Raw genomic sequence first — 144,179 nt, 5'->3', positions numbered from 1 at the left:
CCCCACACCAACTTCCTTCACTCCAACCTTCTCCTTCTGATTTTCTGCTTTCAGTGACACAGGAACTGCGACCTGCCCAGTCACAGGACCCCCAGGAGGAAGGGAGAGAGAAACAACACAGCATTGGTGAAGAAGCTCTCTCACTTGATGTGACATTTTATGCCACCAGCTGAGATGCTGCACACACTTTAAAGGCTGGTATAGAATTGGGATTGCCATGAGGTGAACCAGTGGGCATGAGTGGGCTGCAGCCAGAGCAGGGGTAAAGGATGGTTTGTGTGCCAGCTCATGGAGAACCAGGCCGCAGAAAACGTGAATGGTGTGGTATACAGGAGACCACTGATGGACATGCACATTAAGATGCTGGGTGCATTGACTGACCTGCCAGATGACCCCCTATCACTGTCAAGGAACATGCAGGAGTCCGGCTCCAAGTTAGCAGACGGCATTGTGCAGATCCAGAGGCACTGATACTGCTGCCTCCATACCTGTTACTGCCTTTTTGTGGACAGGTCACCTAATTCCCTATCCTCCCTGTGAGGATGCAACAACAATTCCTTGCAAATCTATCTACCGTAAGACAAGATGTAAAAAACAAAAAACTGCAGATGCTGGAAATCCAAAACAAAAACAGAATTACCTGGAAAAACTCAGCAGGTCTGGCAGCATCGGCGGAGAAGAAAAGAGTTGACATTTCGAGTCCTCATGACCCTTCAACAGAATAAGACAAGATGGCCAACTGGCCTCCTTCCATGCTGTAACTTTTCTATGGTTCTATGGTTCTAAGACCTCCAAATCGCTCCAAAATATTTTCAGGCTCTTTTCAATAACAAAGGGCTGAATTTCCACTTTGGGGTGGAAACAGGAGTCGGAGGTTTTACTAAGTCCTAGAGGTACCCCCTGAAGAAACAGTCACTGACTTCGAATTTTTACTAGGGCATCCCTTAATTGGGTGGAGACAGGTTCCCTGTCTACATAAGGGAACCAGTTGACTCAGGCCTGATAGCTTCAGAGGAGTGCCTGGCTGCAGTAAAAGGTAAACACTGGGGCAGGGGCGAGGGGGCGAGGGGGCGTGGTGGGGGGGCGGTGGTGGCGGTGCTTCAACAAGAAGGTGTCCTCTCAGCCACTTCGTTTAAACTTTAATTAAAAATTACAAAAAGAGCCAGACCACCACTCTGGCGGGGGTGGGGAAGCCCCACTACAGAGCTGCCTTTGTGTACACCCCACCCAGACCGGCAAGCAAAAGTCAGTGGACCTGCCTGGAGTGCAGCTACTTCCCCACCCCCAGCATTCCCCTGGGTGTCTGACTCCACATAGTTAACCTGCCACCTTTTGCAATGGAAGCTGCATGCTGACTGAAAAGTCCCAGTCGGCCTCCTTAATCCCTGGTTAATCAGGCTCCTAATGAGTTTAAATGCCTGCCTACCTTGTGGGGTGTGGGCAGCCATCCCAGGCCCCCAGCCCACATTGACCAAAATAGCTGACATTGGGAATGGGGTCATGAAACTGACACGCTGGCCGGGCTGTTAATTTTCATGTACTAGCTGTCTGCCTCTGTTTCCAACCTCCATGGGACCTGAGAATTCAGCCCAGAAGTTCTCCAAAATTAAATCACCTGCAACCTGGGTGCCTGACCATTAAAGTAATTCTAATACAGCCTCATCTCGCTGGTGAATGCTTGATCTTTTGATGTGCAAATTTATTGAATAGACATTCATGGTTCAAATTTGGTGGATGGGCATCACATCAAGTGGTAGGGTTGTGTAATATTAGGGTAGTGCCAAATCTGTTGCTTCTGACACACATAGGGGATGCCATGTGAGTGCCCTTCTCAAGTTGGTGTACAGCTAAGGGCGCACCAGGCCATACCAGGCTGGACTGATCCACACCAGACCACACTGGGCCGCATCGGTCCACACCAGGCCACACCAGGCCCACCAGTCCACACCAGGCCATGCCAGGCTACACCAATCCACACAGGATGCACCAGGCCACACCTGAAGTTGCTGGCGACACAAAATTGCAAAATGGCACTCAGCTTCTGTAGTTCCATTACAGAAATCAAATTGGACCAAGGCTGACACCAGTCTTAAACATCCAAAAATACTGGAAGATTAACTGAACAGCGCATAATATCTGCACATTTTCTTTTGGTAAGTGCTTGATGCAATAATGCCCTACAACGTTTTCATGCATACAGACATCTGCAGCTACACTTTAAAACCACTTTACTTCCTTGCTCATTTCCTGTTCAAGTGGTTATTTTGCCCTAAAATGACCTAGATATAAAGGGGAGGGTATTTATTTCAAGCTGATGTTGCATATGGTAAACTCAGCAAGATACCATTGCTAAATGAACACGGATGGGCAGTTTACTGACTTCGGAGAGCAGCTGAGTGGGATATACATTGACTCCTCTGATAAACCAAACCATCAGGACACCTAAAAGGGGGCCAGGCAATGACAGACGATGAGATGTAGAGGACAGTGGCCATGGTCATTTTTCATAGGATCAGGAGAAGATGAACAGTCGTCCTGGCTCAGTAACAAATGAATTTAAAAAGTTGACATCCCATTTTTCAAGTGGTCTTTCCATTTTTCTTTATATGAAGCTCTGGTTTGATCATTTTAAATGCAGTTCTGTTGGATGGATTTGCGCAGCCAGTGAAAGCTCAAATTTACATCAGAGCCCAAAATATGTCCTAGGACCCTTTTTCCAGCTGGTTGCTAGCCACTTAAATAGAAGCCTGCTCAAAAATTGCAAAGGCAAGTTCTCAACAGAGACTTGGCCGTAAATTATTTTCCCCAAATATTGTTTTGCTGCCATCCCAATCATGCTGTAAAAACAGGATGGCAGTGAAAAAATTAACTGGGCCACAAAGATTCTTAGCTTTTATATATTACGTTGCCTTAAAGTTATGTGCATATCTCATTTTTCCTTGTGACTCCAAGTGAGACTATTAAATTTAATACCAATTAGTGCTGGACTTTGGGTCAGTTATGTTGTATATTGTGTTTAAACTGGCCAAAACATTTTCACAAACAACCCTTACACCTGAGGGAAAGGGACAGAAAGAGAGAGAAAAAACATCTCCACCTGTCTGGGTTAGGTTTGAATCCATATCTTACCGGAAAGGTGAGGAACCACTTGGTTTTTATACTTACTTTTAAAGAAAAAAACTTAAAGTAGTATACAAAATACATTCAGGCTATACAATATAAACACAACGCTCAAGGAATGTGCCTCCTTCATGGGATAGTAAATGAACATTGTGGTTTTAGAAAGTTGGTATAGCCCAGCCTTGACTCTAAGAACATAATGTAAGTTATTTGAGGCTGCCAATAGTGCTTCTGTCATGCAGTCCTGCTTTATGGGAGCACAAATCAGCGAATGGGGTCCAGAAATCAGGATGGTGAGAAAATCCCCAGCCTCACGTATTTGGGATTTCCAAGCCTGATTTTCTGACTTGAGATTTTATTAAGTGGGACTTCATGCTGGAAATCTGAAATACAAAAGAAAATGCTGGAAATACTGAGTAGGTCAGGCAGCACCTGTGGCGAGAGAAACAGAGTTAATGGGCGGAATGGTTCATTAATGTCCTTTAGGGAAGGAAATCTGTTGTCCTTCCATGGTCTGGCCTACATGTGATTCCATGTGGTTGACTCTTAAATAGCTCCTGAAGTGGCCTAGCAAGCCATTCAGTTGTGTCAAACTGCTAAAGAAAATTGGATAAGGAATGAAACTGAATAGACTACACAGCATCAACCTAGGCTCCGGAAATCAAAATAGCAAATCCAACCCTGTCTTCACTGCAAAGTCTTCCTTACCAATGTCTGGGGACTTGTGCCAAAATTGGGAGAGCTGTTTCACAAACAAGTCAAGCAACAGCTTGACATAGTCATACTCACAGAAGCATACCTTTCAGATAATGTCCCAGACACCACCATCACCATCCCTGGATATAACCTGTCCCACCAGCAGAACAGACCCAGCAGAGGTGGCGGCACAGTGGTATACAGTTGGCAGTGAGTTGCCCTGGGAGTCCTCAAGATCATATAAAGTCTCAAGGCATCAGGTCAAACATAGGCAAGGAAACATTCTGCTGATTACCATGTACCACACCTCCCTCAGCTGATAAGTCAGTGCTCCTCCATGTTGAACACCACTTGGAGGAAGCACTGAGGGTGGCAAGGGTGCAGAATATACTCTGGGTGGGGGGTGTCAATGTCCATCACCAAGGGTGCCTTGGTAGCACCACTAAAGTCTGAGCTGGCTGAGTCCTAAAGGGCATCGATGTTAGGCTGGGTCAGCGGCAGATGTCCAGGGAATCAACACGAGGGAAAAACATACTTGGCCTCATCTCACCAACCTTCCTGCTGCAGTTGCATCTATCCATGACATTATCAGTAGGAGTAACCACCACACAGTCTTTGTGTAGACGAAGTCCTGTCTTCACATTGAGAATACTCTCCATCGTGTTGTGTGGCATGACCACAGTGCTAAATAGGATTGATGCTGAACAGATCTAACAACTCAAAATGGGGAAATCATGAGGCACTGTGGGCCATCAGCAACAGTAGAATTGTACTCGACCACAATCTGTAACCTCATGACCTGGCATATCCCCCAGTCTACCATTACCACCAAGCCAGGTGATCAACCCTGGTTCAATGAAGGGTGCAGGAGGGTATGCCAGGAGGAGCACCAGGCATACCTAAAAATGAGGTGCCAACTTGGTGAAGCTACAACACAGGGCTACTTGCATGCTAAACAACATAAACAGCAAATAATAGACAAGGCTAAGAGATTCCACAACCAATAGATCAGATCTAAACTCTGCAGTACTGCTACATCCAATCATGAGCAATGGTCGACAATAAACCACTAACTGGAGGAGGAATCTCCACAAATGGACAAATAGACAAAAGAGTTGAACTCCTGAGGTGAGGTAAGAGTGACTGCCCTTGACATCAAGGCTGCATTTGATAGAATGTGGCATCAGGGAGCCCTAGCAAAACTGGAGTCAATGGGAATCAGGGGGAAAACTCTCCACTGATTCGAGTCATACCTAGCACAAAGGAAGATGGTTGTGGTCATCTCAGCTCCAGGACATCGCTGCAGGAGTTCTTCAGGGTAGTGTCCTTGGCCCAACCATCTTCAGCTGCTTCATCAATGACCTTCCTTCCATCATAAGGTCAGAAGTAGGGATGTTCACTGATGATTGCACAATGTTCAGCACCATTCATGACTCCTCAGATACTGAAGCAGTCCATGTCCAAAAGCAGCAAGACCTGGACAATATCCAGGCTTGGGCTGACAAGTGGCAAGTAACATTTGCACCACACAAGTGCCAGGCAATGAATATCTCCTACAAGAGGTAATCTAACCACTGTCCCTTGAAATTCAATGGCATTACCATCGCTGAATCCCCCACTATCAACATCCTGGGGGTTGCCATTGACCAGAAACTGAACTGGTCTAGCCATAAAAATACTGTGGCTACAAGAGCAGATTAGAGGATAGAAATCCTGTGATGAGTAACTCACCTCCTGACTCCCCAAAGCCTGTCCACCATCTACAAGGTACAAGTCAGGAGTGTGATGGAATACTCCTCACTTGCCTGGATGAGTGCAGCTCCCACAACACTCATGGAGCATGAAGGACAAAGCAGCCCACTTGATTGGCACCACATCCACAAACATTCACTTTCTCCACCACCGACGCACAATAGCAGCAGTCTGTACCATCTACAATATGTGCTGCAGGTATTCACAAAGGCTCCTTAGGCAGCACCTTCCAAACCCATGACCACTACCTTCTAGAAGGACAAGGGCAGCAGATAGATGGGAACACCACCACCTGGAAGTTCCCCTCCAAGTCACTCACCATCCTAACTTAGAAATATATTGCAGTTCCTTTACTGTCATCGGGTCAAAATCCTGGAACTCCCTATCAACACCACATGAAGTGCCGCAGTTCAAGAAGGCAGCTCACCACCACCTTCTCAAGGGCAATTAGGGATGGGCAATAAATGCTGGTCTGGGCAGTGAAGCCCACATCCCCTGAATGAATAAAATATAAGTCCCCATCCATGGTGAAGGGAGTGTTCAGCATACCAATGCAAAAGATAAGGCTGAAACATTTGCAATAACCTTCAGCCAGAAGTGCCAAGTGGATGATCCATTTCAGCCTCTTCCAGAAGCCCCAGTATCTCAGATGTCAATCTTCATCCAATTCTATTCACTTCTCATGATATCAAGAAATGGCTCAAGGCACTGGCTATTGCATAGGCTATGGGCAATGACAATATCCTGGCAATAGTACTGAAGACTTGTGTTCCAGAACTTGCTGCACCTCTGAGCCAAGCTGTTCCATTACAGCTACAACATTGGCATCTACCCGGCTATGTGGAACATTGCCCAGATATGTCCTGTACACAAAAAACAGGACAAATCCAACCCAGCCAATTACCACCCAAACAGTCTACAAGTGATCATCAGTAAAGTGGTAGAAGAGGTCATCAACAGTGCTATCAGGTGGCACTTACATAGCAATAACCAGCTCGCTGACAATCAGTTTGGGTTCTGCCAGGGTCACTCAGCTCCTGACCTCATTACAGCCTTGATTCGAACATGGACAAAAGAGTTGAACTCCAGAGATGAGGTGAGAGTGACTGACCTTGACATCAAGGCAGTATTTGACCAAGTGTGGTATCAAGGAGCCGTAGCAAAACTGAAGTCAATGGGATTATGGAGTCATACCTAGCACAAAGGAAGATGTTGTCCCAGTTGTGATTGTTGTAGGTCAACATCTCAGTTCCAGGACAACAGTACAGAAGTTCCTCAGGGTAGTGTCCTAGGCCCGACCATCTTCAGCTGCTTCATCAATGACCTTCCTTCCATCATAAGGTCAGAAGTGGGGATGTTTGCGGATGATTTCACAATGTTCACACCATTCATGACTCCTCAGATACTGAAGCAGTCCATGTCCAAATGTGACAGGACCTGAACAATATCATAGAGATTTTTCGAGAAATTTTCTTAGAATAGCTCATTCTCGAGCCGATCAGAGAGCAGGCTAAATTAGACTTGGTATTAAGCAACGAGATATGATTAATTGATAACCTCATAGTGAAAGCACCCCTAAGTAGCAGCGATCACAATATGATTGAATTTTGCATTCATTTTGAGGGAGAAATGAGTGCATCCAAGACTAGTATTTTAAACTTAAACAAAGGCAAACATGAGGGCATGAAAGCAGAGCTAGCTAAAGTTTTTTTTAATTCATTCACAGGATGTGGGCTTCGTTGGCTGGGCCAGCATTTATTTCCCATCCCTAGTTGCCCTTGAGAAGGTGGTGGTGAGCTGCCTTCTTGAACTGCTGCAGCCCATGTGGTGTAGGTGCACCCACAGTGCTGTTAGGAAGGGAGCTCCGGATTTTGACCCAGCGGCAGTGAGGGAACGGTGATACATTTCCAAGTCAGGATGGTGAGTGACTTGGAGGGGAACTTCCAGGTGGTGGCGCTCCCATCTATCTGCTGCCCTTGTCCTTCTAGATGGTAGTGGTTGTGGATTTGTAAGGTGCTGTCGAAGGAGCCTTAGTGAATTCCAGCAGTGCATCTTGTAGATGTTACACACTGCTGCTACTGTGCGTCGGTGGTGGAGGGAGTGAATGTTTGTGAATGTGGTGCCAATCTAGCAGGCTGCTTTGTCCTGGAGAGTTTCAAGCTTCTTGAGTGTTGTGGGAGCTGCACTGATCCAGGCAAGTGGGGAGTATTCCATCACACTCCTGACTTGTGCTTTGTAGATGGTGGACAGGCTTTGCGGAGTCAGGAGGTGAGTTACTCATCGCAGGATTCCTAGCCTCTGACCTGCTCTTGTAGCCACATTATTTAATTGAATTGTCCAATTCAATGCTAGACCGGCCTATTGATAGTGGGGGATTCAGTGGTGGTAATGCCATTGGACATCAAGGGCCGATGGTTGGATTCTCTCTTGTTGGAGGTGGTAATTGCCTGACACTTCTGTGGCGCAAATGTTACTTGCCACTTGTCAGCCCAAGTCTGAGTATTGTCCAGGTCTTGCTGCATTTGGACATGGACTGCTTCAGTATCTGAGGAGTCATGAATGGTGCTGAACATTGTGCAATCATCAGTGAACATCCCTACTTCTGACCTTATGATGGAAGGAAGGTCATTGATGAAGCAGCTGAAGATGGTTGGGCCAAGGACACTACCCTGAAGAACTCCTGCAGCGATGTCCTGGAGCTGAGATGACCACAACCATCTTCCTTTGTGCTAGGTATGACTCGAATCAGTGGAGAGTTTTCCCCCTGATTCCCATTGACTCCAGTTTTGCTAGTTGCAAATGGTGCTGAATGTTGTGCAATCATCATTGAACATCTCCAATTCTGACCTTATGTTGGAAGGAAGTGAACCGGCAAATGAGGTTAAGAGATAGGTCAGTAGAGGTTTAGTGGCAGACATTTAAAGGGATATTTCAGAATACACAGTATAAATACATTCCAATGAGAAATAAAGATTACAAGGGGAGGGCCCATCATCCGTGGTTAACCACAAAAGTTAAAGACAGTATCAAACTTAAAGAAAAAGCATATAGTTGTGAAAAGATGGGTGGCAGGTCAGAAGATTAAAAAGAATATAAAGAACAGCTAAAAAATAATAATAAGATCAACAGGGAGAGAAAAAAATAGAGTACAAGGGAAAGCTAGTTCATAATATAGACACATAGTTAGAATTTCTATAGATATTTAAACAAGAAAAAAGATAACAAAGTGTGCATTGGTCCTATAGAAAGTTTGTCTGGGGAATTGATAATAGAAAGTAGTGAGATGGCAGGCAAATTAAACAGGTATTTAAAATTCTTCAGCTCCCTGAGGCAGCTCTGTGCCTTCAGGGAGCTTTCAGTGCGCACTCCCACATGCACGCACTGATTTCAGCGCATGCGCTCCTCCTGCCCCACCCCCGCAGCACTGAGGCTCTCTGCGCCCGTTTCATGCTGGCTGGCCATTAATTGGCCAGCCAGAGTGAAATTGTAGTTGGAGCCCGATCACGAGCAGTGGTCCGTTTCAGGGCCGTTCCCAGGCCAGCCCGCTGCACCCTCCCGACAAAGGGAAAATCTTGCCCATGGTGTACTGGGTGACATATTGGCATGGATATAAGATTGGCTAGCTAACAGGAAGCAGAGAGTTGGCATAAATGGATCTTTATCTGGTTGGCAGGACATTACAAGTGGTGATCAGTGGCCCCAACATTTTACAATTTATATAAATGACTTGGATAAAGGGACCGAAGGAATTTGCTGACGACACAAAGCTAAATTTGCTGACAACCCAAAGATAGGTAAGAAAGTAAATTGTGAAGAGGACATAGGGAGGCTACAAAGGGACATGGATAGGTTAAGTGAGTGGGCAAAGATCTGGCAAATGGAGGATAATGTGGGCAAATGTGAAATGGTGAGAATTGCAGAGCTCTGAGATTCAGAGGGATTTGGATGTCCCAGTATATGAATCACAAAAGGCTAGTATGCAGGTACAGCAAGTAATTGGGAAAGCTAATAGAATGTTATTGTTTATTTTGAAGGAAGTTGATCACAAGGAGGTTATGCTTCAGTTGTATAGGACACTGGTGAGACCACATCTGGAGTATTGTGTACAGTACTGATCTTCTTATTAACGAAAGATGTAAATGCATTAGAAGCAGTTCAGAGAAGATTTACTAGACTAATCCCAGGAATGGGTGGGTTGTCTTATGAGGGAAGATTGGACAACCTAGGCTTGTATCCACTAGAGTTTAGAAGAGTAAGAGGCAACTTAGTTGAAACCTTTATCACCCTGAGGGGTCTTGACAGGGTGGATGTGGAGATGATGCTTCTTCTTGTGGGAAAATCTAGAACTAGGGGTCACTCTTTTCAGACAGAGTTGAGAAGAATTTTTTTCTCTCAAAGGTCTGTGAGTCTTTGGAACTCTCTTCATCAAAAGGCGATAGAAGCAGAGTATTTTAATATTTTTAAGGCAGAGCTAGATAGATTCTGGATTAACAAAGGGGTAAAAGGTTATTGGGGATAGGCAGGTTGAGGTTACATTCAGATCGGCCATGATCTTATTGAATGGCAGACCAGGCTCAAGCATCCGAGTGGCCTACTCCTCCTAAGTAGTATGTTTGTATGTAACTCAATCCAGTCTGGAAGGCAGTAAAGTGCCTTATCAAAAGATGAGGTGCGGTCCCTCAAGTTTACATTGAGCTTCACTAGAACAGTGAAATTGGTCAAGGATAAAGATGTCAACATGAGATCAAGGTGGAGAAGTAAAATGACAGCTGGCCACCAGAAGTTCGACTCATGCTTGCAGACTGAACACATGTTCCGCGAAGCAGTCACCCAATCTGCGTTTGGTCTCCCTAATGTAGAGTAGATAACAATGTGATCAACAAATCCAGAATACTAAATTAAAAGAAGTACATGTAAATTGCTGCTTCACCTGGAAGGAATGATTGGGGACCTTGGATGGTGAAGAGAGAGGAGATAAAAAGGCAGATGTTATATCTCCTTGATTTGCATGGGAAGATGCCATGAGAAGGTGATGGGGTGTTGGGGCTGATTGAGGAGTGGACCAGGGAATCACGGAGAGAACTGTCCCTTTGGAATGCTGAAGGGGGAAGGGAAGATGTGTCTGGTGGTGGCAGTGTGCTAGGGTTGGTGGAATTGGCAGAATATGATCTGTTAAATATGGAGGTTGGTGGGGTGGAAGGTGAGGACAAGTGGAGCCCTATAGTGGTTCTGAGAAAGAGGGGAAGGGTGAGAGCAGAAGTGCAGGAAATATGGTGAACACAGCTGAGGGCCCTGTCAACCATGGGGTGGGGGGTGTGAGGGTGGAATCCTTGGCGGAGGCATAAAAAAGACATCTCAGAAACACTGGTATGGAAGGTTGCATCACCTGAACAGATGCAACAGAGATGGAGGAACTGGGAGAATGGAATGGAGTCCTTGCAGGGTGTAGTGTGTGAGAATGTGTAGTTTAGGTAGCTGTGGTAGTCAGTGAGCTTATAATGAATATTAGTTAATAGCCTATCAACAGAAATGGAAACAGAGAAGTCAAGAGAATAAGGAGACAGAAATGGACTGTGCAAAACTCAGAAAAGGGTGGAAATTGCAAGCAAAGTTGATGAAGTTTTCCAACTGAGGGCAAGAGCAGGAAATGGCACTGATACAATTATCAATGTACCAGAAAATGAGATGAGGGAGGGAGCCCGGGTAGGACTCGAACATTGAATGTTCTGCACATCCCATAAAGGGCAGGTACAGCTAGGACCCATGCTGGTACTCATTGCAACACCTTTCATTTGGAGGAAATAAGAAGAATTAAAGGAGAAATTGTCCAATGAGAGAACGAGTTGAGCCAGGCGGAGGAGGGTAGTGGGTGCTGGAATCTGGTGGGCTGTGCTAGTAAGATGCACTCATTAGAAAGTCTGGATTTGGCATGTAATTTTGGTTCTAATTGCTGATAAACATGATCTGATCTTGCCTGAGTTGCCAAACTAGACACAAGCATGTTTAGCACTCAAGTGCTGATAAGAATCAATTTTTGTGGAGCAGTATGTGTGAGCTCCGCTCTCCCCCCTCCACTGAAGTGTGGACGCAGTGGCACATTTCAGCAGCAAGTGAAAGGATGCCCATGTTCTTGGACACAACACAGAGCTACTGGCCGAGGAGGTCTGGAGGAGAAGGGATGCGCTGCACCCAGCGATGGGAAGGAGTCCATCTCATCATTTTGTTCCTCCTCCTCCCTCCAGCAGCAGCTGGTGCAGCTCTGCCTGACCTCATGCCCTCCTTCCATTCCCCTTGAAGAGCAAGGGCGACCCCTAGCAGGCCACTGATGGATAAGCATTCCCTTTGTCCTGCTAACTCCTATAAAGTGTCCAATAAAGTAGAGCAGCATAGCACCTACTTTTTTTTAGATGAAATCCTCAGAGAATTTCCAGAATAATTGTTGATTGACTGTTGGTGGTGTCTTGATAAAATGTCCCAAAAAGTCTTCTGATGGAATTCAAAAGACCTCTTCAAACTTCCAGCAGCAAATGAAGAGGAAAAGGTGAGATACCTTTAAGTTGTATTCAAAATCCTCTGCAGTGACTGTTTTACACAGTTGGTCTTGTTAAGGGATGGCATCAGGTCATGTGCTAGCCCCCAAAATGTTGTGCAGCTGCCTTATCAAGAGCAGGCAGTTTAAGTGGCAATATTAAGAATATTAGAGCAGGCCTGTTCTGCCATAAAATGAGATCATGGCTGATCCGTTAACCACTCTATATACTTACCCTTTTCCCATAATCCCTTAATATCGTAAGATCAGCCAACTGCTTAATGATTTTCTGAGTGACCAGTCCTGGTAAAAGCTTCAATCCCATTACTAAGATAGCAGATTAAACTGACCTTTCAATTTAATAACCCATTTGGCCATGTTGTGGTAAAAACAACCACTTCGAATTTGCGAGCTTTCAAGCGTATGCTGGAGAGAGAGAACTTCAGCCTGCCAAGGAGCCTCTCTCAATGATACAGGGTTGTGGCACATATTTATACCTTTTAGTTACAACCTTCAGGTACGTACATCACAAAACATAATGACTATTCAGGCCACAGATGTTCTCTGCTCTCTCACCGGGAGGCTGTTAATGTCTAAGATCTAACCCATCTCCATCTGTGCTCTTATCACCCTAAATTCATTTACTCATCAGGTGAAGGTCATTAAGTATTATGACTTGTGATTTTTAGCTGGGTTCCCACAGTACTGGCTACATACCCATTATGCCTACAGTGTTGGCTATTTCCCATCTATCCTGGAAAGAGCTCCATAACTATATTTGTCTATTCTAAAACTATTAATGCACATTTCAAAAACAATCTTAATAAAATAATTTCAGTCAACCCACTTCTAGCACCTCAGAGGTTCTTTAGTGTCTGAAGTATCTGGGGAAAATTGTCTCTGGTAAATATTTAAATGCCACCTCAATGCATTAAAAATTGTCAGTTCAGTGACACAAAATTGCATTCCTGCCTGTTCTATTTCACTATGCTCTTTAAATCACCACATCTTAATGATTTATTAGCAAGACACAAATCTGTCTCTGTATCTCACATTCAGGCATTACGAAAATTCCCTTTCATGTTCAGCAACACGAGGCCAAGAAGAATAATTACAATTGAGACTGTGCAGCTATTTAAACTGTTCCAATTCCAGATTGCAGCCATATCCAAATGCAAGGTTTGAATCCAGATTCCATATTCACCGAGTAATTCTGCTAGAGAAGCTGATGGTGTGTAAATGAGGTCCAGCTGTTAATATTGGCGAGACTTCCCATGGAAACTTTCAGGTTGATGACCCATACGTCTCATTCACTTTGCATACAGAGTTAAAATTCTCCCTTTAGTGTTTTATCAAGTTTGGGGATCATGGCTATTCCTCCCCTTGTCATGTTGTCTCCTGTTCAACCTAAAACCACCTGGTATCAGGTGTAAAAATGCTGGAAAGTCCCCATGGCCCCACAGTCAATGTAACAACAGCAACTCTGCTGCAAGACAAGCTCTAAAAGTTAAGCCTGTCTCCTTCTGAATTTCTTGTTAGATGTGTTAGGTGGGCATTGGCGCTGAAACTCACTATTGCCATGAAAACCTGCATGAAGTCTGATTTGCTTCAAATTTCAATTTAATTGAAGATTGCACTTGCTGGCTGTGTGACCACTTTGCTTACCCCAAAATGACCACCCAGCTCCATTACCAGTAAAATGCCATACCACTATAGAATCTTAGAACTGTAGTGCACAGAAAAAATCTGCCCCGGGGTTTCTGATCCTGTTCACACCTTACGACTGCCACCTGGTACTTGCAGGCTGACAAGGCCAGATAATGTACACTAATATTAGTTTGATATCCTGGTGTTTTTGCTCAATTACTTTTATTCCACAAGTTTTCCCTGAAATTTTACATGTATTAGTCAGCTTTTTGATGAATTAAATAGATGAACAGCAGTTCCTGACAGCAAAAAATGTACAAAGTTATTGGAGGAAGTGTTAGTTCCATATTTATTTAGTTCAAACTGGGCAACAAACTCCTTTCTGCAGAGTGAAGCATAAGCTCGTTTCTCATACTTGCCAATAATCTTGTTGGTCCCACATTCTTTCATAATGATGTTCACATTATAAGTTGCCTTGTACTAATTGTAGAAGAAATAAATTATTCAAAGAACAATATTATAGAATAATATTAAACATTAGCAGAGCAGAAAAATCCATCTTCATGTTTCTTAAATAAAACAGTTTACCTTATAGACCAACATAGCCATCATTTTTTAAGTTGGCAGCAAAAATAACTATTCAACATCAATGCATCAGTCTTTCTGGAGATCTTCATTATCAAACCACGTTTGCCAATACTTCCATTTAGTCACTATCTGTAAATAATGTTGTTCAAGTCATATTTTGAATGTTCTTTTAAAAAGTAAATTCTCTCCTATGAGGTTGTTCACAGATAGAAGTGAAAAAAAAATCTGTACTAGATTTTTAGGCCCTGCTGGGATTGGAGTTGGGCAGGAGATAAAAATTGCCCCAACAATTGGTGAGTCATTTCCTTGGTTCCATCTATTCAGGGAGGCAGAATTGAGGGGCAGCTGCAACATGGCTTCCTGCATGCATACAAAGTAGCCAACATGGCTCATTAAGGCTTGTTAAACTGGAAGTTTCCAGTTGGCCTGCATGTTCCTGCAGGCAGTAAAGTCCAGTGTAAATGCCTGGAGGTGGTATCCCAGCAAACCAGTGCTCTATGCAGACCCAGAGGCCCTCCGTGCTTGCCTAGTGCAGCAGCAGGTACAGTGCCCCAGTAGAGGGGCTCCAACCCCACAGCGGTGCAAGGCCAGACCATTTTTTAATTAGAACTTTAAAATGTTAAGGGGCCCTCTCCCTTACTTATCTTCCTTTACAGCTGCTGCTCCTTTCAAGGTGAAAGCCTTTGTTTAGCCTCCAGCTTCGAAAACCCTCAATTGGATGGCATGCCCACCTTCTGGCCATTAATTGTCCATCCCAGGGAAAATCACTATTAGTGTCTTTTTCCCACACAGTGGGCAGGATTTTTTGAATGGTGGGATTTCCTTCCCCCACCATCTGAAAGGTTGATAGGAAATCCATTTGTGCCGATTCCGGCTGCACCACAGTCATTTAATAACCCACAGGGCATTAATTGGCTCAGGGTGAGACTCTTGCCCTCATCTGGGAGGAAGCCCCCCATCTCCCACCTTAGGGAGCTGCTGGCCAATCTGATTGACTGGCAGCTCTGTAGTCCCAGCAGTGCCAGGTCCGAGTGGTGACCACAGCTGGGACTACAGGCATACCCTGAAGAAGAGGAGCTAATGAAGATAAGACTTCAGGTAAATCTGGAGTATTGGCAGGGCCAGGCTGGCGCGTCTCATTGATGGGGTAGTGTGGCTGGGTTTGAGAGGCCAGCAGGGGAGGAATAAAGTGGGGTAGGTTTGACCTTGTGGAGGTGCCTCCGATGGGCACAGAGGACCCCAAAGGAAGGCCCTCCTCTCTTGCTTGATACCAGGCTGCAAATTAAAACCTGCTGGCTACCCAGCTGGCTTGGGCCTCCACAATGCTGTGGGTTAAATAGCAGCAGGGGCTGGAAGAGGTACATAAGTGGCCCCTAAATGGTCAGTTAAAGGCTTCAATAGGCCCAAGAGTGGGTGGGCCACCGACACCTCTAATGCCCACAGTAAAATGATGACAGATCAGGGCAGGTGGTAAGCTGCGGGTTGGCCATGCGCTCCATATCACGAGCCCAGTCACCTTCAAAGACATGATGAGCAACCCTAAAATTTTGCCCAAAGCAGAGGTTCGTAAGCCTGTAGGGAAAACTTGCTTTGTGTGTATGCCTATCTTGCCTTGACTTCCTTTTAACATCTTTTCCAATTTCTGGTCCTTACTGCTTCCCTCCCTGTGCCTTTCTATTTATCTTACAAGATAATATTCGTTCTGTTACCTTCTCCTCTCTCTTTGGCTCTGCATGGCTCTCACATACTTTCTCCACTGTCTCAAAGTCTTTCATACATCTCAGCTCCCTCTGCGTGCCTGCTGAACCTGCTTTCTACTGCTCCTTATGTCTGTGTTTTCTTTTAACTCTCTCATTAGAAAGGCATAAATGGGCTTGTGAAACTCAGAAACAGGAATATAAAATCATTTTGGGTAGGTGGCAGATGTCAGTTTGGTTCAGCTGATAACTAAACATAGGGGAGAATTTTACGTGGACGGGCCAATTAAGGAAGGGAGGCCCGGCCCAGTGTGAAGCACGCCCAGAAGCACTCAGCTGTACCTGTGCGGGGGGAGGGAGGAGGGAGAGTCGGGGCCTCCGCTGTTTCGAGCATGAGCAGAAGAGCACAAAAATCTCCCTGAGGCATGGTGCTGCCTCAGGGAAATTAACTTAAGTTTTAAACTTGGAAAAAATAAAAGAAATTATTCAGACATGTCCCCTCATGTGACAATGTCACATGAGCTGGGACATGTTTATGAATTTTCATGAAAATCCATATTTAATTAATGAAACCTTCATGAAATCTCATCCTGCCCGTGACTGATGGTTCATGAAAAACGCGAAGGCCACTTGGGATCTTTGCCTGCCCGTCAACCTTAAGGTTGGAAGGGCAGTTTTCTCAATAGGCTTAATTATTTCATAATGGCCTTAACAGGCCTGTGACAGTACGGTGGGCATGCAGCCGACTCTGCTGCGCGCCCACTGAACGGAAGTTCAGAATGATGCTCGGTGACATCATGCCTAACATCACCGCACATCATTTTACACATCAGCATGCAGGGCCTGCCCCCGCATGCCAACCAGAAGATTCTGGCCATAAATTCGTTGCCTATCAGTCACTGAACCTCAGAAACCCAAGTATCCCAAATGACTTGACCAACGGCATTGATTTATATATGCACATAATAACATTTCAAAGTAGACTTGTAAGAAGTTCCGAAATCATCAATTGTGAGTACTGCTTCTGACCTGCTGAGACGTCTAAGGAAATGCTGTCAGTGAGCATGAATAGCTGATGGTTGGCACTATGACATTGTTATTTACCTTTTCTGACAATATATGACATCAGTGACTGACAGATGGCATCTACACTGAAATCATGTAACTTAAATAATGATCCATTTTGCTGCACATGACAAGGGAATATCACCGCTTACCAGAGTCTAAAATACAATACAAGTCTCAACGTATCTGGAGATTGAGGTAATGCAACCAAATAGCTAAGTGTGCAGACAAATGTGAAAACAGAAAATGCTGGAAAAACTCAGCAGATCTGGCAGCATCTGTGGAGAGAGAAACAGAGGCCCAGGTTTTCGCCATGAGCCTCATCGTTGTGGCGAAAATGGTGTAAGAGGCTGAAAATCATAAGTCCCACCCCTGAGCATGGTAATTCCCACTTTCATGGGGGCTGGTGGGGCACATTTTGTTCATGCACATTTTATGGAGCCTGTCTCCTCTAAAGTGGGATTTTAGTAGCCTTAGAGTTTGAAATCTGAAGTGCAAAAACAGGTCTGAAATTTGTGGACCCACTTGGAGGTAAGGTACCCCTTTGGATATGTTCCTGGGACACTTTTTAGGGAGGTATGGTGCCATTTTGGGGGAGGTAAGGTGCCCTTTGGAATCATTACAGGTAGGATTAAATGTGTGTAAAAAGTGCATGAACTCATTTGTGTCAAGCTTATTGGAACTGCCAAAAACCCTGTCAAAATCAACTGTCAAAACTGTCAGGTGCACCTATCAAAGGGAGCTGTCAAAATTGTCAAGACAACCTGTCAAAAACGCATGTTAAAGGGAGTTGTCAAGCTGTCCTGGCATTCAAAACTCCCTCCCTTTGAATCTTTGAAAAAAATGTGTGAAGTGTTCAAAAAAAGACCATTGCTTGCTATTTGACTCTGTCTGTTGACATAAGCCTGAGGGTTTCCATTACTGGATTAGTGCTGCATGAATGATTTCACAACCATCCATTACCATAGTTGGGTGCCTGCCATTTCAGTTTGATTGACAGCTACAAGTGGCTATAGACTCCTTGATGTTTTTTATTCATTCACAGGGTGTGGGAAGCACTGGCTGGGCCAGCTTTTATTGCCCATCCCTAGTTGCCCTTCAGAAGGTGGTGGTGAGCTGCCTTCTTGAAATGCTGCAGTCATGTGGTGTGAGTACACTCACGGTGCTGTTAGGAAGGGAGTTCCAGGATTTTGACCCAGTGACAGTGAAGAAACAGCGATATATTTTCAATTCTGGATGGTGAGTGACTTGGAGGGGAACTTCCAGGTGTGGTGTTCCCAGCCATCTGCTGCCCTTGTCCTTCTAGATGGTGGTGGCCATGGGTATGGAAAGTGCTGTCTAAGGAGCCTTGGTGAATTCATGAAATGCATCTTGTGGATTGTACACGCTGCTGATACTATGCGTCGGTGGTGGAGGGAGTGAATGCTTTTGGAAGTGGTGCCAATCAAGCGGGCTGATTTGTTCTGGATGGTGTCAAGCTTCTTGAGTGTTGTGGGAACTGCACTAATCCAGGTGAGTGGGGAGTATTCCATCATACTCCTGACTTTGCCTTGTAGATGGTGGACAGGCTTTGGGGAGTCAGGACGTGAGTTACTCTTTACACTATTCCTATCCTCTGACCTGCTCTTGTAGTCACAGTATTTATATGGCTAGTACAGTTCAGTTTCTGGTCAATGGTAACCCCCAGGATGTTGATAGTGCAGGATTCAGTGATGGTAATGCCATTGAACATCAAGGGGCGATGGTTGGATTCTCTCTAGGTGGAGATGGTCTTTGCCTGACGCTTATCAGGCGTGAATGTTACATGCTGCTTGTCAGCCCAAGTCTGGATATTGTTCAGGTCTTGCTGCATTTGGACATGGACTGCTTTCGTATATAAGGAGTTGCGAATGGCGCTGAAAATTGTGCAATCATCAGCGAACATCCCCACTTCTGACCTTATGATGGAAGGAAGGTCATTGATGAAGCAGCTGAAGATGGTTGGGCTAAGGACACTACCTTGAGGAACTCCTTAAGTGATGCCCTGGAGCTGAGATGATTAACCTCCAACAACCACAAACATCTTCCTTTGTGCTAGGTATGACTTCAACCAGCAGAAAGTTTCCATCCTGATTCCCATTGACTCCAGTTTTGCTAGGGCTCTTTGATGCCAAACTTGATCAAATCCTGCCTTGATATCAAGGGCAATCACTATCACCTCACCTCAGGAGTTCAGCTCTTTTGCCCATGTTTGAATCAAGGCTGTAATGAGGTCAGGAGCTAAGTGGCCTTGGCGGTACTCATACTGGGTGTCAGTGAGTAGGTTATTGCTAAGCAAGTGCCACTTAATAACACTGTTGATGACCCCTTCCATTACTTACTGATGATCAAATGTAGGCTGCTGGGGCGGTAATTGGCCGGGTTGGATTTATCCTGCTTTTTGTGTGCAGGACATACTTGGGCAATTTTCCACATAGCTGGATAGATGCTTGTTTTGTAACTGTACTAGAACAGCTTGGCTAGGGGCGCAGTGAGTTCTAGAGCACAAGTCTTCAGTACAATTGCCGGGATATTGTTAGGGCCCATAGCCTTTGCAGTATCCAATGCCTTCAGCCATTTCTTGATATCACATCGAGTGAATCGAATTGGCTGTAGACTGGCATCTATGATGCTGGGGGATCTCCAGATGAGGCCGAGATAGATCATCCACTCGGCACTTCTGGCTGAAGATTGAAGCAAATGCTTCAGCCTTATCTTTTGCACTGATGTACTGGGTTCCTTCATCATTGAGGCTGGGGATATTTGTGGAACCTCCTCATCCAGTGAGTTGTTTAATTGTCCACCTCCATTCACTACTGGATGTGGCAGGACTGCAGAGCTAGATCTGATCCGTTAGTTGTGGGATCGCGTTAGTCCTGTCTATCAGTTGCTGCTTTTGCTGTTTGGCACGCAAGTAGTCCTGTGTTATAGCTTCTCCAGGTTGACACCTCATTTTCATTTTTAGATATGCCTGGTGCTGCTCCTGGCATGCCCCTCTGCACTCTTCATTGAACTAGGGTTGATCCCCTGGCTTGATGGTAATGGTTGAGTGCTGGATATGCCGGACCATGAGGTGACAGATTGTGGTTGAGTACAATTCTGCTGTTGCTGATGGCCCACAGTGCCTCATGGATGCCAGTCTTGAGTTGCTAGATCTGTTTGAAATCTATTTCATTCAGCACAGTGGTAGTGCCATACAACATGATGGAGGGTTTCCGCAATGTGCAACTGGGACTTTGTCTCCACAACGTCTGCGCAGTGGTCACTCCTACTGATACTGTCATGGACAGATGCATCTTTGGCAGGCAGGTTGGGGTCAAGTGCTTTCTAACTTCTTGCTGGTTTCCTCACCAGCTGCCGCAGACCCAACCTAGCAGCTATGTCCTTCAGGACTTGGCCAGTAGTGGTGCTTCCAAGCCACTCTTGGTAATGGACATTGAAGTCTCCCACCCAAAGTATATTCTTGCCCTTGCTACCCTCTATGCTTCCTTCAAGTGGTGTTCAACACGGCAGAGCACTGATTTATCAGCTGAGGGAGGGCAGTACGTGGTCATCAGCAGGAGATTTCCTTGCCCATATTTGACCTGATGCCATGAGACTTCATGGGGTTCCGAGTCAATGTTGAGGACTCCGAGGGCAACTCACTGTGCCGCCGCACTTACCAATGGGACAGGACATACCCAGAGATGGTGATGGTGGTGCCTGGGACATTATCTGTCAGGCATAATTTTTGTGAGGATGACTGTGTCATGCTGTTGCATGAATAGCCTGTGAGACAGCTCTCCTAATTTTGGCACTAGCCCCAGATGTTAGTAAGGAGGACTTTGCAGGATCGACAGGTGCCTAGGTTGATGCTGGGTGGTCCATCTGGTTTTCATTCCCTTTTTGTGACTTTGTAATGGTTTGCAGCAACAAGGCTAGGCTATTTCAGAGTCAACCATATTGTTGTGGGTCTGGAGTCACATGTAGGCTAGACCAGGTAAGGACAATAGAACAGATTTCCTTCCCTAAAGGGCATTAGTGGACAAATATCAACAATGGTTTTAGACTTTTAATTCCAGATTTTTATTGAATTTATATTCCACCATCTGCCCTGATGGGATTCAAACCCGAGTGCCCAGAGTATTACCCTGGGCCTCTGGATCAGCGACAATATCACCACGCCATCGTCTCTCCTGGGACTATAAATTTTAATACTTGCTGTTATAAGGAATTGTGCATTTGAATTAAATGTTTGCAGTAGGACTTTCTTTAGTTGAAGGAATGTAAATTCAGTAAATGGGTTTTTATGAATGAGAGTGTTATTTTCAATAAAGTGAAGTCTGCAATAGACGGTTCAAACTTTATTTTATAGAACTTTATTTTATCTCGTCTCAGCATTGGCTCTGAGATCTGCCCATGGTTAATACTGGGTGAGTTTGCGTAGTAGGTGTAAAGGAAAAGGGTGGTGGGAATGGGTTGGCATAAGTTGGCGCTAAGTTGTCACTGGGGCTATAAATGGCCATTGGGTGGGCAGGTGGGCATAAGTTGGTTTGGTGCCAGCAAGGGCCATGGGGGTTGTTGGAGAGGCATAAGTTGGCATGGAGAGCATGAGGGGACATGAGGATGGGCAGAGACGCATAGGTTGGTATAATGTCTATAAGGGGCCCTGATGGGTGGGTCGGGGGAATGGAATGGCATGAGTTGGGATGGATGGGGCAGAGGGAGTATGTGATGGAGTCAGGGGGTGGGGAGAGATGGTGTTGTAGAGGGCTGCTGGGATGTTTCATGTTTTACTCTTTATTTTTAAATTTTGGACACAATGCCAATCCCCTAGGCAGGCCCTCTGCCCAGCCTGCCTCCATACCCTGCAACCTCAGCTCTTCTGGGGTCACCTGTACTGAATTTAATCCAACTTGCTCCCTCAGACAAGTCAGGCTCATGGAGCCAGGAATGCTCCCATCTCTTCACTCTGACCTGGGAGCAAAAGTCTGGGCCTGGGCTAACATTTCTTTTTAAGTCCAATAGGACTCAGAATGTTAACTCTATTCCTCTCTCCACAAATGCTGCTGGACCTGCCGAGTTTTTACCCAGCTCTTTCTGTTTTTATTTCAGACTTCTAGCATCTGCAGTATTTTGCTTTTATTTTAACCCTTGTCCCCAAGCAGCCAACTGAACAGGAGCAAAGAATGGGGAGATGGAAGATTGCTCCATCTTGTAGATGGTATACTCTGCTGCCACTGTTCCTTGATGGTGGAGGAAGTGAATGTTTGTAGAAGGGGTGCCAGTCAAGCAGGCTGCCTTGTGCTGGATGGTGTCAAGCTTCATGAGTGTTGGAGCTGCACTCATCCAGGCAAGTGGAGAGTATTCCATCACACTCCTGACTTGTGCCTTGTAGATGGTGGATAGGCTTCACGGAGTCAGGAGGTGAGTTACTTGCCACTGGATTCCTAGGCTCTGACCTGCTCTTGTAGCCACAGTATATATATGGCTAGTACAGTTCAGTTTCTTGTCAAAAGCAACCCCCAAAATGTTGATTGGTGGGGATTTAGTGATGGTAATGCCATTGAATGTCAAGGGGCGATAGTTAGATTGCCTCTTATTGGAGATAGTCATTGCCTGGCACTTGCGTGGTGCAAATGTTACTTGCTAGTTGTCAGCCAAGCCTGGATTTTGTCCAGGTCTTGTTGCATTTGGACCCAGACTGCTTCAGCTTCTGAGGAGTTGTGAATGGTGTTGAACATTGTGCAATCATCGGTGAACATCCCACTTTTGACCTTATGATGGAAGGACGGTCATTGATGAAGCAGCTGAAGGTGGTTGGGCCTAGGACACTACCCTGAGGAATTCCAGCAGTGATGTCCTGGAACTGAGATAATTGACCTGCAACAACCACATCCATCTTCCTTTGTGCTAGGGTAAGTAATTTGGTGCTGAGTCGAGCTCATTTACAGGTATTATTTGAAGAAATTCCAAGTTAATAAAACAGTCTAGTGAGACACATTCTACATGTCTTCATTTATTTCTCACCTAGTCTTGTGGTTACTTAGCAACCAGTTTCTAGCTAAGTGAATACCTTGATCAGTGGTAGGAAGTGAATGACTTTGTGGTTAGAATTTATGTCATGCTGCATATGGGGCAGAAAAACCATTATAATATAAAGTAAGGTAATACCAACAGAATTTGCAACCCATTTTGTTTTTTCCTTAATACATTTATGTAATAATAAAAATATCAAGGTTAAATCATTAAGTCAACATAACTTGGTAATTTGAAAGGAAATGCTAAAGATGGCCACTAAAACAATAAGCAGCTGAAACATCTCTTTTTATTTACCTCATTACCTTTACCTCTCTTTCAGCAGAGAAGGAGGCCATTTGGCCTATCAGCCTGTGCTGAAATTTCTTCTTTTCAAGTTCTAAGTGTTTGTTCCTACTGCTGTAATATCTTGGAATTTTTTACTCACCCAACCACGAATATGCCCAAGTCCAATATGCCAAAAAATCAGTCATTAACTCAAACTTCCAAATACATTTCGATATATATATATATTTGTATCTTTTGTTTACATGCAAACTATATTATGATAAAATATAAATCCCAATTACTATTTTGGCCTTATTCATGATACCACCCCCCACCCCCCAACCCCATCAGTGCATAATAGAGTTTGGTGAATAATTGAAAGTCCTTGAATTTAAAGTTTTACATGTAGTGACCAGCAATATAATGGGCAGAACAGATAAAGTGAAAGTAGCATCAATTCAGTTTAATCCTTCTTACACAGTGAGGATGATTTGGTAACAGAGAAGACGATACTCAGATTATGCCATGCACCAAACTCTTTGCAAGGTTTTGTCCCTTGAAAGTTTGGTGGATATTCTAAAAAGTGAGTGAGCAACTGAAGCTTTGATAATGGATGTGGATAGGATTAAGATGTAAAATGGTTAACTTTTGTGAAAGTTGTACTTGCATTTGAAGTAAATATCATCTAAAAGGTGTAAATTAGGATAAGTGAGTGGGCGATTTGGTGGTTAGCAACAGATGTAATGCTGACACCGGAAGTAACACCCATTTTACCATTTTATCCTCCCTGTCTGTAAGGTAACACTTTTATCTATAACATTTACATACAGTACGGAAGAACAAGAAATGCTATGAAATACAACCAGTAGGAATCGTCAAGATGGGTTTTATTCATCATGCAACTGCTCTTTTGGCATTAAACATGAATGGTAAGTACTTTATACAATTGATTATATAATAGAGGAACAAATTAAAATCAGTATGTAAAAGTAGGAAAAGATGCAAAAGTGAAGTGATAACATAGAGGTAGCGCTGAAACTCTTGTCATGGCCATGTAGAGTAGAAATTGGAAAGGCATAATCACACTACTATTTTTGCACTGATGTAAAGTGGTTTTTGGTCTGCTTAGAGGTGTAAATGACTCCCAAGTGCACTACAGGAGAGCTGTGGGATCTCTTCCAAAAGATATTGTCACACCACTTTAGCTTTAAATGAGATGTAAAGTAAGTTCAGAACAGTGCAAACCCACATTCTATATGTGTTCAGACGGCTCACCTGGGACATTTTTAAACTGAGGGGTCATTTGTAAAGAAAGCTGAGGAAGAACGAATGTCTTCTGCCCAAGGCAACAACAACTGGCATTTATATAGCTCCTTTAAAAATATCCCATCGTGGCCTACAGGTCAAATGGCTAAAAGCTTGGCCAAGAGATGGATTAATGAGAGTTTTAAAGGAAGAGAATTAGAACAGAAAGGAGCTGATGGTAGGAACTCCAAAGATTGGGACCAAACTGAGGAAAGGCATAGCCACCAAACATTGGGATGGAGTGAGGGGAATGCACAACTTATTATATAATGCTGCTGTGTAAGTATGCTACTGTTAACTGGTTGATGGTGCTGTCTAGTCTCCTAATATTAAATAAAAACAACTACACAGAGAGTGGTGCTCTGCACATGCCTTCAAGCATACATGCAGAGTGTTCAACCCATAACATAGCTTGGGTCTTTCAACTTATTATCACACTCTACAGATCCTAGTCTGACACCAGTATCTGGAATATAAGTAGTAAAAGAATGGATGCATGAGGAATATACAGAGGGAATTGTTAAATTATGGAAAATACCGATAATCCGGGAAGTATTTTCATTAATCAGCGCAACTTTTAGATTTCCATAAACTTCCATGGAACATGCTTTGGATTATTTTTGGGTTACAACATGATGCGTTCTGAACAGGAAAATATACCTTAATCAATGTACTGCATAAATTCTTTATTGTTAAATACACTAGAGTGATTTAGTCATGGTTCTCTTTTCTGGGGTTCAGATGAAAGCTACAACCTGCTCAAACTTTCTGACATTGAGCCGCTCAAGTTGATTATCCTTCTTACAGTTTTTTTATTTGTTCATGGGATGTGGGTGTCGCTGGCTAGGCCAGCATTTATTGCACTTGTTCAGAGGGCATTGCTGTGGGTCTGGAGTCACATGTAGGCCAGACCAGGTAAGGATGGCAGATTTCTGACCCTAAGGGACTTTGTGAACCAAATGGGTTTTTACAATAATCGGTAATGGTTTCATGGTTATCGTTAGACTTCTAATTCCAGATTTTTATTGAATTCAAATTTCACCATCTGCTGTGGTGGGATTAAAACGCAGGTCCCCAGAGTATGACTCCGGTTCTCTGGAAAACTAGTCAGTTGTAATTATAAAGGAATATAAAGAAATTTTATATCATAATATGTGGTAGATTGAAATGACCACCTATAAACTCATTCTTCTGAAAACAAATTCATTACTGTCGAATAAAGAATGATAAATTCCATTGTGAGACAATCTAAATAATTTGAAGAATGTGAAATTCAAGTTGTTGCAAAAGTCTGCAGCACAAAGCAGCGAAGAGAAATGAAGAATTCAGAAACATATTAATTTTGTGAGAACAGATGGAACAGGAATGATATTCAGGACAGTGATTGCACTTTGAAAAGTACTTGACTGGCCGTAAAGTGCTTTGAGTCATCCCATGATCATGAAAAGTGCTTTTCTTTTCCACAAGAATAACGTCGGTTGCTGTGCTGGCCGGGCTACCCACCTCCACCCTCTACTTCATAATTGTCCTCCCCACCCCTACCTCCACCTGCCCCCCTCGGATTGCCCAATGCTGGCGAGCTGCAGTAAGGACGTCTATTCAGTGCACACTGCTCACCTGTTGCATGGCCATGAGACCTGAGTCTAAATTTGGTTCAGTTCTCACAGAAGCATAAAAGGGTGGATGGAGAAACCTCACCAGCAACTTCCCTCATGTTTTGAGTGGAAGTTGAATTTTTCTTCCTGTGTTTCATACCATCAAATTGGGCAGTCTGCTTCTTCAGTATTACCTTTTCTCCACATGGCCCCCTGCAACACCAACAACCCCGCCACTCCCCCCACCCACACCCAGCACCACCTCCCTACAACACATCACGTACAGCCTCTGCAAAGGTTGGAAACTTTTAAAAATAATTTCTGAGCCTTTAAAAGGGCTAACACACCTTTGGCCTCTCCTGCAGCCATTCCCTTTACGTGGCCAAACTCTATTAAACTTTAAACCACTACACTATACACACATGATTCCCATTCCTCCCACATATAATCAGTGGCACTAGGAGCTTATTTAAATGCTATTCATGGGTGATGTACATTCAGTCTAGCTCCTCATTCTTCTGGCATGTGTAATGGCATGAACAATAGGATCTTGGCAGCTTTTGAGCTGGGATCCTAAAACAGCTGAGGATAGCTGGAGAGTGGCAGTGCCCATGATGTTCCGTGATTGCACCTATGCAAATGGAAACTGATGTGATGAAGACCTGTATTTGATTTCCCACTATATTTTCTCTCACTAGTTCCAGCAGTAACTGTTTTGCATTTGAACAGACTGTGAAACCTCATGTGTTTAAGAATATGAGCACATTTACTTTTTATCATCTCGTTTTTACTAAGAGCTGTGCAATAAATGACCTTAATTCATTTTTGCTGGGATTCAGTTTTGTTGAATTTAAAAATGTCTATAAAATCTGCTAAATTAAAATCCCCATAAACTAGCAGGATTTATAATGTTGGACAGATGTTTGTTTTCAGTCATGTTGAATTTGAAAAGGTTTTGAATGCAGTGTTAGTTTTAGCCTAGATTTTAATTAACCAGATGTTCACATGTACTGGTACTGGTGCATGTACATGTACTATACATGACTGTTATCTCAACTGAAGCATTTTTGCACTTTGTGGTCAGATACAGGTCATAGGAACAATGGTGGTGTCGTGGGCAAAGACAAAACTGCACAAATAATTATAGTTAAGGAAATCACCCATTCTGTATTGTTATGATCAGGCACAAAGGTATTAATTGGCTCCCCTCTTTTCCCTCTCCTCGTTTGACCATAATAGTTTTTTTAAAAGCGGATATACTTGCCAATTCAGTGCATGTTTAACTGTTTATGCACTGTGATCGTAAAAGACACAATCAGACAGGTTTTCTTGAGTTTTGACAAAGAGGATAGCTTTTATTGTACTTAACCAGATCTAAGTAAAAGAATAAAATATGCTCTGACCACACACACAGGTACACTCGAAGTTCACACACACACAAATAGATTACAGGGTGAGGAATGATAGATTAAGCAAGTTACAGTCCAGTAAAATTAAAGGGGTGTACAGTTCATGGAGGTTAATGATTTGGCTGGCTTCAGGCTGAAATCGGCAGTCCCGTTGCTTTCATTTGGTGGTTCTGATGCTTCTGGCATCGAGGTGATTTAATGATGCAGACGGACAATTTATCTATTCTTCTGGAGACTGTGCTGCTGGGTTCTATCCTTTATATAAAAGCTCTGTTTTCAGCACCTGGGTTAATCATAATCAGCAGATAGGATTCAAAAGCTTGTAACTTGAGTGGAGAATGAGAGAGGAATGAAGACACACTGGATCTTTATCCTTCAGCATCTTGGCTACTTGGCCTGTTCTGCAGAGAAATCAGGTGCTTAAAATACACAGAAGATTGGGTTGGCACATGATCTTACCTCTCCAACTGCCTAGAGTTCCAAATATGGTTATTACCAGTGTATTCTTGTATTGTAGCTTGATTAGATCATGTCTGGGAATCCCTCGCTCAGTCAGGGTCCCATTATTCAGTGGTTCTGTCTAATGGTTTGTCTCCGCCCAATTGAGTACACTGGTGAGTATACACTGTGCTAATGGATTATTAATTGCTTCATTCACAGACCCCTGAGGTCATTGGCTTTGGTGGGTTTTTTGCAGACAGGTAGACTCAATCTCATTGGTGACAGAATGTGAAAAACACAGTGATACAAATTGTGTAGCCATCTTTGACTGTGAGCTCAAGTCACTGGAATGTGGCTTTGGACCCTTGTTTAAAAGAAAAAAAATCTATTAGGAGTTGCCAGTCAGTAGATTCAAAAATATTTTTTTTTGATATAAAGCATGTTCTCATGACAGTATCAGTTCTGGCTGTCCTTTATTTTTAATTCTAATCTAAGAGGAGCTCTCTTAAGCTCTTTCAGTGAAAGTAAAGACAATTTAAACCAGGTTTCAGTTACTTGCTATTTAAAATGGGTACAGTGCTAAATTATTAACTATATATATTTTTAAAAAGGTCTTAGGAATTCTTTTAAATTTTACCAGGAGCAAATTAATAGGGCAGCATTTTTTTGTCTTGCAGGCGGGCGCATGCCCAGCCTGATTGGGAGTAAAAGCATGCGCGATTTTTCGGTCGGCACCATGCGCAAGAGTTGTCAGCACGCTTGCTGACAATTAAAAGGCCTATTAAGGTTCTTAAGCAAGCAATTAAGTAGAATTTTTCTCAGCCCAGCCAACCTTACGGTTGGTGGGCAGGCGAATAGGCTAGGCAGCCTTTGAATTTTTTTGGGAAACCTCATCCACAGCCTGACGGGGTTTCCAATAGTAAATAAAAAAAACAATGGGGAGGATTTTATCCCCGTTGTGGGGGCTGGACAGGAGCGGGCGCAGGCAGGCGCGCAGACAATCGCCGCCCGTGATCAGCTGCACGCCGCCATTTTACGTGGGCCGACCAGTTAAGGCCTGCCCAGTGTGACTCGCACCCAGAAGCACTGTGCGCGCCCTATGTGGGCGGAGGGAGTAGACTGAGCAGGGGCCTGCGCTCTTTTGCGCAAGCTTATGAAAGAGCACAGAAATCTCCGTGGGGCACAGAGCTGCCTCAGGAAGATTAGTTTGATTTTTAAAAACTTATATAAAAAAAAACTTAACACATGTCCCATCATGTGACAGTGTCACATGAGCTGGGACATGCCTGTGAGTGTTATTTAACAATTTTATTAGAGTTTAGAAACCTTCATGAAACCTCGTCCCGCCCGTGGATGAGGTTCCATGATAAATGCAAAGGCCGCCTGGGCTCTTCGCCTGCCCGTCAGCCTTAAGGTTGGGTGGGCAGCTCTGTTAAATTATTTTAATTGATATTTAAATGGCCTTAATAGGCCTTTGACAATTTGGTGGGTGCGCAGCCGACTCTGGTGCATGCCTGCCAAACTGAAGATTTTTGGTCTTCTTATTTGAAATAAGATATAATTGCATTAGAAACAATACAGAGAAGGTTCATTTGACTCATTCCTGGTATAAGGAGCTTATATTATGAAGAAAGGCTGGACAGGTTGGGCCTTTACTCACTGAACTTTAGAAGAATGAGAAGTGATCTTGAAACATATAAGATTGTGAGGTGATTTGATAGGGTTGATAGCAGGAGGATGTTTCCACTTGTGGGAGAGACTAGAACCAGGGGACACAGTTTAAGAATAAGGGGTCTACCGTTTAAGATAGGAGGTAAAGAGAGTTTGTTTCTCTCAAAGGGTAGTTAGTATGAGGATTTCTCTTCCCCGGAAAGCAGTGGGGGCTAGTTCATTGAATTTATTCAAGGCAAAGGTAGACAGGTTTTTGATAGACGAGGAAGTCAAGGGTTAAGGGAGGCAGATGACAAAGTGGATTTAAGACACAGCTAGATCAACCGTGATCTTACTGAATGGCAGAGCAGGCCCAAAGGGCTGAATGGCCTACTCCTGTTCCTAAATCCTATGTTCCTACGTTCTTATGTCTGAGAGTGGAGAAAGTGGAGATGATCAATAATTTCAAAAGGAAATTGGATAGGCACTGTAAGGTACATCCATGAAGGGTGTGTCTCCCGTTGTGCTAAAAGTAAAATGTGGATACTTCTGTTCTGTGGATTAAAGTATAAGTTGCCTACAATGATAGTGTTTAGTCAATGGTGCTTTTAGCCATCTTAAGACAAGAAACTTTGTTATCATCTTTATCAGCGATTAACCAGAAATTCAAATTTCTTATTAAAAGTTATTGATCTCTATAGGAATCATAATGCAACCCCAAGATGTGTCAAAATGATTTACAGCCAATTAGGTGCTTTTGAAGTGTAGTCAAAGTTGTAATGTAGAAACACAGATCATGCGGAGAACTTGCTAATGTCTCAGAACAGAACCTGACCTCCAATCATCTTGGAACCCCTTTGCCAGTGGGATCAAGACCATGTAGTAGTCGGTATGCAACAACTACCACACTTTTAAAAAATAATTCACACAGGCATCTTCCACATGTCAAAATGAAATTTAGAACCTGGAATATCAGGACCCATATGGACAATCCCAACAGTAACAAACCTGAGCACCACACTGACACCATAGTTTGGGAAGTTAGGTGTCTCAACAGCGATGTTGCTGCCATATCTGAGACATGACATATAGGAAAGGGACAATTGAAGGAACAAGGTGGCGGAAATTCCCAATGTCCTTCAGGGAAGGAAATCTGCCATCCTTACCTGGTCTGGCCTACATGTAACTCCAGATCCACAGCAGTGTGGTTGACTCTTAAATGCCCTCTGAAATGGCCTAGCAAGCCAAGTTCTCAAGGGCAATTAGGGATGTGCAAAAAATGCTGACCCAGCCAGCAACACCTACATCCCGTGAATGAATAAATTAAAAAATATATATTTCTGGAAGGGCCTTTCAGAAGAGGAATGACACCTCCACAGAGTTGGCTTACCATCAAAAGTGAGTTGGCTGGTGCCTCAGCAATTCCCTCTGTGGGATAAGTGAGCGCCTCATGACTGCTCAGCTCAGTGCTCATCCTAATGAGGAATCAGTATGCCACTGTTGTCAGTGCATATGCTCCTACACTTGAGGCAACAGACAAGGCCAAGAAGGGGTTCCAAAGCAACATTGAACAATTCCCGAATGATGGGTCTGGCCACGTTGCCACCTATCCCACCTATCCCTCATGGAAAATTTATGCAGAGAAACACCTTTGACCACAAGTCCATTAGGCAGTGGTCGGCACATAACGTCCTAGAGGCCCTGCGGGAAAAGGAGATGGTGGATCCTTTTGGATGATTCCCTGAGCAGACTGTCAAAGTCATTTGGCAGAATGCCTCATCACCAGAAGTTTCCAACAAGCACCAAGATGTAGCTTGGCTGGTTGTGAGAAAGGCAGTCCCCATCAGATCCTTCATACACGACAGAAGACTCACCCCCTCTGCACGTTGCCCTCGAGATGGCAGCGGTGGGGAAGAGGCTGTTGTTCACCTCCTTGTGGTATGTGCCTTTGCAAAGAAGGTCTGGAGAGTGAGGCAGTGGTTTCTGTCAAGGTTCATCCCGAGCAGTTCTGTGACACAGGACTCTGTGCTCTATGGGCTATTCCCAGGTATACAGACTGAGACAAACATCAACTGCAGCTGGAGGATCATCAACTCGGTGAAAGACGCTCTTTGGTCTGCCTGGGAATTGTTGGTCTTCCAGTGCAAAGAGTTGTCCCTCATCGAGTGTTGCAGACTGGCACATTCCAAGGTCCAGGACTACGTGCTGAGAGACGCACTAAAGCCTGGGGCAGCAGGTGCAAAGGTGCAATGAGGAAAGACCTGTCTAAGACCTTCCTGCCATAGTGCACCAAGGGACTGGGAATTGTTTACAGCCCCTTGGGCTGCATGATTCAGAAGGAATGTATGCATTGAATACTAAATGTGTCATAATTGTATTGAAACACTTCAGAGTGCAACACGATGTATGTTGATAACTATACTGTCTGACTGTCTGTAATGACCATATTGAAATGACTGTAATATTCATTGATTGTATTGAAACACTTCGTGATCCATGTGTAAAAGTTGAATCTGATTGCACTTTTTGTGATGGTCATTTAGAAATGTTTTGTAATGTTCTTTCAGATATTTTATGAATAAAGTACATTTCTTCAAAAAAAAATTGAACAATCCCCAGCCTGAGCCCCAGCAGGTTAAAAAACTAATACTCCTTAGAGATTTAAATGCCAGAGTTGGGAAGGGCATGAATCTCTGGAAGGGTGTGTTAGGCAAAGAAGGAGTAGGGAAAGTAAACTCCAACAGAGTGCACCTCCTGCCGAAACGTCTAGAACATGATCTCGTCATAACTAACACCCTGGTCAGCAAGACAAGCACCAGACCTCATGGCAACACCCACAGTTCAAATACCGGCACTTGCTTGACCATGTCGGTGTCCAAGCAAGGGATCGCAGAGATGTTTACATCACCTGCACCATGACAGATATCCATGACTGCTGGACTAATCATCAACTTATCTGATTTACCATCTCCATCAACCTGGCCCACAAACAATGGCGATAACTGAATCAGTGCCATGAGAAAATTAATATCAAAGGCTGCAAGGATTCCACCAAGCCGACCATTTCAGTCAGTGCCTCAATGCCAATCTTTAGCCACCAGGAGCAATTGTGTGTCCATAGTGTCTAAAGTCCACCATAACAAGCACCTGTGAAGATGCCCTTGGTCTCTCTACCAAGAACAGCATGACTGGTTTGACCAAAGCAACCAAGAGATACAGGATATAATCAACTGCAACTGCAAAGCTTTCATTGGTTGGAAACTTCACCACACTCAAGAGAAAATCAGCAGTCCTACAGGTAGATGAAGGCAGCTGTACAAAATAAAGAACAAATGGCAAATAGATAAATTATGGTGGATCCAATAACTCAAGGATACCAATGACATGCATGATTTCTTCAGTGCTATCAAGGCTATCTATGACCCAAGCACTCAAGGTCCCACACTGCTGAGAGTCATGCATGGAGGGCAATCATCAAGGACAGGGAGGCAGTTGGAGGGGAGAACATTTTGAAGAACTCCTGAACAAAACTCTGTCTTCAACTTGAATCCCCTCCACTCCATTCATCAATACCCCACCCACCACAACCTCCGCACCACCCAGTCTATAGTGAAATTGAAAAAGCCATTTGATAGCTGAAAAACAGCAAAGCATCTGGAGCAGACGGAACCCCTGCTGAAATTTGGAATCACAGACGAGATACACTTCTGGCATGGCTGCACAGCCTCATATTCTTCATCCTGAAAAAGAAGTAGATGCCAAGGGATCCCAGGGATGTTGTGATAGTGATATATTCAAGAAGGGAGACAAGTCCCCAACTGCGGTAGCTACAGAGGAGTCTCCCAGCTGTCTGACACAGGAGAGATAATTACAAGGATCCTACTCAATCGCCTCCTCCCAGTGGCCAAATCACTTCTTCCAGAACCACAGTGTAGTTTTCACCCATCAAGAGGCACCATAGACATGATCTTCACTGTGTGGCATATTCAGGAAAAATGCAAGGAACAGCACCAACCTCTGTACGTTTTTTTTGACCTCACAAAAGCCTTTGGCTCTGTCAACTGCAAAGGCTTATGGAGTATCCTTCTCAACTTTGGCTTTCTTCAGAAATTTGTCAATATCCTACTCCATGATGACTTACAAGCCATGATCCTCAGCAATGGAACAACCAAAGACCCTTTCTCAGTGAAGACTGGGGTCAAACAAGATTGTATCATTACAACAACCCTCTCTTCTCCATTTTCCTCATTACAATACTGCACCTCACCTCCAGTAAATTGCCTACAGTGGAGATGCACAGCAAAGAAAATAAACTTTTCAACTTACACAGCCTCCAATCCAAAACCAAAGTCACATCCAACCTTAGTCATTGAGCTTCAGTATGCAGATGACACTTGAGTGTGCACTCACAAACAGAGCTCCAGATCACTGTCGGCTCCTTCTCTGAAGTATATGAAACAATGAGCCTTTCATTAAACAGCCAGAAAACTAAGGTCCAGTTCCAACGAGCTCCCACAGTGCAATGCCTTCCCCTGTCAATTAAAATCAACTGCTATATCCTGGAAAATGTGACCACTTTCTCTATTCAGGAAGTCCCCTCTCAATGAAATTAGACATAGACAACAAAATTCAGTATCGCCTCCGATTGCCAGCTCAGCCTTCGGCAGACTGATCCAAATATTAATAAGGACATTGCAAGGGGCTGGGAGCACTCCACCAGTGACTGCCTCATGGACAACTTTTGCAAGGAACTTGCCCAGTCGGCCAATTGTTCTGCTGCCCCCTAAAATGCACATTAATTTGCAGTCTGTGCCCAACTGGTGAAAGGTTTGGTGGCATATTCATTGTAGCTTACTGTACATTATGCAACCTGACGCTGCAATGCAGGGAGGACCTGGCTGAGGAGAAGATGGAAGAGCTGCACGTATCCTCCAATGAGGATTACATCGAAGGGGATGATGATGATGATGATGATGATGAGGTCCTCGAAGGCGAGGATGCTGGCAATGAGGCCACTGCACTGGCCAAACAAGGCAGGCACACTGTTGTTCCCATGATTGTTTTGCAACGCCAGCAAGTGACTGGGGACAGAGTCCAGAGGCTCATTATCAGATTCGGGCTCAGCAGATTCCTTGCCTCCAATAGTCCTCTGAATACTGGCAACCTCGGATGTCCTACCTCCACCCGCTGTGGAAAAGATTGTGTGCTGTGCTTACCAGGCTGTGATCCCCAGGCTACTCTACACCTAGGTCCCACTGAGGTGTGTGTCGCTGCACTGGTGAAGGGCATGAGTGAGCACCATGACGGGTCTTCAATGGTGCTGCCCTCAGGGTCCTCATCCGAGGTGCCCTCTGTGCTGCAGTTGGGTCATTGTTGTCTGAGGGCAACATGCTAGATGTGCCCAGGACAGAAAATGGAGATTATCTGGTGCTGGGAAGCCATGTTAAACACAGAACAGTGGGCTCAGAGCAGCGTTCAGAGAGGGATGATGTGGTGCAGGATCCTCAAATGGGTGTTTGCCGCCAACCTCACTCTTGCTGCAGGAACGCTCCACGTCCTCTCTGGTCAGCTCCAATGCGTGACTCTCGAACAGAGTGAGGACCATCTGGCACTCCATCCCCAGTCTGCGACGTCTCCAGGCAATTGTGCACGACCTTGTCCTGCATAAAGTCAGATGGAGAGAATGTGAGCAAGGCGCATGCCAGGCCAAATGAGAAGGATGCTAGGCGTGCATGTGTGTTGAGTGGAGCCATGGAGGATGGGAAGGCGAACTCCAGAGGAGATGAGGCCAGATGGAGATGTGAGAGTGTGTGTTGAGAGAGTCAGTGGTGATGTCCCTGGAGATGCAGTGAGTGAGATGCCAGTGAATGTGTGGTGGCGTTGTGAGTGTGTGAGTTGAGATTGATGTAATGGTTGCCTTATCCTGGGCACAGATGGGGTCATTTGTCCGTTTAGCACTGGATGGCCGACCTCTTGTGTGCAGCATTGGCACTAACCACTTCTGCCACCGCTTCCCAAGCCAGAGTGGTGAGACCGACAGGATGCTGCGGCCACAGCCGGGTAGAGAACAACACAGCGGGCCTCCACGGCATCCAGAAGGTGTCCCAGGAATACATCACTGAATTGGCGGCTGCACTCTTCTTTGATTTCAGGCTCCATGTCTTCACTGGAGCAGCCCTGGGCTGCAAGCATTGAAAACTGTGCATGCAGCTGCATTTTAAATATGGCATCCGACATGATCAAGTAGCGAGGTAATGGCGTGGCAGGCCAATTGGAGGCCAGCAGCCAGCGATCCAGCATGCTTCCCTTGTCTGCATAATTTATGAAATGGGAAGCAGATGATACGGCCTGAGAACCCGCCACTGTAGCCGGCGGGTAAAACGTTTTTTTTCTCATCCATTACCGCCCTTATTGCGAATCTGGGATAATTCTGAGAGTCTACAGAGGGGTTTAGGTAGGTTAGGTAAGTGGGCAAAAAAAAAATGGCAGATGGAGTATAATGTAGGAAAATGTGAACTTGACCACTTTGGCAGGAAGAATAGAAAAGCAGCAAATTATTTAAATGGAGGGAGACTACAGAACTTTATGGTACAGAGGGACTTGGGTGTCCTGATACATGAATCACAAAAAGTTAGTATGAAGGATAAGAAAGTGATTAGGAAGGCAAATGGAATGTTATAGCAAGGAGAATAGACTATAAAAGTGGGAAAGTTATGCTCCAGTTTTACAGGATGTTGGGGAGGCCACATCTGGAGTACTATGTACAGTCAGGGTCTCCTTTTTTAAGAAAGGACATAATTGCATTAGAAACAGTTCAGAGAAGATTCACTTGACTGATTCCTGGGATGAAGGGCTTGTCTTACGAGGAAAGGTTGAGCAGGTTGGGCCCATACCCATTGGAGTTTAGAAGAATGATTTTATTGAAACATATAAGATCCTGAGGGGACTTGTTAGGGTGGATACCGGGTGAATGTTTCCCCTTGTGACGGAGTCTAGAGCCAGGGGACACAGTATAAAAATTAGTGGTCTCCCATTTAAGATTGGGGTTAGGATCTTTTTTTCTCTTTCAGTTAGATCAGCAAAGGAGTCAAAAGTTATGGCGGGGGTGGGCAGACTGGGAAGTGGAGTTGAGGTCACCACCAGATCAGCCACATATAATTGAATGGTGGAGCAGGTTTGAGGGGCCGAATGGCCACTCCTGCTCCTATTTCTTATTTTAATTGACCAGGAAAGTGGGGAGAACTTTCCTGCTCTTCTTTTAAAGTATGTCCAAGGGATCTTTTAATTCCGCATGAAAGAGCAGACAAGGGGTGGAATCGTCCCAGACTTGCACTAAGTGCGGTAGCGGTCGGTTAAAATGATCTTTTACACGCCAACTGCAACGGTGGGTTTTCATGCCGTATTGTCCCAAACCCGCCAGATTAGTGCATTCTCAGGAAACACTCTGGTTCAATAGCGGGTGGGCTCTCATTCGCCTGCCACACCATCATCTCACCGCTTCATCACACCAGGCATCATATTTAAAGCCCAGCCAAGCGCACACATCTCAGTGCTTCCAGCCCAGGACCACTGTAGGGAAGATGTCCACCAAAGGCAAAAAGACTGCAGCCCCCAGATTTAGTGATGTGTCACTGGAACACCTTTTGGATACCATGGAGACCGCCATGATGTCTCCTACCCTCGCTCTGGCCGCAGGATAGGCAGATGCGTGATCAGCCAGGCTTGGGAGGTGGTGGCAATGGTGATCAGTGCCACTGCTGCACAGAAGAGGTTGGCCATCCAATGCAGATAGAGGATGAATGATCTCATCTGTGCAGCCAGGGCATGACAACCATCTGATCACTCTAAACTCACACACTCAAGCCCATCACACATTCATCGGCATCTCACTCACTGCCAGCTCAAGGGACATCACCCTCACATGTCCATCTGGCCTCATCACCTCTGGAGGCTACCTCTTCAGCCCTCACCATGTTGAGGCCACTTGCACAGATCAACATGTGCCCCCACAACCTGGGTTACCCTCCTTCCCTCATAAAGCTCTCATCCTGCAGCATCTTCCACTGCCTGAGGCCACTTCTTCCCCTTCCCATAGCAAGACCTTGCCCTGCAGCTATTGGAAAGCTGCCCCTGCTATACAGCTGATCTGGTAGGGAGAGACCTGCCGCTAGCCCCCATAAAAGTGATGTGGTGCTGTCTGTAAAGCCTGGCACTGATGACTGCGAGTGCTAACCGAAGCAAGGTTAGGCAAACAAACCTTCAAGTCCTGAGCAAAGTGCAGCCGAAGTGCATGTTGCTTATGCGCCTTTGTAAAATACATCAGCGTATTTTTCCACTAACGTGGGTGTACGATCCAGCGTGGGGGATGATTCCAGCAGGCTGGCCTAATAATGATATGCTGATGTATCACAATGAGGTTCCCAATGTCCGATAGCAGGAAATGCAGCCAGCCTTCAGTGAGCTAAGTGGACGATGGCAAACTGGTTTCACGCCATTGTGAAACCGATCGTGCCATATTGTTTGCTCACGCCACCAAACACATCTGACACTGGTGGGCACAGAAAATCCTGGCCCAGGTCTCAATTTAATGTCTCACCTGGAACTGTGGCTTCTCCAACAGCACAGCTGTACTGCACTGGAGTGTCAGCCTAGATTTTGTGCTCACCACCTCTGATTCAGAGGCAAGAGTGCTGTCAACTGAATCAAACCTACAACAGGATGGGTTAAAATGATGGGAGATCAGCCTTCCTTTCCTTTCTATTAACTACTATGGTAAAGATAATCAGATAGGCTGCATCACATGTGGCCAATCAACTACCAATTGTTTCACATCTCTCCAAAGTTTAATTTCCTCCCAGTATCTCAGTTTCTTTTCAGTCAAAATAGTTTGAAGCAGAGCAATGCAACAATTTTGAAAGGTCTTATTGCTAAAGAGTCAGGAAGATTATGCCTCAGAGAGATATACACAACTGTTCAATTTACAATCATAAAAACAAAAAAACTGCGGATGCTGGAAATCCAAAACAAAAACAGAATTACCTGGAAAAACTCAGCAGGTCTGGCAGCATCGGCAGAGAAGAAAAGAGTTGACGTTTCGAGTCCTCATGACCCATGAGGACTCGAAACGTCAACTCTTTTCTTCTCCGCCGATGCTGCCAGACCTGCTGAGTTTTTCCAGGTAATTCAATTTACAATCAGCTTTGTTTATAGTTACAATTCCAAATTAATCATTGTTCCCAGATATTGTATGGATTAAATATAATGTAATTCTCTCTGCCCAAGCAGCTAATGCAAAACTCAGAAGAGTGTTGGCTACTGCACCAGAATGAACGTTTTCCAATCCATGTACTTCCTGTGACCTTCCTGTAATTGCCAATGTGTTCCAATATTTTGCACTGTGCATCGAGAAGGAAGTGGAAATGAATCAATTTGCATACGGCCCTTGCAACCAATGATGTCTAATTATTGCTGTTATGTTTAATCTAGGTTTACTTACCGTTCTTTCATGTGTGAATGAGTCAAGCAGAAATGCATCTCTTGGGGAAAACATCTTCCTGAATCCAAACTACACAGACTGTGAAGCATGTTCAATTGAATGGACATTTTCTTCAAAGTCAGGGACCTGCCGCATTTCTTCTTTTATCAAAAGCAATGAGTTGAGTTCTGGAACTATCTTTGGTGCATTTAAACACAGAGTGAATATTGAAAACAATGGCTTTTATTTACGACTTCCATCTGTTCACTTTAATGATACAGGAAAATATGTACGAATATCTGCAGATTTGACTGGAATGGAAACCTGTGTAAGCATAGTGGTTAATATATATGCAGGTAAGGTCTCATGACTGTTAGAATTTAATGTTACATTGAATTTATGTAATAGTTAAGAACTTATTTTAACAAATAGAATTGGAGTGCAATCAGGCAGTTGATAATCAGTGCTTTTTTGATAAATTGAGGCATAGTAAAGTAACTGTGAGGCTAAAGGATTGTCCTGTGTAGGAATGAATTTCCACAAAGCTTTTCATGCTCTGCCATTAACTTCAGCAGAATGTTTTCTGCTAAATGTCCATCAATGTTATGGAAGCAAAATATGTGAAGCCCCAAGGAAATTCATTTTTCTAGGTTTATTATTCTTTTTTCCATTTTGTACCTTATTTACTCTTCTTCTTTAGGTAATTTCCAGGCCATATGCTATATTCTAGCCCAGCAGGTTGACAGTTCACCTCCCCCAGACCTGACACAATACTATGGCCCCACCCCCATCCTGTCATCAGTCAGGAGATGCATGCGAGCCGTGTATATTAACTCATCTTCCAAAATTTCTTTGCTGTCTCCACACATCTAGTTCAAAATGCATAAACGTACTAGATAACAAGTGCTTGCCATAAGCAAAACACTTTGACTGTGGTTAAAATGGGATGGAATCATCTAGTACAGCATATGGTCATTAGCAATTTTACCCAAGTCAAATGTAGATAAGCTCTTGTTTGGTACTTCATTTCACAGCTGCTCTAAACCTTGCTTTTCCTGACTGCCCCACAGTCTTTCCCTCCCCATTAACAGTGGAGTGCTTCTTTTCCTAGATGCACAAGTCTTGTTCTCCTTTCCCTGCATGTTGAGCCCTATGTTTCTCTCTGCAGCTCTAAGAGTCTTATCCCTCTGTCTCCATCAACCTTGTGCTCTCTGCCTGAGTTCCAGATTTTGTGCAACTTTGTGAAGTTCAATGCAGTGATCTTTCATTTTGTTCCATTGACCGAAGATAATTTACACAAACCTGCTCAAAATTCTGAAAATAATTTAAATAGGTAAATATCCCTAAGGCTTCTCCTGTTTCAGTGCTGTAACTTTTCTGGAAGTTCGGCAGATACGCTGTATATATTCGTCAAGAGCATCCAACTTCAGCTGCTAATACAGAGTTGGGCTGGGAAATGTCCTTAGAATATTGCCCCTCACATTTAGTGCTGGATCTTCAGAGATGAAAATAAAGTTTTCATTCACACTCTTGGGTCCCCATTGCTGCAGATCTGAAAATTAAATATACATTTTTTAGGAAATAAACTCCTGTTAGTGTTTGACAGGGTACATTCTTATATATTATCAAGGCCTGCAGGAAATACTCCTGGGGCAAAATTTTTAGGTCGGCTTGCGGGCACGATCAGTGGGTCTGGGAGTGGCCGGGGAACAGGCCGCTGCCCATGATTGGCCCCGACTGCGATTTCATGCTAACTGGCCAATTAATGGCCAGCCAGTGTGAAACACATGCTGAAATGCTCAGTGCTGCCGGGGTGGGGGCGGAAGAAGGGCAGCGCTGACATAAGCGCAGGTTCATGGGACCGCGGAATGAAAGCTCCCTGAAGGCAGAGAGCTGCCTCAGGGAGCTGAAGACTTGAAAACCAAGAAATTAAGACTTTAAAATCCAGAAAAAGAAGTCCACACATCAGAATCAATCATCTGAAAATTCTGTCCATGCATTTTTATTTTTTTTATTTAATAATGGAAGTCTCAACTCGCCCTTGGATGAGGTTTCATCAAAAAATGCAAAGTCCACCTGGCAGATGCGCTCATCTGCCAACTGTAAGGTTGGACGGACCACGAAAAATCAGGGACAATTGGAACTTTAATGGGCTTAGTTGCCCTCTTAAGTGTCAGTGGGCACACTTCTGACTTTTGTGTGCATCTGCTGACTGAAATTTCGCGCCAGTGTGAGGATGACATTGGGACGCTCGCCTGACATCTTCACACGCCATTTTACGCTTGAGCAAGTCAGGCATGCGCCCACATGCCATGCTAAAAATTCTGCCCCTGCTCCTCCTGGCCCATGTACAGCTGTGCTCTCAGGTAACTTTCATTTTCTTCAAAACTATTCTTGCCTCCCCTGAGTTTTCCAGTGTTAAACTTGTAAGACAGGTTAAATGTGTGGCATCCAGCTTTATTCTAATATTTTAAATGCTGGCCTGCCCTTTGGGAGCAGTTTGGCTGACCATCCCTAGTCCTGCCTCCATTAAACCCAGAAATGGGTGGGTTGGGATTGGTTTTGAGATTTTAAAGTATTTTTACACCCCACCCAACCTCCACCCACCTGTTTTTGAGGGTTGAAGTTACCCTCAATGTATTTTTGTGTCTTATTTGAATGACCTGGAGCTTGCTGTCTGCAAGGCTGGTGGAAGCAGAGACAATCAATGATTTCAACAGCAAATGGGATGGGATACATGAGGGAAATAAACTTGCAGGACTACAGGGATAGAGCAGGGGAATTGGACTAACTGGCTTGCTCTACAGAGAGCCAGCATGGATTCAATCTGTCATGTGGATTTCTTCTATGCCATTATTGCTCTATGACTCTATGGCCCCATTTGTTTTAAAATTTCCCTGAATTGCATGCACCATCAACAAAATAAAGTCACTATAAAACTGCCCAAACTCTTAGCACAGTATTGCTTTTCACTGTTCTTTTTAGTTATTCATACTTTCAGATATATGTGCGTTTGAATAAACAACTTTTCTCACTGAGCATGCTGCTATGTTTTGCTATTGACATCATTAGTAAAACAACCTGAACTTTGTTTTCAGCATTCTAATTGTAGTAGTTGGAAGAAAATAATCTGATCTAATACACACTGGAGGCTTAGTTCCCTTATAATATGATGTTATTTTCTGGCAATCAACAGCAAATTATCACTCCATAAACTGCAGTGATTATCTCATGATCATTCATTCTTCATTCTTCATTCTTCAGTGAGGCTATCATCACAAAACAATTGTACAGAGTGAATCTATTGGTAACCGAGTACAAAACTAAAATGAAATTAATCTACTGTCACAAATCCATTTCCCCACGTAGGCTAAATATATAATGTGTCTTATAAGGTCATATCACACCAGCTTGAGAAAATGGCAGGAAGCATCACACAAACTTGGAGAGCTCCAGATTCAGTCCCCTGTCTTGACTGAGATATCTCAATTCCATCGAGACAATGGGGAACAAAGAAGGGCAAGTGGGTGAAGTGGCAGTTGGCGACCATATCAGGGACAGTGATCACAATTCAGTTAGTTTGAGCATTACCATGGAAAAGGACAGAGATAAGGCAGGAGTAAAAGTCTTGAACTGGGGGAAGGCAAATTTTGCAGAAATGAGAAGGGACTTGGCTGAGGTGGACTGGACAGCGCTTGCTGGATGATAAAACAGTGGAAAACCAGTGGGAAGCACTAAAAAATTAGATCCTAATTGTACAAAGTAGACATGTCCCCTACAAAAAAAGAGTGGTACTGCCAAATCTAGACCCCCCCCCCGGTTGTCTAGAGGAATACAGGGGAAGATCAAACAGAAAAAGAAAGCGTACGATAGACACAAAGAACTAAGCACTGCAGATAGCCTAGACAAATATAGGAAGTGCAGGGACGAAGTAAAAAAGGAAATAAGGAAATCAAAGAGAGGGCATGAAAAAAGGTTCGCAAGTAAAATTAAAGATAATCCAAAGATGTTTTACCAATACACTAATGCTAAAAGGTTAGTTAAGGAAAATGTGGGGCCTATTAGAGATGAAGATGGAAACTTGTGTGTCGATGCAGAGGCTGTGGGAAGGGTTTTGAATGAATATTTTGTCTCCATGTTTACAAAGGAAAGGGAGATATAGAAATCCAGGAGGAACACTGTGAGATATTGGATGGGATAGTCATAAAGAGAGAGGAAGTACTCGAAGGGTTGAAATCCTTGAAAGTTGATAAGTCACCAGGGCCAGATGGATTGTTTCCGAGGCTGCTGAAGGAAGTCAGGGAGGAAATAGCAGATGCTCTGAGGATGATTTTCTAATCTTCACTAGATACAGGGGAGGTACCGGAGCACTGGAGAAATGCAAACATAGTTCCATTGTTTAAAAAGGGATCAAAGGAAAGGCCAAACAATTATAGGCCAGTTAGTCTTACATCGGTGGTGAGCAAATTAGTAGAATCAATCCTGAGAGATAGGATTAACTGTCATGTGGAAAGGCATGGTCAGCATGGATTTGTTAAAGGAAGGTCTTGTCTCACAAATTTGATTGAATTCTTTGAGGAAGTGACAAGAAGGGTTGATGAAGGTAGTGCAGTGGATGTTGTGTACATGGATTTTAGCAAGGCATTTGACAAGTTCCCACATGGCAGATTGGTCAGGAATGTAAGAGCCCAAGGGATTCAGGGTAATTTGGCAAACTGGATAAAAGGTTGGCTTTGTAACAGGAAACAAAGGGTAATGGTCAATGGATGCCCTTGCGAATGGAAAGTTGTCTCAAGTGGTGTTCCACAGGGTTTGATGTTGGGACCCTTGCTGCTTGTGTTATATAATAACGATTTGGACGTGAATGTTGGGGATAGGATTGGTAAATTTGCAGATGACACAAAGATTGGCCAAGTAGTGGATGGTGTAGAGGATAGCCATAATCTCCAAAATGAAATAGATGGGTTGGTGGAGTGGGCGGTAAAGTGGCAGATGGATTTTAACATAGAGACATGTGAGGTCATACATTTAGGGAAGTCAAACAGTTACAAGGATTACACAATAAATGGGAATATACTAAGAGGGGTGGATGAAGTGAGAGATCTTGGCGTACAAGTACACAGGCCACTGAAGGCAGCAGTTCAAGTAGACAAGGTTGTAAAGAAGGCATATGGAATGCTCTCCTTCATGGGCAGAGGTATAGAATATAAAAGTAAGGATTATAATGTTGGAATTGTATAAAACTGGTGAGGCCACAACTGGAGTATTGTGTGCAGTTCTGGTCACCACATTACAGGAAGGACATAATAGCTCTGGAGAGAGTGCAGAGGAGGTTTTCAAGAATGTTGCCAGGGTTAGAATAGTTTAGCTTTGAGGAGAGATTGGATCGGCTGAGGTTATTTTCCTTAGAACAAAGAAGGTTGAGAGGTGAAACAAAAACAGAATTACCTGGAAAAACTCAGCAGGTCTGGCAGCATTGGCGGAGAAGAAAAGGGTTGACGTTTCGAGTCCTCATGACCCTTCAACAGAACTAGGTGAATCCACACTCAGTGCCATGCGCCGCCATATGAACGCACTCGACCTCTCCTTCCAGCAGCATCGCCGTACCCTTTTTCAAAGCTGCGCGTGCCCCCAGTTTCATTTTAGTCTTCGGCTCATCTGACGCCTCAACAAGAAACTTTTTCTCTTTCTCTCAAGTGCTAAGGAACGCAAGCTCCAACAACTCATCGACACCAACTCCCATCTAGGACCCTCCACCCCTGCCTGTCCCTCCGTCCCCACCCCATCTTCCAATCCCAGCCCCAGCCATGTATTCACTATACCCCCTGACCTTCCCCTCTCCGATGCTGAACGCTCAGTGCTCAGCAAAGGACTTAGTTTCATACCCTTACGCCCTCACCTCAATGAATTTCGGGCTCGGCATGATGCTGAACTCTTCTTCCGCCGTCTTCGTCTCCGGGCTCACTTCTTTGGGCAGGAGTCCTCTCCCCATTCAATGGATCCTTTCACCCACCTCCAATACTCTCCCTCCACCTGGACCCCTTCCTCTGGATTCTTACCTTCTCTTGATCTTTTCATTGAGAACTGTCGGCGCGACATTAGTCGTCTCAATTTCTCTGCTCCTCTCACCCATTCTAATCTCTCTCTCTCTGAACTTACTGCACTCCATTCTCTCAGGTCCAACCCTGACATCGTCATCAAACCCGCTGACAAGGGTGGTGCTGTTTTGTCTGGCGCACTGACCTCTACCACGCGGAGGCTGAGCGTCAATTCACAGACACTTCCTCCTACCTCTCCCTGGACCATGACCCCACCACTGAACATCAAGCCATTGTTTCCAGGACTGTCACTGACCTCATCTCCTCTGGGGATCTTCCTCCCACAGCTTCCAACCTGATAGTCACCCAACCTCGGACGGCCCGCTTCTACCTCTTACCCAAAAAATATAAAGGGGATTCACCTAGTTCTGTCGAAGGGTCATGAGGACTCGAAACGTCAACTCTTTTCTTCTCCGCCGATGCTGCCAGACCTGCTGAGTTTTTCCAGGTAATTCTGTTTTTGTTTTGGATTTCCAGCATCCGCAGTTTTTTGCTTTTAAGGCTGAGAGGTGACTTGATTGAGGTGTACAAAATTATGAGGGGAATAGATAGAGTGGACAGGATAAAATTGTTTCCCTTGGTGGAGAATTCTAGAACCAGGGGACATAGATTCAAGATAAGTGACAGAAGGTGTAGTGGGGACATGAGGAAGAACTTTTTTACGCAGAGGGTAGTGGGTGTCTTGAATTTGCTGCCCAAGTTGGTGGTAGAGGCAAAAACTCTAAACTCTTTTAAAGAGTACCTGGATCTGCACCTTAAGTGCTGTAAGCTGCAGGGCTATGGGCTGGGTGCAGGAAGGTGGGATTAGAAAGGACACCTGGGTGTCCTCGGGCTGGCATGGACAAGATGGGCTGAATGGCCTCCTTCTGTGCTGTAACTGTTCTATGGTGGGACCCCATGATTGACCTGTGTCCTAGAGTAGGGATGAGGGAATGAAAATAGCCAGGATGGAATAAATTTATTTTGAACAGTACCACAAAGCAGGCAATAGTAATTCAGCATTTCATTGGGAAAGGAACTGAGGTGGAGTGGAAAAGGGGCTACTATTTTCACTGCCCCCTGGGGAATTCAAAATTCATGGTTCTTGCTCTACCTTATCCAGACATCCTTCCTGGGAGTACGATATTAGCAAGTTTGGCAGGGATGTATAGTCATATAATCTACTGACACTTATCAGTATTTCATTGTGGGCTTTAGGTGGCAGTCATGAACTGCCTGAATTTCACTCTTATGGTTTTTAATGATGCCATTGGAACTCCACAATGAGATACACATCTGACGATCAGACTTCATTATCCATTATTCTATAGCTAATACTGCTTTAGAATTACAGATTAATTGACCTGGTGCCATTCATATTGTTCTGGATTTTGCAGTTATAACAGTGGCTAAGCTATCAACATTCACCATCATTACCCCTCTGAAACCGACAGCAACTTCTGGAATCCATGCATGCACAGTTAAACACGGAAGTCCAGAAAATGCTGTCAGTGATTCTATATTTCCCCATTGGGTGCACTTCTGAGGTTCTCCCAAACTGCAAACAAGTAGAAATTGCTGAATGAATGAGAATGTGTCTTTTTGGACTATTAGTCTCAATTAAAAAACCCTTGAAAATGTTATACCTTGGTGAATGAGGTATAACTGGGCTTTTTCAGTATACTATATATATAATTGCAGCTAAATAGTTTCACAGGCTATATAAAATTAATTTTATTTTGTCACATACCAAATTTCTCCATTATGTTAAAAAAATTCTAGAGTTATAAAATAATATTATTTTGAAGTTTGTTTATGGTATTTCGGCTTTCTACCTTAATCCCATCTCTATGTCCCAACTTTTGCTCTCTGTAAAGTTTTAATTTGAAGTGAAAAATTCAGTGCAGTTTATTTCTGGCTTGCAGTTTGAGGATACTTCCATGTGTTGGGCTGTTTAGCCTGCCTGAAGACATCACTGGGTGCCTGGAGATCCCCTTGACTTGACATCAGGAAAGGGGAAAATCCACATCACAGAGATTGAGAGATCTCTGTGGGTAGCTTTCTTTGAGGTTAGTGGTGAGCGCTGTTACTTTGCCACTGACTGTGACATTTGGACTATTGTTCAGAGCTGTTCGCTATCAAAATAGCTTTTCAGAGTATTCAAAAACAGTAATGTACTTTGATCTCTCCATTAATGCTGTCTTCATTTTAATTCCATTAAATGTTAAAAATGAGTCACAATGGCTTGGCGCTGTTGTAGAGTAGAGAGGCATAGGGTAAAAATTTACAGAATATTGAAGGCAGCACTTCAGGTTGGTAAGGCCAAAAAACATTAGCAGAATTCTGGGTTTTATCTCAAGACCCTAAAAAGATAAAAGCCAAGAGATAATGATGAGTTTATGTAAAACTTTAATAAAAATCAGTTAGAGCAGATGTATTGGGCTTCATAACATAGGAAGGGTATTGAAGCTTTCGAGAGGGTACAATCTGGATCCACAAGGATGCTACCTGGTATGAGAAAATACAAATACAAAGAAAAATTTGAGCAATTGAACTTTAGAACAACACAAATTCCGGGATTATATAATGGAAGTGTTTAACATTAAGAAGGAATGGGACAGGATCGATAGAAACAAACTGTTTCCAGTAATTGAGAGGTCAAAGGACCATAGCCACAAAATTAAGTGTAAGTGATTTAGAATTAGTAACTTTCCTAAACAAACAGTTTCTTGAAGGGCAGCAAATTAAAAGCGAGGGTCAGAGATGGAGAGGAGGAGGGAAAGTGCTTGTAAGTGAGGGTCTCTTTGGCCTCTTGTCCTCCACCCATCAGAGGAGTGAGTGGGAGTAGAGCAATCATTGGAGGAAAAGTGGTTGACAGTGGAGGGTGGAGTGGATGCAGGAATTGATAGCCAAATGGACAGAGAAAGAGTCAGCAAATAACGAGAGGGGATGGGAAAAGGAGAAGGTAATAGGAAGGAGTTGAGGACAAAACAGGAATGCAGATGTGGGGGAAAGATGATGGCGAGGATGGGAATGGTGCTGTGGCAGGCCAATTTTTTTCTGCCATACAGATTGCATCTGTTGGTAGCTTTTTCCCCTGCCACACCACATCATGTCACCAATCAACTCTGACCCTAAAAGAAGGAGAAAAGATGAAAAAGACAGAGAGAGACAAAAGAAGACACAGAAAAATAGAGTTAGGGAGAGAAAAGCCAAAGGGAAAAATAAGAAATTAGTATTTCCTGAATGAGGTGTTAGATTGAGCCACCATGCTCCTGCAATGTCTAAATAAACACCAGTGTAAAGTCTAAATTGGATCACAGAAAGTTAACATGCAGGTGCAGCAAGCAATTAGAAAGACAAATCAGATGGTATTCTTTCTGACAAGAGAGTTGGATTACCAGAGTAAGGAAGTCTGGCTAAAATTATATAGGGCTTTGGTGAGACCATGCCTGGAGAATCATGTACAGTCTTGGTCTCCTTACCTAAGGAAGGATATACTTACCTTAGAGAAGGCATGACAAAAGTTCATTAGATTGGTTCCTGGGGTTAGAGGGTTAGAAGATATGAAGTAGAATAGACCTATACTCTCTGGTGATCAGAAGAATGAGAGATGATCTGATTGAAACTTGTAAAATATTGACAGGGTAATTGTTGAGAGGCTGTTTTCCCTGGCTGGAGTGTTTATAAAGAGAGGGCATAGTCTCATTATAAAGGGGCCTGAGACAAGGAGAAATATCTTCACTCAGAGGTTTGTGAATCTTTGGTATTATCTAGATTATGTTCAAGTTTCCAGAGTGGGGCTCAAACCCAGGACCTTCTACCTAAGAGGTGAGAGTGCTACCAGCTGAGCCATGGCTGACATTAAATCTATCTAAATCATTTTAGACTGAAAACGTAGGCAAGGGCCTATTATATACAATTTATTTTAACTAATACCAATTGTGTCAAAGCTAAGTATTGTGGAACACTGGATCTAAATATACTGGTGCGCTTCATGCACACTGCCGGCAATTTTTTCTGGTAACGAGATTAAATGCTTTAGGTGAAATATATAATTGGAGGGATATCGGACAGCTATCGTAATAGACATTATCTTTTCGAAGTGGAGGAAGGACTTTAAAGCTTCTGCATGCAATAACTCCCATTTGGAAAGATGGAAACTCATTTGTTAAATGTGAAAGTTATCATCTTTGCCCCTTGCCTCAAAAAAACTCCTTGATCCCTCATTCTGGAGAAGTTTTGCTCCATCTCCTGTGTTCTATCCTGTGCAAATTTAAGATCATCCTAAACTGCTGCTATGTCTGAATTCGCACTGAGCCCTGTTCACTCAACATTCCTGTGCTCACAGACCTAAATTGGTTCCAATTTCAGCAACACCTTGAAGTTAAAATTCTCATCCTTGTTTTCAAATCCTTCCATAATCTCGCCACTTCCTATCCCTGTAATCTCCTCCAGCGTTACAATCCACAGATATATCTGCACAAGTATTAAAGATTTGCATTGCTTCGCCATTGGCAGCAGTGCCTATAGCTGCCAAAGCCTTAAGCTCTAGAATTCCCTCCTGAAACCTTTCTGCCTCTCTAATTTTTCTTCTTTTAAGATGCTTCTTAAAACCTCTCTCTTTAACCAAACTTTTGGACATCTTCCCTATTATCTCCTTATGCAACTCAGTGTCAAATTTTGTTTGATAACACTCCTGGGAAGCGACTTAAGATGCTTTACTACATTAATGTTGCTACATAAATATAAATTGCTGTTCTTGACTCCCTTAACTATATTGTAGTGTAAAGGTATGTTGCTAGAAATTTTAGAGGTTTAATGCTGTGCTGGTGTTCAGGCTGTCCAAGGAAGAAGAGAGAGAGAGTCTGTTACATTTCTTCATCAAGCTGTTGATTTTTTCTCAGCACACTGTTCTGTAGTTTAAGGGTAAGAAAGGTGGCACTCAGTGCTTCTGCCATTTGCTTTCAGATGGGATGCCAGACACATTTCTAAAGTTTCCTCTTGTGGGCATGTTGAGGAAAAATTGAGTAACAATTCAGCAAGAAATCGAACGCTGGATAAAGGAAATTAAGCAGTGAACTAATTGAAAGGAGGGCAGGGGAAGAATGAACCATAAAATATCAGGGGCCATTTTGCACTGACAGAACTTTCAGGGTTCTGGTGGCACTGGGGAAGGGACTGTTCCCATTGTAACTAAAGTGCAGGACCGAACACCATTGAATGAAAATAGAATTGGACTTGTTTGATATAATTCAGCGGCTCTGATATGTTCCTCTGTATAGCATAAGCAGTTCTATTGGCATAAACCAGTATATCTTCTGATTCGCCATACCAATAGTTTAGTATATATATTCACGAATTAGGAGCATTAAGTAGTCATTGGTGTTATTTGACTCCAGGTGGCAGTGTAACTGTTTTACAATTGCTTCTCCATATATCTCTCCTGTTTATAGTTACCACTTGTGATTAAAACATATCCCTCCAGGTGGCAGTATGTTTGTTTTGATGGTTCTGAGATGCAGAACGGTTGTGAAAATGTTTTAAACTCTGTTTATCTATATTTACCTTGTGCCACTCCACTTGATTTATCATTTGTCTCTGTATTTGCTAGACTCAGTCATTTGTACTTTTTTGTTAATTGGACTGGATGATACTGACACAACAAAAACAGAATTACCTGGAAAAACTCAGCAGGTCTGGCAGCATCGGCGGAGAAGAAAAGAGTTGACGTTTCGAGTTGGGTCATGAGGTAATTCCAGGTAATTCTGTTTTTGTTTTGGATTTCCAGCAACCGCAGTTTTTTTGTTTTTATCTCTTTGGATGATACTGGCTATTATCTTCTTGTTGCCATCAATTGCGAGAAGATTAAAGCTCAAGATTTGTAAGGGAGTCCATTATTTTACATTACAAAGATTCCATTATTTCAGCTACTTTTAACAAAACTATTTAATGGGAAGTCATTGAGAAAATGTGCTTTAAATATCAATTTCTTATTTTGGTTACATTTTGACATTTTCAGCAGACCTGTTGGCCCCTATTCCCTTCTCCTTGAGGCAGTTTGACATTGGCTTGCCAAGTTTCAATGCATCTTCCTTTCTGCTCCCAGCACAGAGTCACGGATGAGTGAGGTGAGCACTCTCAATGGAAAGAGCTCACTTAAAAAAAACTGCTAGCAGCTCAGAGGTATTATAAATTAACAAATAGTCCTGCCAAGTTTGTCAGTTAAAATCTGCCTCTTACTTCCAACCACTCTTGCCTCAACACTCTTTATTTTGTTCCCCAACCGAGATCTGCACTACTGCAGAATCTACCCTAAGTGGCAACTGACACTCATCAGAAAATGTGTCATATTTCTTAAAAAATGGAGACAAGTAAAACATATTGGGTGAATTTTAACTCCCTGCACCTGGTAGAGGCAAGGCAGAGGGGCAGTTCCAATAGACTGGGGGACTTACCCCTTCCTATCCTGCCCTGATCTGGCTGATTGCAATTTTAAATTCATCTGTTGTCTTACCATGCCCTGCAACATTCTCCTGCAGGAAAGAGGGTCTGTGTTGGTGACAGTCTTTTGATCTGTTTTGAGTATGGGCAAATAGTGCAGATGTTTGGTAAGAGGAATGGGGGAGTGAGAGCTGCAATGGTGATAAGAACGGACAGTACAGACAGGGAGTAGAAAAGAATGAGGTGAGGTTGGTGGTGGAGTAATTTTGGGAGAGTGAAGGGAAGCTGGGGAGTTGTGTCTTGTGAATAGTGAGGCTGCCAGTGTCATGAGAAATTGGTTAAACTGAGAGATAGGATTCCTATTTTGACAACTCTGGTAAGGTGGCTAAATAACGTTCAGAATTGCAGCCATGTCCTGGCCACTGATTTCTGGCATCAATCTCCCCAACCATTTCCTCTTGCTGCTGACAGGTTTTTCATTGAGAGAGGGGGAGTGGTGGGTGGGGGAAGGATATCTTCCTCTTCCTGTCCACCAGTTGGATCAGGGCCTCCAAAGCAGCACTGCTAAACTTAGGAACTCAAACTATAGATCCTGCTGCAATTTCTCACTTCTCAAATGGTCCCTCCTGTATGAAGCCAGAGTGCAGCTCCCCTTTAGAGGTGCAGCCTGCCTCTAAGTGGCATCAGAAAAGACTGATATTTCACTTAACCATCTCCAAACAGACACATCAAACAGCATGGATATTGCTGGCGGTGAGATGTCTGCTTGTGGATGTGGTTGTCACTAGTGTACTGGACAGAATGTCAAGTACAGACATGACATTTGTAACAATAGTTAGTAGTATGTAGAACATATTGTTGCAGGCAGAATATTAAAGTATATCATCTGACCAAGCACTATGTTCACTTTGATTTGCTTAATTCTTTTGTACTTAGCAAGCTGAAAGCTGTCAGTGGTAGAAGTCAAACACCTTTCTACTGTAGATATTAAATGCCTCTATGTCAGGTGTAGCATGGCCCAATACAAATAATGGTCTCTCAATGCTGCCCCTGTAACTCATCTTAACATAACTTCAAAAGGCTACTTCCTCCTGTGCCTGTGTTATTTTATTTTCTATTTCCCAAAATGGCCATCTTTGGTGAGACTGATGATTTACTACCTTTTTGTGGAAAAACTCAGCAGGTCTGGCAGCATCGGCGGAGAAGAAAAGAGTTGACGTTTTGAGTCCTCATGACCCTTCAACAGAACTGAGTTCTGTTGAAGGGTCATGAGGACTCGAAACATCAACTCTTTTCTTCTGCGCCGATGCTGCGAGACCTGCTGAGTTTTTCCAGGTAATTCTGTTTTTGTTTTGGATTTCCAGCATCTACAGTTTTTTGTTTTTATTACTACCTTTTTGTGTTGAATGGTAAATCATTTTATGATATGGGCAAGTAGCTACTGCCAACTATGTTGAGGTTATCCAAATTAGACCCTTGCAGTCAACAGACTGTGTTTGTTGACCCATCAGTCTAGACAGGAGTGAACCTAAGTCCAAAGGCGAAAGGACAGAACATTAAACCTATTTTCCTGTTTAAAATGCAGTGAAATTGTAGAAGCCAATGTTAGGCTCTTATTCCAGTTTGGTGCTGATTCTCCTGCTTTATATCCCAGCTTGGTTCAAAGTCAGGACCTGGTGGGGTTGGTCAGTGTTGTTTCAAAATATGATTAAGTAGTCCTGAACCCTTTATATTTACCAAAAAAATTGATTCAAGTGTGAATTTGTTCAAACTGGGTACAGTGATCAAAACTGTACATCCACGGATACTCTAGGTAACTTAGGAACATAGGAACAGGAGTAGGCCATTTCGCTCCTCAAGCCGGTTCCACCGTTCAATGATATCAAGGCTAATCTGCAATTGAACTCAATATACCCATCTTTTCATACGATCATGCTAAATAAGAGCAGAAGTAGACCATTCGACCACTCATGCCTAATCCACCATTCAATAAGATCATAGCTGATCTGTGTGCATTTTGAGTTCAGCATTCCCATCTACCCCTGATAACCTGATTCCCTTGCTGAACAAGAATCTATCTACCTCTGCCTTAAAAATATTCAATGACCCTGCTTCCACAGCCTTCTGAGGTGCAGAGTTCCAAAGTCACACAACCCTCTGAGAGAAAAAAATTCTCCTCATCTCTATCCTATAAGGGTGACCCCCTAATTTTAAAACAGTGCCCGCTACTGCTCACCCATAAGAGGAAACATCCTTTGCACATCCACCTTGTCAAGACCATTCAGGGTCTTATATACTTCAATCAAATCACCCCTCACTCTTCTAAACTCCAGTTGAAACAAGCCCAGTCTGTCCAACCTATCCTCATTAGAAAACTCAGTCATTCCAGGTATCAATCTAGTAAATCTCCTCTGAATTGCTTACAAGACATTTACATCCTTCCTTAAATAAGGAGAGCAAAACTGCACACAGTATTCAAGATGCGGTCTCACCAATGCCCTGTATAACTGAAGCATAACATCCTTACTTTTATGTTCAATTCCTCTCATAGTAAAGGAGAGCATTCCTTTAGCCATCTTGATGACATGCTGTGCCTGCATTCTAACTTTTTGTGACTCGCACTAGAACACCTCGATCCCTGTGCACCTCGGAATTCTGCAGTCGCTCTCTGTTTAAGTAATACTTTGCTTTTTTATTCTTCCTGCCAAAGTGAACAACTTCACACTTTTTCAATTATACTCCATCTGCCAGATTTTTGCCCACTCACTCAACGTACCTGTATCCATCTGAAACCTCCTTATGTCTTCTTCACAATGTACTTTCCTACCTATCTTTCTGTCATCTGCAAATTTAACTACCATGTCTTTGCTCCCCTCATCTAAGTCGTTGATGTAAATTGTAAAAAGTTGAGGCCTCAGTACAGACCCCTGTGGGAATCCACTTGTTACATCCTGCCAATCAGCCAAAGGCCCATTTATGCATACTCTCTGTTTTCTGCCAGCCAGTCAATCATCTATCTATTTTTTTCCCCATATCCATTAATACTTCTGGTTAACAAAAAAACGAACTAAAATTTGGATTTAAAATTTATAATTGACCTAGCATCAGTTGCGAGTTCCAAAATTCTACCACCATTTTTGTGTAGAAATGTTTCATAATTTCACTCCTGAAGGTCTGGTACTTATGGTTGGACTATGGCCTGGATTTTTCACTCCCGATCACAGTGGGGGTCATGGCCGGTGCAAGGGCTAAATCTCACGAGAAGGTCCAAAACCGCTTTTACGACAATGTAAAACAAGGAAGCGATTGTGCACTTTAGCCGTCAATGGCAGGCCATATTTCCCAAACATTATTAGCATAAATCAGCATCTCATTATGCGCCGGCTCACCAGAATCATCCCTACATGCTGGATTGAAAGCCCAGGTTGGCATGCAATTAGAACAGCATGTTTCACAACAGGATTTAAACGACGTGCAGCTGGTGACCTGCACTTCGCTCCTGACCCCATGCAGTGCTTGCAGGGGGTCAGGGGTCAGACAGGGCTGAGGGAAGGGAAGGGCCTGAGGGGCAAGGGCTCCACTGGGGACAACGGGTGGGGAAGGTAGCACTGAGACATATGACTGAGGTGGGGTTGGCACAATCCTGTCTGGCCCCTTCCACAGTGGAGCCCTTGCCCTGCAGCACAGTAAAACTATGTTACCTGTAGGCACTTGCTATGAGAGCCCCATGAATCCAATGAGGTGCAGCCTGCGCAGCCTGACCCCTGACCCCCTGTAAGTGCTGCACGATGCAAGGTATGCAAACCCACCTTGGGGTCAGGAGCGAGGTGCAGGTCGTCAGCTGCACATCGTTTAAATCCTGTTGTGAAACACGTCGTTCCAATCGCGTGCCAACGTGGGCTCTTAATCCAGCGTTGAGGGGTGATTCCGGCAAGCAGGTTTGTGGTGAACGTTAATGCACACCCTGCACTGGACATCAGTTCAGGGGTCAGTACTCACTGGCATGTGTGAAAAGTCCTTGAGCCCACAGGCAGGGACAGAAAGTGGACCTTTGGCAACAAATGCAGGCTCTTGCGTGTTTCTCAGTGATACTGCAGTGAGGAGACCATCAGGAAGATAAAGCCTGGTGTTATCACTGTCTGTATTATTGCTTATAGGCTGGAAGGAAGAATGAGGAGAAATTGATGGAAGCACGAAGCTTGCCAAAGGGAGGAGCAGAACCCTCAAGACCAAGAGACAGTAGGTCCCCACGGGGACTTGGAGGGCATCTATTGCCAGTGGCTATGAAAGTGATGGCTGCACTCAACTTTTATGCCAGTTCATTCCAGGGCTGGGACCTCTGCAGCATCTCCCAAGCGTCCACCCACAAATGCATCCAGGAGGTCACAGACACCCTTTCTGCAAAGACCCAGAATTTTGTCCCCTTCGACAGAGATCAAGCAAGCCAGGATGCGAGAGCACTGGGCTTTGCAGATTTCTGGTTTCTCACATATGCAGGGTGCCATCGATTGCATTTATTTGGCTATAAAAGCTCTCTGGAATCAGGCAGGTCAGTATATCAATCAGAAAGATAAATACTCACCCAATGTACAGCTGCTGTGCAACCAAACCAAACTTATCATGCAGATGTGCGTCAGATCCCCAGGTAGCATCCATGATTCGTACATCCTGAGTAGGTCTCAGACCCTTGACATCTTCGAGGGACCCACAGGAGTCAGGGGTGGCTCCTCAGGGACAAGGGTTATCCTCAAAGGATGTGGCTGGTGCCGCCTGTGCTGTGGCCTCAGCCTCTTGCAGAGAGGAAGTACAACAAGGCTCATGCTGCAACATGGACATTGGTGGAACACATCATAGGGACACCGAAAATGCAATACCGATGTCTGGATTGAACTGGTGGAGCACTCCAGTATAGCCCCAGGGAGTCTCATGCATCATCATGGCTTGCTGCATGCTACCCAGCCTGGCGCTATAAAGGGGAAGGACTTGGCAGATGATGAGATGGAGGAGCTACACATCTCCTCCAATGAGGAGGAGCTTGAACATTATATACATTTGGTTAACACCTGTGTCAATGCTGTGCAACTGAATTTTCTTCACTTTCCATACCCTGCCGCTAAGGCTAGGTGCTCCACCAAACATCCAGAGCAGAGGTGGAAGTAGCCTGCTCACTGATATGCCCTGTTGTCTGTGATGACCTTGGGGGGTGTCCTCTGGAGGGCTGAGACCTGGTGGGTCCTGGCCTGCTTTGGGTGTCCTTCTGTGAGGTAGGTGCACCCTCCTCGGCCTGTGGAGCTGGAGCTGATGGGATCATAGGAAGAGGGGATCTGGATCGGCCGGACACTCCCCGAATCACTTGGGTGGATGGCCCTGGGGTGTTGAACTGCTGATCCTCCTCTCTATGGCTGGCCGAGGGCCTCTGGCTGACTTCTTGAGGAGAAGGGGCAGCTGGAATGAGATCGAGGTGCCCCACATCCCTCTCACGTTAACACTGATGGGTGCCACCAATGGCTACAATGCTGGAGTGCAGCTCCTGCAGCAGTGCAGTACCAATGTCCTGGACCAAGGTCTCCACAGCAGGAGCTGGCCTGCCAGTACTGACCTCAGTATATTGGCATGCCAGCACCATAGCCTCAGACTGAAGGCAGATGGACTCCTCCATCGTGCATGGCAATCTGAGATTGTGCAGCTGACATTCCTTCTTGATGATCCCATGGTTGTCTTTGCAGCTCCAGCAACTGATTTAGGACCAAGTCCGGAGGCTCATCGTCAGACTCGGACTCAGCAGAATCTTGGCCTCCAGCAGTCCTCTGAGTGCTGGTGACCTCTGATGCCCTGTCTCCTCCGTCTGTTATGGAACAGATGGTGCGCTGTGCTCACCAGTTTGTGACCCTGAGGCTACTCTAGAACCACTGAGGTGTGTGTCTCTGAGCTGGTGAAGGGTGTGGGTGAGCACTGTGATTGATCTTCAAAGATGCTATCTTCAGGTTCCTCATCTGAGGTGCCATCATGGCTGGAACTGAGGATCTGGCTCATGGATGCCCTCGACAGATTCCCAAGATGCCTAGGAAAGAAAGGAGAGCGATTAGGAGAAATCTTTTCCCTCAGAGGGTCGTGAGTCTTTGGAACTCTCTTCCTCATAATACAGTGGAAGCAGCCTTTGAATATTTTTAAGGCGGAGCTAGATAGATTCTTAATTAACAAGGGGTAAAAGGTTATCGGGGATAGATGGGAGGCTACAATTAATTAAATCAGCCATGGCCTTATTGAATGGTGGAGCAGGTGTGAAGGGCCGAATGGCCTACTCCTGCTCCTAGTTCATATATTCTTATTAGTGCATGGCAGGTTACTCTAGAACAGGGGAAAATCACTCACTGTATAAGTTGTCTGATGGATGTTCTAATGCAGGATCAGTTGGCTGAGCCCCGCTGACCTCACCGTCAGTGCAAGCACCGCCTACATCCTCTGCGGTCAGCTCTATGACTTTGTTCTCAAAGTCTGTGAGAATCTAGATCTCGGGAACTCCACCCCTGGTATGGGATCTCTCCTTATTGCGAGCCAGCTTGTCCTGCATGAAGACAGATGGAGAGAGTGTGAGCAAGGCGCATTTGAGGACAAATGGTAAGGATGCTTGACATGTGTGGGTGGCGAGTGGAGCCCTGGACAGGATTAGGATGCAAACTCCAGAGGAGATGAGGCCAGATGGAGATGTGGGGGCATGCGAGACTGGTGATGTCCCTTGAGGTGGCAGCAAGTGAGATGTGAACATGTGATGGGCTTGCCAGTGTGTGAGTTGAGAGTAATGAGATGGTTGACTTACCCTGGCGGAATGGATGAGATTGTTCATCCTCTTCTTGCACAGGTTGGCTGACCTCTTCTGCAGGGTGTTTGCACTGATCACTGTTACAACCGCTTCCCAAGCCGTAGTGTTCACCTTTGTGAAATGCCTGTGGCAAGAGTGGGGGTAGAGGACATCGTGACAGGCCTTGACTGCTTTTGACAGGCACTCCAATGAGGCGTCACTGAATTTGGGCACAGTGTGCTTTCTGCTTTTGGGAGCCATGTCTTCACTGGAGCTGCTACAGGGAGAGTGAGGGCTGTGCAGGGGCACCATATAAATATGGCGGCCACAGTTAGAGAGCACTAAGGTCACGAAGGGGTGGGTGAATCAGATGCCACCCGCCAGCGGAACGGCATGTTCCTAGCGGACAATTCACCTCAAAAAGCTGCCATTGCATGGAACACTGTTTTTCCCACCTAACATACCTTGTGCATTTCAGGGAGAATTCCGACCTATGCCTCCTGTTGCTAGACTCCACAATCAGCAGCTGTAATTTTCTATCCTGTTTGTTCCCCTTCATATTTTGAAAACTGTGATCAAATCATCCCTTAACCTTCCAATTTCAGGGAATACAACCCTATTTTGTATAATCACTCCTTGTAAATTATCACCTGAACTCCAGATATCATTCTGGTAAACCTACACTCCACTCCCTCTAAGGCCAATATATCCTTCCTAAAGTGTGATTCCCAGAACTGCTCACAGAGCTCCAGGCATAGTCTAACCAGAGATTTGTATAGCTGAAACATGACTTCTACTTCCTTGTATTCTAGTCCTCCAGATATAAAGGCCAGCACTCTATTAGCCTTTTTGATTATTTTCTGCACTGGTCTATGACATTCTAATAATGTGTGCCTGAATCCCCAAGTCTCTTTGGACCTTCACTGCTTCTAGATTTTCATCATTTAGAAAGTTCCCTGCTCCATCCTTTATGCCTACATTGATATCCATTTGTTAGAGTTTTCCTAGTCATTTAATTTTATATACTGCTTAAAATGACACCTATCTTAGTACCATCAGCAAATGTGGATATGTGGCTTTCTATCCCATCATCATTAATATATATGGTGAATAGTTGTGGCTGTAACACAGACACCACTGGGCACATTTGGCCTAATCTTTTCGGGCTGATAGTTGGCCTGACCGCATGCCAGAAAACTGTGGCAAGCCAGCCTTTGTCGAACCCAGACTGGATTCTGTGGCAATCATGGAGCTAATGATCTGCTGTTGGAGCTTCCAGTCCTTTAAGGGATGATATCCTACCACTAAGAGTTTCCATCCCTCCTAGAGGGCTGGCCAGAATGAATAATATGAATGCAGCCCTTGGTAAGTGGGGCTGGGGTCACCAAAAAGGGCATTGGGGTGGGGGTGTTGGGTGCATCGTAGGGGTGGCTATTGTTTTTGGAGCATCCTCGGGGTTTCCAACAGGAGGGCCTCCCCACAAAAGAAAAACACAAGGACACCACCAGCTTTTACTGGACAGTCATCCCATGCACTGGAGAGTAAGCCCCTCACCACCTCCCCCACCACCCAACCGTTGGTAAGATGCCAGCAGCAGGGAGATTACTCAAGGGCCTCAGTTTGAGTGAGAGGGCCAATCTCCATCTTCCCCACCGCTGATAAAATTCCACAGCATCAGGGAGACAATGAACACTCTACCCTCGTCTGCCCTCGTCATTTTATGGACGTCCCACTTCTCCTGACCCATTCCTGAGGGCCCATTAAATAATGCCCATCCTTCCAATTCAAGTACCTGCCCATCGTCCCCATTGTTTGTCTCCTGTTGATCATCCAATTTCCCAACCAGGTCAATAATTTGCCTTCAATTCCATATGGCCGTTGGAAAATCTCTTATGCAGCAACCCTCGCTTCACATCAGCATTGACAGTTGTGCCTGTAGCTACCTAGGTCCTACATTCTGCTATTTCTTCCCTAAATTCCCCTGTCTCTCCATCTCCCACTCCTTCTTTAAGCTCTTTCTTAAAAAAAAACCTCTTTGCCTGAGTTTTTGGTCATCTCTCCTAACGTGCACTTCTTTAGCTTGGCATCCATATCTGTCCGGTTACACCTCTGTTAAGTGCCTTGGGTCATTTTTCTACATTAAATTCACTCCATATGCAACTAAATCACATTAATGCTTGGATTGTTGCAATATTTAGTAGTACCATATTTGTAATATTTATTCCTGCTGTTTTGTGGTTTTCAATTGAGTTAAACATTTGTGAACACTAGCTTTAGGCTTCCTAACCTTTAGCTATCATAGCAGCTTCTAGCCGACCTGAATACTTTTTTTCAATTGCTGCCAATAACCACCTAGCTACTGTTGGGTTGTCAAGGGAACAACATAAAAAAAACAAATAGCTGTTGTTGTGGGAATGTCAGAAAACAACCAGCTGTAGTGTTAATGCAAATGCCATTTTTTGGTATTTGGTTGCAATTAGAATGCACAAAAACGGTTTATTTTACTAACTGAAGAAAGCTAAAACGTAAACAGGAAATTGCTTATTGGTTAAAAAAATGCTCTAACACTGATGGAGTGAAGTCAGGTGTGAAAAGCATTGGGAAGAATGCCATTAGATGTACTTGCCAGTTGACTCCTTATGTGTGTTGAATAGAAATGTTTACTTTTGCGAGAAAAACAAATGAGCAGTGTTCCTGTAGAACACTCTTACATTGACAAACTATTGAATAATCAGTAATAAAGCATTAGATAAAAGGGTAGCAGAATACTGTGAATGCTGGAAAACAGATATAAAAAGAGAAAATATTGAGCAGATCAGGCAGCATCTGAGGAGAGAGAAACAGAATTAACATTTCACACTCATGACCTTTCATCATGAGTGGCAAGTTGAACTATCGGAGAACCAGTCTAAATGCATGAGACTTTGGTGATTGCCTTTCATCATGAAAGCTCTGATCTGAAATGTTAGCTCTGTCACAATCTTTACAGATGCTGCCAGATATGCTGAGTATCTCTAGCATTTTTTGGAAGCTTAAAATGTTGTTTGCTATAAAAATATTTTGAAGTTGGCCCATATTGAATATGGGTAGTTTTCAAGCAGCTGGCGCAACTTCCTAAAACTGCTGTTAGACCTCTTGTCTATGCTAAAGCAGAGCAAAATGTTGACTGCCCTTGAGCATGCATGTTCAGATTTTGCTGTTTTGGGTGCAGAAAAACAGAAAGTAAAAGGAGCTTTTAAAAGTTTAAATGAGGAGTGAGGAGGAGCAGGAGAGTTCTTCCTGGTTCCACAGCACTCCTGTGGCCGCAGCAATGGGCTAAACCACACGCTCTTCTCTCCATACCTAGGTCTTCTTAACTGAGGCTGCAGCCAGTGAGGCAAGCAGCCTAAAATTCAATCCTCCTGAAGTGAGAGCAGCCTGTGGAGATGCAGCAGGCACTGGCAGCTCACCCAGATGATTTTGATGAGTCCCAAGGCCAGTTCTGTGCCAGCTTCGAGCCTCTTGGTTCAGGCACGTACTGCCCAAAACAGGCACAAATTTCTACCTCTCCATCTCAACATTGTACTTATAATGTAATTTGGATAAATCTGCTATTATCACTTCTATATATGTACTTGCTAACGATTCTCATTGCCAGTACATGGTTTTTGCAAATACCTTTTACAATTAGTCACTTCCCAAAAATTTAAATATATCCTGTGCTGCAACTTTAATCTTCAGAGAATCATAGAATGATACAGCACAGAAAGTGGCCATTCAAGCCATTGTGTCTGTGCTGGCGTATAACATTGCCCCCTTACTTTCATTTTCTTCTATAAAATTATGCACATTCTTCCAGACTATTTGAAGATACAGTTGACTTTGTCTATCACATTTTTCTGCATGTCTGTCCTTTACCCCACTGAAAAAGTGCTTGAGCTAATCCATTACTGTGCTTACAACACTTGCAGGGCCTCATTGTTAAACTGTCATTTTCTCCGCTGACATCCATGCTCGTATAACCGCTTACTCCACAGCTAAAATATTGATCTTTTAGACACTTATAATGATTAGTTCTTTCAGAAGTGCTAAAGGATCATTATTATGGCTGTTACATTTTCATTACTGTTAACAAAATCATTCCTACAAATCTTCACATTTAGAAGCTACACATTCCCACAATTTAATTAATATTGGGGAAAGAAATGCTTTTCCTCTGTTGTTAGGTAAAAAATGTTAAGTTCCAAAGGATCAACTATCACCCTTCCTTCCCAGCTTCCTTCATGGGCAGTGTAAATGATCCATGTCATGCATTTAACCCACATCAATTCTGCGGTCTTCCTGTGGGTTGCAGTCTTAACCTGCTCTTCTGAACAAGCGGGAGGGATACCCACTCAAAGGCCTCCAGGCTGCATAAGGAATTCTTGGGTCTCCTCCTGCTCTGGGCTCCCCACTTCAGCCCACCATCCATCCCCTGCTGAGAGCAAGGGTCTTCTGACTAAACTACTTACCTGTGAGTCAAGGCCTCCTCCTTCAGGTTCTTGGGTGGGACCTCCTACCATCCAATATTTCACTCCAGCCTGTTGACCACCAATCACTTTCTGCTAGATTTGGGTAGGAAATTGACAGGGCCTATGCAAACAAAGCGTAGGTGTTAAAATTTCTCAGGCCTCATGCTATGGAATTTTGATTGAAATGGTAAGCAATATTATCCTGTAAGACATAGAATGTGGAATAGAAAAATATTTGTGTCAAATATAGAAACATTCAAAATATTCATGCTATCCTGTTTGGAAAAGCTCCAACAATTCATTAGCAGTTATGGAGACCCTTTTCTTTTCCCCACACAATTCAGTTAAAACCAGGGAATGACAGTCTCCAATATTAACATTCACGTTTATACGCACTGAACCTCAGCTCTTCTGAAGTGTGCTATTCCTAATTAACAGTACAATTGTGCAGTAAAACCCTATCCACCTGGAACAAACCTCTTAGAATTAATTTCACAAGGGGCATCCATGATAGCCTTCAATAAATGTTTAATCTGTGGAATTTAACCTGAGACTAGACACATCTTCAGGCCTCTGCTGGTTTGTAATATATATGAAGCTTAGTTAAAAAAAATCATGGAATCTAAGAACAAAGATATCAGATGGAGAAATTGGGCTGTGTAGCACCCAATTTTTAGGTACTAGGCTTTGTCCTAATATTTGAAAAGGGGGTCTGAGATGCATATGCATTCTTCTGACAAGAAGTGCGCTGGACACAATTTTTGGCAAAGACGTTTGTGCGCTGTTATCATCCCCATAGAGTCCTAGAAATTCCCAACAACTGACAGAAATAAACCCAGGGTCAAGATTTCATGTTTTGAGATTCTTACTGTAACAAACAAACTAAAATCAACATATATCAAACATTACTAAACAGACAACTAATAAAACAAGCTAAAGAAAAGGTACTTTTGCATTAATTAACACAATCCAGATTGGCTTGCAACTCCTTTTGCTGTGCACTGCACCTCTGGCAGATATATGGCATTGCATGATCAAATCCCATGTTACTCCCAGCTTTCCAGCAGGCTCACTTCTCCCTGGTGTGCCATCTTGAATCATCCAGTGTTCTCCAAATATCGTTCCTCTCAGCCTAATTATTCCAGAACTATCTTCCACCAGCAAGACCCACCTCTCGGCAACTCCCTGTTCCTTAAATCTTCACGAGTCCACTCTGTTCCATCTTTTTCTGTTTGAATAGAGAACCCCCAGCTCTCACCAACATTCTGTTTAGTTGCTAACACAAAAAGTATTTTCTTATTCTTCAAGCAATAACTGCATTGTCCCCCCCCCCCCCTCTCTCTCTCTGCTCTTTGTTTCCAAAGAGAAGCTATCCTTTTTTCTGTGTTAAGTTGTGAAAACTATCACCTGTTTTTCAGGGTTTCTTTCTCTATGATAATGAGGTCACATTGGCCTTCCTCCATGCAGAGGTGTAGTATGACCACAAGACCCACTAACCAGAACATTCTGTTTTACCTTAAGTTACAGGAAATATTTTAAGACATAACCGTCTTGTAAAGTCTCATGCTCGTAACAGCCCATACGCGCCGAACATGCCAGAAGTGCCAAGTGGATGATCTATCTTGGTCTCCCCCTGAGTACCACAGCATCACAGAAGCCTGCCTTAAGCCAACTTGATTTGTTTCATGTGATATCAAGAAGTGGCTGACTGCATTGGATATAGAGCAAAGGCTATGGGCCCTGACAACATTCTGGCTATAGTACTAAGACTTGTGCACCATAATTAGTTACGTATGTAGCCAACCATTTCCAGTACAGCTACAACATTGGCATCTATGCAACAATGTATAAAATTACTCAGGTATATCCTGTCTACAAAAACACAGAGCAATTCCAATCTGGCCAAGTGCTGCCCCATAAGTCTACCCTCTAACATCAGCAAAGTAAGGAAGGTGTCGTCAACAGTGTTACCAAATGGCATTTACACAGCATTAGTGAATAGTCATTGTTAAGTTTGGATTCTTCTAGGTCCATTTGGCTCTTGCCCATGGTCCAATCTTAGTCCAAATATGGACAGAATTGCTGAAAAGATGTGAGGTGAGAGTTGCTGCCCTTAACATCAAGACAGCATTTGACCAAGTGTGGCATCAAGGACCCCTGGCAAAATTTAAGTCCATGGGAATCAAGGGGAAGTCTCTAAACTGATTGGAATTATGTCTAGCACAAAGGAAGATGGTTGTGGTCGTTAGATCCAATCATCTCAGCCCCTTGACATTTCTGCAGGAGTTCCAGAGTAGTGATCTGGGGCTAACCATCTTTGGCTGCTTCATCAATGATCTTCTCTCCACATTCACTGATGATTACATAATGTTCAGCACCACTTGCAACCCCTCAGATGCTGAAGCAGTCCGTGTCCATATGCAAGACCTGGACAGTCAGGCTTGGACTGATAAGTGGCAAATAACATTCACGTCATACAAGTGCCAGGCAATGACCACCTCCAACAAGAGAGAATCTACCATCTCCCATTGACAATCAATGACATTACCATCATTGAATCCCCCACTATCAATATCCTGGGGATCACCATTGACCAGAAATTGACCAGCTGTATAAGTAACGTAGCTACAAGAGCAGGTCAGGGGTGGGGAATCCTGCAGAAAGTAACTCACTTCCTGACTCTCCAAAGCCTTTCCAGTGTCTACAAATCAGGAATGTGATGGAATACCCACCACTTGCCTCGATGAGTGCAGCTCCAGTAATATTCAAGAAGCTTGACAACATCCAGGATAAAATAGCCCCTTGATTGGTACTCCATCCACTACCTTAAATATTTACTTCCTCCATTACACAGTGACAGCACTGTGTACTATCTACAAGATGCCCTGCAACAACTTGCGAAGCCTCCTTTGACAGCACCTGCCAAACCTACAACCTCTATCATCTAGAAGGGCATGGCAAGCAGACGCATGGGAACACCACCACCTGCAAGTTTCCCTCCAATCCACAGACCATCCTGACTTGGAACTATATAGAAACATAGAAACCAGGAGCAGGAGTAGGCCATTCAGCCCTTCGAGCCTGCTCCGCCATTCATTATGATCATGGCTGATCATCCAACTCAATAGCCTACTCCCGCTTTCTCCCCATGTCCTTTGATCCTTTTCGCTCCAAGAGCGATATCTAACTCCTTCTTAAAAACATACAATGTTTTGGCCTCAACTACTTTCTGTGGGAGTGAATTCCACAGGCTCACCACTCTCTGGGTGAAGAGATTTCTCCTCATCTCAGTCCTAAATGGTCTACCCCATATCCTCAGACTATGACCCCTGGTTCTGGACTCCCCCACCATCGGGAACATCCTTCCTGCATCTACCCTGTCTAGTCCTGTTAGAATTTTATAGGTTTCTATGAGATCCCCCCTCATTCTTCTGAACTCCAGTGAATATAATCCTAACCGATTCAATCTCTCCTCATATGTCAGTCCCGCCATTCCACGAATCAGTCTGGTAAACCTTCGCTGAAATCGCTCTATAGCAAGAACATCCTTTCTCAGATAAGGAAACCAAAACTGCACACAATATTCCAGGTGTGGGCTCACCAAGGCCCTCTATAATTGCAGCAGGAGATCCCTGTTCCTGTACTTGAATCCTCTTGCTATGAAGGCCAACATACCATTTGCCTTCTTTATAGCCTGCTGCACCTGCATGCTTACCTTCAGCAACTGGTGTACGAGAACACCCAGGTCTCGTTGCACATTCTCCTCTCTCAATTTACAGCCATTCAGATAACAATCTGCCTTCCTGTTTTTGCTACCAAAGTGCATAACCTCACATTTATCCACATTATACTGCATCTACCATGCATTTGCCCACTCACTCAGCTTGTCCAAATCACACTGAAGCATATCTGCATCCTCCTCACAGCTCACCCTCCCACCCAGCTTTGTGTCATCTGCAAATTTGGAGATATTACATTTAGTTCCCTCATCTAAATCATTCCTGATCTCTGCGGTACCCTGCTAGTCACTGCCTGCCTTTCGGAAAAAGACCCGTTTATTCCTAATTTTGTTTCCTGCCTGCCAGCCAGTTTTCTATCCATCTCAATACACTACCCCCAATCCCATGCACTTTAATTTTACATGCTAATCTCTTATGTGGGACTTTGTCAAAAGCCTTCTTGAAAGTCCAAATAAACCACATCCACTGGCTCCCCCTCATCAACTCTACTAGTTACATCCTCAAAAAACTCCAGGGATTTATCAAGCATGATTTCCCTCTGCCACTGTTTTCCAAGTGCTCAGCTATTAAATCTTTTATAATGGACTCTAGAATTTTCCATACTACTGACATCAGGCTGACTGGTCTATAATTCCCTGTTTTCTCTCCACCTCCCTTTTTAAATAGTGGGGTTACCTTAGCTACCCTCCGATCTGTAGGAGCTGTTCCAGAGTCTATAGTATCTCAGAAGATGACCACCAATGCATCTATTATTTCTAGGGCCACTTCCTTAAGTACTCTGGGATGTAGATTATCAGGTCCTGGGGATTTATCGGCCTTCAATCCCATCAATTTCCCCAACACCATTTCAATATTAATACTGACTAATACTAATATTGCCATTCCGTCACTGTCACTGGATCAAAATCCTGGAACATCCTTCCTAACAATGCTGTGAGCGTACCTACACCAGACGTACAGTAAAAGTTCAAAAAGGCATCTCACCACCATCTTCTTGAGGGCAATTAGGGATGGGCAAAAAATGTTGTCCTTGCCAGCAATGTCCACATCCGATGAAAGAATAAAAAATAAACACAGGCAGCAAACAGAACAGCAAAATTATGACATCAATTAGTGTTCATAGTTGATTTGATACCCATCCTAGGCCCTATCTTAACTTGCACAGCTGATCATGCTGTAAATGAAATGAAAGACCACCATTGCCCACCAGCATTATTTAAAGGAATCATGAACCTCTCATAACCTAGTTGCTGCATTTTTTTTTTGGGCTGCTGGTGCAATTGTAAATATTTTTGGAGCTTTCCTATTCCTGACTATAATTTAATTCATCTGTAGGAGTGGTCTGGCTGGTGTTGAAGTGCTTTGTGCTGACTTAAAAACTTCTGTTGCATAAAGTTGCTTCCAGACATGGATGTTCTGGCAGAATTTCTTCTATGAATAGAACATGGCTATGAAATTTAAGGGCGGTCATGCAGAACAGAACAAACTATTAGAAGAGGGAAGAGGTGAAGAGGCAGAAGGGTTCCAACAGGAATCCCTATCTGTTGAAACTCTTGGAGCAATTTGCTTACCTCAACTTCAGCAAGGACCAATGCAGGGGATGTCTTTGTTTCACCAAAGAGGTTGTGACTGAAATCTATACAACGGCTGCAGCCACAATTCAAAGCAGGGCAAGGATCACATTGCCTGTGGCTATCAAGGTGACTGTTGCTCTTAATTTTTATGTGTCTGGCTCCTTCCAGGCTCCTGCTGGGAACAAAACCAGCATCTCACAGGCTGCAGTGCGCTGTTGTACAAGGGAGGTCACTGAGGCTGTCAATACACAGAGAGACAGCTTCATCTCATTCCCTCTTGACTGAGACAAACAGGTGGAAACTTTCAATGGTTTGCAGACTTCCCCATGGTACAGGATGCTATTGACTGCACATAAATTGGCTTGCATGTGCCTCAGGTAAACTTAGCCATTTTCATGAACCAAATGTGATTCCACTCCCTGAGTGTGTCACTACAAGCAAAGCATCATGCAGATGAATGCCAGACATCCTGGCAGTGGTCATGATTCCTTCATTCTGTGGCAGTCCTTTGTTTCATTTGTATTTGACACACCATGGCAAGTCAAAGACTGGCTACTGAGCAACAAGTTTATCTACAGATGACATTACTCGTGACTCTGCTCCTGGCTCCACACTCATATTTACAGCAGGACTACCATGAGAGACATACAGCCACAAGAAACAGTATAGAGCTCCTCTATATTTTCATCAAGGCTTTCCCTGCCTGACCTGCTCTGGAGGAGGAGCCCTGCCTTACACATTTGTTGGGGTATCAATATATGTGATAGTGTGGTGCATTCAGCACAGCCAGTCTATTATGAAGGTTGGCAAAAGCACATGCAAGACAGACACTAAGGAATTACACAAATTTGATTAGTTTATTTTCATAAGCCACATGTCATGACTGAGTTCATAAAATTGAATTAAAGGCTGTTGGTGAATGGGGAGCCCCCACAACCGTCTTTCAGGTGAAAAACTGAGACTTGAAGCAAAAGAAAGAAGAGGAGGAAAAGGAAGTGCAAGTGGGATAAAGGAGGAAGTGCACAAAAAGTGAAGAGAGAGGAAGAGAAAGAATGGCTATAGCATAGATAACCTCTTTGCCTGACCTCAATGTGATCAAATAATTCGTGAGAATGACCAGTAACGTCAACCGCACCTCCCCATTCACCAACAGCCTTTAATTCAATTTTATGAACTCAATCATGACATACTGCTCATGAAAATAAGCTAATCAAACTTGTGTAATTCCGTAGTGTCTGTCTTCCATGTGCTTCTGCCTACCCTGGTGTTCCTACAAGGTGCTTCCTCAGTGGCCACACTATGGTTGGTGGAAAGTGACTTTCAGTGGAGGAGACATCAGGTGGCCTTGGAGGGTAACACTGAGTTGCTCTGGGCCAAGGTGGACTGGCTTCAGACTGTACCATCTTGGCCTTTGCTGCTGACTGGCTGAGAGGCAGCAGCAAAGGCACCAGTGGAGTGGCAGGGAAAGCAGTAGGAATACTGTCATCCTGAGAGACAGTTGGAGGTTTGTACTCCATGAAGCCACTGTCACTCCCCAGGGGCAGTTTCTCAACAATCCTAGAGTGAGAGAGTGTTGTGCTGCCTCTGGAGTCCCCTTGAACAGTGGCACCCAAGGCCAAGGTGGTAGAAGTTTGAGCTCCACTTACAGTAGTTACACTTTTGATGGAAGCTGTGTGTGCTGCATGGAAGCTGCAACATCAGCTGTCACACAATCCATCATGATGGGTATCACAACTGTGATGATGGTGGTGATCACCTATTCAGCCCCAGAAAGGGTAAGCTTCAAGCTCTATGCAAAGCCCAATGCCAAATTAGAATTGGACTCCACAATCTTCCTTGACAATGTGTGCAAACTTTCTGGCAGAATTTCCAGTGCACTAAGCATTTGGTTATGAACACCCTTCTTCTGAAGCCTGGCCTATTGAAGTCCTCATCTGACTTCTCAGCAGCAGAGCTAGTGTGCAACCTCACGCTCGAGCAAGCTGGCACTTACACCATCCTTTTCTTCGGCCCTGGTACTTGCACGCTTGTGCCCAGTATCTCACCATGTGCAGATCCCTCCTCTATTTTAGCCTCTAAATGACGCGCAGGATCAGTCTCTGGACTAGTAGGTATGCGTGTAGGAATAAATGCCAGCATATCTTCTTTTTCAATGTTTGCTTTCTCTTCCTTTATTGACTGGTAAGGTTTCAGATCTTGGGTACCTGACAACAAGTGTTGAGTTCTGTTAAGAGGAGATGAGAAAGTGAAAAATGCACAATTACATCATCCGAAACTTGTGAGCGAGAAGGCATTATGGGACAAAGGATAAGTGGAATGAGAGAAGAGGAGTAGGTACAAAAGATGCCTTTATCATTAATCCCTCTTGCCCTGCCAGTGACTACAGGCCCAGTGATGCCTCTTCCAATGATGGCCAGCATGGAGTCTTTTCCATGGGCAGGTATGTTTTCCTTCCTCTGGTTGTTTGCCTCTGTCTGATGTTAAATGCCAGCTTCTCATGCAAGAAAGAGAGAAGAGTGTCGGTTAGTGTCCTGCAATATGTTTGGATGATGTGGTTGTCATGGCGAATAGCTACTAGTTTGTGAGCTATTAGTTATGCATGCAAGATTGCAATCATGCTAAGAACATGAGGCTGAGGTAAATCATATTAATTAAAATGTGTTGAATACTGGTTGATAAGAAATTGTTGGTAGATGGGTGATGGGGATGTTGTGAATTAAGTGATAAATGAGGTTAATGGTGCAGTTTGTATAAAATGTAATTTGAAGATTGAAACCACCCTTTTTGTCAATACATGTCAGATTGTTAAACTTCTTTCTGCAGAGCATCCATTTTCTTGGAGCAATGCACCTGGCATTGACCTCTGCCCTTACTTGTTCCTACTGCCTCTTGTGCATATGTCTGGAGGGCCTTCAGCTCTCCTACAAACACAGGATGTCTCTCCTTTCCACCTATTCCACTAAGACATCCAGTGTGTGTCTGAAAACCTTGGGTGCTTCGTGTTCAGCAATTTCTCAAAGTGTTATAGCCCAGATTGACATTTGAAAAAACTCCCATCCTTCTTGCAGTCACAATCCACCACCCCTTTCAGAGATGCAAGCTGCTTTTAAGCAGTGCTAACCACTTGTAATGACAAGCCCCTGCTGAGGTTGCAGCCAGTGCACAGCACAAGGAGCACTAGATTAACACAGCCATCATTCAAAAGAGCAGGCAGCACCAAGTTACCATTTTGCCTGCAATGCAATCAATAAGCTTGGTTTAATCTTGAATCATCCCTACACGTGTTTTTTAGGGGTTAGAAAATTTCTCCCTTCATCTACTTCACTGATATGAAGCTCGTGTCTTAAAGCAATTCATAGGATGAACCACCTTCTATAATTTCAACCCTACATTGTTTTGCAACAATATGAAAAAAGTATTTTTGCCAAGAGAAATGATTTTTTCTTAAAACCTATGGGATTTTTACAGTTTTTTCCAATAAATATCCTATTGGGATATAAACAATATTAGATTTTATAGAATACCTCATAATTTCTGTAGTATGAAGGTCTAGCACAGAAAGGGTTAATGTGGGACTGGGTACAGTGCTGCCCACAATGCGATGTAAAGGAACACATGACCCAAGTCTAGGGTGCAGTCTTGTACTAGACAGAGACATGTGTAGAGGCAAGCATGGACCCAGCTCCTAGCTTAGACCTTATACACTATATATGTATATAGTTACTAGTAGTTAACTATTATATTGCTTCTCTCGGGCTGCTTTGCTCAGCAAACACAGTTGCACGCCTATCTACCAGTGAGTGAGTTAGTAAAGAAGATACTGCAGATGTGGAGACCAATGTAAGATGAAGAACATGCTGTTTATTAACATAAGTAACAGAGCACTAACATGTGTCTGCTTCTCAAACCAGACCCTGTTCTAAACTACTGATTAACATTGTAACCCACGCTACACAGCAATTGGGTAATGCAATCATGTGGTCAATCTGCTCACATTCTCTTAAAGGTGTATTGTACTTCAGATTACCACATTAACAAACGCTTACCGTTAAACTATACAAGACTCAGGACCTCTTCCTGAGACCTACCGAACCACACATATCATACAACAATTTCAAGTTCCTACAGAAATTTAGATTTGTCAGTACGTGTGACCCACATTTCTATTGTATAAGGGCAGACAACATATACAAGTAGTGAAAGGTCAAGGCCATAGTTTGTGGCTTTTCCTTATTTTTTTCCCCTATCTTTGCAAGGCAATAACCCATGCTTGGGGACAGCTCTCCTCCTGCCCATGTTTATTGCATAGCATAGAAAAACAACTGTTGTACAGAGGTGGCAGCAGAATTCCCTGATGGTGAACTTTCAGATGGCACATGTTCCCTTTTCTATGGAACTGGTTGTGCTTCAAATGTGAATTCATGAACCTTAGTCAGGGAAGGAGCATAGTGAGTATTTTTTGTTTATTAGATCACAACACCACAATGTTGTGATGAGGGAAGGAATAACGTAGTCTGATGACAGGAAAACAGTTTTAAAGAAATAAAACGCCACAGTCTGTGGGTTGAATAAAAATAAACTGGATGTAAAAGTCTACACTTCCCCTTAAATTAGAATGAATTTTTTTAGCTCACTCCTTGTGTGTAAAGGTGGACTGGACAGATTCTTCTTTCCTTTCCCCTTCTCAATTGCCTTTCCTTCACTTTATAATGACTAAAGAAGTTTCAGTCTGAACTGAACAACTACACTTTTGTTCATTCTTGATACAGATTTAGAATTCAAAAACGAAGAGACTTTTGAAGTAAACCAGTCGATTGCAGGAGTCCATCACTCAAGAACAATAACATACATTTCAGGTAATGCTATAAACTGTACATATGCTTGAGGTTTAATTTCCTTTCAGTGTGATTCGTGAAACATCAGCCTGATACTTAGTTTTATTTATAGCCACTACTGAATCTTTTTTTAATTTCTGGGACCAGCCACACAAAAGTTGTCCTGAAAAATAAGTCTAGCTGGTCTGGAAGCTTTAGTGTACTGGATTATTGCCCATTTTCAGATGGTTTCTGAGTGGGTGGGAGTGGGATATTTGGGAAAACAACATTCTGCTCGCTCTAAAGCTCCACTGCTGCTTCCGGGAGTTTTGTCCAGAGTGATGGCGGACATCAAATATGTCCACCTGCTTTTGAGCAGGTGTACGCAGATTATGGGCTTATGATGGGAATACATTAAAGCACTTATTTCTTGTTATTCTTAACATAGCAATTCTGGATATCAGGAATGTCTTTGCATTCCTGGCATCCAGTAATACTAAGGCAGTTGGAACAGGAGGTTATTTAAGCATCATATTATCTAATTTACTTGGTCAAATCAGGGGTTTAAAGTTACATTAATGAAAATTATGTAATTTTGAAAATGATTACCTAATAGAAACATTTATAAACCAAACCATCAGATGTAAAATAAACTCTCCCTTATCTTAACTGTTACAGGTCCTCTGCATATTTGCATAATTGCATACTTACATAAATGTGCATTGTTGTATCAAATTTAATACATTTTGAATATATTAATTTATTGAAGGTATGTACAGAATTCTATTCAATTCTGCAACAGAGAAACCAGCCCCAGACTGTGGAGCTGAAAAGCAGGGGAAAAGTAATGTCAAACTGTGAAGTCAGATTTACAGTGGTTTCAGCCTCTAGACTTCCCAACCAATTCTTCCTGCATCTCTGCTAGTCAGCCTAGCCACAAACCTGACTGCACCAAGCTTTATATAGTTTGTGGTACTGAGCATTCAAAACTTACTTACACGCATTGACATAATGATCACATAAACAATTATACTCAAGGGAGCTTTACTTTAATATCTTCTGTCATAAACATTTAAAACTGTAATGGTTTCCTGTATTGTGGGCCTTCACCCTTCATCGTTGGTTGTTCAATAATAATGTACAGGTGCTCAATAATAGATCAGTTTACATTAGAGACACTACTAACATTTTACCGAGCAACAGTGAACACTAGAGATATGTTTTAATACATAATGAACACATGCTGAAGAAGCTCTTAATTATAGGTAGGAAATATATAAGAAACTAATTATTAAAGCTATCTCTTTGAATAAAGTGTCTTTCCTGAAGTGAATTTTGTTTGTTAATTGATAAATAAAGAGTATTATTCATTACTACTACATATGTTATTTATAATAATAGTATCAATCATTGGACCCATATTTGGAGTGATAATACTTGTTCTGATTACTTGGATTGCAAGGAAATTAACTGGAAAAGCAACATCATCAGGTAAGCAAGTGAAGCTCTATAAAAGAGAAAGGTACTGATATATTTTATAAAATATTCCTAAATATTAACAGTTTAAGTTGTACTCCTTAGCTACTAATGTCTCAGTAGCCATTTCTTGTTCCTGTGAGCTTTGCCTTAAAGTTATAGGCAAAGGTAGTTAGAGAATATACATTTCACTTAGAAATCTTCTTAAAGTGACACCATAAGGAAGAAGTCCAAACACATCTTCTTGCATGTGTACTTTTCTGGAAAAGAATGTGATTAATTTTTGTGTTAAGTGAGGTTTGACATTTCAATGAAGCAAAATGGAATGGTTCCATTTTACACACTGTCAGAGAAGATTTCTCAATGAAACCAAAATCACAATTAATATCATAGAAAGAATTTACAATTTTGTTATCCATAGTGATAAAAATCCTTGTACCAGCATTATACATTCCCAGGTCAAAATTCTTGCTATGCTTTGCCAACAAAGAAGACATATTTCCTGTTTTTAATATAGTAAATCATAGTGAATGATCACCAATGTATTGACAACTGTAAACAGAGTGGAAAGATTGCCTCTGATCACTATCTCTAACAAAATCTGGTCTCTTTCTAATGTTTCTGTGAAAAAAAACATACAAAATCTTCCTCCTTTGTTTATGATGTTGCATATAGAAAAAAAAAACAAAAGACATCTGCCCCCAATTGAAATTAACCTTAACCTCAGATTGGTTAATCCCATCCACCACTTTAAATATTCACTTTACACTCCATCCGCCACCTTAAACATTCACTTCCACCACTTGAACTAATTTTCCTCTGTGACTTAACGTAAATAAAATCCTCTCAATCAATATGACAGTAAAATGGCAATAAGAGATTTTAAGTGTGAAGTAAGCTAGGGAAAATCATACTGGTAAGTGAAAAGATTCATGTTTTTATAATGGATGAATATCCTTTGACAGCAGTGAAAATGAAAGAATGGGTGTGCATCCAACACTGAAATCACATTTATACCGGCACTGTTTATTTACATTCCAGGAATTCTTTATCCATGTGCCACCTTCCAAACTTTATGCTGCTAAATGTTGGCTGCTTTATCCCTTTGGCAGACTCACAGGCCCAGAAAAGGTCTAATTGTTTACCTTCTGGAATATGGACCTAGTTCATGGATTCTGGTCTCCAAAATCTGAGCTAAAACAGCAACAGTATTAAATCAACTAAAACATATCCAGTCAATGCTATCTTATTGGTGGCATTGTAAAATAGATCTTCAGAAGCATCCAGTAAACATTGGGTTATAAATTTAAGCAGATTATTTTGACTCTTCAGAACATTGGCAGGACTATCTTACAAATAGGTGAATTAATGATCGGCTTTGGGACAAATTTTCCTCTTTTGCATTTGAGCGTTAAATAAGTACCTGAATGGAACATATGGAAGAGAATCATGTAGTTAGGATCATACACCTGTAACAGAGTGAACTTGATCTTTCTCTGTGTGCTTCTCCCAGACAATACTTAACACCTAAGTTCAAAATGGAAAATTGTTGTTCCTTTTCTTCTCGAGGATGTAAATGTATTGAAAAGGATTCAGAGAAAAATTATTTAACATTTTTTGGGGGGGCCTATATTCTAAATTATATCAATAAACTGACTTAACTAAGTATAGTTTTGTGGAATTTGGGAAACAGCCTGATGTAAGTCTTTGCAATGATGAAAGCAATGCATAATATCGATATGTGTTCTTTTTAAGTTTAACTATGACGAAAGTAAAGAACATAAATACAAACTAGTCAACTCTTACCAGAGGCTAGAGATTCAGCTGTTGTTTGTCCAAGATGGTAGACTGATGCATGTAATAAAGTTTCATCAAAGCCATTTAGTGCCAAACCAAAATTAACTCATTTAAAAAATGTAGGCTAATTATCTGTCTAGCGAAGGGATGGAAGTTACAAGGATCAGGTTAGACCTAGTTGATTAAATGTGAAATAGTAAAAGGGCAAAACAATATTATCTGGAGGAAATTTGCTGTTTTGGCTTCTTGAAAATTTTGCACATATATAGTCACCTTTTAGGAAAATTAAATAAATTAAGAGTGGCCTATGTCTTAGAAATGTTCTCATGTTTTTAAATGTTCTGATCATATTGGGGATGGATTGGGCTTGGTTGGTAATGCAAAACAAGTGTCATTGAGTAGACTGTCCATTTTCCACACTTTCCTCAATTTTCTTTTTCATTGAATGCAATGATATGTTAGATATCTATAAAATGTGCATTGTACTACATGTGAGGGGCAACCTTCACAATGTATTTAGTTATGACCTGTTCTTTTAAATTTTTTCTGGTAATATACTAGTTTTGTTTTTTTCTTAAAAGGAAATAGAACTTCACTGTCAATCCAGACCACAACTTATCCAATTTATGGCAATTGGAATAACCCAAAAAGTATCTGGTAAGTATTTTGTTTATAACATGATTTTATAACTGGACGTTGGAAAGAGATTACTGAAAATCAAAAGTCAGAAGGACAGTTTGAATTAATTAGTAGCAATGAATCCAATGGTTTGGGCATCACAGTAGTGAAGTACATGTCTAAAGAACCTCCAGAGTGTACAGATCAATAATAGAGATATTATTGCAAATTTACAATTCCTGTTACAATGCCTCAAAGAATTCAATTTAATTTTACGCAGAAATAAAAGAGACAAAATTAAAGTATTGGCTGTGCAATTATTGTGAGTCAGGAGGATTTTCCAATGGGATGAATGTGTTATTTATTCACTGTCCTGCCAATGCCTTTTTATATTATGCTTTCATTACAGGAAGCCATTTATGTGGAATTTTTGGCCTGATGTTTATTCTACTCTCCACTTAGTTCAGAATAAAAATGAGCACTTAGGGCAATAAGGATAATTTCGTTATTATTTCTATAAGTCTAAGTGTTTATATAAATATTCAAAATATCAATAATAAGCTGATGACCCTGGACTAAAAAAAACTAAGTCAATTATTTATGTAACTTTTTTCATATTCGCAAACTTAACCCTGTAAAAATAGTGGAATTGGTACCCTAATTTACTTAGAATGGAATATTTATAAAAGGGCATCAGATGAATCCTTAATCTCCTCATCTTAACTCTTCATCAAAAAACCATTTAGATTTTACCACCCAGTCTATGCCAAAAAGAGAATGATGATACTTACCTGGCAGGGGAGAGACCTTGATCGCGTTTCTGCCAGGGAAAGGTCATCCAGCAATGGCTATAACCAATCAAACCCCATACAATGGGGTACCTAACATCATCTGAGCCATGGTGAAGGGCAGCGAAGAAGGAATAGTTATGGATCGGACCTTTTTCACCAAGAGGATCCTATTCAAGGTGTGTGGTTTCGAGGCTGTGGAGATCTACTGCCTACAGGACTTCCCCAACGCTGGATTTTTTGATGTAACGTTCAAGCAAGTGGCAGCTTGCGTCAAGTTCCTGAGGTGTTTGAGGAGAAGAGAGACCTGCCGGAGATGAAGATCCTGACGGCGGGGCCGCTCTTTGCTCTGCCGTTGCAACGGGACCGGGTAGCAACGGTGTATCTTTACAACCCCTTCGTCCCTGTCACCGACGTGCTCACCTTCCTCACCAGGTACTTCGATAAGGTTGGGAGCTGCACCGCGGTTAGAGACGATTTGGGGATCTGGACATGCAAATGCCAGGTTAAGGTCACGCTCAAGACCGATGGTAAGGGAGCCATCTTCCACCCTCCTTCCAGATTCACTATCGGGGGAAGCCGTGGCTACCTTGTCTATGCTGGCCAACCCAAACTTTGTCGCTCATGTGGCAAGGCTGGTCATGTGGCGGCCAACTGCAGCGCCGTCCTCTGCAAGAACTGCAAACAGGAAGGGCACCAGACAAAAGACCGCAAACAGGCTAAGTGCTGCAACCTGTGTGGCGAGGCAAGTCACCTCTACAGGACCTGCCCCAAACATTGCCATACCTATGCACAGGCAGCCAAAGCCAACGAGGGGGAAGCAGAAGAAATGCCTCGTGTCACTCTAACCACCAAGGCCCCCAGGGAGAACCAGGGGACAAAGGAGGACACAGAGAGTTATAAGATGGAGGAAAAGATTGGGGCAACAGACAGCTAATCAACAACAGTGCCCCCTGAACCTCCCACTCCTCAGGAGAGCGAATCAATGGAGGAGGAGGCAGCAGTGGGAAAGCAGCAGGGGGAGTGGCAGCTGGTGAAGAGAGCCAAAAGGAAGAAGGGGCTAAGAAGGAACCAAGCTATTTCCCAAACAAGAGGCAAGAGGCGTCTTTCATCTGACACGGATAACAAGAGCAGCAGCTCTTCGGACTAAGAAGGGCCAGGGAGGCACCGACAGAAGAAGCTGCAAAACGCTAGGGAGTTGGAGGACGAGACAACCAAGCTCCAGAACATTGGAGACAATGAGGAGACCAGCGCACCCCAACTTTGCCCACAACCCAAAGAGGCCAGTGTACCACAGCCCCAGGAATCTGGGAGCAGTGAGGCGCTCAGCGCACCCCAGCTCCGGGAAGCTGGGAGCAGCAATGCCCCAGAGGGGGAGAGGATTGGAGAAGCTTCTCCAACGAAGGTCATTTCAAACCCCGCTCTCTGCACGGACCCCCAGATGCCACCCGAGCAGAACACTCCCAATGGGGAGGTTCAGGGCAGTTTCCTCAGCCCATCCAAAGTAAGGCAATGTGAGCACACTACAGGCATGAAGGAGCACACTAAATATCTGGGCCTCTCAGAGACAACAGGTTTGGTAAGAGAATAAATGCTTTAAAATGGGTTTAGAGATTGTATCCATAAATGTGTGTAGCATTAAATCTACTACACGATGTGTTGCGACCTTGGATTACCTTGCCAAGGTCAAAGCTGACCTGTTGTTTCTGCAGGAGTGTGCGATACCACACCTCAGCTCCTACAGGCAGTGGTCACGATGGTGGTCCCATGGGCCATCGATCTGGTCGGGAGGAAATGACCCTCGTTCCTCCGGCCTGGGTATTCTGCTGTGGAAAGGCAACTTCACCGTCTCCGAGGTTAAGGAGGTGGTGGCCGGGCCCCTCCTCGTAGCAGACGTAATGTACAAGAATGCTCCACTCCAGTTAATTAACGTCTATGCCCTGTCACAAGGGGCTGAGCGGCTGGAGGTTTTTCAGCAGCTCCCACTGCTGCTGGCGACCTCCAGGCCGGTCATTCTGGGCGTGGACTTCAACTGCATCATCGATGTGGCTGGACGATCCGGCAGGGCTGACAGCAGATTGGACGCTGCATCCAGATCCCTGTTGGAAACAGTTAGGGATGCCAAGCTGCATGACGTCTTCAGCTACCCTGCAGATGGAGCACAGCGTAGATGCACCTGGTCACGGCCGGAGAGGTCCATCTGTTCCAGCTTAGACTTCCTGTTTGTGTCCCGTGCATTCGCAGTCAGATCCATCGACGTCAAGCCGGTGTTTTTCTCTGACCACTGCCTCCTACTGGCTGACTGTCACTTAGAGAAGGACCAGAGGGTGGGCAGGGGGGCATGGAAGCTAAACGTGCAACTGCTGACCCCAGAGAACATTGAGGAGCTCAAGAGGGATTACAAAGGTTGGAGAACCATGAAACCCCTCTTTGAGTCACTGATACACTGGTGGGAAGCGAACAAGGGAAACATCAAGAGGTTTTTCATCCTCAAAGGCACCGAGAAAGCTAGAAAGGAACAGAGGGAAATGTCCCGACTCCAGAAAAACATGCAGAATCTGCTCTGGCTGCAGTCAATGGGGGTCGATGTCAATGAGGAACTCCAAGAGGTAAAGAGCCAGCAAGCCTCGCTCTTTGCCTCGGAGGCCTCCAAGATCATCTTCCGGTCCAGAGTCCGCTCCATGGAGCAGGATGAGACGTGCTCACGTTTTTTCTTCCAAAAGGTACACAGAGAGAGCTCTGTGATCAGCAGCCTGAAGGAAGAAGATGGCTCAGTAAATTCATCTCAATCTGACATTTTGAGGATCAGCAAATCCTTTTATGCCGGATTGTATGACGCCCACAGACAGCACAGCCTCCCAGTCCTTCCTGTCCTCTATCACGGAGGTCTTAGACGACAGTACACGGGAGAGCCTGGACAAACCGCTAACTCCTGATGAACTGACTAAGGCCCTTGAGTCCTTCGAGAAGAGTAAAACTCCCAGAAGCGACGGCTTGCCAGCGGAGTTGTATTCAGCTCTGTGGGACTGGATCGGCCCGGACCTGCTAGAAGTGTACGAGAGTATGCTCCTGGCCGGCAGCATGTCAGAATCCATGAGGAAAGGCATTATCACCCTAACCTACAAGCACAAGGGGGAAAGGAAGGAAATGAGAAATTGGCAACCCATTTCACTGTTGAATGTGGACTATAAGATTCTGTCCAAGGTCATCGCCAGTCGGGTCAAATCCACTCTGGAATTGGTGATCCACCCTGACCAGACCTGCACTGTGCCGGGCAGGAAGATCTCTGACAGCCTCGTGCTGCTCAGGGATACGATTGCCTATGTACAGGACAGGGGTGTGGACACCTGCCTCATCAGCCTGGATCAAGAGAAGGCCTTGGACAGAATTTCGCACACCTACATGGTGGATGTGTTCTCCAAAATGGGATTTGGGGATGGAATTCGCAATTGGATCCAACTGCTCTACACTAACATCAGTAGCGCAGTCTCAATCAATGGGTAGGAATCAGATAGCTTTCCTATTAAATCTGGAGTCAGGCAGGGCTGTCCTCTCTCACCTGTTCTTTTCATGTGTTGCATGAGTCCATCAGGAAGGATCCGGGCATAAAAGGAGTGACGATCCCAGGCAGTGGAGTCACTCAGATCAAAGCCTCCCTGTACATGGGCGATGTCGCCGTCTTCTGCTCGGATCCGCTGTCGGTGCGCAGACTAATCAACATCTGCGATCAGTTTGAACTGGCCTCAGGAGCCAAGGTAAATCGTGGGAAGAACGAGGCCATGTTCTTCGGGAACTGGACTGACTGATCCTTTGTCCCCTTCACTGTCAGGCCAGATGGCCTGAAGGTGCTGGGGATATGGTTCGGAGGGACCAGGGCATGCGTTAGAAACTGGAAGGAGCGAGTGACTATGGTGAAAAAGAAACTGGGCATGTGGGAGTGACGCTCCCTCTCCATTGCGAGTAAGAACCTGGTCATCAGGTGTGAGGCACTCTCGCTGTTGCTGTACGTGGCACAGGTCTGGCCCATTCCACACTCCTGCGTGGTGGCGATCACCCGAGCCATGTTCCGCTTTATCTGGAGGTCGAAATGGATCAAGTCCGCAGGGACACGATGTACAAGCCTCTAGATAAAGGGGGGAAAAAACGTGCCCAACATCGCCCTCATATTGATGGCCACCTTTGTGTGTGACTGCATCAAGCGGTGCATAGACCCTCAGTATGCAAACACCATGTGTCACTACGTGCTGAGGTTCTACCTGTCCCCGGTGTTGCGAAGGATGGGTCTGGCCACGCTGCCGTGGAACGCTCCAAGTAGTTGGACCGTGCCATACCACCTGTCCCTCGTGGAAAAATTTATGCAGGGAAACACCTTTGACCACAAGTCCATCAGGCAGTGGTCAGCACATAACGTCTTCGAGGTCCTGAGGGAAAAGGAGGGGGTGGACCCGGTGGGATGGTTCCCCGAGCAGACTGTCAAAGTCATTTGGAAGAATGCCTCATCATCAGAGCTTTCCAACAAGCACCAAGACATAGTTTGGCTGGTGGTGAGAAAAGCCCTCCCTGTCAGATCCTTCCTACACACCAGGAGTCTCACCCCCTCTGCACGTTGCCCTTGAGGTGGCTGTGGTGGGGAAGAGACCATTGTTCATCTCCTTGTAGACTGTGCCTCTGCAAAGAAGGTCTGGAGAGGTATGTAGTGGTTTCTGTTGAGGTTCATCCCAAGCAGTTCTGTGACACAGGACTCTGTGCTCTATGGGCTGTTCCCAGGGACACACACCGAGACAAACATCAACTGCAGCTGGAGGATCATCAATTCGGTGAAAGACGCTCTTTGGTCTGCCCGTAACTTGTTGGTCTTCCAGCACAAAGAGTTGTCCCTGACCGGGTGTTGCAGACTGGCACATTCCAAAGTGCAGGACTACGTGCTGAGGGATGCATTAAAGCTTGGGGCAGCTGCCTCAAAGGCACAATGGGGAAGTGTCGCTGCCTAAGACATTTCTGCCACAGCGCACTGAGAGGCTGGGAACTGTAAAGAGTCCCTCGGGATGTACAGCTTAAAATGAATGTCTGCCAATGATTGTAATATTCATTGTTTGTACTGATACACCTTGTAATTCATGTTGTAAAAGTTGAACCTGATTGTATTTTTGTGATGATGATTTTGAAATGGTTTGAAATGTTGTTGAAGATTTATGAATTAAGTATATTTTTGCAAAAAAAAAGGAGAATAATGGCAAAATTTGGCTCACTGAATTGCTTTACATCCATCAGTTGGAATAATATTAATATTTCCATTATCTCCAATTTGGATATGTACAAGTTAGTAAGTAATTGAAGTCAGACCATAAAGTCATGAACTAACATTTCTTTGCTAGTGCATTATAATCGCAATTAACAATACTTAAGCCTTCAAAATTAAAGTATGCAAATCATTTGGCAGGTATAGTTAACTGATAGAATAAATAATGGAGATTACAATAGCAGTTCAGCTACACCATAGTAATTCAGCATTAACTGATTATTGCTGATTATAAACTGACACTGAACTTAATATCCAAGAATAATATAAATCAGTGAGATTAGTTCATCAATGGACTCTTCATATTGCTGATGGGTTGAAAGCTTAGATAGGGAGTCTACTGGACATCCTAATGGGGAGAAGGGTGCAGACCTGATGGGAGACATCAGTGGCAGTGGATTAAAAGAGAGATAGAGCAGAAGAAGGATGCAAACCTAACTGGAGGCAACAACAGCAGTGGTGGGACCTGCTCAAGTATTAAAAAGTGAGAGAAAAAAAAGTCAAATTGTGACATCGCAGAAAGGCTGTGAGATGATTGGCTGAGTGTTTTATCTTTGCATCTCTATCTCTAAAGTTAAGGAGTTAATATAAGCAGCTGAGAAATTAGTTTTTTTTTTAGATAATAAGGGTTAAGTAAAATATTTAAATGAACTTCCATATTTTAAGCAGAAGGGGAGTGAATAGTTGGTGAGTCTTTCTTTTTAAATAATAGGTTTTATTATCTAATACATATAGGAATGAGAAAGCAGCTCTCTCTTCTCGAGTGCACATCCCATTCCATGTGGGAACTCCGGGACTCTTCCCATGTCCGCAATAACCATTTATGCAGGGAATGTTATCAGCTGCAGCAGCTTGAGCTCTGGGTGTCAGTGATACAGCAGCCCCTGGCATCACTGAGGAACATCCATGAGGTTGAGAGCTTCATGGTCATTCCGCAGCTTTGGAGGAGGGACCAAGGAGAAACGGAATAGGTGACTACCAGAAAATTAAGAAGAAACAAGCAGGTAGTGCAGGAATTCCCTGAGCGCATCTCACTCTCCAACCGGTAGTCAGTTCTAAATACTGATAAGAGTGATGGTTCACTTGGGGAGTGCAGCCAGAGCCAAGCCCATGGCACCATGGCTGGTTCAACAGTACAGCATACACAAAAAAAAGACTGGAAGAGCAACAGTAATATGAGATTAAATAGTTCAGGGAACAGACAGGCATTGCTGCAACTCCGATGTGAATCCAGGTTGGTATGTTGCCTCCCTGGTGCCAGGGTCAAGAATGTCACTGAGCAGTTGCAGAGCACTCTGAGGGGATCAGGGTGATCAGCCAGCAGTCATGGTCCACATCAGTACCAATTGCATAGGTAGAAAGAGGAATGTGGTCCTGCAGTCAGAATTTAGGCAGTTAGATAGGAAATTAGCAAGCAGGACCTCAGGATTACTCACAGTTCTATGTACAAGTGAGTGTAGAAATAAGAGGATAAAGCAGATGAATGTGTCACTGGAAAGCTGTTGCAGGAGAGATAACTTTAGATTCCTGGGACATTGGGACCAGCCCTGGGGGAGATGGGACCTGTACAGGCCAGATGGGTTGCTACTAAACAGAGCAGTCTCCAAATTCCTTGTGGGGCAATTTGCTAGTGCTATTGGGGAGGGTTTAGATTAACCTGGTAGGGGTGTGGGAAATGAATACCAAGATAGACAGAACACTGGGAGAGGAAATTAGCACGAGAGTAACAAATAATAAGATAGTAGGTGAGTTCAGCATAAGGGGAAAAGTAAAGTCTAAACTGGGGTTATTGTGTATATAGGTGCATGCATAGAGTGTGGTACATAAGGTTGGTGAGATGCAGGTCCAAATAGACATGTGGAAATAAGATGTTGTGGTGATAACAAAGACCTGGCTCAAAGAAGGGCAGGACTGGATTTTAAATAGTCCTGGATACAAGGTGTTCAGGATATATAGGAGAGGAAGCAAATGGCAATGGGTGTCAATATTGATTAAGGAGAACATTGTAGTGCTGAAGAGAGAGGATGTCCTTGAGGAGAAAATGACAGAATATAATTGGATAGAGCTAAGGCACAAAAAGTTGCAATGACATTACTCAGTGTAGTCTATAGGCCACCATCTGGTGGGAAAGATGCAGAGAAGCAAATTTTAAAGGAAATTATAGAGAGGTGTAAGAATTATTAAGTAGTTATAATGGGGACTTCACTTATCTGAATATAGACTGGGATAGTAGTCATGTAAAGGGCAGGAAGGGGCAAGAGTTCCTAGAGTGTGTTCAAGAGAATTTTCGAAAGCAGTATGTTTCCTGTCTAATGAGAAAGGGTGCATTGCTAGACCTGGTCCTTGGGAATGAGTTGGGCCAAGTAGCTCAAGTGTCAATAGTAGAACATTTAAGGGACAGTGATCATTGTTCATAAGATTTAAGTTGGCTATGGAAAAGATCAAGGAACAATCCAGGGTAAGAATAATTAACGGGGAAAAGCCAACGTCAAATGGGGTAAGAAAGGGTGTGACCCAGATAAATTGAAATCAAAAGTTGGCAGGCTAAACTACAACTGAACAATGGGCTACTTTTAAAGGGATAGTTTGTGCATATTCCTGGTATATTGCCACAAAGGGGAAAAGTAGGGCAAACAAATCTAGAGTTTCCTGGATGACAGAAGAGATAGCAATTAAGACGAAGAAAAAAAAGTGTGCTATGACAGATGCCAGGTGGATAATATAACCGAGAACCTGGCTGAGTATAGAAGGTTCAGAGGAGAATTGAAAATGTAAATAAAAGGAGGAATGGGGCTGATTAGGGACCAATAAGGAGATTCATGCATGGAGGTAGGGGGCATGATTGAGGAGGTGTTCAGACACTTAAGATGATAAGGCACCAGGACTGAATGAGATGCATCCAAGGATACAAAGGGAAGCAAGAGAAGAAATTGTGGAGGCACTGGCCATAATTTTCCAACATTTCTTAGACTCAGGGGTGGTGCCAGAGGACTAGAGAATTGCAAATGTTACACTCTTGTACAAAAAAAGAGTGTAAAGATAAGCTCAGCAACCACAGGCCAGTCAGTTTAACCTCAGTGGTGGGGAATATTCGAGAAACAATAATTTGGGACAAAATTAATAAACACTTAGGCAAATGTGGGGTTATTAAGGAAAGCCAACATGAATTTGTTATGAGCAAACCATGTGCTTATGACAGATGTAAGGAGGATAATATAACTGAGAACCAGGCTGAGTATAGAATTAACTTGCATTAGCTTTTTGATGTGGTAACAGAGAGGGTTGATGAGGGTGATACTGTTGATGCTGTGTACATGGGTTTCTAAAAGATATCTGATAAAGTGCCACACATTAGATTTATGAGCAAAGTTGCAGCTCATGCAATAAAAGAGACTGTAGCAATATCGATATGAAATTGGCAGAATGACAGAAAACAGAATCATGGCTAATGGTCGTTTTTCAGAATGGAAAAAAAAAATTATAGTGGAGTTCCTCAGGGATCAGTTAGGAACCCTGCTATTCCCATTATAGATGAATGACCTAGACCTTGTTGTACAGGGCACAATTTCAAAACTTGAGGACAATACAAAATTTGGAAGCATTGTGAGCTGTGAGGAGGATAATGGGGAACTTCAAAAGGATATAGACAAGGTGGTGCAATAGGCAAACAAGTAGCAAATGAAGTTCGATGTGGAGATGCGTGAAGTGCTATATTTTGGTAGAAAAAATGCAGGGAGGCAATATAAAATAAGGAGTACAATTGTAAGAGGGCTGCAGGAGCAGAGGAACTGGATGCATATGTACATAAATCATTGAAGGTGGCAGGTCAGGTTAAGAGAGCAGTTAATAAAGTGTGCATCATCCTAGGCTTTATAAATAGGGGCATGAAATACAAAAGCAAGGAAGTTATGTTAAACCAGTATAAAATACTGGATCCGCCTCAGGTGGAGTATGCATCCAGTTCTGGGTGCCATGCTTTAGGAAGGATGTGAAGGCATTAGAGGGGGTGCATAAAAGATTTTCTTCTATCAGTTATTCGTCCATGGAATTTGGGCATCATGAGCGAGGCCAGCATTTATTGCCCATCACTAATTGTCCTTGAGAAGGCGGTGGTGAGCTGCCTGTTTGAACTGCTGTAGTCCATGTGTTTTCGGAACATCCACAGTGCTGTTAGGGAGGGAGTTCCAGTATTTAGACCCAGCAAACAGTGAAAGAATGGTGACATATTTCCAAGATGGTGTGTGACTTGGTGGGGAAACTTGTAGGTGGTGGTGTCCCCATACATCTGCTGCCCTTTTACTTATAGGTGGTAGAGGTCACGTGTATGGAAGGTGCTGTCAAAGGAACAGTGGTGAGCGTCTGCAGTGCACCTTGTAGATGGTACGCACTGGTGCCACTGTGCATCAGTGATGGAGGGGGTGAATGATATGGTGATGAATGGGGTGCCAATCAAGTGGGCTGCTTTGTCTTGGATGGTGTCGAACTTCTCGAGCATTGTTGAAGCTGCAATCATCCAGGCAAGTGGCAAGTATTCCATTCCATTTCCTGACTCGTGCCTTGTAGAAGTGGACAGACTTTGGGGAGTCAGGAGGTAAGTTACTCATCGCAGGATTCCTAACCTCTGACCTGCTCTGGTAGCCATAAGGCAGAATTTTCACCTCGGCGGGTGGGCCTGTGCCTGACCCGCTCAAGTGTGAAATGACACGAGATGACGGGCGAGTGTCCCGATATCAACGCACAGTCGCATGATATTTCAGTCGGTGGGCATGTGCAGGAATTGGCAGCACACCCGCCAATAATTAGAAGGCCTATTGAAACCTCATCCACGAGCAGGATGAGGTTTCCAGCATCAAATAAAAATAAAATTATTTTAAAAAAATGTAATTTATAACATGTCCCTACTCGTAACAAAGTCACATGAGAGGATATGTTTCATAACATTTTTAAAAGCTTTATTTCTAATTTTTAAAACCCTTTATCTCCCTGAGGCAGCTCTGGGCCTCAGAGAGATTTTCAAGCACTCACTCACGTGCATACATGGAGTTCCCCGCTCACCCTTCTCTGGCCCCCACCCCCTGCACAGGCAGTGCTCAGTGCTGCCGTATGTGCCTCATGCTAGGTGAGCCTTAATTAGAACCACCAGTGTGAAATCACGGTCCGGCCCTGATCGTGGGTGGCGGTAGGCTTCCTGACTGCCCCGCCACGCCTGCCCAACAAGGGTAAAATTCTGCCCATAATATTTATCTGGCTGGCCCAGTTCAGTTTCTGATCAATGGTCAAACCCAGGATGTTGATAGTGGAGGATTCAGCGATGGTGATGCCATTGAATGACAAGGTGAGATATTTAGATTATCTCTTGTTGGGGATGGTCTTGCCTGGCAATTGTGTGGCACAAATGTATTTGCCACTCATCAGCCCAAGCCTGAATGTTGTCTAGGTCTTGCTTCATGTGAATACAGACTGCTTCAGAATCTGAAGAGTCACGAATGGTGCTGAACATTGTGCAATCATCAGCGAACATCCCCACTTTTGACCTTGATATGCAGAGAAGATCATTGATGGAGGAGCTGAAAATAGCGGGGCCTAGAACACTATCCTCAGGATCTCCTGCAGCAGTGTCCTGGGACTGAGAATGATTGACCTCCAACAATCATAATCATTTTCCTATGTGCTATGATGCCAACTATTCATGAGATTGGTTCTAGAGATGAGGAACTTCAGTTAAATAGATAGATTAGAGATGTTGGGATGGTATTCCTTGGAGAAGAGAAGATTGAGAGGAGATTTGATAGACATATTCAAAATCATGGGAGGTCTAGACAGAGTAGATGGAGAGAAATTGTTTCCATTGGTGCAATGTTTGAGATTTAAGGTGATTGGCAAAAGAAGCAATGGCAACATGAGGAAAATCTTTTTTATAGAGCAAGTGGTTAGGATCTGGAATGTGCTGCCTGATAGTGTGAAGGTGGCAAGCTCAATTGAAGCATTCTAGAAGGAATTGGATTATTATCTGAAAAGGAAGAATGTGCAAGACTACAGGGAGAAGGTGGGAGAGTGGTTCTAGGTGAATTGTTCCTTCAGAGAGCCAACACAGACACAGCAGTCTGAATGGCCTTCTTCTGTGCTGTGACCGTTCTATAATTCTATGATTCTATTCTAAAAGATCAATCAGTTTAGCATACTACTGAAATACTCATAGTTTTATTTATGATTCCAGGAACTCATACAATCTGATTTAACTAACTCTGTGTAATGGAGTTGGTAGTCTCTTCTGCGTTTGGAATAGTGTTAGCCTACTGGGACTCAAAAATGATAATCCTTTCTCTATGGATATGATATCTGATACCTCCTGTGAGCTCTGTTCCTGCCTGATCCATCTTACATGCTGGTAATTCTATTTGGTCTGCTTGATTCAAATCTCACATCCTTTAGTCCAAGAGGAACTTCTTGCACATGTGAATGATTCACTAAATATCTGTATTTGGTTTGCATAGCCATAAATCTCTTGTAATTTCTCTCTCTCTCCCTCCTTCTGTCACTCATTACTTCCCCTACCCTCTTTAAAACTAAGAGTTAGCTTTCCCAGAGCTGAATTTTTCCTTTCCAGTGTGCTGACAGTGGGAGGGGGGTGGGGGGAGGGGGGCAGTAGTGCATGAGGAATCCAGAGGATTCAGAAGTGCATTGGTCATTGACATTTTAATGTTGCCACTGCATTTGCATCTCACTTCCAGATTTTCCAACCAATTGGCACAGTAGTCATGATGCCAACTGCCTCTGTCTTTTTCATATCAACTATTTAAAGGAATTGTGCTAGGATAAAACTTAAAGGATTGTACAGGTGTTTAAACAAAGCAAGGACCTACAGCAAATCATTGCGATGCAGCACCTTGCTTCACAGTGGAATCTCTAGAAGTGATGTTCTGGGCTGTAAGGCTCCACAGAAAGATTCTGTTCCCTGCCAACAGGAGGAAGAGGTTTGTCACACTGAACAAGAAGGTATAGTTTGGAATTACTGAGGATTGCAGGAGGTGTTTCCAATTCCAATCTTTTTTTGCTTTCATGTCTATCTCTGACTCTTCCCATCTTTTCCTTGGGTTACTGTCTCCATTTCTGGAGATAGACTAACCAATATTCACTAAAAGCCCAATAACTCCCACAGCTACCTTGACTATACTTCCTCATATGTGGCTTCCTTTAAGGACTCTATTCTATTCTCCCAGTTTCTCCATCTCCAACAAATCTGTTCCAGCAAATGCTAGTTGCTGATATGTCTTCTTTCCCCAACTGAAGACTCCCCTCACCAACTCCCCCAAAACTCCTGGTTGACAGGGACCTCGAATGTGTCCACTCTATTTCATGCACTTATGCCATCACCTCTTCCCCTCATGTTTTGACTGGGCACTTTATAGTCTTCTGAATTTAACATTAAGTTCAACAATTTTGGATTGTAACCTCTGTCCCCATTTTGTTTATTTTTCTTTGGCAGTTTGATTTTTGCTTTCATTTCTCCTTGTTTTTCACACTGTATTCAGGATCCTGCCATTAGCATCTCCTCTAGACACATCTTTTGTTTCTTTACTTGTCTCATTCTACTATCTTTAACCTTGCATCAGGAAATCTTTTATCATTTAAATCTTTCCTGATTTCCACCCTATCAGATACTTGCCCTTTTGTTGTTTTTCTTACCTGCCTCCATTTCACTTGCTCAATTAATATTGCATTTCTACCTTTCCTGGTTCTGGTCAAGGACCCGAGACTGAAATCTTGGACAGATTTTATGCCTTCTTTGGGGGTGAGCTGTATGGTGGGGGGTTGATAGGGGGACCTGTAAAATCAGCTGGGAAGATGTGGAGTGGAGAGCCCAGTGCCTTCTGCAATACCTCCCAAACCCCTCCTCTCCCGCACCCCCCCCACGCCAATTAAGTGACAGGTGGGGGGGGGGGCGGAGATGGGCACTCCATATGGCGAGACCGCCAGCTATATCCTGGGGCCCTGCGCTGGGCTTGAAGGGGGGCCCAGATGATTTGCTGGAAGACACCCCCATCCTCCACACCAACCATCTCCCCCTCATCTCCTTCCTCTAAATGGGGCTTCCTGACTGGTCCTGATGATTCCGTCCAAGTCACCTCTTTTCTGGGCCTCAGTCAATGGAACCTGCTCTGGAACTTGCTGCAGTCCCAGAAGGGCCGCCTCACTCTATGACACTGCTGGGACTGAAGGGCTACTGGCCATCTGATTGGTCAGTAGCTCTTGGAGGCAGGTTCTTCATCTTCAAAGGGACCGGAACCCCAACGGCAGGCTGCAGACTGCCTGTTGGCCATTTATTTCTGTCAGGGCTCCTGGAAATGGTCGTAATGGAGTTGCCTCCAACTTTTCAGCTGGTGGCCAGGGCCATGGCTATTAAATTAAGAAAATTAGATAAAATGAGAAAATTAACAGTGAGAAAATTTCTAATGTAAACAAAAATAATAGGAGTTTATCTATATTATCAAGTTCACCTTGTCATTAGGGCTAGAACAAATATGGTCAACATAGCACATTTCCAAGATGTGAGTGTCTCACATTTTGATGAGCTGAAAGTCAGAGTGATTATTCATGGTTCATCATTTAGTGTGGAATATGATTTGTACGCTGATCTACATGTTGGGGGATTTATCTCAGGAGGCTCTTTTTACCTACTCAGAATAGGGTTTAAATAGTTTTAAATTTGTGGCTATTCTCTGCTTCAGCCTAAATCAGTTCCTTAGATTTGAATTTTCATTTTTTGTTCGTTATTGTACTACAGTGTTATTAGCTTAGCTGTTCCTGTGAAAGGTTGTGCTTTGAATGTGAAACATGTCTGAGGCAGACATTCTCCCTTTTCATGTTTAACATAGCAGATGTATCCCTTGGTTTGTACCTTGAGGGGTCTTTTAGCTTTGCCAACATAATGTGCCACTTTGAAAAGGGCTGATGTAAATACTGCTTTGTTCTCCTGTGGAGCGGGTCCTTTGAGTAGCTAAGAACATTCTGAAATCTGAAGCCACAGGAAAAACAACAAATTCCAGTGTTATGCTTGTTAAGATGTTTGCTTAGTCTGTTGGGGATTCACTGAATCTATGGCTGGACTGAATGTGCAATGTGCATTGTTCCTTTGAATGTTCAGAAAGGGCTCAGTTCCAGTGCCTTTATACTACCTTGCTAAGTATCATAAATTAGTCTCATGCTAGTTCTTATATGCTGTGATCTCTCTTTGGTTGCTATTGTCCTGCTGCCTGTTTTGTTTCAGGAGACTGGCACCCATGAGGCAGCTCCCTGCAATTGGATGACAAAATCTGGCTTCCTTGGGCAGAATTCTCCCAACAGGGACTAAGTCCCATGGTGGGGGCAGGGATCAGGAGTGTTTCCCACTGCGGAGGCCAATGGGAATTCCTATGGTATCGCGCAAAACTGGCCTCCTTAATTAAGCAGCCAGGGGTTTCCCGATGAATTGCGCGGCGGGAAGGGCTGGATGGCACAGGCCCACCGTCATGTCTGGGCATCATATTTAAAAGGCGCCGGACATCAATTTACTGACAAGGCCCAAAGAGCTGGCAGGAACAAGACAGGGACCTCTTGCTCCTAAGTTCAGTTACTCATCCCTGGGCGTCCTCCTTGACTAGGTGGAGGCCAGGAAGGACATCTTGTATCCAGATGGGAGGAGGAGGCCGAGCAGGGGGGCCAACCCTCCATGGGTGCAGGATGCTTCTGCTGTCAGTGCCAGGGCATTCAGTGTAAATCAGCCACCCAATGCTGGAAGAGAATGAACAACCTCAACCATTCGGCCAGGGTATGTAAGCATCAGCTGCTCACAGTTACCATAACAAATGAATGTCAGGGACCATGGGCCTCAATGGAAATGTCAAGGAGATGCCTCATACCCCGGTGCAGCCAATCCACTCTATAGGTGGATTGACCACTGGTGCCTCCTTCAACCTTCCACACGAAGAGAGCTCACAAGTTGCCTGGAAGAGGGAGGTGGGGCAGGAGGTGGGAAGGGTCTTAGGCAAAGAGGGCACCAGCAAGATCACATGCCTCTCTGAGCCCTTATTCTTATGTGTATGGGCTCACTGCTCTGGAGGGTGCTAGCCCAGAAGCCTCCTGGGCAACATGCACGTGCATTAATGAAATGCCACACAATCCAGTCGGTTATCTGTAAGACTGGAAGTTTGGAAAGAAGCATTCTAATTCAATGTAAAAATGGATGCTAAATTCCTCAGCCACATCTTCTCTCTTCTCTTTGAGCAGGATGAGTTAAGCCATAACTAGCGAGAGAGGGAGAAGACGGAGGGGGCTAGGCCACACTTCAAGTAAGTGACTGAGTTCAAGGAGAGGGCTGCCCAGGTGGCAAGGCTGGAGCATGACCAGGCCATTGGAAAAGGGGAGATTGGAGGTGGGCCTCCATCCCTTAAGGATATATGAAGATAATGGAAATCTCAGGTCCAAGGGTGTTGCAGGCAGCTGATGTGTCACTTGCTTTCTCATCTGCCACCAGGAAGTGGGCAAGGCCAAGAAGACGACCTTTCCCTCTTCAGCGCAAGCCCAAGCCTGGAGAGGACTGAGGAGATAACTCAGGGGACATGTGTTACTGTAGCAGCATCATAGCTGACACTTGCACCCTCCACCAGCCCAGAGACACATATCTCGGTGTGTATTAGTTCTAGAGTAGGAAGGGTCTCACAACCTGGTGGTCACCATATGGACACATGTCGGCAGCAGGAGGAGGCAGGACCAGCCAAGCTCACCAGTATTCGGAGTGCTGGGGAAGAGGCACCTGTGAGGTCCGAGTCCGTTGACCGGCCTCTGGAAGTGGCCTTCCAACGGACAGTGGACAGTGAGCACGAGGCAGGGGGACATCAGGCAGAAGCGTTGGAGGACCTCAGTAGGGTGGCACATGAGTTGGAGGAGTCTATCCGCCTGCTGAGGAGGATGGTGAATACCATGGAGATTCTGGTCCATCAGATTCTGCTGGAGCTGCACATAGATCTGCACTCCAGCACGGTAGCCATGGGTGAGCTTCTGCAGTTAGTACACGAGAGGGGGACAGGGCACCACGACCTCCCTCCAGATGCTCCTTCCATTCAAGGAGTCAGGCAGGATCTTCAGGCACCCAAAGGGAGGATGGGCAGCTGCTGGACACCTCTGCGACATCCACTGAGGTATTTCAGATATTGTCCAGCCCTTCTGAATCCCCTTTGCCTGTGACCCCTTCAACCTCATCCTCTGTCACCACAGAGGGAGCAGCTGACCCACAGCAGGACAGCCAAAGTAAGTGGGGGCCCTCCAGGCCTCAGCTCTCCAGAGGACAACCACTGAGCTCATCCATGGCAACAGGGCGAAATGGTCAGCAGGCTGCCTCCACCCCTACTGCAGATGTTGGGGGAGCGCTTAGAAGAAGTGGCAGGGAAAGGAAAGTTAGCAAATATTAAATCGCAAGTGGTTGCACTGGTAGCAAATTGAATGTCACAATCAGAAACCTTGGCAAATATAATCACTTTCGCTTTAATGGTGCCTACTGTCTTGTTTTAGCTGTAATGCTTAATGTAGTGTTACCTCCTCACCCTTCCTTCCTACAGATACCCCATCCCCTGGAATGAGGCATCTATAGGGAGCCAACAATATGTACAGGGTCCTTGTGAGCCATGTGCAAGCACTCTCCCACACATACTGAGCTTTTATCCTTCAAACTGTTAAGTGTCCCTGGACCCTAGCATTGGAAACACTACATGCTCGGGTTCCCTTTCAGTTGTCCAGTTGAGATGACCTGATCTCCACCCACCCGATGACCCAAACCCTGTGCAGCATCTCGAGATCTCCATCACACGGCTCCGCCTAGTTGCCTGTAGCCTTGCAATGGTGATAGTCACATTTTCCTGCACTCCAAAACTTTCTCCCCTCCTCCAGCTACCTACACCCTATCCCCCATAAGCACTGACCACCCCGCCCGGTATTACTTTCGATCTCCCACCGTTATCTTTCAATCCTCTCCCAACACCTTTGGCAATGCCCAGACAAATGTCAAAGCCCTCTTCCTCCCCGAGAATCCCACCCACCGTTAGCATTGACTTGCCCATCCTCACGTCCACTCCTCCGGGGTCCGTGTGCATCTCCATTTCCCCACTAACTACCCTCAGCGTCCCTTCACCGTCATCGCACACTCATCCTCTCACCCTACCAGCTCCCTTTGTCCCCTGTAACCCTCACCCTTCCCTCCTACCATAATGACTCTCAGTTTTCACCCCAGGAGTCCAGCATCATGTCCACTGACTCCTCCGTATGAACCCCTACCACACCTCAATAACCACCCCCGCCTTGGTCCTTCAGAACTCAAGACACCCCCATGCATCTTAATAGCTGCTGAAGATGCCCTCTCCCCACCCCAGCTGCAACCAAAAACCCACCAAGGGCCTCCCCACTCTCTTGCTCCATTCCACCTGATGCCTTGAAAGATCCTTCTGATACCTTCTTTCCCCAGTACCCCTGCCTGTCCATACAACCCCTAGGCCTGAATCCCCCACACCATCTCTTCATTCCCCTTCCACCCTTCTTTCAATGCTTTCTCCCTTACAGACCCTCACTGCCCAACAGTACCTCCTGCTGCTTTCCACCTGCAGCTGGATGAATCAATCTTTTGGCAAAGTCCCTGGGCAAAGGTCTGGATCTTTGGCGAAGTTTCTGGGCCGAGAACTCCCACCTCTTGGATACTGCTTTGTGGAGAAGATCCACAGTGGTTGAAGCTCCACCCACCCAGTACTGCATGTAGTGCTCCAGGGTCTGGATGCTGGAGGCCTCCGCCTTCTCTTCTGATCTCCGCGAGCTGCTCAAGGCCTACTTAAGGTAAGTGCTGAGATTTATGCACCGTGTTGGTCCAGACTTATCATTTTCCCGCTGGCATGGCATTTGATCAGGCGTGGGAGGGGTGATTTGGCTGGGCCTTCATCTGCATCCCATTAGCGGGATTCAAGTCGGTTTCATGCCAGCCTCTGGTAGGAATTATGACCCAACATGGTGGGCAGTAGTGGAAGATCTCACTGTCATCCCAAGTCAGCGTGGAACTGTTTTTGGACCTCCCACTGAATTCTACCCCTCCCCCTGCCTGCCATTGAACCCGCCAATGGGGTCATGGGAGAATTCCACTCCTTGTCCCAGCAACAGGAATATAAGCTGGTGAAAACGTTGGTCCAATTTTCTAGCCGCCAGATAACAGAGCCTGGTTTAGTGATGTGAACACAGGCAGCCAACTCAAGGATTCTGGTCTTCCAGAATTTGATCTAAATGAGTTTAAGTACAAAGGCAACTTTGCAGAGTTCTTATTGGTTTGTCACAAATGGAAAGTGTTTGGACTATGGTTCCTGAAGTGTGCCATCACTAGAGTTTTCCTCACATCATTTCTTGGTGTGTTGCAGACTAATTGACAGAGATTAATTGCTATTGTTAGTCAACAATTCATTGTATCATAGGAAGCAGCTAAACGAGCCTTGGTGTTTTATCAGTTAATGATTCCTATGTTCCTCATTTGCTGCCTCCCTTCCTGTTTGTCTTCTACTCCAGGCCTGTTTCTACAGCCTACCTTGTCATTGTGCCACTTTGCAATCTTCATTCTTTTCCATATAGTTCTTTCGCTGTGCATCATGCTAATCCTTATGTGGCTGTGGTGCCACATTAGCTGCCAGTTCCCCTCTGTAATTGCCCCAGTGTGCTCATGCCAAAAACATTTATTTCAGGTTTTGAATACTTTTTACCTATTGCTCCCCATAGAGTTTGCAGGATCAGCTGACAATCCCTCTTGGGAGTCTTCATCAGGAAGCTTGCAGCTTTGAACTGTCAGGCATCATTCAGCTGTTTGCGGAAAATAGCAGGTGGTTTGTGGAGGTGGTGTGAGGAAGAGTGATTGGGTGATCAAGAGAAAGATTGCTAGCACCCAGAAAAGGCCGTGGTAGCAGTGTGAATCTAAGGATGGGGGTTGGTGGTGGAGGGTAGTGTTGCAAGAGCCTCGTGGCTGAAGTGGGAGGATAAGAGGACATCAGACTTTTCTTGTGGGGTCCAGAGAAAAACCCCTGCTGCTCCTGACCATCCAAAGTAAAATTTTTTACATACCTTAGACGGCCTTAGTAACTTCCAACAAGAGCAATTTACAGAATTTATAGCATATTTAACCTAATAAAACATCTTAGAGTATTATAAATCAAAATTAGACACTGATCCACATAAAACCATATTAGCGCAGATGGTCAGAAGCTTGCTCAAAGAGGTAGGTTTAAGGATTGTCTTAGGAAGGTAGAAAGTCAGAGAGGTTTAAGGCCTAGGCATTTGAAGGCACCATTGATGGAGCAATTAAAATCAGGCACACACAAGAAGTCAGAATTAGATGAATGCAGATATCTCAGAAGTTTAGGGGTGATGGAGAAAGCTACAGAGAGAAAGAGGTTGTGGAGCAATATGAAAGCCAGGATAGGAATTTTTAAATCAAGACTTTGCTTGATCAGAAACTAATAAAGGTCAACAAGTAGAGGGGTTTTAGGTGAACAGGACTTGGTGTGAGTAAGGGCATGGGCAGCATAGCTTTGGATGACCTCAAGTTTAGGGAGAGTAGAATGAGGAGGGAGGCCAAGGGTGCATTTGTCAAGACTAGAGGTAACAAAGGCATGAAAAAGCGTTTTAGCAGCAAATGAGCTGAGGCAAGGGCAAATTTAAGGAATGTTATAGATGTGTAAATAGGCAGGCTTAGGTAGGGTGCAGGAATGTGATCAGAAGCTCAGCTTGGAGTTGAAAATGGCACCAAGGTTGTAAACAGTTTTGTTTAGCTTTAGACTATTGCCCAGGAGAGGAATGTAGTCAGTAGCTAGGGAGTGGAGTTCTTAGCAGGCTCCAAAGACAATGGCTTCAGTTCTTCTCAATGTTTAATTGGCGAAAATTTCTGCTCATCCAATACTGCAGATTGGATAAGTGATCTGATAATGTACTAACAGTGAAAGAGTCTAGAGAATTGGTGAGAAAGAATTGTCAAGCTCCTGGCTCACCTCCCACATTCTACCCTCTGTAAGCTTGATTGGCAGCTTTATGAGAAGGTAAGCAGGGCAATCTATTTCCAAGGAAATGTCGAACATCTATCTTTTTCAGTTCCCAACACGGGAAGTCTACTAACAGAATGGGCCTGATTCTACCAAAATGCTCACCCCTACAATGAAGCCAGCAAGGGCAGGAGTGCTATGTGCAAGCTCGCTAAACACAACATTATACTGTGCTGGCAAAAATTACCGGAAATGGGAATGGGGGCAGGGATCCTAGAATCAGGTCCTGCCTGCCATTTTTAAGGGCCTCCTGGCTTGAGCCAACTCCATGAAAATCGGTGCCATTAACGTTAATGAACAGGAGCACTCGCCAGTGTGTACTGGGTGACCAATCCACCAATGCCCAAATTGTGCCCCTGTCAAAGTTGAATTTTAATCAGTTAGCCTGGCATGAAAATTATTAAGTCAAATGATAAATTACTTCAGTATTTTCTGTATATTAAAGGAAAGTTCACACCACACAATTAATTGTTTACACAGGAGAAGTCAAATAGCTATATGGTATAATTTTACCTTGGCATTCTCAGTTGATTAATAAAATTGACCCATTGGTTAAAATAAAATAATAATTAACTTGTGCACAAATTTACATTCTCCATGGAGATGACGATTGGGAGGTGATTATAACAGGTGAAAGATCTATAATGTTAGCTTTATGCCTGAAAGGCAAGTTGAAAATTGACCCCTAGTGGTTCACATTTTTGTACACAGAACTTCACAGAATTATCTCAGATAGCAGCATATTCTTTCGGCTAAGAATTTTAGTAATATTATGTACTCTGCTATGTATGAGAGAGAGAGAACCTGAACTTCTTTATCCTCTCCCCATCAATCTGTGAGCAGAGGTGTTTTTGAATTATTTTTAAAGTAGGCTGTGGTGCGTTTCCCCAAACCCTCACTTTGTGCGATCCAATTTAGTAATCTCTCGCAGCAAACTCGCATTATGATTAACTCAGAAGGTTAGTTTATTCACATTCAAATCCCATGGTGGGAGTGCGGGGTTTGAATGGTGTGCAACCTCACTCACTCACACACACACACACACAAACACACACACTCATGCACACAAACTCATTCACACATACAGTAAGGGCAGGTGTGGTGGAGGATAGAAAAGGCATAGATTTACAACTATTGGCAACAACAATAAAAGAACCACAGAAACGAATTTGATTCCCAGAGTCCGAGAAGTCAAAGTCCAGAGGATGTTTCTTTCATGGTGAAGTTCAAACCAGATGAGTTTGGTTGGAGGCAACAACACGTCCTTTAAACAAATGACGATGTGGCACAATAGAGTTTCTGTGCTTAGAGTACTTGACAGGCAATGCTCAGAGACTTTTAAAATCAAACAGGCTTTGAGGAGTTGAGAGATGGTGGCCTTTGCTTGCTTAGCTGGGAGTTGCTGGAGTTCTTTCCTGTTGATGTTAGAGCAGCATTCTGAGGGTTTCTCATTTCTTAAAGGAATATAGAGATTTCAGAATGGTTATCTGAGTCATGTTCTTTCTGCACAAGGATGTCAAAAGAGATGTTTATCTATTGTCTTGGACTGGCTTTGGATTCAGGACTGATAATGTCCCAGCCATTAACTTTTGAAAGAGTTACCATCCATATTGAAGTTCTTGTGTTAGGAAACCATTATTTGAGCAGACCCTCTGTCTCTGCTATAGGGGTAAGCTTATCAAGATGCAAATGAAATCCATTGTCCCCTCAATTGTACCCTTTTGAAATTGAGATGGCCAGTCCTAGGCGTGAGATGGATCTGTTAAGAACTCTGTAGCAATAATGCATTTCGATCTACGAGTCCCCTGTTTTCATGATTATAATGGCCTTACAATTGGGTATGAGATTCCATGATGATAAGAGGAGGAATCTTTTCTTCTTGTAACTCCTGTTGGTAGCTTCTAGAACCAAGGGCCAATCCTGTGATCATGTGAATTGTAGCAGCCATCTTCTTGGTTCAGTCCATTTTAAAAATAGCAAAAAACAATAAAGCTTTGATATATACAGTTTTGGATTTCTTTTCCTGTCTTATTGACATAACAGTCCTTTCGCCCGCCAGAGGAAAAAATGAATTCTTTTTCATTTTCTTTTCATGTGGTCTTGTGAAAGAAAACAATGAAATAGCGAGCTATACATTCATTCTCTCCTTCACACTGGTAAGTCAAATATGCAGCTAGCAGGGCAATGTCAGTTCCCTGCTGCATTTCTGAGGTTTAAACTTGCGATAAGGCATCAGCAATGACATTGTCCTTTCATGCGAGGGGGGTAATGTTAAGGTGACTGGGTTAAATTCAAAACCTGTCTTTATTGGGGAAAGATCATTAGGATATTAGAGTTATGACTTTTTTTTTCTTTTGGGGTCAGGCATAAGCGAAAATATTGCTTTCAGAACTCAATCCCTCTTCAAATCCCAATTTTGCACTGTCTAAAAGGGTCTTGGGTCTTTTACATGGCGGTTAGCACCCAGGTTGTTAATACCAGTTAAGTTCTTGGCTCCCCGCAGAGGTATCCTGTGCTTTTCACAAAGAAAATGTAAATTATTTTGACTGTAGGGCTGGGCTGCTCTTATCAAGCTTAACTCTTCCTTGTCCACCTTTGTAACACGTGAATTATCTGCTCGAACTCAGGCACTGTTTCCAATCTGACTGCAAGGTGATTGGTGGGCTGCAAGTTGATTTTTGCCTCCTGTAGGGATTCCAGTTTAGTGTCCGCCTTGGGCAGAAGCACAAGTGGGTGGGTGGAGGGGCAGGAGGCAGTTAATACTGCAAGTCTTTATTATTTGGTACTGCAATATGTAGTTAATCTCCTCACCAGGCTGGGCCAGCTTTTCTGGACCCAGATGATGGGAGATTGCCTTATTGGGGGAGGGACTGTCCCACATCCACATCATGTCTCTTGACTCTACAGATGTTTTTGAATGCAGTGAGCAGCCCTGTCAGGTCTCCTCACTGTTCTGCAGTTAGGTGGATGAATATGGTGTCCAAATTCACTGGATTTTCTGTCTTTGTTAGTCTTATTTAGAGAGTTCAGTGTGGACCTTGCCATTGGTCTCTTGAGATAACAACTGATGCAGTTGCTCCAAAATAGGTCAGCTACATGTGCTGATAATAACAGAACTAAATAGAACCAGTCCTCAGATACATTTGAGATAAAATTGCTCTGAAGAGGTTAAAAGGTTCATCTGAAAATCTGTCATCCAACTACCATGTTAACCCATTTATGATGATATAGTAGATAAAAGAAGCTGTATGATTTCACTCCACTAGTGTTTTAGTTTGTGTTTTATTTGTGAAGTGCAGAAATATAGAGTATAAAGTGGTACTGAGTGTTCTGTGAACAGCAAACATTACTAAATTCGGTGCACAAAAAATTAAATGATACAACTTTATATTTTCACAGAAAGTAAGAGAAAAGAAGATCCCCGATAATGTGTCTGACGATGCCACTTGCCAGGATGCCACAAATGACAACGGCATACATTCACAGGAAATTCTGCAGACTATCGTTACTGTCTGATGAAACATTCTAAACAGGCTTTCTCAGTAATCATGCTTGTAATCTTCCTTAGCTGGTAGTTTACCTCATTGCTAAACCTAAATTGAGGAATATACTAAAAACCACTGAAATTATTTTTTGAATTTGAAATATTTCAAAGTGATAATTAAAAATAACTTGAATTCATGACAGAATAATCTGGTTGACTCACGGTACCCACATTTTGCCCAATTCAGACCACTTCATATTTAATATATTGGAGTCTTGTTACATGTGTACCACCTCCATATCACACCACCACTGTGTACAATAGTTAGCTGTTCATGTCTATTGCTGGAACCAGAGTAAGACAGTTTTATTTCTTGAGTTGGTTTAGTTCTGATTTAATCGCAGTCTTGTGGTGGCTCTTTATTTGCATCATACTTTCTGACAGCCTTATGTAACTGTTAGACATCTGGCAAATTGAGGTGGGGCGGGTGGATATATGCCTTCCACTTGTTACCTTATTATTTTTGCAGGGCTAAGAGGACGAGGCAGGGGCTGGGTGCAGTGGGCTGCATGACCTCCTTCTGTGCTGTAACCATTCTATTTTCCTGCCAGCTAAGTTTATGGCCAATTTTAATTCAGAAAGGAAATTGGGGATGGGGAGAGAAGCAATGCAGGTGGCAAACTGCTGAGTCCGTGAGACATGAGGGCTTGAAATTTTAACTCCCAGGGCTTGTTTACGTGTCCCAACTCTGACGTTCCTACCCAAAGCTGGTGGAAATGATGACACTGCTGGCAGATAGGAGCCAATATTCATCGGGTATTCAGGGGAACTGAGCAACAAAAGAGCAACTGTGACTGAGAACAGGGGATGCAGGCCAAAGATCTGACTGTAAATTGTGCCAGGCTTTAATGATAATGTGCAGCATGTTTCATGTGTAGCATATGAGAATTCATGCATATTTGGCTCAATGAATAGGAAAAAGTGTGGAATGAGATAAGGACTTTCAACTCACAATCCTGTTTGTGTTTCCAATATTACAAAATCTGTCCTTTCTTGGATTTTACTCCACTTTATGGCCTGAATTTTCTGGCTGGCTGTGGGGGAGGGGGGTGGAAGGGGCGGGGGGGGGTGGGGGGGCGGATGGCGGAGCTGGAGTGGACCCATTTGCTGCCTGCGATTGAGTCCACGGTGCCATTTTACGCGGGTGGGCCAATTAAGATCGGCCAACGTATTTCTCGACTCCCGAGGATAGCGGGAGTGGGCAGGCGTGCACAGACCGTCGGGTCCAATGGGCAACCCAGCAGCCTATTTAAATGAAGGCCTGGCAGCCTTTTCTAGGCTGCTCACAATGGCAGGTGCAAGGCCACAGCAGAGGGCTCCTGGTGAGCAGGCCAATTCAAGGGTAGGCCAGTGGAGCAGGCCAGTCTGGAGGGTAGGGCGGGGGGGGGCCATTGTGCCCCTCATTTTTCTGACGAATGCCTTCCTGCCCTCCTTGAGGAGGTGGCAGCATGGCAGGAGGTGCTGGTCCCCCAGGATGGGAGAAGGAGCCTCCCCCCCCCCCCCCCCCCCCCCCCCGGCCACCCCTCCCCACCACACACACGACGAAACATGCCTGGGAGGAGGTGGCAGTGGTGGTGAGCTCCTGCGATGTGGTACGGTGCACCTGGATCCAGTATCGCAAGTGCTTCAATGAATTGTTGCGCTCTGGCAGGGTAAGGACAATGTTGGCATTGGACATCTAACCCAGCTTACACCACCCCCCCCCCAACCCCGACCTGCTGCCATCCCCCCTCCTCCCAAGTGTGAATGTCGAGGCTGCACTGAATAATTGATGGCATTTGTCCTTTGCTGGGTGGGCCAGCAGATATTGCCTATGCTGAGGTCAGCCTGAGAGGGTGATGAGATGTGTTTTGCCCCCGCAGCTTGAGAAGCACTGAGTCCCACTTGACTGGTTTGGGGCCAACCTGGAGGAGCTGCTCCTATGCGCTGTGTTAGAACTCCAGGACATGTCCAAGTCAGGGTGATGAGATGCTGGGAGGGGAGCTTCAAGGTGGCATGGCAATGAACCATCTGCTGTGCTCTGCGCTCCACGTGCTTGTGCCTCCTTGCTATGGAAGAATATACAGTGTGGTGCCTAATGTGATGTAGGCAGCATGTGTCCAAGGGGGGAGTGGGGGATGGGCGAGCAGGGAGCAGGCTTAGCATCTTTGTCTGAGTGCTCAGCAGCAGCGGGGTGAGGAGGCACTGGAGGTCTAATATGTCCCACTCTGGTTGGGGTGTGCCGTGCGCGAACCGAGTCCATGTGCAATTTGCCCTAATCAATGCTCTTCTCTCATTGTCAGGAGAAGAATGCCCTTAACACGGCAGAGCGTGTGAGGACTGGAGGCGGCCAGGCACAGTTAGCCATTCTCAGCCGGTTTGAGTAGGAGGCCCTGAATTAGACAGGCGCCATGCGCCCAGGTCCACTGGTGTTGGTGAGACTGGGGTGCCACGGCCAGGTATGTATGGCTAGCAGTGATGTCAGCATTGTGCTCTCAACAGTCATAGCACTGTTGAATGTTAAATGATTTAATTTTGCAACATGGCTTGACCATTGTTTATGGAAGGATGAGCGCATAATGATCCGGGGGACAGGGGTGAACTTTATCATTGTCTCTACGCTCACTGATCCACTGCCCCTGTTCTTCCTTTCAGCATCATCAGAGCACGGCCAGGAGGAGGAGCAGCAGATGCCCCCTCTCACACCTGAGGGACCTGAAGTCTCACCAGCATCACACCATTTCTGTGAGGCAGGCACCAGCGCAGATACTATCACCTTGGTGGGAATTCAAACAATGGCTAGTGTCCCAGGGCACAGTGGTGAGGGCACTTCACAGTTGTTGGAGGAGCTGGCAGAGACAGAGAGTGTCCATGGCGCCAGCAGTTGGAGGACTGCAGGGGACCAGGCACATGCTCAGTCGGTGGCTGATGATGTGCCTCTGGAGTCGTCCGCGATGCAGCAGGTGCAGGAAATGTGGCCAGGTATGCGGGAGCATCTGGGGAAGATACATGAGGCTATGCTTGGCTTGGTCTCTGTGGTGGAGGAGTCTACGCGGACAATCGCCAAAGCAATGAGCCACTTGTCCGAGCACCATGCGTCCTCCATGGAGAGAGTGGTGATTCTCATGGAGAGTCTACTCCAGGAGACCCATCAGGAAAGTAGAGTCAGCAGGCTGTCTCAGGTGCCACTCCGACCGATGGGGCAGCATCAAGACATAGCACCCGGAAACAAATAAGGCACCTTAGGCACACCACAGGTTTTTCACTGGTGCTTTTGTGTTGGCCCGAGATGAGGCCCTTATGATTTTATTTTATTTTTAGCGCTATTGTCTTCTTTTGTAATAACTTGCTCTGCTTGACACATTAAATTCAGATATGTCACCATGGCTGAGAGTGCCTCTTTTCTTCTGCATATGTGTGGTTTCCAAAACTCTAATGAGTGCTTTGTTGGACATTCAGCTTTATTAACAAGGCCCTTAGTTACTGTTGCTAACCTGGCAGATTTTGCACTTAGGTGTCGAGTTTCAAGCCTACAGCCCAGGCTTGTCCTGGTAATCCATCTATGGTGTGCTAGCTGACGGTTCATTAGATTAAAGCCTCCCAGGTGTCCCTGCCTCCCTAGAGTTTACCCGGGTTAGTGTCTACCCCCTCAGCATTTCACTGTGCATGCTCATCCTCAGAATCACTGCTGGACTCATCCTGTGCAGCTGCAGCCACTGCGTCGATGTCTTCATCGTCCACTGCGTTCCCCCTTTCCAGCGCAGGATTGTGGAAAGCGCAGCATGCAACCACTATCACAGAGACACAATCTGGGGGGTATTGAAGTGCATCCCCTGAGCGGTCCAAGTATTGGAAATGCATCTTGAGAAGACCGATGGTTTTCTCTACCAAAGCCCTTGTGGTGCCATGGCTCCTATAGTAGCGCTGCTCAGCCTCTGTTCTTGGATGGCGGAGAGGCTTCATGAGCCATCTTCTGAGGGGATAGCCCTTGTCACCCAGCAGCCATCCATCCAGCCGAGCCGGAGCACTGAAGAGCCCCGGCACCTGGGAGTGTCTGAGGATGTAGGCGTCGTGAGAGCTGCCTGGTTACCTTGCACAGATTTGTAGAATCAGCTTCCTGTGATCACACACTATCTGCACGTTCATGGAGTGGAAGCCCTTCCTGTTGACGAAGGCACCGGGCTCACCCGCTGGCACCTTGATGGCCACATGTGTGCAGTCTATTGCACCCTGGACGTGGGGGAAGCCGGCAATGGCTGCGAAGCCTCTGGCTCATTGTGTGGATGAAGTGGCTCCAGAAGTGGATGAACAGAGTGTCTGTAGCCTGCTTGACACAAGTGTGGACAGCTGATTGGGAGACACCGCAAAGATCAGCCACCGAGTCCTGGAAAGAGCCAGAGGCATAGAAATAGAGGGCAACTGTGATCTTTAGAGCCACTGGCATGGGGTGTCCACCCACACAGTTAGCGAAGATCTCAGGCCCAATCATCTGACAGATATGGTTGACTGTCTCCCTTGACAGACGGAGCCTCCTTCAGCACTGCACCTTAGACATATTGAGGTAGCTGGTTCGCCACCTGTACACCCTGGCAGTAGGATAGTGGTGTCTTCTGCGACCCCTTCCACCTTGGACTACCTCTTGGTCCTGCGCCCCTTGCGCCTGCGCCTGTCCTCCCAAAGGTGGCTCCCCTGGAGGCTGAAAGTGCACTCCTGGCCGCACCACCACCCCCACTTTCTCCCCTCCCCCCCCCCACTTCTAGCCCTCCCTTCCTCCTTAGAGGAGCTGCCTCCAGTGGACAGTTCAGCTCCCATAACCAGGCTAAGGGAAGGCTTCCTGAAACCTGCAGGCCCAGAAAAGATTACTCATTGCAGAGGGCTGACCTGAAGGTTAAATGTTCAGAAAAAGCAGCTAGTGTGTGTTTTGAAGTACTGCAGATCACACAGGCAAGTTTGAAAAACTTTCAAAAATAAATATCTGACTGAGCACTTTCGCGACCCCACTGAGCCCTCTTGTCCCACCATGGATGAGGTTAATAAAAATGTGTCCTACCCACCTGCCCGTTGCACCCGTGCGCCAACCCAAAGATTGCATGGGCGCTGAAAAATCAGCGTCGATTGAATACTCAAGGGCCTTAAGTGGCCCGTTAATTAATGGCAGGCGTGCGTCGGACATCATAGTTCGCCCGACCAGCGAAATATTGTGATGCCGCGCAGTGACATCGGGACACTTGCCTGATGTCACCGTGCATCATTTTATGCATGGACATGCGGGGCCCACCCCCCACACAACAACCAGGAAAATTCTGCTCTATGAGTTAAAATTGCTCTCAATGGTATATGCACCAAATAAGTAAGCATGTTATTTTAAAACATTCATTTATCTATTTACTTAATGCAGGTTACCAAATCCACTAAAATAGTCTGCAGGGAAATTCACAGTAGTGTATTCATCACATTCTATGCAGAAAACAGTTCCAGCCCTTTGTTTTCCCTTGAGAGGGTTCTGCAAAATCTTTTACTCATGACCCCAGTGCGGTTAAATTGCCAAGCCGTCATAAAACACACAGTGATTCCAATATTCTCAGCATCTTGCGCAGCAGGTGGAACTGTAGCAAAGAAGAACCCCACTGCCAAAAGTCCCAAACCTCATCCCAGATTGTGGCAGGAAGTCATTTTTATGGAGAGGCAAGTGCATTTTACCTGCAAGAGTGCATCAATAGCATCTGCCCTGAGCAGCCAGCTGAATGTTGGGGTGATCCCTCTTTGGTTAAGCAATCAATCTCTTTAGGAATGATCACCTTGCCCTTATAAAAGTTCAGGGCTTCACAAGGTCATGAAGGAAACTCACATGGTCTCTCAGCTGGTATCAAATGATTGCACCCAAAGTGGAAACAATTGGCCTCTGTAAAGTGTCACTCAGACTAAGAATCTCACCATAAAATATAAGCATGTTGCATTACATTATAGGGACATAGGAACATAGGCCATTCAAGCCTGCTCCAGCATTCATTAAGATCACGGTTCACCTGGTTGTGGTCTCAACTCCACTTTCCTGCCTGCCCACCATAACCCTTGACTCCCTTGTCTATCTGTCTAACTCAGCCTTGAATAAATTAATTGACCCAGCCTCCACTGTTTTCTGAGAAGAGAATGTCACATACTAACGACTCTCTGAGAGAAAAAATACTTCTCCTCATCTCCATCTTAAAAGGACAGCCTGTTACTCTTAATCTGTGTCCCCTGGTTCCAATCTCTCCCACAAGTGGAAACATCCTCCTGGTATCTACCCTATCAAGTACCTTCAGGATATGTTTCAATAAGATCACTTCTCATTCTTCTAAACTCCAATGGATTATAGGCCCAACCTATTCAACCTTTCTTCATAGCATTAGTCCTTCATCCCAGGAATGAATTGAGTGAACCTTTTCTGAACTGTTTCTATCACAATTATATTCTTCTGAACATAAGGAGATCTGATCTCACCAAGCCCCTGTACAGCTGCAGCAAAACTTCCCAACTTTTATACTCAATTCCCCAATTGCCAACATTCCATTTGCCTTCCTAATCATTTGCTGTACCTGCATACTAACATTTTGTGATCCAAGTACCAGTACACTCAGAACCTCTGCACCACCAAGTTCTGCATACTCTCTCCATTTTATTTGTTCATTCATAGGATGTGAACATCGCTGGCTAGGCCAGCATTTATTGCCCAAACCTAATTTCTCATGAGAAAGTGGTGGTGAATTTTATTCTTGAACTGAGGTAGTCCATATGGTGTAGGTACATCCACAGTGCTGTTAGGTAGGGAGTTCCAAGATTTTGACCCAGCGACAGTGAAGGAATTGCACCCAAGTCAGGATGGCGTGAAGCTTGGAGAGGAACTTCCTGGTGGTGGTGTTCTCATGCATCTGCTGCCCTTGTCCTTCTAGATGATAGCGGTCACGAGTTTGGAAGGTGCTGTCTAAGGCGCCTTGGTGAGTTCCTGCAATGCATCTTGTAGATGGTACACACTGCTGCCACTGTATGTTGGTGGTGGAGGGAACGAATGTTTGTGGAAGGGGTGCCAAGCAAAAGGGCTGCTTTGTCCTGGATGGCGTCAAGCTTCTTGAGTATTGCTGGAGCTGCACTCATCATGTGGAGAGTATTCCATCACAATCCTGACTTGCGCCTTGTAGATGGTGGACAGGCTTTGGGAAGTCAGGAGGTGAGTTAGTTGCCGCAGGAGTCTTAGCCTCTGACCTGCTCTTGAAGCCACTGAATTTATATGGCTAGTCCAGTTCAGTTTCTGGTCAACAGTAACCCCTAGGTTGTGGATAGTGGGGGATTCAGTGATGGTAATGCCATCGAATGTCAAGAGCTAATAGATAGATTCTCTCTTATTGGAGATGACCATTGCCTGGCACTTGTGTGGCCTGAATGTTACTTGCCACTTGTCAGTCAGCTGAACATTGTGCAATCATCAGCGGACATCCATACTTCTGACCTTATGATGTAAGGAAGGTCATTGATGAAGCAGCTGAAGGTAGTTGGGCCTAGAATACTACCCTGAACTCATGGCATACAAGGCTATGGGCCTAGTGCTGGAAAATGGGATTAGGATAGTTAGGTACTTGTTTGACCGGCGCAGACTCGATGGGCCAAAGGCTTTTTTCTGTACAGTAGACTTCTATGACTCTATGACTCTAACTCCTGCAGTGATGTCCTGGAGCTGAGATGATTGACCTCCAACAACCACAACCATATTCCTTTGTGCTAGGTATGACTCCAACTAGCGGAGATTTTTCCCTCTGATTCCCATTGACTCCAGTTTTGCTAGGGCTCCTTGATGCCACACTCGATCAAATGCTGCCAGTCTCCCTTACTGCTTTTCTATCCTTCCTGCCAAAATGGACAAGTTTACATTTTCCAACATTATACTCCATCTGCCAAATTTTTGCCCATTCACTTTAACCTGTTTATATCCCTTTGCAGACTCTTTAGCTTCTCTTGATAACTTACTTTCCTACCTATCTTGTTGTCATTGCAAATTTAGCTACCATACATTCAGTCCCTTCATGCAAGTCATGATGTAGGTTGTAAATAGTTGAGGCCTCAGCACTGATACCTGTGACACTCCACTAGTTACAGTTTACTAATCTGAAGAAGACCCATTCTTTCCTACTCACTGCTTCCTGTTAGTTTACCAACCCTTTATCATGCTAATATACTACCCCAACACCCACCCCCTCCCCCCCAATCATGGTCTCTTATCTTGTATAGTAACCTTTGATGTGCACCTTATCAAATGCCTTTTGGAAATCCAAGTGCACCACATCTACAGGTTCCTCTTTATCCACCTTGTTTGTTCCTTCCTTAAAAAAACTGTAATAAATTAGTTAAATCTGATTTCCCTTTCATAAAGTCATGTTGATTCTGCCTGATCACAATGATTTTTGTAGTATCCTGCTATAACCTTCTTGATATGGATTCTAGCAATTTACCCCTGACATGTGTTAGGCTAACCGGGCTATAGTTTCCTGCTATCTGTCTCCCTCCTTTCTTAAATAAAGGGGTTACATTTGCTATTTTTCAACCCACTGGGACCCTTCCAGAATCTAAGTAATTTTGGAAGATTATAACCAATGCCTCTGCTATCTCTGAGCCACTTCTTTGAAGAGCCTGGGATGCAGACCATCTAGTCCTGGGGACTTGTCAACCTTTAGATCTAATAGTTTTTCCAGTACCCTTTTCCTGGTGATGGTGATTGTTTTAAGTTCCTTTCTCCCTTTCATTTCTTGATTTTCAAGTACCTTTGGGGAGTTTTTTAAGTCTTTGACAGTGAAGACATACACAAAATACCTGTTCAGCATCTCTGTCACTTCCTTGTTTTCCACTATCAATTCCCCAAACTCAATCTCTAGAGGAACAACACCAGCTTTGTTACTCTTTTCGTAGAAACATAGAAAATAGGAGCGGGACTAGGTCATTCAGCCCTTCAAGCCTGCTCCGCCATTTAATATGATTATGCTGACACTCTATCTCAACGCTGTGCTCCTGTGCCCTCCCCATGCTGCTTGATGCCTTTAGAGTCCAGAAATCTCTGTTTCCTTCTTAAATATATCCTGTGACTTCTGTGGTATAGAATTCCATAGGTTCACCATCTTCTGAATGAAGAAGTTTCTCCTCATCGCAGTCCTAAATTGGCAAGCTCAGTCCATATCCTGAGACTCTGTCCCCTTGTTCTAGACACCCCCAGTCAGAGGAAATATCATCCCTGCATTCAGTCTGTCCATCCCTGTCAGAATTGTTTTTGTTTCAGTGAGAATCCCTCTGATTCTTTTAAATTCCAGTGAATACAGGCCTAGTCGGCCCAATCTCTCTTCATACGACAATCCTGCCATCCCAGGAATCAGTCTGGCGAACCGTTGCTGCACCCCCTCTATGGCAAGTATATCCTTTCTTAGGTAAAGAAATCAAAACTGCACACAATGTTCCAGATATGGTCTCACCATGGCCCTGTACAGCTGCAGTAAGACATTCTTTCTCCTGTACTCAAGTTGTCACGCAATGAAGGCCAACATGCCAGTTGCCAACTGTTAGGCATGAAAAGGGGTAGGGAGGGTGGGGTCATAGGAATATAGGAACATAGGAAATAGGAACAGGGATAGACCATTTAGCCCATCAAGCCTGCTCCGCCATTCAGGTAGATCATAGGTGATCTTCTACCTCAATGCCATCTTCCCGCACCATCTTCATATCCCTTGACATCATTGTTATCTATTGATCTCTGCTTTGACCATACTCAATGACTGAGTCTCCACAGTCCTCTGAGGTAGAGAATTCAAAAGATTCACCATCCTCTGAATGAGGAAATTCCCCCTCATCTTGGTCCTAAATGGCTTACTTCTTATTCTGAGACTATATCCCTTGGTTTTAGACCCCCTAGCAAGGGGAAACATCCTTCCTTCATCTACCCTGTCGAGCCCTGTAAGAATTTTGTAAGTTGCAATGAGATCACCTCTCATTCTTCTAAACCCTAGAGAATACAGGCCCAGTCTCCTCAGTCTCTCCCCATAGGACAATCCTGCCATCCCAGGAAGCAGTCTGGTGAACGCTTGCTGCACTCCTTCCATAGCAAGTATATCCTTTCTTAGGTAAAGGGACCAAAGCTGCACACGATACTCCAGGTGCGGTCTCACCAAGGTTCTGTACAATTGCAGCAAGACCGCTTCACTCCTGTACTCAAATCTTCTTACAATAAAGGTCAACATACCTTTTGCCTTCCTAATATTTGTTGCACCTGCATGGTAGCTTTCAGTAACTTATGAACAAGGACTCCCAGGTCCCCTTGGGCATCAACACTTCCCAATCTCTCACTATTTAAGAAATACTCTGCATTTCTTTTTTTCCTACCAAAGTGGATAACTTCACATTTTTCACATTATATTCTATCTATCATGTTCTTATCCACTCACTAAGCCAGTCTAAATCCCTTTGAAGCCTCTTTGCATCCTCCTCAAACTCACATTCCCACCTAGTTCTGTGTCATCAGCAAACTTGGAAATATTACAATTGGTTCCCACATACAGATTATTGATATAGATTGTGAATAGCTCAGACCCAAGCACTGATCCTTGCAGTACCCCACTAATCACTGAAAATTACCCATTTATTTATACTCTATTTTCTGTCCATTAACCAATTTTAAATCCATGCCAGTATATTACCCCCAATCCCATATGCTCTAATTTTGCTTACTAATCTCACTTGTGGGGACTTATCAAAAGCCTTCTGAAAATCCAAATACACCACATCCACCAGCTCCTCCTTATCTACTCTGCTAGTTTCAGCCTCAAAAAATTCCAACAGGTTTGTCAAATATGATTTTGACTCTGCCCAATATTACCAATATTTTCTAAGTGTCCAGTTGTCACATCCTTTATAATAGATTTTAGCATTTTTTCTACTATTGATGTCAGGCTAACAGGTCTATAGTTTCCCATTTTCTTTCTTTCTCTGGGTTGGGGCATCTACTGCAGCAAGCTTCTGGCATGTTGGGGAGTCAGGGAGGGGAGCTGTCTGACTAAGAAAGGCTCTGGCCTGTTGGGTGGGATATGTCTTTTCCAAGGTCTAAGGGAAGCAACTGTACCACACAGGCAAGGTCCAATTTCACTGAGGGGAGATCAAGCTGTCTGAGGGTGAGGCACGGAAGGCAGTTCAACAATGAAGGGATGAGCCAGGATTATACCAGGCAGGTCGAGGGTGAACGGGGAGGGTCAAGGGTGTGAGATAGAAGGTCGAGGGTCACTAACATTGGCTCAAGGATGATGGTGGGAGGTTCGAGGATGATTGAGGGGGGCACAAGGTGATGTTGGGAGGGTCAAGGCTGATCAGGGGAAGCTCGATGGTGACAGAGAGAAGCTGAAGGGTGGATGGTAGCTGCACTGTAACACTATGCATGTCTGTGGAGATTACTGATAATGCAGGTTGAGCTCGCAGGACATCAGGTTCTTGAGGGGAAGGCCTCTGTAGGTTAAGAAGTTCCCTTTTATCCATGTTTCTTGCTACTTCCTCAAAGAACTGATATGAATCAAATGAAAAAAATATATACATGTGAAGAAGTGTGCAGTGGTTCAACACCCATGCCACCTTTGTGTCCTTATAAGTTCTTAAGTTTTCCCTTATGCCCACTATGCCTTGGTATGACCCCAACATCAGCAGCGGTGGTGGATGCAGGCTGCTGACTGAACATGCTCCATTGTCTGTGCTAATTTTGGTGATTGTCCTCATGGGCCAAGGTCTTGAGGGCTCCGGCCTACTGGCAGTCTCCAGCATGGTGCAGGGGCATCTTCCTAAGCCTCACCTACTGGAGACACTACGATGACCAGCAGAGGGCATGAGGAGTCTCCAAAGACCCTGGGAGTGCCCGAGAGGACACCTCTGGGGTGGCTGGCTCGCACCTCTCCTCCATCACAGTCTGCCATGACACCTTCCTATGTCTCTGAGAAGGGGCACCTGGAGGGAGGTCTGAGTGCCCTCATTCCCCTCTTGCCTAGACACTGCTGTATAGAGCCCACAAATGCAGAGCTGAGCGCAGATGGGTTGTATGCTGGACCCAGCTCTCCATTGTATCACCAACCTCTACATGGAGGATGGCACAGTATATTTCATAGCTTGGATGTTCTCCTCTATTCTCCATGCAAGGCTGAACAATACTTTTGGCAGCTTGGCCAGATATTCCCCGACCTGTCTCTGGATCTCCAGCAGTCTTTTCGTGGCCAAGACCAGAGGCCAGTCATCAGCCTGGGGCTCAGCATGGGTGGAATCGTCCATTCTCACTGGCGTTGGGCATGTCCGCTGGCGTGAGTGGGCAATACGGTGAGAAGGCCACAAATCAGCTTCATGACATAGTGAAACCAGTTTGTGATTGTCCACTCAGCCCATCGATGGTGGGGAACACTCCCCACCATCGGACGTCAGGAACCTCATTGTAATACATCAGCATATCATTATAAGACCAGCCTACCGAACTCATCCACGCCTCCGCTGGATCATCCAACCATATTGGTGGGAAAACACGCTGGTGCAGAACACGCCTTGACAAATGTGACATGCAGAAGTCGGGACTTACTGCCAGGGTCTTGCTCACATTGCACAGATACGAGGAGCAGAGATTCTGGACCCCGACAGCAACAGCACACTGGAGGAACGTCCATGTGGATGGATTCTCATGGACATGGCTCTGCTGCGAAGCAGCTCCTGGAAGTTGGAAAGTCACCATTGATGCTCAAAATGGATGATGGTTGAGGGGGTGGGAGAGGAAGGTCTAGGATCGACCAGCAGAGGAAGAGGTGTCGGGCGCTGAGGTTGGGAGGGGGGAATGAAGGTGTCAGAGAGTGAGTTTGGGAGGGTGGAAGGTAGTATCGGAGGGAGGAGGTAAGGGGAAGAATATAGCAACTAGGGAGGTAGGTGTAAGGGAGGTGGAAGGTGTAAGGGAAGGAGTTTGGAGGGGAGAACCAGTGAGGGAGTCCAGGGGGAGGAAGGAGTGTGGAGAGAGGAGGGAGTCTGAGGAGAGGATAGAGTGCAGAGACGGCGGGGGAGTAACGGCCGAGGAAGAAGTAAGGGTGCCTGAGGGAGTCAGGAAGGTGGAAAGACTAAGCGGGAGAGGAGACTGGCATTTGGGAGGACTAAGGCGGGGGGGGGCGGTGGGGAATGGGGATGGTGGGGGGTAAGGGGCTCTGGTGGTGAGGGATCCAGAGTGTGGAAGGGGTTCTGGGGGGAAGGGGTTCCAGGAGGGTAAAGGGTAAAGGGCCTGGATGGGGAGATGGCCAGGTGAACATGCAAGGGAGGTGTCTGATGGGCTCATGACTACCTCCTGGGGAGTGAACTGAGGGTGGGGGTGGTATGTGGGAATGGTGAGAATGACTGAGGACAGTGTGAGGCATTAGTGTGGAGGGTGAGGGTTCAATGGTAATGGTAGAAGGGGTGGAAAGGGTGCTTGTAGAGCCTCAGAGGCAGACATGGATCCTGGGGGTGGGAAGGAGGAGGTCGGGGAGGTGAATGTGGATGGGGATGGGATTTTTGGGAAGGAAGGGAACATGCACATTCATCAGGACATCCCTGAAGGAAAAGGGCTGTGGCTCGTAAGTCATGGAGGGAAGGTGATACCAGGTGAACCAACTGTGATGGGGGAAAGGAAATGGGTGACTGGAGAAGGGTAAAGGATGGGGGAGCAAAAGTAAAACCGAATTAGCACCATGCTGTCCAAATCGAAAATGAAACGGGAGTCGTAGTGGATGGGATCAGGTGCCACATGGGAGTGTGATTAATGGGTGGGCGGAGATGCAGGTCAGCTCAGATGGACAACTGAAAGTGAACCCCAGTAGGCAGCATTGAAAATGCTCAGGACATTGAGATGAGTGTGATATGGGAAGGATCCGTGTGCGTGGGAGAATGCTTGCATGAGTCTCCAGAAGGCCCTGCCACAGACACACTTCTCCCTGCAGAATCACTCGTGGGCCAGCTGCTCCCTCTGCAGTGACAGAGGACAAGGTTGAGGGGCTCCCAGGCAAAGGACACTCGGAGGGAGAGGACAGCCTCTGTGATTCCTGAGTGGATGACCCAGGGGTGTCCAGCTGCTGCTCCTCCTCCCTTCAGGTGCCCAAAGGCCCTGGCTTGTCTCCCTGAGGGGAAGGAGCATGTTGAGGGGGGTCAAGGTGCCCCGTTTCCCTCTCGCATTGCCACTGTAGGAACTCACTCATGGATCCCACGATGGAGTGCAGGTCTACGCGCATCTCCATGTTCTGCTGGACCAGGGTCTCCGTGGTGTCTGCCATCCTCCCCATGAGACCTCCATACGCATACATGTGGGCACCACTTCATCAGTGAGCACTCCTCCAACTCACGAGCCACCCTGTTGAGTTCGGCAAGCTGGCCTTATAATGAAAAGCTGATGTATTACAATGAGGTTCCTGGGTTGGGGGCGGGAGGAGGGCGAGCACTGAAGTCAGTGTGGGCACGGTGGAGAGTTCACAAAAGGCTTTCTGAAGCTGGAGAGCTGCCTCAGGGACCTGAAGACTTCAAAAGTATCAAATAAAGATTTTTAAATCTGGAAAAAAAATGTCCATGCAACACAAGCAGTCACCTGAGCATAGACATTATAAAACTTCTGTGCATAGATTTTTATGCATTTTAATTTATTGATGGAAACCTCAACCCGCCTTTGGATGAGGTTTCCTGAAAAATGCAAATGCCTCCTGGCCACTGTAAGGTTGGACAGGCGGCAAAAAATCCCAGTTACTTGTGCTGTTAATGGACTTAAGAGACCTCTTAATTGTCAGTGGGAGCACTTCTGAGTTTAGCGCTTGCCTGCTGATCAAATTATTGCGTGATGATGTTGGGACGCTCGCCCGACATCATGCGCTATTTTTACACTCAAGCATGTCGGGCACATGCCCACCCACTCAGCAAAATATTATGGCCAGTGTATGTGAGTTAGTGGTGTTATCCCTTGAGGTGTGAGATCCCTGTGGATATGTGATAGGTTTGTGAGTACGTGAATTGTGAGTGATGAGAAGAGTGAGTTACCCCAGCGATATGGATGAGACCATTCATCTTGTAGTGACACTGGGTGGTTGTCCTTTTTTGTAGGGCATTGGTGCTGACTACTGCTGCCACTGCCTCCCATGCTGGATTTGTGATGCAGCTGCCCATCCTACGGCCAAAGCAGGAGTAGAGGACATCATGGCGTGCCTCCGTGACATTCAAAAGACGCTGGAGGGACGAGTCCCCGAAGCGGGGCACTGCAATCTTCTTGCCTTTTGGGGCCATGTCTTCCACGCAGCAGTTGTGGGCTGGAAGCACTGAGAGGTGTGCACATGACTGGCCTTTAAATGTGACACCTGGGGTAATGAAATAGTGGCGAGCAAAACGGCGTGTTTCCTGGGAATGCACAATTTATGTGGCGGGTTTGGGCCTGAAAAGTTGCCATTGCAGCCAGCAGGTACATTTTACCCACCCATTGCTGCACTTAGTGCAAATCTGGGATGATTCCACCCATAATCTCCCTCAGTTGCTTGGACATTTCTGTAATGTACTAACCACAATGTGCCCCCAAATCTAAATGCAATTCAAGACCCCTGCTTTTGGAACACAGCCACAAGATTCCATGGGTTTTGAACAAAGAAAATTTACTACGCAAGTTCAGAAAGATAAACCAATTTTCAATATGTACTTTACACTCTAACATTCAGGGTCAGTTTAAGGGACATGCAAACCAATAGACAAACTGTGGTCAAACACACCACACCACAGAGTAAATAACAGATGCAAAGAAGACAGAATCTATAGATTTCTCAATAAATCATCCAGACATTTGTCCCACTGTGAGTCAACCAATCTTGCTGAAACTTCATTTTTCTCTTGAGGGCTTCCAATCTCTACCTTTGAAGATCCTGCCTTGGAATTCTCTTCAAATGTCTCCCCTACTTGGAAAGCTTTAACAATGGCTCACCTTGCCGGATTTCAATCTTGCCTTCTAAGATTCTTTCTCCCCAGATTCCTGAGTGACTCAGCACCAGCTTACAAGTTCACTTTTGGACCTATGGCTGTGCCAAGTAGAACACAACTGTTCCAAAGGGGTACCTTTGCTCCAACGGCCCACAGTACAGAGTCAGTCTGCTAACTGCAGCTCTTTCTTTATTCTGGAGCTTATTTCTTTGTTCCCTGCTTTTAACTGACTTAAACGGGTCTATCCCTGTTCCTATACCTGTGACACTTCTTTGCTAGCAGACTGCCTCAGACTGACGCCCTGAGAAGAGTTGTTCACTGACCCTTGAACTGATCCGTGCAACCTATCATAAACTTCCAGTGGGTCCCATCCTTAATACTAAATGGCAGGAACCACAGTAACAGTATCCTGTATCTTTACAAGGCATTCTCATCCTGATGCATGGCTAATCCTGCCCTTCCATCGGCAATGGCACAGCCACCCTGCTCGCTAGTGACCTCCATGGCTTCCTGCTCAGATGGGGTCATGTTCTTCAGTTCCAGCACACCTCCATCTGTCTCAGCCCTGTCTCTGTAATTAAATATTAACTTCTCCTGCATGGCAAAGTAGAGATTTAGCGGCAAGTCAAGGGACACCTAACCTCCTTGTCTGCATGCATCCCCATGGCACATACTGCCCCACATTGTAACTGGCACCCAAAAGCTTGCCCATGCAAAATTGTCACAAGGTTTGGCTTCAAGTGCCATGGGTGCTGTGGATGGCACTCATTCTCCCACTTGGCGTCTCTTACTACTCACACAGAACCATTGTGTGATGCCCACATGAGAGCCCGGTTGATGCATTGCCACTACGTCAGTTAACCTGGCAGATCAGAGGTGATTGTTGACCCATTTGCGGCATTTGTCCCAGAAACACTGCTGAACCACACGGCTGCTCCACTCGAATCTCTCTCCAGGCCTCTTGGTCAGACTGGAGGGTATTCTATTGCTATCACTCATGAAGTGCATCTCCTGCCAATCTGGGAGGCCTAGAGGAGAATCTGCAGGGAGGCATCGCTGGACCATGCAGCTGAGCATTGTCTTGTCTCCGACATTGCATAATTGGGGTTAAGTAATGAAGGTCCCAGGAGATACATCTAACGTATGAAGTGGAAGTGACGGGGGGTTTAAGTCAAAAAGGTCCACAGGGAGATGCAGGCTGGGGGACCATGTAGGATACTTTTGTTGGCTTGGAGGTGATATTGTTTACTCTCAGGTGACTCCTAATGCTCCCTGTCTGCAGAGCCTGCCTGCTTGTCCCAGTGGCTCTTTTATAGCCTGCCCGGACTTTAAAATGAGTCAGCTGATGGCAGGTTCAAGCACTTCCTGCCCAGACCTGCCTTGTAGTTGCACATTCCCCATGTGCCAGCTGCCCACCCGTTAAATATACATCGTGATTGCGTGTGTGTCAGCTCCAAACACATAAGTGGAACTCATGCCCACTTCTGGATCCACCTTTTTGCCTCAAATTAAATTCTGCCCACTCTCTCTGTAGCTTGTCGGGAAGAACTCCATGACAAATAAATTAAATCTAAATCTGAGATGTGAATCTGCAAGCCTGAGATTCTCCACAGGCAGAATTGCAATTCCCTTCCAATCTCCTGCAGACTGCAGTAAGGAATAGTGTCTGTGGCGTGGAAGTGGATGTAGTTTCACTCAAATGCAGGATTCTCCATTTTGTCCAGTCCCTTGGCATCCCATTTACTCCAGAAGCACTCTCACTGCATACACAGTGAGGGCTGACTTGTTGTCTCTCTGCTGACTTGCCCTCACACCTCCACAACATGCCCACCATCCTTAACTGAATGGCAATCCTGGAAGTGGTTTCTTAATTAGGCAACTCTGGTAAAATTACCCCAGGAGGCACACTGCTGTGAACAGAGTCTGCACTGAAAATAGTCCCAACTGCCCAAAATTTTCAAATCCGGAAGATTCACCCAATGCTTTCATTAACACTTTTCAACATTTGTGGAATGTTTTGCGCTAATGGAAATTGAAGTTTATAAGTATTTTAAATACTTTTATAACAAAAGCTAACCTCCTTTCAAAAGGCAGGAATTTAAATTAACTGAATTACAGTCATTGTGCAAAATTGCATCCCATGTAATTTTCTTCTAACTTAATGAGAAACACATTTTCATACTACTTATGTGGTTCTACTGATGTTTGTGTGAGGAATCAAAACTTCCTGCAGTACACAAGTGTTTCTATTTGGCACATTCTGGTTTATCAGTCATGCAACCTTCAAAACGCCTGAAAATTATTGCCCAAGTACTTCACGGTTTAAAATGGCATTAGTTTAAATGTTTTATTTCAATACAAGTGCAGTCTGGTTATTCATTGTGGTAATGCATTCATAAAGTAATTTTGGGGGTGAATCTGATCTTTGGCAATAGCACAAAGATGAAAAAGAAAATGGGACACAGTTTAAAACAAGCTACTGATTTGCTTCACACTACCACCAACAACTAGGTTTTACTTTTTATTGAAATTCCTTAAACTTTCTGAGCAATGAAGAATGATTTCTCAAATGAACAATAAGCTCAAATCAATTTGAATCCAGGTTTACTCTGGCTTTTCGCTGTATTTTCAGATCAGAAATCATAATTTCTACGAGAAACACACAGTCGATTTCAAGCAACTTTAAACTGGTGGTTGCCTGTTTTATTTCTGATACTACAACATCATGTGACCTTGCTGAATATTCCATGATTTCTATAAACGTAGCTGCAGATGTGTGCAAACTTCTCTATAGAGTCTGTAATAGAAACAAATTTGAGCTAGGAAACAGACCACAAAAAGAAGCAACAAAGAGAAATAGTTGTGTACTACTTCTGCTAGTCCTACAGTGGTTTCTTTGTTGTCTGTTGGTTGGTTACTACAACACAATATTGGTGAAAAAGATTGGCATGCTGCTGCCAGGGCCTAAACACATCATTTGCCAGCACTGACCAGCTGCTTAATCTACTTTCTGTCCTGAATTTTAAATTTATTTAAAGCACAATACCTTGAAGGAGAGACAGAAATTACAGGTTTTCCCAGTCTGAGTAGTGTGCATTGTTACCTCAAGAGTTCTCATTTCAAAATGGTTACACTGAGGGGCTCATTACCTGATTGGACACACTTGGCAAGGAGCAGCACTTGCTAGGAAATGGTAGGCCTACATGACCTAATTTATTGCCCATTCATTTAAATAATCAGAAAATAGGCACTATAGGCCTGAAATATTTTTACCAACTCCTCTTCAAGTGTGCCTGATGGCGCAATCAGCCCTGACAGCTCTTTCAATGCAAGTTAGAAACCCTTTGCACAAAAAAAATCTTGGAAACCCCACGCAAAACACAGAGCAAGTGATGTTTATCTCATTTTCCTGGGGTTTACAAGGTTGTTCTATTAATTATCGTAGATGAGCAGGAGAACCCTCAATGAAATTCACACTAATGAGAAAAATGTTTTCCACAGATTTGCTTGAAGCCATTTCAGGAAGCTGCTAAAGCAACTGCCTGTGTGGTCTCCTAATCATGCATTATCTATTGTTACATTAAATTCACAATTGCTTAACTTGAGTTATCTGATTCACTTTGCTGCATCATTTACTTTGTTTACAACAACGATTTGCATTTACATAGCACTTTTAATGTAATATATTATCCCAAGGTGCTTCACAGGAGTGAAAATTTTAGATGAAAATTGACTGTAAACCAAAGAGTAAACCATTACAACAGCGACAAAAATCTTGGCCAAAAAGATTTTAAAGATTGTTTTAAAGGAGGAGACACAGGTGGAGAGGCGGGGAGGTTTAGGGAGGGGATTTCAGAGCAGCCTGGAGGACATAAGGCATGACCATCAGTGGTATGGTGAATGGGTTTCAGCTTACACGAAAGGCCAAAGTTGGAGAAACCGTGTTCTCAAAGAGCTGAAGGAGGTTACAAACCAACAACCTCAGCATCCCAGCAGTGGGATTATTGGTGAATAGGAAAGGTCATGGACTCCATGTCCATAAATCTAAATGTCTTGACAGTGCTGGGAATTTATTGGACACTATCTTAATCCAAGGCTTCAATAAATAAATTGTTGTCTGCTCCTATGTAAATCACCAGATTTGCTGTGGGAATTCCCAGCAGCAGAGGTATGACAAGAGTTGGAACTAATGATGGAGATGTCTATCAGGGTGAAATGACTCTCACCATTTTAGAAAGCGCAGAAGACATTAAGCATCACATCCCATAAATTGTGCATAAGGAGATACTGGATCATCTTTAACCTGAGAAGCGTAAAGTGACACCCATCAGCAGGTCACCACTGGTTCCTTCTGCCACAAAACTTTGCACACAGTATGATATATCAGGAATCTGTATATGCACCCTGCACCCAAGCTCCTAATTTCCTGATATGTGCTCTCAACATGTGAAACTATGTGCCAGGAATGCTAGATAACCCCATGGAGCATATATGCACCTCATAGTATTATAGTGAGTAAAATGGATTTATTTTTACCTCAATTGTATCTTAAGACTTTACATAGGATAGGACAGAATAAGAAAGCAGAAGAGGAATAGATTGGTATTTGTGGTAGTTGAGTTAAAGTTGAGGAAAATGTTGGTGATAGTGTTTTGGTTGACTCTCTCATTCATATGGAGACAATGGCTGGGATTTTCCGTGGCTGCCGGCGTTGAGCATGTTCAGTGGCGTGAGCAAAAAATATGGCATGATCAGTTTCACGACAGCGTAAAACCAGTTCGCGATCATCCACTCAACCCGCTGACAGCAGGCCCATTTCCCACCATCGGATGTTGGGAAGCTCATTATAATATATTTGCATATTATTATTAGGCCTGCCCGCCAGAATCGTCCCCTCCACCCGCCCCTGCTGGATCAGTGGGCGAGGGAAGCAGCCACACATTATGGAAACCTGTATAAAGTGACTATTCCTCTGCAGCTGAGACAGTTCAGGCACAGCCACAGTGATATGATTGGAGTCAGGCCTCTAGCCTCTCTGCCCACTCAAGCAACACAGAGGCATCTAAGTGCCAGCAAGTGCTCCAAAGCTTTTCACCCACCCACTGCACAGACTGCAAAGCCACGAGAGTTTTAGTGGACTGCAGGACAGTTGGACAACTGCACACATTGTAGAATCTCTTTGCTAAAGCTGGCCATGGAGCAGTCAGTGGATGAGCTAACAGCCCCTTGCAATGTCAGCATCCCCAGTTTGGAAGTGTTACCAATGGTTGAACACGCTGTTAGAGGCCAGCTATGGGGTTGAGCCTGCGCAGCAGTACAGGAGTGATGGCCAGGACTAAGGTCTGTATGAAGGCCACCATCCTACCAATGTTGACCTCGGTGTGTTGGCATGCTGGTGCTATCACCTCAGGATGAAGGTGAGTGGACTCTTCTATCATGCTTTGCAATCTGAGGATGCAGCGGACATCCCTTCCTGTTGTTCCCAAGCTTGCCTTTGCAGTGCTAGCAACTGTGATGACTAAGTCCAGAGGCTCATCACCTGACTCAGACTTATCAAACATCTGGCATCCAGTATTACTCCGAGTGCTGGACACCTGGTCCAGATCAAACAGGGCAATGTGCTCATCAGATTGCGATCCAGAGGTTATTCTAAACCTGGGTCCCACCGAGGTGTGTGTCTCTGCGCTGGTGGAGGCTGTGGGTGAGCGCTGTGATGGGAGTTCAGGGAGGGTGCCTCCAGATTCCTCTTCAGAGGTTTCTTCGGGGCTTCATTGGGGGCCCTAGGTCATGAAGTCTGTCGGCGATTTCCCAGATATGCCTGCGAAAGCAAGGGGAGATAATTAGTGCATGGCAGTGGCCTGTGAAACAGGACACATCACTCACAGCAAGGTTGTCTGATGGATGTTGCACTGCTGGATCCTCAATTGGTAGAACATCACCAACTTTACCAATAGCACAGGACCAGTCCAGATCCTCACTGACCAGCTGGATGGATCTGTTTTCAAGGTCCGTGAGGACCTTGATTTCAGGCATCCCTCCACTGGTCCACGACCTCTCTCTCTTGTTGTGTGCCAGTTTGTCTTGCATGAATAGAGATGGAGAATGTGTAAGCAGGACACCTACCAGGCCTGATGATAAGAATGCCTAGCATGTGTGGGTGATGAGTGGTGCCATGGACGAGATGAGTTCAATGGCGGTGAGTGGGAGAGAGTAAATGGTGATCTCCCTTGAACTGTCAGTGAGTGAGATCCCTGTGAATGTGTGATGGATTTTTCAGTGTGTGAGTTGAGAGTGATGAGAACAGTGAGTTATTCTGGAGGAGATCATTCATCCTCTTGCGGAACTGGGTGGCTGTCCATTTTTGAAGGGCATTGGCGCTGACCACCGCTACCAACTCTAAAGCCTGGTTGGTCATGCCGTTGCCCATGCTGCGGCCAGAGTTGGGGTAGAGGACATCACAGTGGGACTGTATGGCATTCAAAAAGTGTTCCAGTGACACATCATTAAACCCGGGGGCTACAGCCTTTTTATCTTTTGTGGACATCTTCCCTGCTGCAGTCATGGACTGGGATCACTGAGATGTGCGCAGGCGGCTGGACTTTAAATTTGACGCCTAGCATGATGAAGCAGCGAGGTAATGGCAGGTGATAAAATGAGATCCCGCCCATCATGGAAACAGCGTGTTTCCCGGGAATGCATAAATAATGTGGCGGGTTTGGGATGAAAACCCGCCATCACAGCTGATAGGTAAAATGTTGTTTTACCCGCCTGCTGCCGCACTTAGTGCAAATCTGGGATGATTCCAGCAAGTATATTTGTGCAAAAGGCAGAACAGGCATTTAAATGAACAACCTGGGTTATAATATGTCCCAAGATCCTTCAGCTGCACAATGATCCCCTCTATTAGGTTTAGCGCTAGAACAACACCAACTACTCAATTTTACTGGATCAAATCCTTTGCACAGTTATGGGTGAGTTTTCAGCACTCTTAGCCCTTTATTAATGATGAGCCTCTTGATGGCAGGGAGCTTTGGTACAACTTCAATACCTGCATCAGCATTCACCTAGAAAATATCAAACTATCAGAACGGGAAGAGGAAGAAATATTATAAGCTTCAAGGTAAAGGGATTCATTATAATGAAACATTTGGCATGGGTCTAAATTACAACTGAATTGAGAAGTGTCTGAGTAATGTTGGATCCTTGTTTCAGAGGTACCTTGTGGTCCAGTGGTGATCCTTCTGTTATCAAGTGTAGCATGGTTAGAGGATTTGTAGATATTAATAACAAATCTGAATCCTCTTATATAATTCATAATTCATAGTTACTTGGATCACAGTACTGCCCAGCTTACTTTCCTAGTGTTCCTTGCCATGTCTTGCTTCCCACAAACGTTCCTGAAGAATCATGCCCTCACATGTGCAGAAGATGTAAAAGTCTCACAGATGTGTCAGATGCAATCCTTCAGCTCTAATCTCATCCACTAAGGAAGACTTGCTGACACCTGGCCCAGCTCATGAATGGCTGACAGAGTGCATTCACACTGAGCCATTTCTCCTTGAAGGAGAAAATTGTATACATTGTGAGGGAATAGAGGTCTCTGTGGGAGGAACATCTTCCTCTGGGTTCTCATTTTGCTGTTGGGCGGATGGGTGAATCAGTGGGGGAAGGAGAAACTGCAGAAGTGTGCCAGTGTTACGATCTCAGTAGAGACCAATAACTTTTTTTCAAGGTAGATGACATTTGGAAGTCCCAGTTACTTGCTAAAAGAAGAAAGCCACAAGATTCCACAGCTTAAAACAGAAGAAATTTTTACTATACAAGAGTCAACAAAGCAAGCAACAAATAATATGGGCAGGGTTTTCCCTTCGTCAGGCAGGCGCGATGGGTGGACCCGGGAGCAGCCACGAAATGGACTGCCACCTGCGACTGGCCCCGACCATGATTTCACACTGGCTAGCCAATTAATGGCCAGCCAGTGTCAAAGGCAATGCTGAAATGCTCAGCGTTGCCAGAGTTGGGGCAGGAGAGTGAGCACAGAAGTCTGCACATGTGCAGGGGAGCGCACACTGACAGCTCCCTTAGGGCACAGAGCTGCCTCAGGGAGCTGAAGAATTCTAGACCAATAAAGATTTTACAAATGATATAAACATGTCCCCACATGTGACTCAATCATACAAAGAGGGACATGTTAAAAATTATGATGAAACATTTCTATTTTTTTAAATTACTGCTGGAAACCTCAACTTGCCTGTCGATGAGGTTTCATAAAAAATCCAAAGGCCACCTGGCCGATTCACCTGCCCGTCAACCAAAAAGCCTTAATAGGCCTGTTAATTGTTGGTGGGTGCGCTGCCAATTCTCACACCCACCTGCTGACAAAAATATTGTGCAAGTGTGCGATGAGGTCAGGATGCTCGCCTGATGTCACCGCGTGTGATTTTACACTCGATCGGGTCAGGCACTCGCCTGCCTGCAGAGCATAATATCCTGCCCTATCTATCCTATACTCTTACATCCAAGAGTAACATGAGTTAAATATGAATTAACTAGCAAATCTTGGTTGAATATAAACTAAAAATTGCAACTTAAATGGCAGATACAACTCAGGCAGAATTGGCTCAGCAGTCCACTTCGATTTTAGTGATCACAATGAGTCACAGAGTCCTTCAAACTCTGTCTTCCTTATGAGGAATTAGAGCTTCCTTTCTCCTATGAATTTATCTGATCCCCAGCTGACAGCAGTGCACACCCAACCCAAGTTCCATGGGCACAGTCTTCACCACAAATGGCACACATCTGCAGAACCTGCTCAACTCGGTCTGCATGGGGTAGACCCACAAATGTTATCTTTCAGGAACAGAAACAGCTGCAGCAACTTATTCTCAGCTTCTAGATCTGGAGCATCTTCTTCAGTCTTCTTCAGCTTGCTTGTGCTGCCTCAGTGGACTCAACAGCTGCTCATGCTGTTTGGACTGATCTGTAGCCTTTCGTATCTTTCAACAAGGTTTCAGTTTCAATTTCCCAAGCTAAATTTGTTTGTGGTTTTGTTAGAAACTGGAAAGTTCAGTTTCACTCAAGGTTTACTTTTTCTGCTTCCCATTCAGTTTTATTTCTCAGTTCAGTTTCTGTTCTGAGGTAGGACCTGCCTTAAAAAAATGCAAATTAACTTTAAAGGTTTATCCAAAAAGTCTTTATCACAGGTTTATTGACTCTTAGCACTACTTACATATATACAGTGAAAGGTACAAGCTAGGAGTTGTCTCCATGCTTGCTGGTACACATAGCTCTGTCCAACGCTAGACTGACCGGTACAGGTCATGTGCTCTCTTACATCACTTACATCTTACGTTGGCAGTACTGTACTCAGTCCCACATTAATCCTATGTGTGCCAGACTATCATACTACATCTCCCCTAAGTTTTTATCCAATCTATATTAAGTGATTATAGTTTATGTCTTACATTGTTAATACTACCATACATTTACATTAACATTACTATACTATCATTACCCCATCTCCCCCCTTCGAATTAAAAGGTTCAGGTGGTCTGGAGGCCTTAGAGACCTTTCATATCTGTTGCAATATGCCTTTAAGAGATTGCAGCATGACATTACTAGAAAGAAAGTGTGTCATATGATCCAGTTTTAGTTTCACTTTTGCTTTTAGCAGAGTACACACACACACACACACGCACACACACATGCACAGCTCTACAGCTCTGATGTATTGACACTTTATACCAATATATATATATCTGTTCCAATGTGCCTAGAATTAATAAATGAACCCACAATTTGTTTGCCCAATCCCTTATGAGCAATTGGTGCTTTTATATCATTATAAAAACACACAACATGGTGTGCAGCTGTGGTTCCTTCTAAACAACATAGTGCTCAGCTTAGCAGCAAAATTCAGCACAGGTACAATGTGGTGAACCATCTTGGGTCATGCAGCATGGTATAAGAAAACCTTTGATATTTTGGTCAGGCCGCAATGGAGAGGATGTGTCAGAGGGTGTTGAGAACGCAGCTTGCTGACTGCGCAGAAAAGTTTTGAAGACTCAGTACTGGGAAGGAGCTCAAATAAAGAGCCAGTAAACAGATGGATCCCTCATTGTGAGATTGCAGAGCACAGCCTGTTAGATCACTGAGTGGGACAGTGCATTGAGAGGACCAGCACCGGGTTTGCTCAGTCGGGAAAGGTGACTAACCAGAGTGTGGGCCAGATCGATAGTGAATGAGGGACAGTCAGACAAAACAAAGCCTCTTCAAAACCATCATACCGTCCGAAGTGTTTGCCAAGATTCAGATTATCTGCTCTAAGAAAGTTGATAACTACTTATTGGCCAGGATTGACACAGGTACAAGTGTCAACATACTACCGCTGCAAATTCTAAGTTACATATATCCATAGACGTGGAAGGCCGTGGTGAAACCTACTAATATCAATCACACTACTTCTTCTGCTCATTATCCTAGATCTAACGGCCTAACTGAAGGGATAATTCTCAAATGTAGACAAACCAAGCAGACCTACACAATGCAATATTACATCTGAGAGCAACGCCTTTAAGAGCAACTATTCCATCAACGGCACAGCTCATGTTCGGCAGATCAGTGTGTGCCAATTTATCTACGCCTACCCATTTTACTCTCTCAGAAACTAGAGATTGACCTTTAAAGTTGCAAAAGAAAATTACCAACATGCACAATAAAAATGCAGGTACTGAATCGCCAAGTTTACGGTTAGGACGACAAGTTCATAGCCAGGATCCCACAGATGGTAAGTGGCAACCAGCTAAAGTGATAACGATTAATTCAGAACCCAAGATCCTATGTAGTCATTACACACAAATGCACAACAGTGAGGCATAACCAAGGACATATCAGGTCCATTCCAGATTCTCAACCACTGCACAGTCCTATTACATCTAGGTCAAAATCCCAAATGCAATCAGTAGCAACATCCAACAATGACAATCCCACAGAACACTGTGTACAATTGAAGGAACCTCCAGACAAGGTTACCATTAAAAGATCTGTGTGTACCAACAGATTAACTTGATGCTTTAAAGACTCATAGATTCATCTGCTCCATATACTTATTTAATGGTTATTGAAAATGAACATCTATTGTAAGTAGTTATACTTCTTTGGAAGGTGGGACAATATCTTTCAAATGAAAGGAGGATGTTATAATATGCCTTCAGGAGATTGCAGCATGCCATCACTAGAAAAGAAATGCAATCCAGTTTTAGTTTCGCTTTTGCTTTCAGTAGAGCACACACACACACAGAGCTCTGCAGCTCTGATGTCTTAAAGCTTTATATCCATGTTTATCTTTTCACCTGTGTCTAGAATTAATAAACATGTTTGCACAATCCCCTGTGAGCAATTGGTGCTTTTATATCATTATAATACACACAACAGTTCACATTACTTTCAGGGAAGTGGTAGGCTCTGTCGCTGCAAGTTCTTACTGGGGGTTTGGAGGTTGTTCTGATATCTGGGTGTGTTTTCATCCTTTTCTTCCATTTTTCATGTTGAACCATGTCAGCCCAGCTGTTGCGCTGATCGGTGGTTGCTACTCTAATTTTTTGCGGGGTGGACGAACATTGTGCTCATCTCCTTGTTGTTTCTTTTGCTTCTTCTGTTAATGTGTGGGTCATCACACCGTATGTGGAAACTTATGTTTCAAACATGGAACCTTTGTTTCACAATTTTAACCAAATTTTGAATACTTTCTTCTTTTCCAGTTGTTTTTCGAGCTTATGGTTCTTTTTATTCAGCCCAGGAACTACTCTGGTGAGTTGGGTTGTCTTTGTTTCAGTGTTATCTGTGAAATTCTTATAAACGTTTGACAACTTCACCTGGGTTCCATTTGGAATCTTTCTTCCAGGGTCACTGACTGTTCCTTGGACTTTTTCAATTCACTCACTACATCGTCAGTCTGTTTCTCTTATCTGCTTTCAAAGCCTGGATTTGCTCTTTCGTATTGCATATCTCAACCTTCATGTTTTCAGATTGGACCAAAGTTCAAGAAGTTCATCAGTTTTGGTTGTTAGTTCTGCTTTCAAGCAATTGTTCTGATGCATCAGCAATTCCTTCTCCTGTCCCAGGTAATTTGCATAATACTTACTAGAGACCTCTGATGCTTGAAATGCATCAAGTTTTAATTAAATATCTATCTTTGTTGAATGTGCTTCTACAAGTTTGTCATTTAAGCATTTCACATTCTTATTCAAGTGTTATACTTCCTGTGAATGACATTTCAGTATTCTCATCAGTTCTCATGTTTCCTTTACAAACTCAACTTTTGTTCATGAAAGTTGGTTCTCTACGCTGATCAGTTTTTCTTTAGCACAACGTCCTTCCTCTGCGCTATCCTTCAAGCTCACATTCTGCAATTACACTTCTGTCAATTGTTTCCGAGACTCTTCACTCTTTTGTGAGAATTTATATTTGCTCCTGCCATTCTAGGTTCTTAATTTTTATCTCTTCAAATATATACCTTTGGAAATTTTCCCAAGTTTTCTTCTAAATGTCCAACCATTTCCTTTAACTCAGTAGTCTATTTCTTGTACCTCTTGACTTCCTCCTGGAATATAGAACATTTTTGAGTCTTCTCTGCCAAGGGGTTCTTTATTCTTTCAAGGTCGTAACTTCTTTGAGTGCATTTTCTGCCTGTTGCAGTGCCTGGCTGTGTTTTTTTGTTGTGTTTACCCAACTCCCATTTTGATTCACCAACAATGGAATTCAGAGCTGTTATTTCCTCCTGATACCTTTGTGATGCCTCAGAAATTTGATTGTTCAGATCTCAATCAGTTTGGTTCATTGAATACTTTAGTTCATTGTGCATTTTCAAAGGTATGTCCTCAGCTTGAATTCTGTGTTTCCTATCTTCCAACTTCCAATCGTATTTCATTTTCCTTTTGCAGAGTTTGTGCATTTTGGACTTCATCAGATAGGTTTCCTTCATTCACAGTCAGCTGCTCACTCTGCACTGCCATCTGCCATTGCAGTTCGGGTAATGTATTGGGGTTTCCAAAAATATATATTTTTGGGACTTCCGGAAAGTTATTTTCCTCTCTAGTGCCCTTTTGTGGTGTGCTTGGGTAATATCTTTATCCTTTTGTAGCTTTACTGAGGGTTTTCTATCCTTTTTAAGCCCTGAGTGCTCCACAACTTGAAGATTAAAAGTCATAAAAGGCTTTTAATATTTCATTAAAGCAGGTTGAGGATTCAGCATTGAATCCTCATTAGAATTATTCCATCCGCAAGTTCACCAAACTGGTATTAAAAAGGATTCATCTGGACTTTTTCTGACTTTCTACTTAGACCTGATATAGTCCAGTAGTTTAGAAATTCTCTTCTCAAGAATGACAAATTTTTTATTAAGTTTGGCCCTAAAACCAAGTTGTTCTGGATAAGAGGAATTCTGATCTATGGTTAAAAATTTAAAAGTGTAGGTTTTGCTTTAAGACCTTTCTGAATTTCAAGATAGTATTGCCATTCACTTGGTGACAACGGGATTTCCTGTGTTTGGCAGTTTTGACAGGCTCCACTACAATGTTGATCACACTCAGCTTGAAAACAAAAATTTCAACAACGGCTGCCTGGATCGACTGCCTACAGTGTTCTCTTGCTCAACGTTTTACATTAAGTTATGAATTTGTTGAATCCTGGCTTTTTGCTTCCTCTCAGCTGATTCAGAAGTCATGATTCTCCCAGATTATTTAATCAGTTATTCTTTTCCATTTCAGAGTGAGCGCAAATATCACATGTTTAGGTGCTAACTCAGTTATTGGGTTTTAGCAATGTGTTTTCTCAAATTGCACTTCTGACTTTGAATTATTTAAAGACATCTCAGGACTTGCTGTAGCCTAAAGTTTAAAAAAAACTAGCTCACCCATGATGGGTCTGCTGATGTTGCAGTCTCAGAGTAGAAGCTGGTCTTCCAAAGGAGACTCAAGGGAGTCTTCAGCTGCATAAGCAGTTTTAAATTTCTGCCCTCAGCTTCCAAGCCTTTCTTTGGAGTTTTTTCCTGGTGATTTTCACTCTGCACCTTTGCTTCTGGAGCTTCTTTTCAGGTCAGGCTGCTTTATCGAATTTTTTCTCAATCTTCCAGCATTTTAGTTTTTGTCTTCATTTTCTGTAAGATCTTGGGTTTTTCTATAAGCTGCCACATGTTGTAGGGTGTTAGGGTATTAGTTAAGTTCAGTAAGCCTGAAGAAGTCTTCATAGTCATATGTAGGTTAATTGTAAGTCTTTATTGACTCAGAACTATTTACAAATATACAGTAAAGTGTTCAAGCTAGGAGCTGTCTCCATACTTGCTGGTACACACAGCTCTGTCCAATGCTTGACAGACCCTGGGTACACGTCATGTGTTCTCTTACATCACTGTGTGGATGGAACTATACCCAGCCCCACATTAATCCTATGTGTGCCAGACCCTTTAACTACATTGTTGAAGGAGCCTTGGTGAGTTGCTAAAGTGGATTTTATAGATGGTTGTTGTGGTACAAAGATGAGACTACTCAAGTCTTGAATTTCCAGCAAACAAAGGTTTTATTCAAGTATATGCTGTGAGGACATAACCTGGTTCTACAGTGTGTCTTTCTGACACAAAGGCTACATAGCATATTTATATCTTTTAGTTATCCTATTTTACTATACTGCCTAGTGCAACCTCCAGTTACATATCTAATAAGCAGAATTATTCAGGCTGCAGATGTTTCTTATCTCACTGGGAGGCTGGGAAATGCCTCGGTTCTAACGCATCCCAGTCTGTACTCTTATCACTCTAACATTTGTTCATCCATTCTTGAAGGTCATTAAGTTTTATGACTTGTGATTGTTAGTTGGGTCCCCACGGTACCATATCCATCATGCCTATGTGTTGGCTATATTTCTGATCATGCTTAGAAAGAACACTCATCGCTGCACTTTTCTACTTTAAAGCTGTTAATGTTCATAACTAAATTTGTTTATTTTTAAAGCTGTTAATGCACATCTTAATATAAGTTTTAATAATGAATTATTTCATTACCCAACTTCATGGTACTCACTGCTGCCTCTGTGCATCAGTCATGGAGGGAGTGAATGTTTAAGATAGTGGATGGAGTGCCAATCAAGCGAGCTGCTTTGTCCTGGATGGTGTCCAACTTCTTGAGTATTGTCGGAGATGCACTCAACCAAGTGGAGAGTACTCCAACACACTCCTGACTTTTGCCTTGTAGATGGTGGACAGGCTTTGGGGAGTCAGCAGTTACATGCTGCAGAATTCCTAGCCTCTGACCTGCTCTTGTAGCATCTTATTTAAAAAGTAGTTTTGTCATTTACCATTTATATTATATTTGTCAATCTTTACTCTTTTTACTTTCATCCAGCTCAACGTTAGGAATGCCAAGAGGAGAATCATCCATAGGACCAGGGCTGCTATGCACCCTGTCCTCTCATAATGGCCTGATTCACTGTATTATTGTTTTTTCCTCTACCAAGCTGCAGTATAGTGACATTGATCTGAAAGGAATCAGTATTAGTAAGAGAAGCTTACATGGTGGGGTAGAGCACAGGTGGTGAAAAGGATGACAAGGCTGCCAATTAGCTACTAAAACTAGGGGAACTAAGGATACCTGGTCTTGGTTGAGGAGCCACAGAACTATAATCTCAAAGGTCCTACACTCAAAATACAGATTCTTACAGAATGTTCAACCCATGTTGATGCTGTAACATATGTTGGGGAATGGGTGTCAGACACAGATGGAGATGTCCACTTCTGGATCAAAGGTGGCAATAATTAATATTCCGACTGATATGCAGTTGAGCCTGAAGCAAGTGTCAGCTTCAATACAAACTTCAGCAAGAACCCTGAGCTAAAGGGTATACAGGCATTTGTTGCTGCAGGTTTCGTAGTCATAACTACTATTATCGAGGTTTTGGGTAATCGTGCTGATTTTTATAATTGTTGTATGAGTGAATAAGTGGCTGTGGAGTGCACTACTTTACAGTATATTCACTTCTTCTTTCTGATTCTATGGGCATGAAATTCGGATCTGTGGCACCAATATTGGGAAGGGGACTCGAGCAGTCCTCCAAGATAGTGTTGCCATGGTGTCACACAGCCCTACCAGTTTATTTGATGCCTTAATTGTGAACTTGGATCTAGAAGGCTCATTCAACTTATTTAATTGTCACTCAGCAAAGAACATGCGTTCAACTGCAAGAACAGCCCAGCATTAATGATGTTTAAAGGGCCAGGCAACCACACGTAGGCGAAGTACTTTTGATTCTACTTAGCTTCTACTTAGGCTGAGATTGTGGAAGTACTGGCTGAACTTGTTCTCACATTGAACAATTTCTGCTTAAACTCCTCTCACTTCCTCCAAATAAAAGATGTGGCTATGGGTACCCGCATGGGCCCCAACTATGCCTGTCTCTTTATGGGGTATGTGGAACATTCCTTGTTCCAGTCCTACTCCGGCCCCCTCCCACAACTCTTTCTCCGGTATATCGATGATTACTTTGGTGCTGCTTCTTGCTCTCATCTGGACCTGGAAAAATTTATTAATTTTGCTTCCAATTTCCACCCCTCCATCATTTTCACATGGTCCATCTCTGACACTTCCCTTCCCTTCCTTGACATTTCTGTCTCAATTTCTGGTGATAGACTGTCCACCAATATCCATTACAAACCTACCGACTCCCACAGCTACCTTGACCATAGCTCCTCACACCCTGCTTCCTGTAAGGAGTCCATCCCATTCTCTCAGTTCCTTCTCCTCCATCGTATCTGTTCTGATGATGCCTCTTTCAAAAACAGTTCCTCTGACATGTCCTCCTTCTTCCTTAACTGAGGTTTTCCACCCACGGTGGTTGACAGGGCCCTCAATCGTATCCAGCCCATCTCCTGCGCATCCGTCCTCACACCTTCTTCTCCCTCCCAGAAACATGATAGGGTCCCCTTTGTCCTCACTTATCACCCCACCAGCCTCCACATTCAAAGGATCATCCTCCACCATTTCCGCCAACTCCAGCATGGTGTCACCACCAAACACATCTTCCCTTCACCCCCTCTGGAGGCATTCCGGAGGGATCGTTCCCTCCGTGATACCCTGGTCCGCTCCTCCATCACCCCCTACACCTCAAACCCCTCCCACAGCACCTTCCTATGCAACCGCAGAAGATGCAACACCTGCCCCTTTATTTCCCCTCTCCTCACCATCCAAGGGCTCAAACACTCCTTTCAAGTGAAGCAGCATTTCACTTGCACTTCCCTCAACTTAGTCTACTGCATTCTTTGCTCCCAATGTGGTTTCCTCTCCATTGGAGAGACCAAAGGCAGACTGGGTGACCGCTTTGCAGAACCCCTTCAGTCTGTCTGCAAGCATTACCTAGACCTCCCTGTCGCTTGTCATTTCAATACTCCATCCTGCTCTCATGCCCACATGTCTGTCCTTCGCTTGCTGCATTATTCCAGTGAAGTTCAACGCAAACTGGAGGAACAGCACCTCATCTTCCGACTAGGTATTTTATCACCTTCCAGACTGAATATTGAGTTCAACAATTTTAGATCATGAACTCTCCTCCATCCCCAGCCCATTTCCGAATTTCCCGCTCCTTTTTGTTTTTTCCAATAATTTATATAGATTTTTCTTTTCCTACCTACTTCCATTATTTTTAAATGTATTTCCATCCATTGTTTTATCTGTACCTTTTTGCCTTTTTTGATTCCTTCACCCCACCCCCACTAGGGCTATCTGTACATTGCTTGTCCTGTTTTCTACCCTTAATTAGCACATTCCTTTAGATAATATCACCACCTTCAACACCTCTTTGTCCTTTTGTCTGTGAAATCTTTTGGTTGTCTCCACCTATCACTGGCCCTCTATCCAGCTCTTCTTGTCCCACCCACCCCCCTCCTTAAACCAGCTTATATTTCACCCATTTTCTATTTTTCCTTAGTTCTGTTGAAGAGTCATGCAGACTCGAAACATTAACTGTGCTCCTCTCCGCAGATGCTGCCAGATCTGTTGAGTTTTTCCAGGTATTTTTGTTTTTGTTGTGGAAGTACTGTCGTGTGCTTTGGGAGGATTTTTTGAGAGCTGGTGCTTAAAATCGAATAGGTCACAGGAATTGCTGTCTGAGGTATGGGGGCGTAGTTGCATTGCCTCCTGATCTACAACAAGACCATTAGCTGGAGGAGAGGCTGCGAAGAGAGGAAGCTCTGCCAACAGGAGGTGGAGAACACCCCAGCCACCAAGAGATTTTCAAGAGCACTTCTGTCATATCTGCCCAAGTGTCTGAGGTGACTCAGGTTTAGCAGGGAGGTGGACACTGAACTCCTACAACCCAACCTGCAGTTACACACCATAATGGTCCTTCCAGTTTCCATGAAAGTCATCATTGCCTTAAATTTTTGTGTGTCTGGGTCCTTCCAGAGGGGAGTGGGAAACATCTCAAATACATCCCAGTATGTGGTTCATCAGAGCATCCAGGAAGTCAAGTAGGTCATCTTGTCTAGACGAGGACAGTACATTGCCTTCTCTCTCAGCAGAGGCAATCAGGGTTAATGAGCATGTGACTCTGTCAGTATAGTGGGGTTCCTGATGACGCAGGATACCATCAACGGCACACACATGCCTCTTTGGACCCCCATGCCTAAGAAGAGAGGTGCAGGACCATAATGAATTCCATTTCATTAATGTGCAGTTGATGTGTGACCACTGCCAAGGCCTCCATCTTGGTGAATGCCCTGCTATCCCAGCAGCAGCCGGTGTTTTCATCCTGCAACAGTCAACTCTACCCACTGTCTCAACATAACCATGGGATGGTCATTCAGGGACAAAGGCTAACTTATCTACATGTGGCTGATGACTCACCTCCAAAACACAGTGAGCACACACAGTGAAAGCCACAGAGCCACATGAAAAGCATTGAGCAGATAATCAGCCTGTTGAAACAACAGTTTCACTGCCTTGAGTGATCAAGGATTGGGGCTGGCGTGGGCGTAATGCTACACTATACACTGGAGCAGATTTCAATGTTTGTGGTGGTATGCTGCATTCTCCACCACATCAGTATTATAAGGGCACAGCCATTGCCCCAGAGATCAGGATATTAACTTGAGAGGAGGAGGACGAAAACAGCAGGGTGAAGGAATATGGCATCCTTGGCCCCTTATAAACTAAAAAGTGTGTTAAAGGATGCTTTATAAGACCCCATTTTCAACTTAACTACTTCGCCTGACCACTATGGACCTATCATTCCACAGTCACATCTATCTGAAATGCCCAAACATAGTGCCCCCTTGTCCGCCAACTAACAATAAAGGCTACCCTAAAAACACTTCTCAATAACGTCTTTATCCAATGGAATCCCTTAGTGCTTATCTTGCGGGTGCCTTTAGTGTCCTAGTGTTCCTACAAAGCACTACCTCAATGGCTGCAGCATAGCTGATGCAGGGCTGCTGACCTTCAATGGGGGAGACTTCAGATGGCCCTGCAGGATGACCTTGAGAAGCTCTGGTTTTTGAGGGCTTGGCTTTGGACTGCACCATCTCGATACGGGTAGCAACATATGAGCTGGCTGGTTGAAAGGCAGCAGCAAGGACAGAGGTTGGGTGGCATGGATGGAAGCACAAATGATGTCAACCTGAGAGAGGACAGCAGATTTATGCATCATGGTGCCAATCTCACTGGACCACACCCTTGCATTCCTAGTAATCTGTTAGAGGACTGTGCGAGAGCCTAAATTTCCCTTTGAACACCGAGATCCACAGTCATAATGGTAGCATACAGTCTAAGCCTGAGTGACAGCAAGCATGAATCTCATGATCTCTGTCTGAGCTTTCACTGCAGCACTCAGACGTTGACCTGTGCTGCAATGGAATCGAAGACAATGGCCTGTGGCCACACTTTGCTCTGGCCATCAGCAACCCCCAACAGCTGTCCACAATCTATTGCAGCCTCTAAGATACGCGAAGTGCCACTATCGAAGCTGGTGGCTCTGATTGTCGGGTCAAGTGATGGTGCTTACTCATCACTGATGTCAGGTTGGTCTCCTTTTTCCTCCTGTGGGTGCGATGGCTGGTCAGTTAACAGTTCTTGGGTATCTCAAACCATAAAAGCAGAAAGGGACGAAATGAGGGAGATAGGTGGGGAGGAAAGCAGGAGGTGCATGATCACACCATCTGCCGCTTTCACTTCATGATAGATGCCAGGATGAGGGCAAGGAGGGAGTTGAGAAGGGGCATATTGCAAGAACATACCACAATCCTCAATGGTCTTGGCCACACTGGATACCATAGCGGCTATCAAAACCAGCCCCATGATTCACTGCAACATCACCATCAGGCTTAGTGGATGAAGGGATGCCTGCCCCCAACTCAGTCTGTGCTGCTCTACCGTGTTATGCATGACTTATTCAATAAGAGAGAGGGTCGACTATCAGTGATTTTGTGGCACTGAGCTTGGGTGTTGAAGCTTCCATAGCTGAATAGCTGGAGGTAAGTGAAGGCAGCAAATGGTGACTATGAGGCTGGCACCATTGGAAGACGTGTAAGGATGACATGGAGTATGTGAATGTCAGACATGATTCCTGAGTGCCAGTGAATGCTGATAGATGGGTGATGGTGTGTGGTGCATTGATCAGCATAAGAGGCTGGTGGTTTGGTGGATATGATATGTCATGTGAAGGTGCATTCATTGACCTTGACCGCCCATGTAAGATCATTGATTTTTTTTCAGCAAACGCTGTAAGGTCCACGCGGCCAGATTCTAGGGCCTGAATTTTACCTCTGGTGGGCGCACATGATCGGTGGGCCCAGGAGCAGCTGGGAACTGGGCCGCCAATTGCAATCAGCTCCCAACAGTGATTTCACGCTGGCTGGCCATTTAATGGGCATTCAGCGTGAAATGCACGCTGAAAAGTTCAGCACATTGGGGTGGGAAGAGGGCAGGCGATGATGTCACCGCGGGTGCGAGTGAGCGCTGCAAGAGAGCTCCCTGAGGGCAGACAGCTGCCTCAGGGAGCTGTAGACCTGAAAATCATCAAATAAAGTTTTAAAAAGCTGCAAAAAAATGTCCTTATAACAAAAAAAATCAAGCACCTGAAAATGTAGCTGATATAAATGCTGTCCACAGATATTTTATTTCATAATGGAAATTGAAAAATGCAAAGTCTGCCTGACCGATTCACCTGTCCACCAACCGTAAGGTTTGATGGGCCATGAAAAATCGGAGAAAATTGCATCTTTATTGGGCTTAATCGCCCTCTTAATTGTCGGCGGCCAACTTTTGTGAGCGCCTGCTGAGCGAAATATCATGTGAGTGCCCGATGAAGTCAGAACGCTTGCCCAACGTCATCTCATGTGATTTTACGCCTGATTGGGTCAGGCACGTGCCACTCACAGGATGTAAAATTCTGCCACAGATGTTGACCTCCTTTGCCGCCTACTCTCAGTTCCTTAGGAGAGTTAGCTTTAAGGGTCTCCTGCTCTCTACTGAAACACGTACCTCTCCTTCTCTCGCTATTGGCTCTAATGCCATATCGGTGAACCTGGGAACCTCCTCCCAGTTCTGGGACTCCATTTCCTTTATGTAAATTTGCACCAATATCATTCAGTAGCAGCCTGTTGTGATCTAATGCAGCTGAGCCGCACACTCCTATCATCTAAAAACAAGACTGCATGCTGTCTACTTCCACTGTACCAATCACAGGCAGGTACTAAATAGTGACCCTGCACCTAAAAAATAGCATGGAACAATTTTAATCCCTATGTAAAAGTCTGCTGCCCTGCTCCCAGTATGGAGCTTCATGCAAGGTGAACACAGCCTCCAAGATATCCCAACCAATTTTACTGGAAAGAAAATGATGCTAAAATTCTGATATGACCATACCACTGACCAATTAGGAATGTTAATCTATAAAATTTACCCAAAGTAAATATAATTGACCAAAATGGCAGATTTTCAATTTGGATTTTGGAAAAGGCCATTCCTAGAACCTACAGTATGCATCATGATTAAATGAATGTTTAACATATTTCTATGCCATTATTTTGCTAGTTTTACAAACAGTTAACAATAATATTTGGGCTCAATAATTTTTTAAAATTCATTCGTGGGATGTGGGTGTTGATGGCTAGGCCAGCATTTATTGACCTTCTCTAACTGCCCTTGAGAAGGTGGTGGTGAGCTGCCTTCTTGAATCGGTGCAATCCATGTGGTGTAGGTACAACCACAGTGCTTAAGGAAGGGAGTTCCAGGGTTTTGTCCCAGCGACAGTGAAGATATATTTCCAAGTCAGGATGGTGTGTAGCTTGGAGGGGAGCTTCCAGGTGATAGTGTTCCCATGTGTCTGCTGCCCTTGTCCTTCTATATGGTAGTGGTTGCGGGTTTGGAAGATGCTAAGGAGCCTTGGTGAGCTCCTGCAGTGCATCTTGTAGATGGTACACACTGCTACCATTGTGGATCAGTGGTGGAGGGAGTGAATGTTTGTGGAAGGGATGCCAATCAAGTGGGTTGCTTTGCCTGGGTAATGTCAAGTTTCTAGAGTGTTGTTGGAGCTGTACTCATCCAGACAAGTAGAGAGTATTCCATCACACTCCTGCCAATTGTAGATGATGGACAGGCTTTGGGGAGTCAGGCGGTGAGTTACTCACCTCAGGATTCCTAGCCTTTGACCTGCTCCTGAAGTCACAGTATTTATATGGCTTGACCAGTTCTGTTTCTGGTCAATGGTAACCCCCAGGATGTTGATAGTGGGGGAATTCAGCGATGATAATGCCACTGAATGTCAAGGGATGATGGTCTCTCTAGTTGGAGATGGTCATTGCCTGGCATTTGTGTGGTGTGAATGTTACTTGCCAGTTGTCAGCCCAAGACTGGATATTGTACATGTCTTGCTGCACTTAGCTTCCTTATAAAATTTTCCAGGTCAACACTAATATCCAATTTCAATTTAAGAGTGTCTTTAAGAAGGCAATGTGCCATTTAAATCTGTGATGTTCCCCCATCATGCCCCCTTTCCTTTTTTCCCTTCTGCCACTATGTCATTCTACTCAGTCAAAATGATTTTTTCTTGGCTATGGATTCTTCAACGATGAAACAGTGCTGCTCCATATGGACCGATAGGATCTGAGCTTGGAACAGATGGATATTTCGTACTGTTGCTTACCTTTCATGTTCTGATGAAGTGATTTGGTTACTATGAGACATTCCATTACCAGTCTGAATAGGATTCTGCAATCCACACCATGAAGGGTGGCAGAGTTCAAGGGTTATCAAAGACTGGGATTTAACTTGTGCTGACTGATTAAAGTCTCTGAATCCTAATCAAAATCTTACCTGTTATTTCCTTGGCCAATGGTCATTAATTAACAAACCTACTAATAGCAGCTATAAAATGTGAGAGGCAATCAGTAAATGGGATGTAAAACAGGATTTATCATTGCTGTATGCCAATCCCTGATTTTCCCCATTAAAAAGTACTTTCTTCTTGCTGTTGTCATAGTTCCAATAAATTCTCAGCACATTTCACCTGATGATATGCAAATACATCATGCATCATGAAATGTGAAGATGCCATGGGTAACAACAATTTGGCAGATGCCCTAGTACTATGCTGTGACTGTCCCATGTGAAATCAAGAGCAATTAAAACATATTTTAAATTCTTTTCACTTTTCATGTGGCTGAATCTGCATAACTGTATTCATCTTTGCTTGGGTTGAGGGTTAATTCGCATGAGAGTTATAAATCATGGCTTCAGATCATAGCCCCTGTCACCTAAGAATAAAACTAAGAAATTAGACATGAAGACTAGAGAGCATTATGCAAAGGGTACTTATATCAAGTAGTGGGTCGCCACATACTTCTCTCTTTTGAAAGATTCCCCACAGAGACTGATTATGCAAAAATGAATGACTCATGTCTGGAAGCTGGTAAGTTCTCTAAATCATAGACTATTTTTTGTTATTTGTCAAGTGGAGATTCCTCCTATTGCAATAAACAATACAACAGATAGTTAGCTGGTAAGCTGGTTAATAGAAACCAGAATAATAAAAAAGGTAGAAATAGCAAACTGACATTAGATATTGGGAGCAGATGTAACGGTCAAACTTCCTGAGCAAGTCTATGATGGCTGGAGAAATACAGATGGCATTGCGATCTCACTGATGTCCAATGCTTCAAAGGATGGAGCCCAAGTTATACGGGAGAAGTTGAGTGTTGATGCCATTATTATGTGAAATGGCAGAACATCTGATCCAAATCTTCAGCATTCATAAGTAATTTGTTTAGAAAGCGTGTCTTTCTGAAACCTGGAAACCTGATGTATGATGTACTTTCAGTTTCACAGTAGGAACCTGTTCATCTTTTCCCCAGTAATTGAGAGGGATTAGGGGGATAATATAATGGCAAACATATAGAAATGGTAGTCTGTATAGGCAAGGGTGAGATTTTGTTGCTTGGTACTTGGATCACCTTTTTGTTCTTTTTAAGGACAGGACAAATCAAACCTGCAAGGTCAAAACCAAATAATCTATTAACATATGCAAAGGCCCTAAATCTTGTTTTATGCACCAATGCGAGAACATTGCCCAAATGGCCCACAAAGACAATTTGTGCCACGGCTACCATAGGGCATCCTCTCTTCTGCATTGACTTACCTAAGTGCAAACCAGGTGGCCTCTGGCCCAAATGAAATTTGCCTCTGGACACTCACTTCAGGTGGGTAGCTTGTCACATCTATGAGAATGAGGGACAAACATTAAAATCGCTTCTCTCAGCAGTTCCCGAATGGCAGCTTCCGGCTGAGAGCCTGGGTGTCAAAGCTCCCCCTTCAAGTGCTCATAAATGTTTTGAGATGAGTGGCATCAACATATTGGGGGAAGATTTCCTATGTGCTGCTTGAAGTGGAATCATACACCTTTGTATGAAGAATGCATCCTCATTTTGTTGCCCATAATACACAGGTTAAATCATGCCCCTTTGAATTTATAGCAAAATGCTATCAATGGTGTCTGGAATTGAAATTAATGGCATGGAAGTGCCTGCAAGTTTTTTGGACATTTCCCAGCATTGTGATTTTTTTTTAAGTTGTCATTAATATGCATGATATAACTAAGTTAAATATTCCAGCAAACCTTGTTTGTTGTCTGTTAGGTATATTGGAAGAATAAATTAAGAATTCCCACCTGAAATGAATTTATGGATTTATGTTGATCACCGCAATCAAACTCCATTGGAAAGTGAACAGCCCTCCAGCATTTGGCACATGATCAAGTGTTCCCTGGGAAACAATGGCTCTGGAGAAACTCTCCCACAGGCTGTGATTGTATCAAAACCTGTTTAAAAAGGGCTGCCTTTGAATAAACAAAGAACTTTTCTTACGTGCAACTACTATATGATGATATATCTCTAATTATAATGCACCTATTTTGATGGGATTAGCAAATTTTGTGGACATTTACAAGTTTTGGCTTGTCAACGAGCCAAATTTGCTACATTCATTTTTTGGCTTGATTTGTCTTTGCAGATTTTATGTGCATACACATGAGAAAACATTTACAATATTCTTCTATATATTTATGTTTCCTTTTTTTTACAAGTATACATAAGAAATTATTTTTCTAAAATAGGAAAGTGTTTATTCATTTCCCTCCTCTAAGATGGAATAGCAGAAAATGTGTACTTTGAACATAATGGTAAAAGTTCCAGTTGTATAGAGCTCTGCACACCAGGAGCACAAACTAGTAAGTCATGCACATGCAGCTTATGATTTCCCTGTAAATGGATTTCATGATATATACACTTGGTGGACAAGACTCGCAGAACAGGCAATCAGAAAATGTACCAGCATTGTCTGAAATTAACATTTTAAAAAGTTAAAGTTAAAAGGTTGTGGAATGCCTCCATGACCCATTGGTCAACCACTTGTGGTGGCTGAAGATCCCAGATTGGATCCCTGGACTGAGCTGAGTTAGCAAATCTCAACTAAGGTAGCAGTAGGTGTGCTCCAATTGGTCTCAGCAAATGTGGTTTCTGGAGGATCACTACCTTCTTGCTGGGCAAAGTTGGTAACACTCTCAGCTCTCAATCAGAAAATTGTGGGTCCAAGGTCCACGGCAGAGATTTAAGCACATGGGCATATTGGTATTGTCACTGGATAAAAAGCCATCTGGTTCATTAACATCCTTCAGGGAAGGAAATTTGATGTCCTCACCTCGTCTGGCCTACATGTGACTCCAGATCCACAGCAATGTGATTAACTCTTAAATGCTGTCTAAAATGGCCCAGCAAGCCACTCAGTTGTATCAAACTGCTAAAACGCCAATAAAAAGGAATGGCAAATCCAGACCTGTTGACCCTGCCAAGTCCTCC

At 44.2% G+C, this 144,179-nt stretch overlaps 1 protein-coding gene across 1 annotated transcript; it reads left to right on the top strand.

Moving 5' to 3' along the window:
* The first annotated feature begins 24,217 nt into the window (after nt 1–24,217).
* LOC121290869 lies at nt 24,218–101,958 on the top strand. Its single transcript, XM_041211891.1, has 6 exons — nt 24,218–24,326; nt 39,284–39,628; nt 73,166–73,252; nt 74,612–74,701; nt 77,065–77,140; nt 101,677–101,958. Coding segments are annotated over exons 1-6 (648 nt in total). The 5' UTR covers nt 24,218–24,277; the 3' UTR covers nt 101,678–101,958.
* Nucleotides 101,959–144,179: the final 42,221 nt, after the last annotated feature.

This window comes from Carcharodon carcharias, chromosome 18, assembly GCF_017639515.1.
Source record: "Carcharodon carcharias isolate sCarCar2 chromosome 18, sCarCar2.pri, whole genome shotgun sequence".
Classification (NCBI taxonomy): Eukaryota; Metazoa; Chordata; class Chondrichthyes; order Lamniformes; family Lamnidae; genus Carcharodon; species Carcharodon carcharias.
Note: the sequence above shows the minus strand (reverse complement) of the source record. Positions and strands in the feature narration are given on the sequence as shown.

Coding starts and splice junctions, on each gene's coding strand:
- LOC121290869 (XM_041211891.1), top strand. CDS start 24,278: ATGGGTTTTATTCATCATGCAACTGCTCTTTTGGCATTAAACATGAAT. Junction 39,629..73,165: donor AGTGGTTAATATATATGCAG/GTAAGGTCTCAT, acceptor TTCTTGATACAG/ATTTAGAATTCAAAAACGAA. Junction 73,253..74,611: donor AACAATAACATACATTTCAG/GTAATGCTATAA, acceptor TTATAATAATAG/TATCAATCATTGGACCCATA.